General features: G+C 48.6%; 3 protein-coding genes across 17 annotated transcripts; 2 read left to right on the forward strand and 1 right to left on the reverse strand.

The window, feature by feature from the left end:
• Positions 1 to 820: 820 nt before the first annotated feature.
• Positions 821 to 46,509, forward strand: ASCC2 (activating signal cointegrator 1 complex subunit 2). Of its 11 annotated transcripts, none has more exons than XM_065568155.1 (19): positions 821 to 1,086; positions 3,910 to 4,009; positions 5,044 to 5,202; positions 5,576 to 5,668; positions 7,638 to 7,767; positions 10,888 to 10,955; positions 12,540 to 12,650; positions 13,986 to 14,098; positions 15,728 to 15,802; positions 17,893 to 18,000; positions 20,840 to 20,908; positions 21,653 to 21,727; positions 21,990 to 22,176; positions 23,484 to 23,698; positions 25,390 to 25,509; positions 40,489 to 40,713; positions 43,430 to 43,526; positions 44,637 to 44,713; positions 45,748 to 46,509. In XM_065568155.1, exons 2-19 carry the CDS (start codon positions 3,929 to 3,931, stop codon positions 45,917 to 45,919), a joined length of 2,175 nt encoding a protein of 724 aa, XP_065424227.1. In that variant the 5' UTR covers positions 821 to 1,086; positions 3,910 to 3,928; the 3' UTR covers positions 45,920 to 46,509. The 11 variants fall into 11 exon arrangements, with proteins under 11 accessions (XP_065424227.1, XP_065424225.1, XP_065424228.1 ...); XM_065568153.1 differs by having other exon boundaries at positions 823 to 1,086; positions 5,576 to 5,746; XM_065568156.1 differs by having other exon boundaries at positions 824 to 1,106; positions 5,576 to 5,746; positions 44,634 to 44,713.
• Positions 46,510 to 49,618: 3,109 nt separating this feature from the next.
• Positions 49,619 to 52,594, reverse strand: LOC101941950 (cytochrome b-c1 complex subunit 9). 2 transcript variants are annotated; one of them, XM_005278820.3, is made up of 2 exons: positions 52,253 to 52,594; positions 49,619 to 49,880 (listed from the first exon to the last, which is right to left on the reverse strand). In XM_005278820.3, the coding sequence occupies exons 1-2, from the start codon at positions 52,577 to 52,579 to the stop codon at positions 49,833 to 49,835; spliced, it is 375 nt and encodes a 124-aa protein (XP_005278877.2). In that variant the 5' UTR covers positions 52,580 to 52,594; the 3' UTR covers positions 49,619 to 49,832. The 2 variants fall into 2 exon arrangements, with proteins under 2 accessions (XP_005278877.2, XP_023965316.1); XM_024109548.2 differs by having other exon boundaries at positions 52,191 to 52,594.
• A 56-nt stretch (positions 52,595 to 52,650) lies between these two features.
• Positions 52,651 to 74,152, forward strand: ZMAT5 (zinc finger matrin-type 5). Of its 4 annotated transcripts, none has more exons than XR_002889540.3 (6): positions 52,651 to 52,776; positions 58,234 to 58,395; positions 59,888 to 59,950; positions 61,281 to 61,354; positions 68,248 to 68,350; positions 73,898 to 74,152. XR_002889540.3 is itself a non-coding variant. In XM_005278816.5 (6 exons), the coding sequence occupies exons 2-6, from the start codon at positions 58,269 to 58,271 to the stop codon at positions 74,025 to 74,027; spliced, it is 504 nt and encodes a 167-aa protein (XP_005278873.2). In that variant the 5' UTR covers positions 52,651 to 52,776; positions 58,234 to 58,268; the 3' UTR covers positions 74,028 to 74,152. The 4 variants fall into 4 exon arrangements, 3 of the variants coding, with proteins under 3 accessions (XP_005278873.2, XP_005278876.2, XP_065424236.1); XM_005278816.5 differs by having other exon boundaries at positions 61,281 to 61,361; XM_065568164.1 differs by lacking the exon at positions 52,651 to 52,776 and adding an exon at positions 57,662 to 57,792 and having other exon boundaries at positions 61,281 to 61,361.
• Positions 74,153 to 108,872: the final 34,720 nt, after the last annotated feature.

The following is a 108,872-nucleotide window of genomic DNA, read 5'->3' on the forward strand; positions in this document are numbered from 1 at the left end:
GGGACTGAAAACACACCACATCATGAAGCATTTAGTACAATAGGACAATTGTAGCCATGGGTTTTGCTCACATACCAGGCATATTCAGCAGGAGTGAAGCAGTTAAGCCTTTGAAGGTAGGTAGCATTATTCATGCAGCCAGCATGGTGCTGGAGATTTTGTTTATTTCATTCAGTGAGGTGGTACAGCTCTGGGAAAGTGCTACCACCATGGTGCACAAGGAAAAATCACAAACCTCAAATTGACTTTCCTTGGCACTGAAGCAAGCCCCTTAATGATTTACTGGCTATTGAAAGCCCAGCTAATCATGTCATTCTAGAGAGACATCTGCTACCAATGTCAGCAAACCCTATGGTTGCTGACATCTGAGGGATGAGACATATGGAGGCAAAGTGCCCATCAAAGACCCTGCTATGTCCTTCTCTGAGTCAGGTGCAAAGGCAGCCATTGTGTTCCAGGCCGTGTTCCTTTTTCAGCATCAGTAAAGCAGAGCAGAGGTGGCCAAGGTTCACCCAAGGGCCCTGCTGGCAATTGGCCAGGAACAGAAAGGCTGCGCCTACCATGGATGATGTGGGACATGCAGCAGCCCTCATCTTCAGAGGGAAGCACAGCGAACGGAGGCTGCAAACTCTTGAGTTGCCTGGCTGCTCCCGTACAGCGCGGGCATCGTAAGCCTTTGTCTGCAGCAGCCCTGGGCACAGACAGGATCAACGCTGCCGGCGAGACACGGGGACCCTCTTCAGAAACCCGGCACTCAGGGGTGGGGCGGCCTTACCCAGCGCTTCCTGTGGGCCAGGGCTCAGCCCCGCCCCCTCTATGCCGCGGGGCGGGGCGGGGGAGGAGCCGCCTCCGCGGGGGGCGCTGGGTCCCTCCAGCTGGGGGAACGGACCTGGGCTCGCGGGGAGAGCGAAGGGCGGCCGGGTTCCGGGGGGAGCCAGGCACTAGGCTAGCGGAGGGGATCAGCGGTCCCAAGGGAGCGAGGACTCCGCCACTATCGCGTTTCCTGCCTGTGGCGGAAGCGCCCTTTGACCCCGGAAGTGTCAGGCCGAGGAAGGCGGGGCTGAGCTGTCAGAGCCGGACTCGCCGGTAAGGGACCGGAGCGGCCGGTGAGTGCGCAGCTGCGCGGGGACTGGCTGGGTGGCTCGGGGCGGTGGGACAATTCGGGAACAGCTGGGTGGGTTTGGGGGGCCGGTGCCTGTGGCTGGGGGCAGCGGGACAGTTGGGGGGCAGCGGGGTAGGTCGGGGGGCGGTGCCTGTGGATGGGGGGCTGTGGGTAGGGAGGTGGGGCTGACTGGGGGCAGTGGGACAATTGGGGGGCAGAGGAGTAGGTCGGAGGGGTGGTGGCTGTGGATGGGAACATGGGGGTGACTGGGGGCAGTGGACAATTCGGGGGCAGCTGGGTTGGTCGGGGGGCCGGGGCCGGTGGGTGGGGGCAGCGGGACAGTTGGGGGCAGCGGGGTGGGTTGGGGGGGGCGGTGCCTGTGGGTGGGGCAGTGGCTGGGGGCAGTGGGACAGTGAGGTGGGTCGGGGGGCAGTGCCTGTGGGTGGGGAGTTGGGGATGGCTGGGGGAAGTGGGGCAGTTGAAGGAGTTGGGGACGATGCCTGCATGTGGAGGGTGGTGGGGATGTTTCTTTAATAATATATGTGACCTGTGTAACATCAGTGCAGGTTTGCAGCCACTTTTACAAGTCACTGGAGCTGTACCACGAAGTCCCTCATTTTAATCAGCACTGTTGTGTTATTTGATGTAGCATACGAGGGCCAATGTGACATCTTGTCCTGCAGGTGTCTCCTGTCTTCTGCACCTGAGCGTATGTCCCCTGGGATCCCTCAGGAGATAGGTTATAAACAGCATTTCAGTGTGACAGGACTATGACACTCACTGAAGAGCAATTCAGTCTTCCCTTGGTAGAGTTGCTCGGCTTTTACACTAGTTCCATCTGCTGATGCAGCCCCAAAGCTATACAAAGGGAGTTGTGTCCTCAAGGCTTACACCAAAGCTCATAGGAAAATGTATATGTTAGTAGTCTTGCCTGATCCTTATGGATGCTCCATAGTTCAAGATTATTTGGCCCCTCCTTTTCATTTTTAGCTCAACAATCTATAGGGCGGCAGCCTAACTTTCATAGGTACTGATCCATAACTCCTGTTGACTTCAGCTGGAGTTCTTGGTGCTGAGCACCAAGAAAATCAGGCTGCTGTTTTTTTTGTTTGTTTGTTTGTTTGTTTTTAAAGGTATGTGTATAGTAGATTTTTAAAAACCGTTTTTAGAAATTTAAGTGCAGAATTGGTTTTGTGTCGAAGACTGGAAAATAATGTAATTTGTTTCACAATAAAAACAATATCCTTGTGGTTTTTCAGCCTCAGTGATTTATCATAGAAATGTGAAAATTCCTACATATCTATGTTTTTAAAACACTGGTGGGAAGCTTACCATTTTAATTGCTTTTAGAATCCTATAAATAGTTCTCTTTTCCTCCCACCCAAGTACCGCAGTGGTTGTATATTGGGATTAGCATGGTGAAATATATTTGTTGTTAAATGGATTTTATAAGAAATCCTTTTGTCATAAGATCAATTTATCTAAAAGGTTAAACATTAAAGGTTTTGTCATCTAAAATTTCAGATGACAAATGGACAAAAGCCTCAGCCTTTCAGGGTATGTCTACACTGCGCCTGGGAGCAAGTCTCCTAGCATGGGTACACAGATTTACCCTAGCTGGGCTCAAGCTAGTGTGCTAAAAATAGCAATGTGGATGTTCTGGCACAGGTGGAACCTCGGGCTCTCAAGCCCGTCTGACCCCAAGGCTTCTGAGCCTGAGCTCCAGCCTGAGCTGGAACGTCCACTTTGGTATTTTTAGTGTACTATCTTGAGCCATACTAGTCTGTCTGCCTGGGCTAGAGGTTCACTTAGAGCTGTGGTGTAGATATACCCACAGAGTCTGTAATTTCCAGCTTATGCTTAGATGCTGCATTTGGATCCATGTGGGTGAACATGGCATACATGTGGTTCTGCCTGAGGATAAGGGTCCAGAGGCGTTGATCTAACTTCAGGATTAGGGTCTTAAACTTTAACTTGAATACAACTTTTTAACAGCATTTGAAATAAATGATCATACTTTTATAAAACTGCAGAAATTAAATAACAAAAGCTTTGTTGAGCTTGTGGTTTCCAAGCTTTTTAATATTTGGGATTTTTAAGGATGTTTTTAATGGTACATCTTCTCTTGAATTGCCTTAGCAAGGTTTTTCATGTAATAGAACTAATTTTGTAATAACAGTTTCTGTGAGAATACAGGGGCTTGTACAGAATCATATAAGCAATGGGCATAGAAGAAAGGTGAAAGCTAGAACATCTTTTCTAGTCTAATCTCATGTCCTTAAAGATATATATTATGTATATAGTCATTTAATAAAGTTGCTTCATAAGAACACAGAATCTTCTTTTGATAACATGTTAGCAGGATGTCTTATGACTGCCCTTAGAATTTCTGACATCTGGACAGAGACTATTGCTACAGGGCTCTACAAAGGAGAGGTCTTAACAGGGCTTTTCAGTAACCATGTGAGAATTATAAGCATTTACACAAAAGAAACTACACCAACAAAAATTCTTTTTGGTGCTCCTGTAGATGTCTCTGTGACTGCTTGGGGTAAATGCTATAAAGAGAATATGGCTGTACTCTATAAGTCAAGGGGAACTGTGCTTTTTCTGTGGCCTATGCCCCTAATCCTTGGCTATCTCCTCAAGTCTGATGTTTGGTGGTGTAAAGGTTTCCTTTGTATTGATGTGCTTCCAGCCTCTAGGGGTGCGCTTTATAGAAGGCTATAACCTGTCTTGTTTTGTTGTTGGTTAATTGTTTCTGTAAACATTTCCTCATACCACTTTTATGTTGGTGTTTGCCAAAGACAGAGAGATCTCAGCACAATGCCAGTATTGCCCTTGGATGAACTCCAGCTGACAGAGACTGATCCAAAGACAGGGAAACTGAGGACTTCACCAGCATTGGTGAGCTGTGTTGTCTTTGAAATGAAAACATTCAACAAATTGTTCTCTCGTTTCAAGAAGTGACTTTAGCAAAACTGGCTCTGGAACAAAAATTCAGTGAAATCCAAAAGGCTTCCCTCTAGGAGGAGGCTTTATTTGAAGTCTGCATGTTCATAGAATCACAGGGTTGGAAGGGATCTCAGGAGGTCATCTAGTCCAACCCCCTGCTCAAAGCAGGACCAATCCCCAGACAGATTTTTGCCCCAGATCCCTATAATGGCCCCCTCAAGGATTGAGCTCACAACCCTGGGTTTAGCAGGCTAATGCTCAAACCACTGAGCTATCCCTCCCCTCAGTAGTGTATTGAAACTATTTGGGGCTTTTGTTCTATGGTGTATCCCAAGTTTATTATAAACGTAGTCTTCATTCCGAGAATTGCTTGATGGGTAGTGTTGATATTCCTGCAGTGGAGAGAGATTTGAAACTCAGTTTAGAAGTTTAACTCTGAGGTGGAGCATCAGTGTTGGTTCCTCTGTGTCACCACATTCTGTGTGCTCGCCCATGTGGATTTGCAACCACAGGCTTAAGTCAGATCTCAATGTAATGCAAGCTGCGCTAAAGGATGATAACCTGTTTGATTTCTGTACTGGATAGTCCAATCAGCTTGACTCTGGAAGGTGCTCAAGCATCAGTATTGAAAGGGAGAAACATTTCAAAGGAATGACTCTGAGCTGCTGCTGTTTGTTTTGGAGGTGTGGGAGTTGCTTGTCAGCTATTTATCTGAATGGGATACAAGGAGCAACATGTACTGAACTGTGCAGGACTCTGAAAATATTATTGGAAAAATAAGGATGATGCAGAACCACTGATCTGCAGTGTTTTAAAGAGTAAAGAGCGGGGAGAACTGCCAGGGAACATAAGAGGATGGATTCCTGATAACCACACACCAGTTTCCTAAAAATAAGAGAGATGTCCCTGGCTGCATAAATGGTTAAGAGGAATTCTTGTTTCTTGATCCCTGGTTTGTTAACACATTGTCTTTTTGCTTTCTGTAGCATCCAGAAATGAAGGCTGATCGGTCTTTTGTGCTATATAAACCACCCCCTAAAGTCAGAGACCCTGCTCTAGTGGAGGAGTTCTTGGAACGAGCAAAATTCATTGCAGATGATCTGAACTGGCTTCTGGCTTTGCCTCATGATAAATTTTGGTGCCAGGTAATGTTACTGAATGGATAATAAATAAAAACCTGTGACTTATATGAGTGCTTAGAAAAATAAGTAGGTTTAATTAATGTGTCTGATGAAGGCTCATAATTGCCTTTTGTTGCTAGTACCCAAACATCTTAATTTTGGATCGTGTGACATTAAGATTGTAATATTTCCTTAAAGATTTTTGATAATTTTTAATGAATTTTAAAACTGCTAGTTTGGAATCAATGGACCATGGACTCCTCTGAACACCTTTGATCTCTTTGGCTCACTGATGAATTTAAATACCATGTGCTGCATATGTGTCATGTGATGTGGTGTACTACTGTGTATGCTTCATCTTTCCTTCTCCCCACTTGCCTTTGTTCTGTTGTATTAGGTCATATTTGATGAGACACTTCAGAAATGCCTGGATTCGTACCTGTGCCATGCCCCTCGCAAGTTTGATGCATCATTTGATTTCCCTCTGGAGGTGAATGACATGCAGAAATGCCTTCATCAGAGTGTCTTCCTAACCTTCCTCAGAATGTCCACTCACAAGGAGTCCAAAGTAAATACCTCTTCTTACCCTCACTGCACACTGTATGGCTTACAAAAATTGATAGACATTTTGGGAAACAAACTGTGTTTCCTTTTCATCTCTCCCAGCTGCCATCCTTTTTTAGCCCCTATTTTTCTCATTCCAATAGTTTCCACAAAGATAGTCCCCAATCAGCAAAGGATAGAACTATCTCAAGTGTGTAATGAATGCATTAAACTTTTTCACAAAGGAAAATGCTACTCTTAATAATAGGTTAGCGAGGTGTGGCATTATAATGGGTAGTATAAGAGAATTTAAAGTAAGTTAGCCTTTGCAGGGCTGCATAAAAGGTGTGAGAGGCTGTCAGAGGCTCCTGTAGCCATGTGTTGGTGACCACTCTCATGCCACCTGCTGCCCTGGTCCAGGCATCAAGTCATGCAACTCAGACCGAGACTTGTCTATCATTGCACTTTCTCCAAATTTCTGCCTCTCCCTATGGTTGAGGTAAAATTGCATCTAATTACAATTTTCTTTGCATCAGAATGAAGGGTGTGTGAGTGCAGTGCTCATTAGCAGAGGTGAAAGTTTCACAAGAGCCTTAAGGAAACTCATTCTGTCCTCAGGTTTTAATAATTACTGACCTGTAATCCTCCTTGGTTTATTTTAAGAATATGCATTGTCATGATGGTCAATTTCCGTCTGTTTTGAGAAAAGATCTCAGTGTGGGTGTTGGAGGAGTGGGAAGAGAACAGATGAAAGAAGTGCTGTATCTTGTAGTTAGCATCACTTCAATAAAAGTACTCCACACTTCTGCAGAGCCTTTCATCTAAGCTGGAATACGGTACAGACGTTAATCAATTAAACCTCACAGCTCCAATGAGGTAGCTAAGTATTTGGGTAAATTGAAGTCAATGGTTTGCCTGTTGCCACATAGCAAATTAGTGAGAGTGCTAAAAATAGAACCCAGCAATCCTAACTCCTTGTCCTCTGTATTAACTGGGAGAACACATGCAACACACCCTCTACCATTCGCTTTGGATGGATAATGTTTGCCATCATAAGTAAATCTTTCTTTTATTAGTCATTGCGTCCACTATTATTCTTTAAATTGGATACTTCTCCATTTCAGGAGCAATGAGAATTTTAGTTTGAAGACCTTTGTCATTTAGAATTTCAAAAACATTTCCAGCCTAACATGTTAGTTACACAAGTTATATCTGCAAGATGGAGTTGGTGTAGGGGTTTAGAGCACTGTGATGTAAATCAGGAGTCCTGGGTTCTGTTCCTATCTGCCACTGATGAAGTGATCTTAGGCAAGGAACTTAATTCCTCAGTGCCTTGGCTTCCAAATCTGTAAAATGCTTGCCTACCTCACAGGGGTGGCACTTTTGAAGTGCGTTGAGGTACTTGGGTTAGAGAATGTATAAGTATTATTATTACTGTAAATGCTGTAATCCTTGCAGAGTTAGGGTTACCATACATCTGGACATTTTTTCTTTTTTGATCCTCCACCCTCTGTCTGAGTGGATTTTTCAAATAAGAGGCAATGTCTGGATTTTTGTGAGCTAACTAGCTGATGTTACAGCTCAGAGAGAGCTGTCTCCATGTCATGATTGGTCCCTGCAGCTGATTGGTCACTTCCTTGCAGCCACAGCAACCCCTGCAGCATCCCTCTCTTCTAGTACACACACACCCCTTCAGCCTCCCCCAGATACCCCCTCCCAGTACACCCCCCTCCAGCATCCTCTAAATACCCCCTTCCACTCCCCTACAACTCCCTCTCCCACAGTGTCCTCTTTATGGGAACCTGAAATATGGTAACCCTATGCAGAGTAGAATATGGATTCTCTTTCAAGTTGTTAGAAGTTTAGTTTGTCTTTTTTGTTTTGTTTTTAAATGTGTTTTCTCTTGTTTTTAATAGGAACACTTCATCACACCCTCTGTTTTTGGAGAAATTCTTTACAATAACTTCCTGTTTGACATCCCTAAGATTCTGGATCTGTGTGTGCTCTTTGGGAAAGGAAATGGCATCTTACTTCAGAAGATGATTGGTTAGTCAAAGCTAGGAGCAGCTTGAGGCTTTCTAGTTGTTCTCTGAAAGGCAGGCATTGAAGGGGGTGGGGTTGCTACTGAGTGTAGCAACCTCAGAACAAACTCTTCCTTATAAAATAAGAAGTTTTGATTTCTGAATAAGATGGGTTTTCTTTTACTTTCTTGTGAACCATCTTTATTTATGGGTGATATGGGGAGGGGATTACACTTTGTTTGGGAAAACTAAGTTTGTTTCATAGTCCGTCTTGCTTCCTAAGTTAGATCTGCTACAGGGTCTCTTTACTGCTCAACAGTAACTCCTCTGGCTAGTTAAAATGCAGCTCTGAGGCTGTAAAGGGACTCTGTGCTTCAACGAGGAACATGGAAGATCCTGGAGTGAGGAGACAGTCCGAAAAGCCTTATTCTTTGCAGGATGAGGGAAGGGGGAGCAGTCTGACTGCTAAGAGTGGGCCTTTTGCTCCTGTAGCTGGCAGCTAGACAAAACACACAATGTGATTGTTCTGTGACTACAGAGAGCTTTAACTGGAAAAATAGAACTTGATTTTCATAGAGTCCCCGTTTGCTGCAAAGTATCTCAAAGCACTTTACCAACTGAAATCATCACTGCACTACCTGTGTCAGCAAACACAGCAGCAATTATACATTTAGCAACAGCTCAGCCTTGGACATTAGAACCTGTTTTATGGTCAGAGGACGAGTTGGTCTGGACACTGCATTTATCCCTATTATTTTCACAAGGGACCATCTGCGATCCTTATCTTCCACCTGAGCATGTAGTTTTGGATACAATAAGATATAAGATCCTTCATCTAAAATTCAAAACCAGACTTTTCTGAAGTTTGAATAATTTAACTTTTTTCTTTCCTTTGAAAGATGGCTATTGTTGGATTTCTAATCCAATCCAAGTTAAAATGGGAAGCACTGTACGAGAAATCTTGTGACACAGGCTGTTCAAACAAGATTTTTTTCCAAATTTCCAGGCCTAAACACTTTAACTTTTGAATGCTGATCTTTCTCCTCTTGTCAAAATGTATTTTTTTTTAAGTCTAAGTTTCAAAAACCTAGTCTAAATGGTACATGCAACTACTGTGATTACGTGTGCAACAGCAGTAATTGTGCACACAGATGTCCCGTGACATGTCTCCCTGACTGTTTGTGTATGCACTCATGGTATCTGCATGTGCAATTCAGGTGTGCAAATGCAAAAAATCAGATTTTTCCTGTCCTTATTCTTTTCTGTGAAATCTGTTTCACAGGTCTCACACACCTGTGTAAACTCTTCAACAGGTTTGTCCTTGTGGTGGAACCATGGTAATCTGCACAGCATGTCTGGTAATTCACGGAAAAAGGGCAATCAATGTCTCTCCATTATTCAATTAAGATTTTACAGCACTCTGCTATTCTGCAGAGTATTTTGAAAAGATAATGAGAGCAATACTTAGTCTTATATTATTAAGATAAGGCCTCATTACCTTTAAAAAAAATTTCTACAGAACATTTACTGGCGTACATGGAATCAGCAATTAAAACTCAACTACAGATGTCAAATAAAGGAACTAGGAGCATTTAGTGATATTATTTACTGACGCAACCAACAGTGCAGTGCTTGAATCATCTAGCGCCTCGGACACTGTGTTCTAATGAACATTCTCATTACCAGCCCTCCAAAGGCTCTTAAGCAAAGTAAGCTGTGATGGGATAAGAGGGAAGGTCCTCTCAAGGATTGGTAACTGGTTAAAAGATAGGAAAAAAGAGGTAGAAATAAATGGTTAGTTTTCAGAATGGAGAAAGGTAAATAGTGGTGTCCCCCAGGGATATGTACTGGGACCTGTCCTATTCAACATATTCATAAATGATCTGGAAAAAGGAGTAAAGAGTGAGATGGCAAAATTTGCAGATGATACAAAACTACTCAAGATAGTTAAGTCCCAAGCAGAATGTGAAGAGCTACAAAAGGATCTCACAAAACTGGGTGACTGGGCAACAAAATGGCAGATGAAATTCAATGTTGATAAATGCAAAGTAATGCACATTGGAAAGCATAATCCCAACTACACTTATAAAATGATGGGGTCTAAATTAGCTGTTACCTCGGAAGAAAGAGATCTTGGAGTCACTGTGGATAGTTCTCTGAAAACATCCACTCAATGTGCAGCTGCAGTCAAAAAAGCGCACAGAATATTGGGAATCATTAAGAAAGGGATAGAAAATAAGACAGAAAATATCATATTTCCTCTATATAAATCCATGGTATGCCCACATCTTGAATACTGCGTGCAGATGTGGTCGCCCCATCTCAAAAAAGATATATTGGAATTGGAAAAGGTTCAGAAAAGGGCAACAAAAATGATTAGGAGTATGGAATGGCTTCCATATGAGGAGAGATTAATAAGATTGGGACTTTTCAACTTGGAAAAGAGACAACTAAGGGGGAATATGATAGAGATCTATAAAATCATGACTGGTGTGGAGAAATTAAATAAGGAAGTGTTATTTACTCCTTCTCATAACACACGAACTTGGGGTCACCAAATGAAATTAATAGGCAGCAGGTTTAAAACAAACAAAAGGAAGTATTTTTTTTCTCACAATGCACAGTCAGTCTGTGGAACTCCGCCAGAGGATGTTGTGAAGGTCAAGACTATAACAGGGTTCAAAAAAGAACTAGATAAATTCATGGAGGATACGTCCATCAATGGCTATTAGTCAGGATGGGCAGGGATGGTGTCCCTAGCCTCTGTTTGCCAGAAGCTGGGAATGGGTGACAGGGGATGGATCACTTGATGCTTACCTGTTCTGTTCATTCCCCCTGGAGCACCTGGCATTGGCCACTGTCGGAAGACAGGATACTGGGCTGGATGGTCCTTTGGTCTGATCCAGTATGGCCGTTTTTATGTTCTCCAGTTGCACTGAACTGTTAGGAGATGGTCAGCTGTATAGGAACAAACACTGTACTTGTGGTGGGTATAGGTCAATAGTTCCACCCTGGGTGGTTACAAGTCTTATTTTTAGAGAAGATGCTGTGGATAGTACATAAGGACGTTGCTTGGTGTGAGGCTGCTTGTTGGGCTGGACATTTGAATTAATCTGGAATGGATTTTTTCCTCTTCTCCTTTCAGAAAACATCTTCACTCAGCAATCAAGTTACTTCAGTGACTTGAATGAAACAGTGCCCACAATCCTCCAGGTACTGCCTCTTTATCTGGCTTGGGGTGGTTTTCTGAGCCCCCAGGGGAGGTTCTGACATAGTCCCAGGAGGCATAGTTGCAGGCTGGCAGAATGTTTGTGTTTCTTTGTATTTGATCCCCTTAGTTCTACCATCTTATGTTAGATAGCTTTTATCTACAATGGTTACTTACAGCTAACCCCCTTACATCCTACCTGTTTATGACACTCTCCTTGCTGTGAATCCTTGGGACTTCCTTTGCTAGATAGTTCATATAGGAAGTGCCCATTTTCCCCTCCCCAAATCAAGAAACTGACACATTTACACTAGTGATAACACCCAGTAAGCTCATAGGAAAGAATGAAAATATCTTTGGAACCAAGATACATAAATTGCTCCTCTACAGATATTAGCCAGGTCCAATGTTCTGAGCTTTTGTTGCTCTGAGCAGTAAGAATTTCCCCAAGCTGACTGGGCTATGCTCATATTTAATTTGAATATGAATCAAGATGCCTTGGCTTCATTCAATGGGAAAATTTGTGTTTTAGTCCTCAAACAAATAATTTTTAAAAAGTCATTTTGCCAAGACAGCTGGGATGGCTTTCTGTTCTCTTTGAATTCCGGTGTCTCCATCTCCATCATGCTTTGGGTGTGCTAAACTCAGCGGTCCAGGAGCACTCATGTGAGAGATGGTGTCATGTGTAGAAGTGCTCTGTGATGCCAGATTATCCATTCAAAACAGTTATTTGAAGGGCAGTGAAGATTCTGCCCATTGTATGTGGTGTATGTCTTGAAGCAATTACTTTGGGTTTACAGAGCTCTGCTTTGCATACTGTGTGTTAGAGGTTTTGTTAGTTAACATTGTCACAGAAAGAGCATCAGTATATTTGCATGCACGCATATACCAGTCCAAAGAAAAACACTTGGTGATTATAAGGAAAAGCAGTATAAACCCAAGTATTCAACTTCAAAAAATGCCTATAGCCCCTCTGTTAATCTTATAACCTGCTCTGGTGGGGGCCTCCAAAGATGCAACTCTCCAAAGATGCAACTGTAATAGAGTTGTTTCTTAAGTTCTAGGCCAGGGATCGGCAACCTTTGGCACACGGCCCATCAGGGAAATCCGCTGGTGGGCTGGGACAGTTTGTTTACTTGCAGCGCCCGCAGGCTCGGCTGATCGCAGTTCTCAATGGCCATGGTTTGCCATTCCAGGCCAATGGGGGCTGTGAGAAGTAGTGGACAGCACGTTCCTCGGCCCACGCCACTTCCCGCAGCCCCCATTGGCCTGGAACGGCAAACTGCGGCCAGTGGGAGCTGCGATCAGCCGAGCCTGCGGAACCTGCAAGTAAACGCTGTCCCAGCCCACCAGCGGATTTCCCTGATGGGCCGTGTGCCAAAGGTTGCCGATCCCTGTTGTAGACTGTGAGAGAAAGATGCAGGTAAATTTGTCCCTGCTTTCAGGTTAGGCATATCTCCATTGTGTGTAAATAGCAATGTTTTTTGTTCAGTTCAGCTGCCAGTCTTAAAAGGACTACTGACCAGATAGAACACACCTGGGTGCATTTGCCTGTCTGATGTAATAATGGTTTGCTCTTTGTGATCCAGGTGTTCAACAACGTTCTGCAGGAGTGTGGCTTGCAATGTGATGGGGCCTCAGCCAAGCCCCAGAAACTGGAAGAAAGAGTCAAAGTGACTCCTAGTGCCATGCCTCTCCAGGTGGAGTTATTGCTGTAACCTTTCCCTTTGTGTACATCATTTTTTTTGCTAAGCTAACCACAGACTGTTAACCCCGCATTGAGATCCCAGATACTTAGGTCTCATTCAGCATATGGTTCCTAGTCATTGTTTCAGTGCTTATCATGTGACTCAGAGTTCTGTATTCTTTGTTCTTCTATTCATTTTGGGTTGCCTTTCCCCCCATAAATGCTGGTATGACCAGGTGTGGGGTTGCAGTTGGCTAAGTGTCCGGGAGAGGGGAACAGCAGGGAGAGCACACATTCAGTCCTGGTGGTGGAGGAGTGCAGGTCTACCCCAGACTCTCACCACACTAACCTATCCTATCTCCTAGAACTGGAAGGGACCTTGAAAGGTCATTGAATCCAGCCCCCTGCCTTCACTAGCAGGACCAAGTACCAATTTTACCCCAGATCCCTAAGTGGCCCCTTCAAGGATTGAACTCACAACCCTGGGTTTAGCAGGCCAATGCTCAAACTACTGAGCTATCCCGCCCCTGCAGTCACTTCCTCCCCTCTCTTACTGCTGGGGACTCCCTGCATGCTGTCCCCATTGTTACCCTGCCCACATGGCCCAGATACGTGACTGGCTACAGCTCCATGTGTTTTTAAACTCTCTGATGGCTGCAGGAGTGAGGGGCTCTGGACATGAGGAAGGGAGAGCGAAGAGCCATAGTGTCCTCTGGGGATGAAGCCAGCCATTTCCTGCTGCCACCTGAGTGTGAGCTGTCTGCTCCCCTCAGTCTCTTCCTGCTCTGCATGGGTGGACATTGGGGGTGAGGTGGGGGGCCTGTTATGTGACTCCCAGGTAGAAGGGGGAGCACAGCAAAGAAGTTTGGGAACCTCTGATATAGAGGAATCACTTCTGCTGCCACTGAAAGTGGACCATGTCAGCTCTTTAAGTGCAAACACTAATGCTGTGCAACCATTTAGGATAGAAGGGGGAAGAATACTGTATCCAGCTGGACTTCTAGAGGGACTTAATGAGGTAAATTGCCATTATGCAAAATGGGCTTTGGCCAGGGCCCCCCTAATTTAACAAAAGTGCCTTGGAAACTTTAATGAGCATAAGTAGTCAGATGCTTTCATTATGCCTTCTGAGGGAGAAAAGGTCTAGTATAGATGTGGCCCTAAATATTTGTGGACTGTCTTATTTGTGCCATGAGTGACACAAAGAAGAACTCTCTTCCCACCCTCAAAAGGGCAGCTTTTCCGTGAACTCAGTGCGTTAGCACTAGTCTCCGAATACTAGGCTGCCAGGACAACTCGATGTGACTTTTTCCTCTCTTTGGATAATGAATAGTTCTTTCTCTACTAGGCACTGAAGGATATCGTGCTGTACTTGTGTGACACGTGCACCACCCTTTGGGCCTTTCTTGATGTCTTTCCCCTGGCCTGTCAGACCTTTCAAAAACATGACTTCTGTTACAGGTACGTTTCTAGTCTCTGACAGCTTGGCTTAGTGGAGTATAAATGCCGAGTGTGCTGTTTTGTCCTTTCCCTTTACATTTATCATTAAAAGAATAGGCTGCTCAGTTTATTCTGATGGTAGAGTAGTCTTTTGGTGAATAAAACAGGTCACTACAGGGGATGCCCAGAGTTTCCCGAATTGAGGATTACCTTGGCAATTTGCCAGGAGGCTGGGTTGTATCTAATTTCCATACACTGGACCAGATTGCAGCCGCTTCCTCAGTAATATTGCAGTGTGTCCTATAAAGACTTCAGGTTTTAGCACGCCATCTTGATCTGGGTGGAGGCAGCACTGTGTACTGGGATCGGTGGTCTCTGCAGGCTGTCCCTTTAACAAGGATGTGGGCAGCCACACACTAAGTTAGTCACTTTGGCCACAACTGCATTGATTGTGGATATTAACGATGATGTAGATTTAAAAATATGGCTTATTACATTTGGTAAGATAAGAGGTTTTAAGCTCTAAGAGGTGTAGGTTGCTGGAGGGGTATCCCCATTGTATGTGGTCATGCTATTGATGGTAGTCAGATTATTGGACTGGTGGTGAATGTTTAGACTGGCCAAACAGCTGCACTATGGTGTTTGGTAACCCAAAGGGAAAAAGTAATTGCTTTTAGTTCTGTTGTTGTTGTCTGAAATACACTAAAATGGCCCTGCCCTCTTTTAAGGGGACAGCTGCATTTTATTAATGCACTGTCAATCTGGACTAATCACTGGTCCTTTGGGGTATGGCAGATGAATACTGATTTGCATGTGTCCCTTTCTGAGAATCTATAAGGTTTCTAAATCAGCCTCTTGTCACTCTTGCTAATCGTCTGTCTCCTGACCTAGAAGTATGAACTGGTTTCTGCTATGTTGTTAAATTGGTGTCCTTGAGGCATGTTGACATCTTGATATGAGACCAATTATGAGCAGTGTGTGTGTATCCTCTGCACACCATTTTGCAGTCTTAGCCTCTGTACAAAGAACTATAAACCATCAGTTGTAAACCCCTAGCAAATCATGAAGCAAACCCAGTTGTTTCTTGGTGTGGGCAAGTATATCTGCATCCCATGATGCTTTGTCTCTAGGTAAAAATGGTATGTATGGGCTGTCTGGCTCTCAGAACCTGGTACTAGGCCAAAGTGGCTCCTTTGTTCCCTCCCTCCTTTCCCGAGCCCAAAAGGAGCATGTGTTCTCTCTCCCTGCAAATGGGACCAAGCATGTCTGTCATCAGCCTAAGTCTGTGTAAGAGGAGATCTCACAGCAGTAAGAAAGGAGTTAGGTTTGGGTGCATCAGTCTGTCAACTCTTCATGGGCTGCAGATGTGAGTGCAGGATGCTCTAGAGTAGTGCAGATCGTTTGCCTAGTCAGCAGCAGGATGCTTTGAAACCATCTCATTTGGCTGCAGCTGTAGTGTAAGTGCTGAACAGATCCTTAGGGAGCTGCTGTTTCTGGGAATAAGCTATAATGAAACGAGGGTCAGAGCTGGAACTGCTAGTAATTAGAGACTGGAGATATCAATATCAAGGTTCCCATTTGATTTGTCTTTTAATGAAGCATTTTAAAAACATCTATTGACAGTTCTTGTTTTATTACATGTTTTTGCAGACTGGCTTCATTTTATGAACTTGCAATTCCTGAGCTGGAATCTGCAATTAAGAGGAGGACATGTGAGGATAAGAGGTAAAAAGTGGCAGAGAAGGTTTGCCTATTCTTTTCAGAGAGAACCACCCCCACAGTAAATTAAAACATTCTTTCCCCTTCCACATCCATGCCCTTAGTCTCTCTCTGCCTTCCTTGGCTTCTTCTCAAGAGTCCCGAAGAAGAAGCTTTTCTGACTTCAAAAAAGCCTCTTTCCCACCTGGTGGGATTTTTAATTACCGTATATACTCGTTCATTAGCCCGTTCGTTTATAAGCCGACCCCCCAAGATGGTTAGGTAAAAATAGCAAAAACGGTATGACCCTTTCATAAGCCGACCCTATATTTCAGGGGTTGGCAAACTTTGGCTCCTGGCCCATTAGGGTAAGCCGCTAGCGGGCCTGGACGTTTTGTTTATCTGGAGCGTCTGCAGGCATGGAGCCCCTCAGCTCCCAGTGTCCTCAGCTCCCACTGTCCGCAGTTTGCCGTTCCCAGCCAATGGGAGCTGCGGGAAGTGGCGCGCCACTTTCCGCAGCTCCCATTGGCTGGGAACGGCAAACCGCAGACACTGGGAGCTGAGGGGCTCCATGCCTGCAGACGCTCCAGATAAACAAAATGACAATGTATTAGATATTCAATTCAATGTTTCCATAGAGTTTAAAATCATCAAATTTTGGTGTAGACCCGTTTATAAGCTGACCCCCGCGCTTTGATGCGTCACATTTTTACCAAAAATATTTGGCTTATGAACGAGTATATACGGTAAATCCTTTTCTACTTTCTAGGGAGAGGCACTGCATAGTGTACTATCCCAAGGTAGTTGCATCCTAAACCTGTAATAAAGTGCAAGCATGTAAAAGAGCCGGTATGCTTCCATTCATAGATTTGCCCCAGTATGTTTGAAAGCAAGAGTTCTTGCTAAGATGGTTTAAATACCATTTGCTTAGCTAGTGAGAACCAAGGGAACAGTGTTTAAAAAGGTTTCAGAGTAGTAGCCATGTTAGTCTGTATCCGCAAAAAGAACAGGAGTACTTGTGGCATCTTAGAAACTAACAAATTGGGATTGATGTGCAAACTAGATACAATCAATTTAGGCTTGAATAAGGACTGGGAATGGCTGAGCCATTACAAACATTGAATCTATCTCCCTTTGTAAATATTCTCACACTTCTTATCAAACTGTCTGTACTGGGCTATCTTGATTATCACTTCAAAAGTTTTTTTTCTCTTAATTAATTGGCCTCTCAGAGTTGGTAAGACAACTCCCACCTGTTCATGCTCTCTGTATGTGTATATATATCTCCTCAATATATGTTCCATTCTATGCATCCGAAGAAGTGGGCTGTAGCCCACGAAAGCTTATGCTCTAATAAATTTGTTAGTCTCTAAGGTGCCACAAGTACTCCTAGTGTTTAAAAAATATTTATAGAGCAACTTTGTTTAGAATATGTATTCAAACAGATTGTGTAATGGTTCTGTCTGCTCCTTGCAGCAGAGACAAACTGGGGGCTTGTTTACATGAACAGTTAGACCAGGTTCTCAAACTTTTGTACTGGTGACCCCTTTCACACAGCAAGCCTCTGAGTATGACCCCCCCCCCTTATAAATTAAAAACACATTTTTTATATTAACATTATAATAAATGCTGGGGGCGAAGCAGGGTTTGGGGGTGGAGGCAGACAGCTCGCAACCCCCATGTAATAACCTTGCAACCGTCTGAGGGGTCATGACCCCCAGTTTGAGAACCCCTTAGAGCCTGGCAAATTGGGGTGTGAATCTACCCCATATTAGCCTGTTGGGAATCTGTCTGTGTGCACCCTGCTGATATGTTTAACAGTTTATTAGAGCGATTTGATCTAGTCCTGTTTCAAAGAGGACTAGCTCAAAGTGCTCTAATAGACTGTTAACACATGTCAGCAGGGTGCACAAGGTCAGTTAGAGTGTTGCAGGCTAGTGCGGGGTAGAGTCACACCCCAGCTCACCGTGGTCTAATTGTTCATGTAGACAAGCCCTAAGCATTCAAAATGGCTCAGCTAACACAGGTTCTCCTCTAAAGTGAGCAGGGCCCAAGCCACAGAGATGTTTTTTTTTTCTTGTGTTGAGACTAACTCCATGCTCTCTCTCTCTCTGAAGCTTACTGGCTGACTTGTGGAGGAGGCTTTCTCATTCCAGGAAGAAGGTGGTGGAAATCTTTCATATTCTCATTAACCAGATCTGCCTCCAGCCCATCTTAGAAAGCAGGTACAGGCACTTTATCTATGTGGCTGAGACTGCAGTGTCTACTGGTAGGGTGCTATCTTTAGGAGTAACTCGGTTGCTTAATTGCTCTGTTGAAGAGAAGAGTCCTGAGATTTCCAGCCTTACTGATGAATTATTATTTATGATTTATATTGGGGTAGTGCCCAAAGGCCCCATTGGGATCAGAGCCCTGTTGTGCTGGGTGCTGTACAAAGATCTAGGATGAAACTGTCCCTGATCTAAAGCATTTACAAACTGAGCTTTGTTTTGACCCCTCCAGACGGGATAAGGCCATGTCCTAGTGAACATGTTCATATTGGATACGGGATATGTTGTGACTTCTAGGCTAGTGCTTAGATATCATGAGGCTAAGCATTTTAGCAACACCTAAAATACATAGAAATCCACATTGTGTTGTAGGTCATTGAAGAATGTTTTTAAATCTAGCTATGGATGCGTTTGCCCTTATTCCATTTTCACCCCAGTGAAAAGCTAGTGTGTAACGGTCCTCATCCCTAGATCTCCAAGTGCTGTACAAAGGGGGGGTGAGTATCCCCATTTAACAGAGGGGGAAATTGAGGTACAGAGAGGGGAAGTGACTTACTCAGGGCCACGTGTGTTGAATCACGAGAAGGATCCAGACCCTGGGACTTGTAGGCCAGTGCCCTTTCCATTGGACCATGCTGCCTTTACACTTGTCAGGGTTCCTTCCCCACTTTGCAGTCTAGGGTACAGATGTGGGGACCCACATGAAAGCCCCCTAAGCTTATTTCTACCAGCTTAGGTTAAAACCTGGTACGCTGCCACCACCAAGTGATTTAACAAGAAACAGGGAAAGGACCACTTGGAGTTCCTCTTCCCCCAAAATATCCCCCCAAGCCCTTACACCCCCTTTCCTGGGGAGGCTTGAGTATAATATCCTAACCAATTGGTTACAAAGTGATCAAAGACCCAAACCCCTGGAAAAATCAGTCAGGTTCTTAAAAGAAGGATTTTATTAAAAAGAAAAGGTAAAAATCATCTCTGTAAAATCAGGATGGAAAATAACTTTACAGGGTAATCAGATTCAAAGAGCCCAGAGGAACCCCCTCTAGCCTTAGTTTCAAAGTTACAGCAAAAGAGGGATAAACCTCCCTCTAGCAAAGGGAACATTCACAAGTTGAGAAAACAAGGATAAACTAATACGCCTTGCCTGGCTATTACTTACAAGTGTGAAATATGAGAGACTTGTTCAGAAAGATTTGGAGAGCATGGATTGATGTCCGGTCCCTCTTAGTCCCAAGAGCGAACACCCCCAAAACAAAGAGCACAAACAAAAGCCTCACCCCCACCCCCCAAATTTGAAAGTATCTTGTCCCCTTATTGTTCCTTTGGGTCAGGTGTCAGCCAGGTTACCTGAGCTTCTTAACCCTTTACAGGCAAAAGGATTTTGGTGCCTCTGGCCAGGAGGGATTCCATAGTACTGTATACAGGAGGGTTGTTACCCTTCCCTTTATAGTTATGACAACACTGTTGGAATGAATGTTTGTAGACAGTCTGCACTGAGCTGTTGATGTCACTGCAGCTCCTCTGATACTTGAATACTGACCCCAAATTATCATCAGTACAGTCTGTTCAAGGAAATGATGCTCTGGTGGTTGAGGTGGAGCTGGGTTCAGTTCCCTGTGTGACCATGGGCAAATCACTTAGCCTCTCTGTGCCTCAGTTCCAAGTCCTGCCTTTTCTCAGAAGATAAGTGCATTGAAGATTGTGAGTGCTCAGATACAGTACTGTGGTAATGGTTGGGGGCCATATTAATACCTTAGAATTCAGGGGTTCTCAAACTTCATTGCACCATGACCCCCTTCTGACAATAAAAATTACTACACGACCCCAGGAGGGGGCACCGAAGCCTGAGCCCGCCTGAGTGCTGCTGCCTCAGGCGGGGGGGACCAAACTGAAGCCCAACCTGAGTCTCGCTGTCCAGGGCTAAAGTCCTTGGGCTTTGGCTGGACCCCAGCAAGTCTAAGCCAGCCCTGGCGACTCCATTAAAACGGGGTCGCGACCCACTTTGGGGTCCTGACCCACAGTTTGAGAACCGCTGTCTTAGGTAGATGGCAGCATCAGCAGCAAATGACAGAGCTGGGTAGTCTGGGCTGTCAGGAGCTGGGGCTGTTGTGGAGGTGACACATCCTGCTTCTACAGGAGTATCTGTATGGCATCAATACGCTGGCAGGAGCATTCTGTGAAGGGGTGGCTCTCAGACATCACATCAGTTTGGCTTCTGTGGTGATGCTCAATGCACCGGAACCAAGGGGAGGTTGAGACTATACAATAAAGTGGTCTTTGTTTGGCATATGCCCTCACACAGGTGAGCAAAAGAGAGATCACACGTTCTCTGGGAGGTTCTGTGCTATAACCTCATATGTAAGGAACCCAGTCTTGCAGGAATCTCAATGTAATTAGGAATATAAGTACCTGCCCCTCCCCTCCCCACTCCGTTTTGACTTCTTTTTGGGCCACGCACTGCAATCTCACTTGCCTTCCAGTATGGTTTCAATCCTATCAAAAGTCCTATTTCCTTAAGACCAAGTTCAGCTTGCTGAAATGTTCACTGAAGCCTCATGAGAAGGCTGGGTCAGTTTCATGATTTGCTGCTTTTTAGAACTAAAAGTCTCAAAAAATCCCACTGGAATGAAATCTGTTGAACACATGGATTTGCTGTGATGTACGTGTGGTCGTCACATGTGGCAGACATGGCTAGCAAGGCAGGTCACGGAGGTTCAGAAGGAGGAATGTGATGTTCTCAAAAGTACAGCTCTGAATTCAATTTCTCACTGTTCCATGGCATTGTCTCTTACAGCTATGAGACTATTCAGCCCTTTATTGAAGAGTTTCTGCAGATCTTCACCTCAGTGCTTCAGGAGAGGAGGTAAATCCAACAGAATCGGAGCCAAAGGAGGAATAACTGTCCTCCCATATCTGTTCCCAGCACTAAAAGTGCGGAAGACATTGGTATATGAGGGACTTTGATGCATGTGGGAATTAGAAATCTTTCAGTCTAGTTAGGAAATGTTCTGTGAGAGAGAATTATAACAAGCATTATTGTAGTGCTGCAGAGGATGCTGAGTGGTGCCAGAGACTGTTATAATGCTTTGCACTTCTTTAGCACCTCTTGCTGTAGGCTCTCAAAGTGCTGTATCTATGTTAATGAATTAACCATCACAGCTACCTTGTCAGGTTAGACAATTATTTGTCCCCAGTCTACAGATGGGGAATCCGAACCACAAGATTAAGTGACTTGTCCAAGGAGACACAGTGAGTCAGTGGCATAGCTGGGAATCAAACCCAGATTTACTAACTCCCCCAGGTCAGGTGTTTTAATCACAAAATCATGCTCCTCTCTAGCTGGGCATTGGGTCATTGGAGGGTCACAGCATCATGTTGAGGGTTATAATTGGCTGTTGCGGTGTGGGCAGGTTGACTGGATTATGATGGAATAACAAAACTAGGCCTGGCGATAGACATTGGAGTTTGTTTCTGGGTGTCTGCAAGGTCGTGGGGTTCATGACTGCATGCTGATGAGGTTACAGCAGCGCATTAAGGATTGCAGCAGGGAGCTTTGCAGTTCATTCACTCCTCAGTTTGACTGATATACTTGCTTTTGTGTTTTCAGGTTTCTTTGTGACTATGATGAGCTGTTTCCTGTCGCAGACGATGTGAGTCTGCTTCAGCAGGCATCCTCTGCCTTGTATCCTTTTCTCTCAGCAGGTGGACACTGCACTGTGTTTTAAAAAGCTGGTGGCGGTTGACAGTCTATACTGGCACTCTCACACTTGCTACTTCTGATTAAGCTGCACCAGTGACAGCAATGGTGGGGAAGCTGTTAGAAAAAAGCCTAGTGTAGGCACAGATTTGGAGTCCTCAAAGAGCACGTAACTACTCACATGTGATGTCTGAACAGGCAAATCTGGACTAGAGCACAGAGAAATGCCCTTAATGCAGTCTTGTAGGGATGACACCCGGACAGCATATATCCTCCAAGCAGTGGAAAGTGCCTGGGAAGGTGTGGAGAGGAGAAAAACACCAGTCGTTAAAAGCCAACCTCCACCAATGGTATCTGATGGAGCTTCAGCAATGGTGGAAAATGCTGCTAAGGACTCAGAAGGGCTTGATGATGCATACAACTTGGAGTATGATGTGAGTATGGAGCTGCATGGACAGGGAGGGTAACGGTTCTCTCCCATCATCTCCACTTAACTGATTGCGCTTGACTTGTTTGTAAAGCATTTTGGGGAGAGGAAGGTGATCAGGAATAGTCAACATAGATTCACCAAGGGCAAGTCATGCCTGACCAACCTGATTGCCTTCTATGATGAGACAACTGGCTCTGTGGATATGGGGAAGATGGTGGATGTGATATATCTTGACTTTAGCAAAGCTTTTGATACGGTCTCCCGCAGTATTCTTGCCAGCAAGTTAAAAAAGTATGGGCTGGATGAATGGACTATAAGGTAGATAGAAAGCTGGCTAGATTATCGTGCTCAACGGGTAGTGATCGATGTCTAGTTGGCAGCCGGTATCAAGAGGAGTGCCCCAGGGGTCGGTCCTGGGGCAGGTTTTGTTCAACATCTTTATTAATGATCTGGATGTTGGGATGAATTGCACCCTCAGCAAGTTCGCAGACGACATTAAGCTGGGGGAGAGGTAGATATGCTGTAGGGTAGGGATAGGGTCCAGAGTGACCTATACAAATTGGAGGATTGGGCCAAAAGAAATCTGACGAGGTTCAACAAGGACAAGTGCAAAGTATCAGGGGGTAGCCGTGTTAGTCTGTATCTACAAAAACAACAAGGAGTCTGGTGGCACCTTAAAGACTAACAGATTTATTTGGGCATAAGCTTTCGTGAGTAAAAACCTCACTTCTTCGGATGCATAGAGTGAAAGAATCCTGCACTTAAGACGGTATCAAAAGCTTTGCTAAAGTCAAGGAATAACACGTCCACTGCTTTCCCCTCATCCACAGATCTCAAGTTGCAGTGGGGGAGGTCTAGGCTGGATATTAGGAAACACTATTTCACTAGGCGGGTGGTGAAGCACTGGAATGGGTTCCCTAGGGAGGTGGTGGAATCTCCATCCTTAGAGGTTTTTAAGGTCAGGCTTGAGAAAGCCCTGGCTGCGATGATTTAGTTGGGGATTGGTCCGGCTTTGAGCAGGGGGTTGGACTAGATGACCTCCTGAGGTCCCTTCCAACCCTAATATTCTATGATTCTATGATATACCTGTTAAGTATTATTTGAGGAAAAGATGCTGTAAAATATCCCAGCTCTCTCAGATTCAAAGAGCTGCATACCTAATTCTGTACTTGATGGATTCTGCCTAGTGCCCCATTTGGGTTCTATTCTCCTATCCCTAACTGTTCTTTGCCCCGGTTTCCATGCACACATGCCCTCTCTGTATTGTGATCCCTTTTCAGTAATTTCACCCCTTGTGTTTGGTATGTATAGTGTGCTGGAGCAGCTGCAGCACCCGCTGCCAAGGTCTCGGGGGTGGAGTTGGATTCTTTGATCTCTCAAGTGAAAGATCTGCTGCCTGACCTAGGGGAGGGCTTCATCTTGGCCTGCCTGGAGGAGCACAGCTACAGTGTAGAGCAGGTGATAAACAACATCCTGGAGGATAGGCTGGTGCCATCCCTGGACAAACTGGAGCGAACAATGCCAAGGTGGGGATGAGGTTTTAGTATGTTTGATGTTGTTTTATTTCCAGTTGTGGATTGTTAAAGGGACTGTTCTGCATGATTGTTACTAATCACTCTGTGCCTGGGAAACTGAATGAGCTTGTGTTTCCCTCGGCGGGTAGCTGCAGTGGTAGCTGCCCAGTTCTGTCTGCCACTAAGCCTCAGTCCTGCCTCTTCCCCTGTTTCCCTGCAGAGGCCAGAGATTTTTCCATCCTGAGTTGTTGTACAACAGAGGCTGGGTCATGTGTTATGAAGTGACACAAATGATTGTCCATTGGACACTAAAATGAGACCTGTCAAAATCACGTCATGGAAGACAACAGCTTAGCCCTGTACTGGGCAATAGTGCCACCACTCTTATACAGCAAGCCCCAAATCCATTACCTGCAAAAGTTACTAATTTGCTGCAGATGGCTATGGTATGGTCCTTCATGATTAAAATCCCACCAGTCCTGCATGAAGGGAGTATCTTCAAAGAAACTAATTCAAGTGGAATTCACCCTGCAGGGCAGAGTAGTTAAATTGTAAGGTACTAGAATTGTACTCTGTGCAGAAAGAATTTTAACCAAGGAGAAATGAGAAATTACAATTCAAATCCACTTTTATCAGAGTCCACAGAGCTGCCTGGCCTCTGCTGCTTTCTGTATGTTGCATTGGGGGCTTAGGAATCATAATCAGCAATGGAACCTGCTTGGTTTTAGCTGCCTTTGGAGCTGTAGAATGTGCATGCACTACAGCAGCAGTTTCCAACTGTGATTCAGGATGTGAATGGTATGCTATGCCCAGTCATACTCCAGAAAGGCATTAGCTGACTGTGTCTGGTATGTTGTTCAGCAGTGATGCACTTAAAAAAAAAAAAAGCAATCTTATCAGAACAGAGACTATATAAAATGGTGGCTTTGTACATAACAATCTGCTTTTTATTCTCTTTTAATCAGATCTGCTGACTTTGCTGGCACAAACTACTTTTTATTTCTGTTAGCACTGCAGAGCTAACACAGTTACGGGAGGCTGGGTGGATTCTGTTTTGCTTCATGCATCATCAACAAAACTGTCAGCTAAAGTGGCAAAGGCAGAATTGTGATTCCTGGTGATCTTAGAACAGAGCACAGCTGACTTTTTTCAGATCCAGCACCAGAAATAATAAATTTAAAGATTATCCTCTTTTGACTTGTAAATTGAAAAAATTTAATCTGGAAATATTTGAGACAGAATGAGTAAGGAACCATAGGGAGACCTACCTTCTGAAACCATCCGTAACAAATTATTGGGATTTCCTCCAGAGAGTAGTCCAATACATACATACAGTGTTGATTTTACCAAGTCACTGCTGAGCATAATCGTGCTTCAGTATTGAATACTCTAGTTTTGTCCATTCTTAAAAGAAGGATTTTCTCCCCTTGCTTTCTCCTAAATGGGTTTGAGCCTCCCCATGAAGATCAGCCACATGGTTTGAGACCTCTATTCTAGACCAGCATAGTATTGGATGTTAACTGGGGCTGTGAAACAGAAAATGACTGGAGCTATTGCAATCTGATGCTGTTCAGTTTTGTACTTTGTGCTGCTGTGTACGGTTAAGGGATTGACGGAGTCATGGAGATCATGGCATTGACTGAGAGAATGTGGCCCTTCTTAGCTTTATCTCAGTGGCTTCTGTTCTGTCTCCTTTCTAACAGGCAGGTGAAGACAGAACCAACCCCTCTGGTGACTTCTCGATACAACATCTTCCAGGATGATGAGTTTGATATATTCAGCAGGGACTCAGTGGACATGTCCCGGGTACAAAAAGGCAGGAGGTGCGTATCACAGCTTCAATCAGTTCTTTTGGACAGGGTGGTATAAATGTTCATGGACTTAGAGCAATAAATTCCATTAAGAAAATCCCATTGCAGTCCTCTGAGAGTATATTTGTATGTCTGAGGCCAACTGGTAGAGTTATTTCCCTGATCACTTGTCCACAAGCAGCTAGGGCTAGAGATTTGGTTGGTTTTAACAAGAAAACATCATTGTTCCAATTTTTGGGCTGTGATCTCATTCTCGCTAGGAAATTAAAATGAAATAGCGTTGTGGCCTTTCTCTCTATTCAGCTTGTGCTGTTTGACACTACTGCGCCAGACTCACTTTTAACATCTGACTCTGATTTGGTCTTTTATGTTTCATTTTCTTTTCTCCATAAATTGCAAGGCCACTACTGCCACCAGTCTGAGATTTGTGAGTTAGAAATGAGGCTAGGTGAAATTTGTTTCAAATTGAATTACAAATATCAATAATGTCCATCTGTTTTGAAATCTAGCTCAGATAACACAATCTCAGTAATCTAGTTCCTCCACTAGTAGTTCCTGTCTCTGTGAAAGTGCATTGCCTCTGTTTCTCACATCTCTTAGCATGCCATGCTGTGTCATGTACTTTGTTTGTTTAACCCAGTGCTTTTGGTATTACCCTCTGCTGATTCAGGTTGATGGGGGGGTTTCCCTCAAAAGCCCAACAGAGTGGTTTGATGTGTTCCAGGCATTATTCAAACATTTCTTTTAAATCAGCCAAGCCTGTGTGTGGACCTGTCTTTAGATATATAAATAGCTGGGAAATGAAAGATTTATTTGTAAATTAAACTGTCTGGCTGTGGCAGCATCAGCTAAGTTTGCAGCTCCAAGACTGTAACAAAGTATTGGAGGAAAAGTGGGTGTGCTAATCTCTTTTATTGGAGGAAAGTCCAATCAGACTGTGATTTGCAGCAGCAAGTAATCAAATTATAGCTTTTTTTTTTACTACAAATCCTACTCTGGTTTGGCTGTGTCAAGCTGTCCTGCATTTAATAATCTGCTCTTTATACTCAAGAGAGTGAGGACCAACCTCAGGGCAGACTGTTAAGAACCAGGGCACAAACTCCAAATTGGTTGAGTTCTATACTTAGATTTCACCAACCAATTATCAAATGTAAACTCCTCAGGCTCTATAACAGCCTGAACATGAAATCACAGGCAGTCCCCTTGAATACTCTGATTGGTCTTGCCACTCTGATTGCTCTTGCCTACCTTTGTGATAGATGGTCCCTTGCACCAAACAGCAATATTTAGGGCAGGTCCACACTTAAAACGCTGCATCAGCACAGCTGCACCGATGCAGCTGTGTCGCTGCAGCACTCAAGTGAAGATGCTCAAGTGAAGAGGCATAGTTAATCCACCTCCCGAGAAGCGGTAGCTATGGGTAGGTCTACACTTACCCCGTAGTTCGGCGGCGAGCGATCGAACTTCTGGGTTCGACTTATCGCGTCTTGTCTGGACGCGATAAGTCGAACCCAGAAGTGCTCTCCGTCGACTGCGGTACTCCAGCTAGACGAGAGGAGTACCGCGGAGTCGACGGGGGAGCCTGCCTGCCGCGTGTGGATCGAGGTAAGTTCGAACTAAGGTACTTCGAACTTCAGCTACGTTATTCACGTAGCTGAAGTTGCGTACCTTAATTCGAATTAGGGGGTTAGTGTAGACCTGGCCTAAGTTGATGGGAGAAGCGCTTCCATTTGACATAGCGCTGTATACATGCTGGCGAGGGGCGTTAAGTCAGTATAACTATGACTGTGGATATTTCACACCCCTGAATGACCTAGTTCTTCTTCGAGTGCTTGCTCATATCCATTCCAATTAGGTGTGCGCGCGCTGCGTGCACGGTCGTCGGAGAATTTTCTACCCTAGCAACACCGGCGGGTCGGCTGTGGAGCCCCCTAGAGTGGCGCCTTCATGGCGCTGAATATATACCCCAGCCGACCCGGCGCCCCCTCAGTTCCTTCTTACCGCCCCTGACGGTCGTTGGAACTGTGGAGCGCGCCGTAGCTGTTCTCCACTCTCCCTAGCTTATTCCATTATTGATAGTTATAGTTATAGTTCTAGTTGTATATAGTTAAATAGTTGTTTATTCACTTGTTAATAGTTGTTATTTAGTTAAAGGGGATTAAGGGGGTTGTCTCCCCCTTTTCCCCCCGGCGCGTGGCCGGGCTCATGCCCAAGGCTCCAGGCTTCAAACAGTGCGCGTCCTGCGCTAAGCCTATGCCAACGAGTGACCCGCACGACTCGTGTCTGAAGTGCCTGGGGGAGTCCCATCAGACAGATAAGTGCAAGATCTGTAAGGCCTTCAGACCGAGGACCAAGAAGGAGCGGGACTTTCGGCTTCGGCAACTCCTTATGGAGGCGGCACTTAGCCCGGACGCTCCATCGGCGCGCCAAGCCCTGGCACCTAGCACCTCGGTGCGCAGTGCCCCGGCGGCACCGACCATTCCGACCACGTCGGACAAGCCTCCACGGCACCGGACCCCGTCGGCACCGCACTCACAGCAAGTGCCTCGGCGCCGTTCATCGTCCCCGGGACATAAAAAATCCCATAAGACGGGGACTACCGTACGGAAGAGGGAAGGAGGGATAGCTCAGTGGTTTGAGCATTGGCCTGCTAAACCCAGGGTTGTGAGTTCAATCCTTGAGGGGGCCACTTAGGGATCTGGGGCAAAATCAGTACTTGGCCCTGCTAGTGAAAGCAGGGGGCTGGACTCGATGACCTTTCAAGGTTCCTTCCAGTTCTAGGAGATGGGATATCTCCATTAATAAATAAATAAAATAAGACGCCGGCTCCCCCGGTGCCGGGGGTAGAGCCGCGTCCGCCTGTGGAGCACCAAAAACAGGTGCCTCCAGCACCGTCGACTCCGGCTCCGAGGCCGTTGAGTCCGGTGCAGACAGGGTCACCACCGCGACCGGCGGTGATACAGTGCCTCCCGTCGACCCCAGAGACCTTCGCGACGGCGAGAGACTTGATCGCTCTCACGGAGCCGGCACCGCCCCAACCACCGGCACCGTCGGCACCGTTGACTCGTCCGGTCCAATCCAGGGGGAAACCTGCCTTGATGCGCCCTCCATCGCAAGGGCTGGAACCGCGGCACTGGTCCAGGTCCCGAAGCAGGTCCCCACGCCGCTCGCAGTCCCGGCGCCGGATATCACCTCGGCACCGGTCGTACTCGCGGCTAAGATCATCGTCGCGGCACCGTTCTACGTCTCGGCACCGCTATGATCGTCGGCACCGATCGACATCGAGACGTAGTTCTCGGCACCGCTACGATCGACGCTCGACGTCGAGAGTCCACTCCCGGCACCGGGCCTACTCAAGATCACATTCCAGGTCCAGGTCGGACTCTCGGCACCGACGTGGTCATCGGCACCGATCCCGATCTCGGCACCGTTCGCCGGCACCGCACAGGGACCGTTCATCTCTGGACCGGCACCGTACGGCACCGTACCTTCCGGAGCTCGTCTCGGCGCGGTCGGCACCGCCATGGCCATCCAGATCAGTGTCCCGCTCCTCCGATGGGGCATCGAGATCGGCATACCCCCCTCAGGGACAGGCCGATGATCCGGACATGGGCCACTGGCAGGAGGTAGCGGAGGATCCCGCTCAGGGACCTTCTCACTGGTCATTCTGGACCCCGTGGGCGTACCACCAAGCGCAAGGGGCTCCACCACCATCAGCCTCTCGCTCGGGGCACTCTGAGCGAAGGGCCCCAGAGTCCACCATCTCTCGCCCTCCTCCAGGGGGCATGGAGGCTTCCGTGCCCGCACCGGACGTCCTGGACCCAGGGGCAGGTGATGCTCCGCTCCAAGGCTCATTGGACCAGGCCCCGCCCTTGGATCCCTTGCCACCTGAGGCATCTTCCTCATCTTCCCCAGATGAGGCAGTGGCGGGCACAACGAGCACGGGTCCACCCCCGATTGATCTCCGGGCACACCAGGACCTATTACGTAGGGTGGCACGTAATATGGACCTTCAGGCAGAGGAGATAGTGGAGGTGCAAGACCCCATTGTGAACATCCTCTCTGCGGATGCCCCATCCAGAGTGGCGTTGCCCCTGATCCGCACGATCCAGGCTAACGCCACTACGATATGGCAAACTCCTGCCTCTATCCCACCCACAGCGAGAGGGGTGGAAAGAAAGTACTTTGTCCCCTCAAAGGACTATGAGTACTTGTATACCCATCCCCAGCCGTGTTCACTGGTGGTGTCATCAGTGAATGCAAGGGAGCGCCACGGTCAACAGGCCGCAGCGCCCAAATCGAAGGAGGCTAAGCGCCTCGATTTGTTTGGCCGTAAAGTTTATTCAGCCGGAGGGCTGCAACTTAGAGCGGCTAACCAGCAGGCGCTCCTGAGCCGCTATAACTTTAATTCCTGGAACTCTATGGGGAAGTTCAAGGAATTGGTTCCCCAAGACTCCAGGGAGGAGTTTGGGGCCTTGGTAGAGGAGGGTAAGAAGGTGGCTCGGACCTCCTTGCAGGCCTCCTTGGACATAGCGGACTCGGCTGCGAGAACCCTGGCGTCAGGTATCGCTATGCGGAGGATCTCCTGGCTTCAGGTTTCGGGTTTGCCTCCGGAGCTGCAGCAGACCCTACAGGATCTGCCCTTTGAGGGACATGGATTGTTCTCGGACAAGACGGACTCTCGTCTGCAGAGCCTCAAGGACTCGAGAACAATCATGCGCTCCCTGGGGATGCATGTTGCGGGTCCCCAGCGCAGACCATTTAGGCCCCAGCCTCAACGTTTCTACCCCCCTCCACCTCGTCAGAGACAGGACTCTGCCAGAAGGCGGGGGCGAGGTGGTAGGAGAAGGTGGACTGGCCCTCAACCCGGTCAGAACCAGGGGCCACCTAGGCCACCTTCAGGCCCCAGGCAGAACTTTTGAAGGTGCGGTCGAGGACGGCGCCCCAGTCATCCCCCAGGATCCAGCCCCCTCCTTTCGGGATCGCCTTTCCCATTTCCACCGTGCTTGGTCCCTTATAACCTCGGACCGTTGGGTCCTTCGCACGGTAGAGAGGGGATACGCTATCCAGTTTTCTTCATTCCCCCCCTCCCCGTCCCTCTTCAGGGACCCTTCTCACGAGCAACTTCTTATACAGGAGGTTTCCACGCTCCTATTGACGGGGGCCATAGAGGAGGTTCCATTAGAGTTAAGGGGCAGGGGATTTTATTCCCGCTACTTCCTGATCCCCAAGTCCAAAGGGGGTCTGCGACCCATCTTGGACTTGCGCGGACTCAACAAATTCGTAGTAAAGTTGAAGTTCCGCATGGTCTCTTTGGGGGCCATTATCCCTTCCCTCGATCCTGGAGACTGGTTCGCCGCCCTCGACATGAAAGACGCATACTTTCATATTGCAATTTACCCGCCTCACAGACGCTTCCTGCGATTCGTGGTAAGCAAGGTGCACTACCAATTTGCAGTCCTTCCCTTCGGCCTATCCTCGGCCCCAAGAGTGTTCACGAAATGTATGGCTGTCATGGCAGCATACCTTCGTCGGCAAGGGATACAGGTGTTCCCGTACCTAGACGAATGGCTGGTACGCGGTCGCACCAAAGAGCAAGTTCGAGCTCACGTTCACATAATAGTGCACACATTCAACGAGTTGGGCATCCTACTCAACAAGGACAAATCCACTTTAGAACCTACCCAGAGAATAGAATTCATCGGCGCAGTCCTAGACTCCAGACGTGCACAAGCCATCCTGCCAGACAACCACTTTTGTACCATCACGAGCCTTATTCAAGGGCTCAGGGCCTTCCCAACTACCACGGTGAGGTCGTGCCTCACCCTGCTGGGTCACATGGCTTCCTGCACGTACGTAACCAGGCATGCCAGACTTCGGCTTCGCCCACTCCAGACCTGGGTGTCATCAATATACCGCCCACATCGGGACAGCCTGAACATGGTGGTCACGGTCCCGAACTCGGTCCTGACCTCCCTCACCTGGTGGCTAGATCACAATGTGGTTTGCGAGGGGATGCCATTTCACGCCCCACAACCCTCTCTGCACCTGGTCACAGACGCTTCATCTCTGGGTTGGGGCGCCCGTCTCCCACAGTATTCTTGCCACCAAGTTAAAGAAGTATGGGCTGGATGAATGGACTGTAAGGTGGATAGAAAGCTGGCTAGATCGTCGGGCTCAACGGGTAGTGATCAATGGCTCCATGTCTAGTTGGCAGCCGGTTTCAAGTGGAGTGCCCCAAGGGTCGGTCCTGGGGCCGGTTTTGTTTAATATCTTTATTAATGATCTGGAGGATGGTGTGGACTGCACTCTCAGCAAGTTTGCAGATGACACTAAACTAGGAGGCGTGGTAGATACACTAGAGGGTAGGGATCGGATACAGAGGGACCTAGACAAATTAGAGGATTGGGCAGAAAAAAACCTGATGAGGTTCAACAAGGACAAGTGCAGAGTCCTGCACTTAGGACGGAAGAATCCCATGCACTGCTACAGACTAGGGACCGAATGGCTAGGTAGCAGTTCTGCTGAAAAGGACCTAGGGGTCACAGTGGATGAGAAGCTGGATATGAGTCAACAGTGTGCTCTTGTTGCCAAGAAGGCTAACGGCATTTTGGGCTGTATAAGTAGGGGCATTGCCAGCAGATCGAGGAACGTGATCGTTCCCCTTTATTCGACATTGGTGAGGCCTCATCTGGAATACTGTGTCCAGTTTTGGGCCCCACACTACAAGAAGGATGTGGAAAAATTGGAAAGAGTCCAGCGGAGGGCAACAAAAATGATTAGGGGTCTGGAGCACATGACTTATGAGGAGAGGCTGAGAGAACTGGGATTGTTTAGTCTCCAGAAGAGAAGAATGAGGGGGGATTTGATAGCAGCCTTCAACTACCTGAAGGGGGGTTCCAAAGAGGATGGAGCTCGGCTGTTCTCAGTGGTGGCAGATGACAGAACAAGGAGCAATGGTCTCAAGTTGCGGTGGGGGAGGTCCAGGTTGGATATCAGGAAAAACTATTTCACTAGGAGGGTGGTGAAACACTGGAATGCGTTACCTAGGGAGGTGGTGGAGTCTCCTTCCTTGGAGGTTTTTAAGGCCCGGCTTGACAAAGCCCTGGCTGGGATGATTTAGCTGGGAATTGATCCTGCTTTGAGCAGGGGGTTGGACTAGATGACCTCTTGAGGTCCCTTCCAACTCTGATATTCTATGATTCTATGAACGAACACCATACCCAGGGCCTGTGGACTGCACCCCAGCTAGCTCTGCACATCAATGTTCGGGAACTGATGGCGGTGCGCCTGGCGTGCCAGGCATTTCTCAATCTCCTACGTGGCCGCTGTGTGTTAGTTCTCATCAACAACACCACGGCCATGTTTTACATCAACAAGCAAGGAGGAGCACGTTCGTCAATTCTATGCCAAGAGGCCATTCGCCTGTGGGACTTCTGCATCGCCCACTCAATCCATCTCACGGCATCGTTCCTCCCTGGAGTCCAGAACACTTTAGCGGACCGACTCAGCAGGTCCTTTCAGACGCACGAGTGGTCTATCCGTCCGGACATCATACATTCCGTCTTCCAGAAGTGGGGGTTTCCCCAGATAGACCTGTTTGCATCTCGAGACAACAGAAAGTGCCACGTGTTCTGCTCCCTGCAAGGTCGAGCTCCGGGCTCCCTCTCGGATGCGTTTCTCCTTCCCTGGAAAGACCACCTGTTTTATGCCTTCCCTCCGTTTCCTCTGGTCCACAAGGTACTGCTCAAATTGCGCAGAGACCAGGCACAGGTAATTCTGATTGCTCCAGCGTGGCCGAGACAACATTGGTACACCACACTGTTGGAACTCTCGGTTCAGACACCGATCCCGCTTCCATTATGTCCAGATCTCATCTCTCAGGACCACGGCCGGCTGCGTCACCCTGACCTGCAATCTCTTCACCTCACGGCGTGGCTGCTCCATGGTTCACCCAGGCAGAGCAACAATGCTCACTCTCGGTCCAACAGATTCTGTTGAGCAGTAGGAAGCCCTCAACACGAGCCACGTACTTGGCCAAGTGGAAGCGGTTCTCCTGTTGGTGCGAACAACGAGCCACGTCCCCATTACAGGCACCTATTCCTCTCATATTGGAATATCTCCTCTCCCTAAAACAGCAGGGGTTGGCGATATCTTCAATTAGAGTTCACCTGGCCGCTATATCAGCCTTTCACCCAGGGGAACTCGCGTCCTCGGTATTCTCTAACCCGATGGTCGTTAGATTCCTCAAGGGCTTAGACCGGATGTACCCACAACAGTGTCAGCCCGTTCCGACGTGGGACCTCAACCTGGTTCTCTCCAAGCTCACAGGTCCTCCATTCGAGCCACTGGCCACCTGTTCACTTCTGTACCTATCCTGGAAGACAGCCTTCCTCGTAGCCATCACCTCAGCAAGGCGCGTTTCTGAACTCAGGGCGCTTACATCCGAGCCCCCTTACACAGTTTTCCATAAGGATAAAGTGCAGCTTCGTCCACATCCTGCCTTTCTCCCTAAGGTGGTTTCTCCATTTCATATCAACCAGGATATATTTCTCCCGGTCTTTCATCCTAAACCACATGCTACTCGCCAGGATCAACGTTTGCATTCTCTGGACGTACGCAGGGCCCTGGCTTTCTATATTGACCGCACAAGGCACTTTAGAAAGACGACGCAACTCTTCGTTGCAGTGGCCGACCGAATGAAAGGCTTACCGGTCTCCTCACAACGCCTATCCTCCTGGATTACGTCTTGCATCCGGACTTGCTATGACCTGGCAGGTGTCTCAGCACCGCACCTCACCGCTCACTCCACGAGGGCCCAAGCTTCCTCGATGGCTTTCCTGGCGCAAGTTCCGATCCAGGACATTTGTAGAGCTGTGGTTTGGTCATCAGTCCACACATTCACAGCTCACTATGCGCTAGTGCAGCAGTCCAGGGACGATGCTGCATTCGGATCAGCGGTTTTGCACACAGCAATGTCTCACTCCGACCCCACCACCTAAGTTGGGCTTGGGAGTCACCTAATTGGAATGGATATGAGCAAGCTCTCGAAGAAGAAAAGACGGTTACTCACCGTTGTAACTGTTGTTCTTCGAGATGTGTTGCTCATATCCATTCCAAACCCGCCCCCCTTCCCCACTGTCGGAGTAGCCGGCAAGAAGGAACTGAGGGGGCGCCGGGTCGGCTGGGGTATATATTCAGCGCCATGAAGGCGCCACTCTAGGGGGCTCCACAGCCGACCCGCCGGTGTTGCTAGGGTAGAAAATTCTCCGACGACCGTGCACGCGGCGCGCGCACACCTAATTGGAATGGATATGAGCAACACATCTCGAAGAACAACAATTACAACGGTGAGTAACCGTCTTTTATACTGCTATAGGTCTGCAGTGTAGACCTGGCCTTAGGCTACTCCCAGTCCCAAAGGACCAGTTGCTTACTTCAGGTCAATTACACCTTAGATCTCACACCAAAGACAACGCTCATAGTCAATCCTATAATATATATACAGATTTAGGAAAGGGAAACATCAATTATTTAAGAGGTTAAAGCAAGTAAACATAGGTACACACAAATTAGTTCCAATCTTAAGTTTCAAAAAGTTGTAGAAGCTTCTATAATAAGCAAGATCTCTATGTCCTCTAGGGCTAACCAGGCTGAGCATTGAGGTTCTTTTGCTGATGTCTAGTAATCCTTGCCTGTCCCCAGCCACCTTCTCAAGTCTCAGCAGCAGAAGTTAGGGGGTTTTATTCCCTTCCCCCGTCCACTTTGAGCTGCTGCTTCCAGTGATGAACTCATCTGATGGGAGGAATTCACTTGCAAGACTCATCTTCCTGAGGCGGGAGGGATGGAGAGTAAACAACAAAGTTGTTGGTTCTCTTTTAACGTTCCACTCTGATCTGCCTGGTGTCAGTGGGCCTTCCTTGTGGGGCAGGACAGACCACCTTCTGTTGGAGACCAGCATTTCACACTAATCAATATATCTCATCTGTCTGAGAAAAGGTGGGTGATGTAATACCTTATATTGGACCAACTTCTCACCCATCTTGTCTCGCTGTCCTGGGACCTACATGGCTACCACTACATCTCTCCTGTCTGGTGACTTACACAATTATCAAGGCTTATAGTGCAAATGCTCAAATATTACTTTACAATCTGTGATACAGATGTTATAAGTGATTCCAGCTATGTATTTGTCAGTATTGAAGCATGGGGACCTTAGAATCATAGAATATCAGGGTTGGAAGGGACCTCAAGAAGTCATCTAGTCCATCCCCCTGCTCAAAGCAGGACCAATTCCCAACTAAATCATCCCAGCCAGGGCTTTGTCAAGCTGGGCCTTAAAAACCTCCAAGGAAGGAGACTCCACCACCTCCCTAGGTAACGCATTCCAGTGCTTCACCACCCTCCTAGTGAAATAGTGTTTCCTAATATCCAACCTAGACCTCCCCCACTGCAACTTGAGACCATTGCTCCTTGTTCTGTCATCTGCCACCACTGAGAACAGCCGAGCTCCATCCTCTTTGGAACCCCCCTTCAGGTAGTTGAAAGTAGCTATCAAATCCCCCCTCATTCTTCTCTTCTGGAGACTAAACAATCCCAGTTCCCTCAGCCTCTCCTCATAAGTCATGTGCTCCAGACCCCTAATCATTTTTGTTGCCCTCCGCTGGACTCTTTCCAATTTTTCCACATCCTTCTTGTAGTGTGGGGCCCAAAACTGGACACAGTACTCCAGATGTGGCCTCACCAATGTCGAATAAAGGGGAACAATCACGTCCCTCCATCTGCTGGCAATGCCCCTACTTATACAGCCCAAAATGCCGTTAGCCTTCTTGGCAACAAGAGCACACTGTTGACTCATATCCAGCTTCTCGTCCACTGTGACCTCTAGGTCCTTTTCTGCAGAACTGCTGCTTAGCCAGTTGGTCCCTAGTCTGTAGCAGTGCATGGGATTCTTCCGTCCTAAGTGCAGGACTCTGCACTTGTCCTTGTTGAACCTCATCAGGTTTTTTTTGGCCCAATCCTCTAATTTGTCTAGGTCCCTCTGTATCCGATCCCTACCCTCTAGTGTATCTACCACGCCTCCTAGTTTAGTGTCATCTGCAAACTTTCTGAGAGTGCAGTCCACACCATCCTCCAGATTATTAATAAAGATATTAAACAAAACCGGCCCCAGGACCGACCCTTGGGGCACTCCACTTGAAACCAGCTGCCAACTAGACATGGAGTTGAGCCCGATGATCTAGCCAGCTTTCTATCCACCTTACAGTCCATTCATCCAGCCCATACTTCTTTAACTTGGCGGCAAGAATACTATGGGAGACCGTATCAAAAGCTTTGTTAAAGTCAAGGAATAACACATCCACTGTTTTCCCCTCATCCACAGAGCCAGTTATCTCATCATAGAAGGCCATTAGGTTAGTCAGGCACGACTTCCTCTTGGTGAATCCATGCTGACTGTTCCTGATCACTTTCCTCTCCTCTAAGTGTTTCAGAATTGATTCCTTGAGGACCTGCTCTATGATTTTTCCAGGGACTGAGGTGAGGCTGACTGGCCTGTAGTTCCCCGGAGTACCTTGGCCTGAGTTGGCACCTGATCTGTCAGCATCACAGGCTGTCAAACAAAATTGTTGCTTGCCTTGCAGGCCAAAATACCTACCTTTGAACTGTTTAAGTACAGCTGGAAAACCCCCAGACTCAGGTTACGTCTGCACTTGTACCATTACAGCAGCACTGCTGTAGCGATTTAAGTGTAGACATTCACTACAGCATCAGAAGGGGTTTTCCTATCACAGTAGTTAATTCACCTCTGTTACACCAGGGGCTAGGTCATCTTAACTGCACCCCTGAGCGATGTAGCTGGGTTGATCTAACTTCTTAGTGTGGACCTGGCTCTAGGTTATCTCCCATCCCCATTCACCACATTCCTCTGATCAAAGCACCAGCAGACATCACATGCATGTGAGACCCAGCAATGCTGTATGCCTTCTCCCAAACCATTCCTTGTTGGCTGATATCAGCTAGGCCAGTGGTCACCAACCTATCCTAGAGGATCTCGCAGTCGATGGTGATCTCCAGTGGTGCTGCGGGGCTGCCGCTAAGGCAGGGTCCCTGCCTACCCTGGCTCCATGTCCTGGAAGGGGCCAACACACCCCTGCGTCCCCTGGGCAGGAGGGGCACTTGGCTACACGCGCTTCCCCTCTGTACAAGCACTGCCCCCGCAGCTCCCATTGGCCACAGCTCCCAGTTCCCGGCCAATGGGAGCTGCGGGGGCAGTGCTTGCAGGCAGGAGCAGTGTCCGGAGGGAGACCCCTACCCCCCCCATCCTGGTGGTGCAGTGGGGCTTCCGCTAAGGCAGGGTCCCTGCCTACCCCAGCCCCACACCACTCCCGGAAGTGGCAGCAGCCAGCGCGGTCCCGGGGGTGGGGAGGGCAGAGGTCTCCCTCCGCGCACTGCTCCTGCCCGCAGGCACTGTCCCACAGCTCCCATTGGCTGGGAACCGGGAGTTGTGGCCAATGGGAGCTGCGGGAGCGGTGCTTGTAGAGAGGGGAAGCCCCAGCCCTGACCCCAACTCTCTGCCCCACCCCGGAGTCCCCTCCTGCACCCAAATTCCCTCCCAGAGCTTGCAACCTTCACCCCCTCCTGCACCCCAACTCCCTGCCCCAGGCTCAGGCCAGAGCCCCCTCCCACACTGCGAACTCCTCGGCCCCAGCCCAGAGCCCGCACCCCCTCCCAAACCCCTACCCCAGCCTGGTGAGGGTGGGGGAGTCTGAGTGACGGAGAGAGGTGGGGATGGAGTGAGCGGGGCATGACCTTGGGGAAGGGGTGGGGTGGATCTTGGGTTGTCCTTAAATTCCAAAAGTGATCTTAGGTGTAAAAAGTTTGGAGACCACTGAGCTAGACCCATTCTTTTCCCATCTGTCTGTCAGCACATGTCTACTGCTCATCTCAGCCCCTTCATCCTCCACCTTTCTGAGACAGCTCAGATCTCTTGTGCTCTGCTGCTCCTTTAGTTCCCCATGTTGCTGTGTCTGTCACTCTGCCCTCCTGGCTCCGTAGGAGCTGGAGTGGGGCCATGCCACTGCTTCTGGGAGACATAGGGTGCGACCCTGACCCAGCGCCCCGGCTGGAGCGGGGCTGAGCCGCCTGGTGCGGCCCCGACCCAGTGCCCTGGCCGGAGTGGGGCTGAGCCGCGTGGTTCGGCCCCTGACCCAGTGCCCTGGCCGGAGCGGAGCTGAGTCGCGTGGAATGGAATTGATGGTCAGGGCAGAGGATGGTTTTCCCTATAGAAAAGAGTGTCACAGGAACGTGGCAATTCTTGATATACCTGTTCATCAGACAGGTTCCTCCACTAATAATATGCAGATTCTGAATGAATTCTGGATTCAGATGTGAATTCCTCCTCAGGCTTTGGGAGCTGCAGGTTGTCCTGAGTAGACTCAGAAAAGGATTTCCCCATAAGTCTGCAGTAGGTTCTCATATGTGGTTTACAACTCAGCATCACAAGGTCTTGATCACTGTACAGGACCAGTGGGTGCTCAGCGTGTCTGAAAATCTGGTTTGAGGTATCAGGTCCCTGTGCAACTGAGGCATGCTAAATCAATGGCCATATCTGAATTTTGGCTGTACCCATGTCTTGATTTCCTTATCTTAATATGGGTCTAATATAACTTGCCTCACAGGATGAGGTTAATTGATGGGTGTTTAAGTGATTTGAGATATAGAGATAAAGTGGAACAGGAATGCAAAGTGGTGTTATTGTGGGGCTCTGATTTCCTGGCTGAGGCAGATCTCCCTGCTTGGTGTTTTGTTCTGCTGTCTTTTCCCCTCTGAATCCTGCTTTTCTAGCCCCTGCTTAGGCTAGGTCTACACTACAGGGGTGGGGTCGACCTAAGATACGCAACTTCAGCTACGTGAATAGCGTAGCTGAAGTGGCGTATTTTAGGTCGACTTACCTGGCTGTAAAAAGAAGAACAGGAGGACTTGGGGCACCTTAGAGACTAACAAATTTATTAGAGCATAAGCTTTCGTGGACTACAGCCCACTTCTTCGGATGCATATTCTGTTACCTGGCTGTGAGGATGGCGCGAGTCGACCGCTGCCGTGCTGCCGTCGACTCTGCTTCCGCCTCTTGCCGTGGTGGATTTCCGGAGTCGACGGAAGAGCCATCGGGGATCGATTTTATCGCGTCTTCACTAGACGCGATAAGTCGATCCCCAATAGATCGATTGCTACCCGCCGATTTGGTGGGTAGTGAAGACGTGCCCTTAGTGTAATACTCATAATCATCTCACTGTTACCTTGTGCTCTCCTCATCTGTTTGTTTGTGTTCAGCTGCGTTCTCTCATCCTATGCTTAGGTTGGAAGCTCTTTGACTTGGGGGGAGGTGTACAGCACCTAGTACGATGCAGCGCTGAGCCCTGATTTGTGTCTTTAGGCGCTAGTACTGCAATACAGATACTTAACCCCCATGAACCAGTACAGCTGCAGCCTGGTGTTAAAGGGCACTGTGCACCTGGACATGCTGCCCCTCAGCTGAGACAAGTTCCAGGCCCTGACCACTTGTAGTTATTCACGGTCCATGGTACTTTTGGGGAGAGTTTGGTCCTGGTCAAATTCCAGCTTGAGTAATTGCATTTGGCCATTCTTAAAATCTCCTCGGCAGTTTCTGCCGGAGGTGGCAATCTCCATTCCTGTTCTGACCTGTTGCACAATCTTGCTGGGTGCTGTTAAACAGCTGTTGTGTTCCAAACCAGAAGTGGCTGTTTTCATTAGTGGGTCAAATGATCCTTTTGCATCTCCATTACTTACCTCAGGAGGGGAGGCAGTGGAGCTTATGTTTGTGAGCTTCTTTGAGATGAAAGATGCTAGAGCAAGATGAATAAAATGTAGTCACCAGATGGTGCTTAAATTTCTATTTATTTAAAAAATCCAGCTGTAAAGAGCAACTCTAAACTGCCTTTATTTCTTTCTGTCCTCTCCACCGACGTGCAGGAAGGACAAGGATACGACAAAGAGTTTACTGAATGACAAGCGACTGATAGCTGAGCAGAAGGAACGCTACAGCCAGTACAGTGTGATCGTAGAGGAGGTCCCTGAGCAGGAGGGGGAAGCCCAGTTCTATAGGGTTGACTATGAGGATGAATACGACGACACCTATGATGGCAACCAGGTGGGGGCGAACGATGCTGACTCAGACGATGAGCTGATCAGTAGGAGGTGGGTACAGCATCTTTGGCCAACAGGAAGAGGATGGTTGGTGTGTCCTATAAGCCACGTGTCTGCACACTAGCACAGAGCCCGGTTGAAAATGCTCATCCTGCACACAGGTCTCCGCTGCCCATGCTTCTGCTCTCACCCCAGACAGAGGGGCTTGGAGACACCTCTCTGCTCTTTCTGCTCCCAGCCTGGAGGAGGGGTTTCTGGGTCTCCCCTTTCCCTTGCTGGTCAGGGAGCTTCTCCCAGCCATGGGAACAGGGAGTTGTCATGCTCCCCATTCCTCCTATACCTCCTTTCCTTTCTTCATGTGTGGAACCAAATGCTGCCTGAGCTCAGTTTTAAAACCTGAGCGGGAGGCTTTGCTCAGAGATGTTAAGCTTTCACTGAGACAGCACTTCACTCTGCACACAGAGGGGAACGCTGGTCATTGGGGATGGAGGATGTGAATTGGCCTCTTATGCTTGTTTCTCCCCCCATCCCAATGCAGAAAAGCCGCTGGGCAAACAGTAAGAAAAAGCTGACCTCTGTTCTTGCTTGTTTGGCAAGTCCCTCCCCCCACCCTGGGCACAGGCTCTTCTGTGATCTAGTGATTAGAGCATGCAACCGAGAGTTCTGGGCTCCACTCCACTGCCTCGGCATGTGACCATCACCTCTCTCTGCCACAGTCTCACCATCTGCAAAATAGAGCTAATACTAAGTTGGCTCCCAGGGGTATGAGGGTTAGCTGAGAGTTAGAACTGAAAAACATTAATTCTAAGAGCATGGCTAGAGGTATGTTGGGAAAAGGAATGAGATTTTGACAGACAACCAAGTATGCACACCCACTCTTTCTCTCTCTTTCTCCATCTTTTGGAAGCTGTAAGCTTAACATTTCTCTTGTGATTTACAGAGTAATTTTCCAGCCATAACAGCATTTTCAGGAAGCAGGAATTGTACCATGTTAACAGGCAGTGCTAACCCCATTTAAAACAAAATATTTCTCTTCTCTACTTTTTTCTTCTTTTGGAATCTTCCTAAAGAGTTCTAGGGACTTGAATAAAAACTTCCTTACGGTTCACCTGTAACACATTGGGGCTTGACCTTCAGGAGTTGTGAGCACCCACCCTTCCCACTGGCTTTTCTGGGAGATCTGAGGGTGCGCAGCACTTCTGAAGATCAGGCCTGGGCGTCTGATATAAAACAAAGGCTGTTGTACTTTTGGTTTTAAGTTTTATTTTCCTTGGTGACACAACCACAGATTTAAAATCAAATGGAATCCTTTAGAAGAACTACATTAGAGCCAGAAATAAAGGGATAGTTTTTCTCTTCCTCGCTCCAGGCCTTTGCACTGCTCGAGGTGTGCAAAGGGGCCATAAAGCTGATGGATTTCCTCCTGTGTGAAAGACTCCCCAGCAAAGCCAGCATAATGGGTGCAACTGAGAATCAATGGGACAACCTCTGACCAATCATAGCAGTTTTAAAGTGGGGACTATTTTGAGCAGATACCTGATTTTAATATGGTGTGCACGTAATGTGAGTTGATATGCCTACATACAACCCTCAGTCCCATCGCTGTCTGTGTGCTGAGGTCTAGAGAGAGTTAACCATCAAATGCCCATTGCTCTATGCAAAATGCTTTCTGGGTGGTCTAAAGGAAGGCAAAAAGAACAGGAGTACTTGTGGCACCTTAGAGACTAACAAATTTATTAGAGCATAAGCTTTCGTGGACTACAGCCCACTTCTTCGGATGCACCGAAGAAGTGGGCTGTAGTCCACGAAAGCTTATGCTCTAATAAATTTGTTAGTCTCTAAGGTGCCACAAGTACTCCTGTTCTTCTTTTTGCGGATACAGACTAACACGGCTGCTACTCTGAAACCTAAAGGAAGGCGTGTTTTCTTTTGTGCAGCTCTGTTGTCCCTTGCATGTCTCAAGTCTTTTCTGCCTTTCTCCTCCCCCTTGCAATTCACCCAGCGCATGAAATGCCATCCTATCCCTGCCTCAAGGTGGCACTGGATAGTAAGTGTTTTAAACTGTCCCTTTTTAAGTTAGATTTGATAGAAAAGTACATTCCACAGGGAATGGAAGATGTGCATATATAAAAAGGGAGAATTAAACTGAATACACAGCCCCAAATTCATCCTGGGGTAGTGTTGCTGTCTGTCCAGGTTTTCCATGGATCATCCCTTTCTGAGGTAGCTGTCCCAGGAAATCTGTAAGGGAGCTCATTACACACGGCCGGCTGGCCAGTTTTATGGGCTCAGGATCATCCTGGATGTCTGGATTTTTTGTACATCAGAGGTGGCATCCCTATCCTCGAGTGGGTCTGGGGGAGATCTCCATTGACCTCTGTGGGATTACAATAGGGCTGCACTTGACCCCCAATGTATATGGTCCTACAGCTAGACCAAATGTACAGGTGGTGAAGTATTAAATATGAAATCAAGGATACATGTTCCACTAAGACACTTTTCCCTATTAGTCAATTTTCACCAATTGCAGATCTCCTGGAAGTCAGTGGAACATGGCAAATTTGTCATTGGCTGCTCTCCTTCTCTCTAGATTTGCTAATTCAGTCCACTTGCTTTACAAATTAGGCAGGTCCATAAAAGCTGTGGATTTCACTTCTTGAAAGACCTGCCCTTCTGTAATTCAGAATTGTCTTTAAAAGATTCTAGTATCAGAACTGCCCAGATGAAATAGTACTGAATCTTTCACCTTTGTCTCTCCATTTCCCAGGCCATTTACCATCCCTCAAGTCCTGAGACACAAAGGACAAGAGGAGGAGGAGGAGGAAGAGGAGGAAGTGGAAGAGCCTGAAAAGGAAACAACAAAGGTTACTAGCCAATTCCCATCAGCCTACAAATTAAACATTATGCCAAATTATATTGTGTGCCCTGTCTATTTCACCTGTTGAAGCCAGTAGCAGATTAATGATTTTGCCGCCCCCAGCCCCATATGAACTTGTTTTAGTTTTTTTACAAATTCATTTGAACTAAAATGAATGTAAATATCATTAAAATAATTGAACATTTACAAGTTTTATTATAAATAAAATTACAAGTACAGTGGACCCTCGCTTGAACGTGCGTCTGTATAGCGCGATTTCGCTTATAGCGCGGGACCGCGCGTGGATCCAAAACCCCGCGTTCAAGCGGGGGTCCAGTGCAGTTTAGGATTCTCGCGAGTATGTTTACTAAATGGTGTCGCGCCGTCATTGGTGGTTTCAATATGCGCTATGATTGGTAGAATCACGGCATCACTGATGCCGCGATTACAAAAATGATGCTATTATAAATTTGCCACCCCTGCAAATTTGCCGGTCTAGGTGATAATACGCCGCTGGTTGAAGCCCTGACCAGTAACAGTGTGGAAAGGGTTTCCTTTTCCAAAGCATGAATCTGTTCACATAGCATTGAGGCAGCTCTGCTTTTCAGAGTGGCAGGCTGCAGCAAGTTGGACAGTGAAGTGTCCCCCAAGTACAATTGCTCACAGCCTCCCAACCTAGGCATGTCACAAGACTCTTATTCCTTGGAGAGGTGTGCATGTATCTCTGGAAGAGAGGATATGATGCCAGCGGAGTGCATGAGGGGGAGGGGAGGATCATTAAAGCTGTATTATTTTCATGGTTGTCATGGATTTAATGGAAATTGACCATTTGGCTGTGATGGGGGGAAAAAATCCCTAAAATCTCAGTGAAACCATTTGCAATTCAAATTTTCGGATGCTTTTCACTTTGATCAATTTGGCATCTCACATCAGCTGCTCCCTGTCACTGATCCTGGGGGACTACTTGGCTGTAATGAATAACTTCAGCTGAGGGATGTGGGGGACTCTCCCCACACCAGGGAGCCACAAGAAGTCAGGCTTCTGTAGCTCCCCAAGTCACGCTGAATGCTGATAAGACGGTAATGAGATTAAAGACTTTATTTCCATCCCCCAGCAGGACCATTTTGTGCAGGACCCAGCAGTGCTGAGGGAGAGAGCTGAAGCCAGACGGATGACTTACCTTGCAAGGAAAGGGTAAGATGGAATCCTACTCCAGGGGTGAATCATGGCTCCATTGAAGTCAGTGGCAAAACACTCCCTGACTTTAGTGGGCCAGGATTTCCTCCTTGGTGACTGTCATGCTGTTGCACCTGGTCGGAATATTCCTGTCTCCTCAGGGCTCCAGCCACAATGGTATGTTGCATCTTGAGTTGACTAGAAGCTCCAGGTCTTAGGCTGTGGCTACACTGCACTTTCATCATTAAAACTTTTGTCACTCAGGAGTGTGAAAAAAACAAACAAACCCCAAATAAAAAAAGTTTTAACGACAAAAAGTGCCAGTGGGGACAGTGCTTTGTTGGCGGGAGATGCTCTCCTGATGACGAAGCTACCGCCCGTCGTTGGGGGTGCTTTTGTTTGGTCGTCAGGAGAGCGGCTACACTACATATCTTACAATGGCAGTACTGTAACGGCACAGCTGCACCGTTGTAAGATGCGCAGTCTACACACAGCCTCAGGTTGGCTTTCAGAAATGACAGTCCACCTTTCGAGAGTTGTTGGGAGTGTCACCATTTCCAACATCTTACTCAGCTTCCACTTCGCTGCCTAGAGTGCAGCTACACCAAATGGCAGGGATGCCTGGCAAGTCCCTTCACTGGCACAGCAATGCTACTGCTGCAGTTATATGGGGGGCAGGGAGAGCAGGAACCTGCATAAGATTAGTAAGATTTGGGGGTACAGGAGCTTCCCAGATCCTCAGTAACTACCACAGGGGATGCCTGGACAGTACAAGGCTTCAGTGCAACATCTGGCTGGCTGCTGGCATGCTAAAAGCAGGAAGAGGGAGCTGGCATCACATGGCTGATGGGTAATGTTCGGGTACTATAGAAGTGCTGCACAGCTCACTCGTCAGGGGAGATGGCTGGGTGGATGGACTCCCCTCGGGTGTGCTCTCTCCACATCTGATTTTTTCTCAGGCTCTTTTGTCTTAAAAAGAGAAATTAGATGTGTGATCCTCAGTGTGCCTTGTGCAGAACTTGTGGTGATTCCCATTTTTATCTATACTTTAGGTACAAGCATGACAACACCTCAGCTGTCGTAGGGAACGCCAAGGGGCATGGACAAAGCCGGGATACAGTCCAAGACCGAAGGAAGAAGGAAGCCAACAAAGGGGCAAGAGCTAATCATAACCGCCGCGTCATGGCTGACAGGAAACGGAACAAAGGCATGATCCCTTCCTGAGGGACTCTTAGCCCAAGGCATTGCATTGGATTCAGGCCTTCACTTCTGAGGGCCTCCTGATCTTAAGGTTATGGTGCAATACCCAGCCCTTCAATTTTAACTGGGATCACCCCACCCTGGGGAGAGCTTTCCATTTATGAATAGGAACTGCCCATCAGGCAGGCTTGCTGCTGTGCTAGTTGTCAATACAGCTAATGCAGCAGCAGGTCTCTCAGATGCATAGGACAGGCTGCAACAGCCATTCAGTTTTTTTTTTTTAAAACTATTTTGTAATGATTCTATGAGAACTTTATTTTCATATAAGAAACATCCCCCCGCCCCCACAACTATCAGCACAGCTAAGAGCACTTAGAATGAGCGCTACAACTGACAGTGAGCTTCGCCTGCGCCATTAGCTACAGCTGCCCACTCCACACACGGTGCCTTATCCTGCAGTAGACTCATGGGATGTATAGAAACAAATGCACAACAGACCAGTCCTGTTGCTGACAAAGCCCTAGGAGTTCAGCTGTATGGTGATGTACTTTAAATTCCTCTCCCTCGAGCGAGAAACGTGTATAAAAACATGCAGATAAAGAATTTGAATCTTTCGGCTTGGTGTTTTATGCAGTTTCCGTCAATGAACCCTATCTAATTTAATCTGTCTGTATCCATTAGCAGTGAACTATCATATGCCTGCAGTTAGGAGCTTGTTTAATGAAGTGAGGTGTGCAGTGGATATGCATGGCCCAAAGCCCCTTTGAAAGGCCTTCACTATCAAGGCATCTAAAGCAAGATGATTGCAATATGCAAATTAGGTGAGGGGAAGGCATGCAGTGATTTGCCTCTGCAGTCACAGTCCATAGAGTTGCTTTCCCAATAGCGACTTGTCACCACTCACTAAGCAGAACAGCTCAGATCATACCTGTCCTGGGGAACGCGATGAGCTGGTAATAGCAATCTCTGCCTGCTGACAGAGGTCTCGAGAAACAATCTTGTCATACAAAAAGTCACTTCTACAGAATGAGACTGTGCCTGAAGTCACTTTAATCTATTTGTAAGGTACTCAGATATCAGGGTGAGGGCTACCTTACAAGAGCCTAGACCTAGCTGTCTGTGGTACGAATGTCAATAAGTTGTCATTAAATATCTGCACATTGAAAATGCGTTCTGCTCACCAGCATGTAGACTTATCCTACATTTGAAAAGAAATGAGTACATTAGCTCCCCACATAAACAGATGACAAATGGGTTGTGGTAGATCAACCTGTTCCAAAGAAAGCCAAGAGCAATTTATTTTTGGTGTATTGCTGCTACGTAAAATGCACTGAAATCTAAGCTTCCAGCATTCTAACCCTTGTTTCGGTGTGTGCAGTACTACATGTTGCTTTTCTCCAAATACTGCAGAAGGCAGGCTTTTGTATGAAGCTTTGTATGCACATCCTTCACTGCCAAGTTATACGCAGGGGGAGGAGATTGTACAGCTATGTGATTAGTGCTATAACACTGAGGCTGCTTTCAGAAAGAATGGAAATGGCTGTGACTATTATGCAAATAGGATAAAGCCCTGAATGTTCACAGGATAAAATTTTCTGCACTATTCAACAGCCCACTAGGACATGGGGTAAAAGGAATGAATTTAACTCTTTGTGCTTTCCCAAAAGCCATTGTCATGGGAAACTACTTAACCCTTGTACTTTGTTATCCTGTTGCCTAATAATTTGCTTTTTGCCAGACTTGCTACCACATCTCCCCCTCTAATATGTATTCACTGCTAGGTAACTCTAGCTTCAAGGCTACTGAAACCACCATCCCTAGTTCAGCATAGCATAAAGCTATCAGCACTGCAGGTAGAACTTACACTAGAAGCAAACGTGGGTTTTTTGGTTAGTTTATGAGATTAGCCCAGCAAGGCCTAAATCCTACCCCCTAGGGTGCCTCTATAAAAGCAATTTAAGGCTGCTAGGAGTCTACAGCTGCCATTCTTTCCTTAAACAAAATATTGGCAAATCCTCCTTACCCACCAAGTATAAATGGCACCCAGTGTGGTTAAGCTGTTTTCACTATCCATAAAGCTTTTCTCCAGTTCATGCTACTGCTGTAGCGAGTTCCATTCCACCTCAGAGTCATCCATCAGCAAAACTTCAATTGCATGTTATGAGTGGAAATGTAACAAGCAAAAAGACAGTTCAAGTGTAAGGTGTGTAGGACTGGCAGCCAGCTTGGTTTGTACAGGACTGGCCAGGCAAGTAGTAACTGGTTTGAGTCATCCCCATGCACTAAAATCAGATTCCTATTGGATAACTTTTAAAGGAACCAGGTAATTAGATAATGCTTTATCTTCCTCCATTCCTGGCCTGTGAAGGAAGAGGGTTTCTGGAAATAGGCAGCAAAGGGGCATGGGAACTGATGGCACTGCTATCAGTTAGGATGAGACTCTTAAAGCTGCTTCCCACTACAGCCAGAAAGGCACTAGTGCTGCTCCACCTAGCAGGCTAAGAATAGCATCTTGACACAAAACCAAGCATGCCAGCTTGGGCTAGCTGCTTGCATACAATCCCACTCAACACCCCTGCTACAGGCTCAGGCAGTAGTCTACCCATTCTGGGAAGTGTCTTGCCTGCTGCTGTATAGACATAACCAAGGATGACACAGCTACAATCTCACTATAGTATTGCCATATCCCTTCCCATTGCTTGCTTTTTACCACTTTCCCCCATGCCTGTATGATATTTAGCTTTATGCTCCCAGGGCAGGCACTAGTTGTTTAGCACCTTATGTACTGTATCAAACAGCAAAAGAATAAGGCACCTGCACCACCACTTCAGCATACTCATTCTGTAAGCAGAAAAGGCTGAACAGAACACTCAAGACAGATCACTACTGCCCTCCCAGCATGGTAATGCAGAGCTCCAGACCTATACTAAATTTAAAATGAGTTAGTCACTTTTCAAGCTTATAGGGCTCAGATGTCATTAGAATACACCAGCTATACATCTTATTTACAGCCCCTTCATTTTAGCCCTTCTTCCCCAGGGTGGGGTGTTTTGTTTTTAAGTGCAGCTCAGGCCAGCTGTCTGAAAGCAAAGCAGCCCTTCTCACTGAGTAGTGAAGGCTATTTGAAAGTTAAGATTTTAATTAAAATCAATACTACAGAGGCAGCCACCCTGAACAAATGCATATCATTTGTCAGCAAGCAAAGGCTAGATGGTTTGTTTGAGATGTAACAAAGATACAGCCCCAGAACCAAAACTGGGTGCTTTGATATACTAATTACTATAAAAAACAATGTTTAAATAAAGAGACTAAAGTGTTGCATATAACCAAGAGCAAAGTGAAAGATGGGTTTGAATGCTGGAGGAATTTTTTAAATAAAGTGCTGTTAAGAATATTTGGAGAGACCATTTATGGTTAGATTTTGGCTAGCTATTGCCTGCCTATTTAAGGCTATTGCTCCTGTCTGTACATTGGTCCAGTTATAAACTGGAACATTTACCAGGCAAAAGCAATAAATATTGACAAAGGCTTTCAGCTGTACCTGTGCTTCCACTTTTTAAGGTTATACAAAAACAAACTGCATATGATTTTCCATACTAGTGCCACAGAAATAAGGCTTTATATGCCACATTAATTTAGAGCCCAACATCCTGTGGCTAACAATAAACCCTTATTTACATATGGAGCACAGGGGAAGTTCACTGACCATGTAAGCACAAGAGGTATGGGTTAGTGAGTTTATTAGTTTAACAGAATGTTTTAACACAGCAGGAGTAAATCCATCAAGGTTTCTGCCACAGATGAAGTTGGTGATGTACTCTGGCTCAGATTTCTTCAGTCAGAAGCCCATTTTCATGCTTGGTAACTGGTATCAGGCAATTGAAGAGTTTACACAAGGGGATACAGGCACCCCCGCATGGCTCCTGCAGCTCTCACTTCACTTTTCTTCTGTCTCATACTTGTGCTTGATGTGTTTCCACAGTTTCTGCATTTGAAAAAAACAGAAGCAAGAAGTCTTATGTATGTGTCCCAGTGATGCTGGGTTGAATTTCTTACTTTCACCTAAAGGAAATGCCTACAAGTGAGGAACACACTGAAGTTTCCTGCCATTGCTGTCCCATTTGGTGTCTTGCCCTTGACAGCATATCCTAATGGCACTTGTTTGGGTGACCACTTTGGCACATCCACACAATGCCTTACCTAGCCAGACCAGTGCACTCCAGGAATACCAAAGCACTTGTTCCAGAAGGCACAGCACACACTTGAAACAGGTTCTGGGGTAACTTCTACAGTGCAATTCCTCCTCTTGAATGGAGTTAAGATAATGGATCTCATCTTTTTTGATTAAGCTGCCTCTTGCAGTGGACTGGCAGAATGAGACCATGTCCCCTTCCTCTCAAGTCTCAGCATACTTGCTGCCATTTCTTCCTTCTATTCACACATCCTTTTCTGCATTTTGCTTAATATTTTTATAGTAGCTTTGCTCTTTTGTTCTATGACCTCCCTGTACCCAGTCACCAGAGGAGCGTATGATACCAGGTGAGTGCCACAAGAGCCCGGAGCAGTGCACTGATGCCTCAGCTTGGGGCCCCATTCTCAGGATCTGCATTAGGTAAGCTAATAGCAGAAAGGGAATGTAGGTAGCTTTCAAGAATATTTTTATAGGGAGGCAGTCTAGGATCATACAACTTTATAGGTTCCTACTGCTGCCCTACTCTGTAACCTTGCAGGTTAAGAAACACCAAATTGTTGCAGCTTCTGGCTCCCCATTCACACTGAGGAAAAGCCACTGTAGTCAACACAGATTCAAGCTGGACCCAAAACAAGGTCTTTAGCCCAACCATCACAACCAACTGATACAATAAATACTTGTAAGATTCCTGTTTGTGGGCAGAAAGTATCATAGCATTTCTAATGCCTGGTCTAGACAGGATCATAGCCTCTTTAAAAGGGGAAAATCAGCATACAACCCTAAACTGACAAAGAGTACACTAACACGTAATAACTGAATTGCTCAATTAAGAAAGTAGCTAAAGAAATACATAATTCCAGTTGGATATTAGAAGTTTCCTCTGGCCCCAAACTCCTGGAAGGGAAAAGGAAATGTGCAAATCATACACTTTATATTTGGCTGTAATTTTGTATTTTGCACAAACTCTGGGTGCTTTTAGAGTTAAAATACATATTTTATCACAACTTGGTATGCTAAGGGGACAGTTACAGATAACTGGAGGATCAGGTAATGTGTGTATCACTTATTGCCATGGTATCTAAGCATTAATTATCAAGCTTTTCCTGTCCATGGATGCAACTTAACTACAATGATGACTTGACTCATCTCATCTTACATTGCAGACTGCTTGGGACAGCACTGCAATATTGGCAACACATCCTATATGACCTACATTGTGTGTAAAGTTGCTGTCACCTTTTTTGTTGAGTTAGACATCAGAAATATGAAACTGAAGACATTCAAGAAATATGAGTCCTTGTTTTAAGCTTCCTGTGTTACAATTTCTTTGACTGTCTCCCCCATTAGGGCCAAGACAACTGGAGAAGTCCAAGAGCATGCATAAATCCTCCCTATAAGTGCCATAATAGCAGTACTTCTATAATCATGGTGGTTATCACAAGGCAATTCAGCACTGGCATTACTATGCATTTACAAAATGCATTTGCCATGATACTAGCTTGGTTGCTGGATCCTCAGCCCTGCATATCCATCTGGCCCTGTAAAATAAAGGGCTGAATAAAGTGAGCAGAACTCAACCCCACTGCTTCCCTACCATGACAGGCAGCCTGTGTTAAGTGAGAAGTAGGTTCACCCGGCCTTTTTGTAAAGTCCCACTGCTGTGTTCACCTTGGCAGAGACCGCTCAGAGGTGGGCTGGAAGGTGCGGCAGGGCGCGGTACCCACCCCGGCCTAGCACAGAGCGGCGGGGGACAGCGGCGAGCGCAGAAGGGGCGAGGTATGTTGTAAGGAAGCCGCAGCATGGAGAATAGGCCCCTTGTCCGCCCCCCCCCAATCGGCGGGGCTGAGGGGCCCGGCACCCACCCGGGCGGCTGGTCGCTTCTAGGCAGGGGCCCGGAGGCGGTCTGGAGCCGGCAGCCAGCCCCGCTAGTACAGCGGGGGAGAGCGTCACCGGCCGGGCCAAGGTCACCCGGGGCCCGGCTCTCCGCGGCCCCACTCTGGCCGCAGGCGGAACACGCCTGGGGATACGGACTGTCAAGGGGCCGCGCCCGAGCCGGGGCCGCGCCCGAGCCGGGGCCTCGCGCAGTGCACAGGCCGCCCTGACCTTCAGCCACGCCGGCCTAGGAACTGCGCGAGCTCCGCCTCGGCCCCTCAGCGGCTCCTCACCCCGTGGTTGAGACGCTCGTAGAACGCGTCCGCGCCCTGGTCGAAGGCGCGTTCGAAGACGAGGACCCCCAGCACGATGGTCAGGGCGAAGGTGGAGGTGCGGCGGAAAAACACACTGTACAGCCGGGAGCGCAGCGGCATGACGGCCTCCTCTGGCGATGCCCGGGCCAGCACAGGCGCGGCCTGCACCAGGAATTTATCGTGGCGGCGATGCACCCTGGGGCTTGGAGTCCTGCCGCGAGGCACCATGGGATTTGGAGTGCGGCGTCGCGCCGCTCCACCGCAGGGGGAAAGCACCTCGCTCTCGGGGGCAGAGGCGGACTTCATTTCCCGGCATGCACAGCGCCACGCTCGCCTCTGACCATCGTCCCTAAGCGATGAGACCTCTGGGAGATGTAGTCCCTTCATTCGAACGCGTGCGCCGGATCCTCGCTGGTGGCGGTAAAAAACTACAAGCCCCAGCATGCTGTGCGGTGGCGCTCAGGGAGGCGCAGGTTGGGGAGTCGGGCTGTGGCCGTGGGGAGGTGAGTGGCCCCTGTGCCTGTCCCAGCGCACGGGGGCGCCGGGCTTTGCGCTGGGGTAGGGTCAGGACAGCAGGCCTAGGGCAACGCGGCGGCTCCTGGGCTGCCGGGCTCGGGAGAGCTGGGACAGAGGAACTATTTCTTCTGGGGATGCAGGCCCGGCCCGGCCCATTGATACCCCTCGCGCGCTCCGCCCCAGGACCCCTAAGGCAGCGTGAACACACAACAGGGGCCTGAGGCACCCTTTGCCTGGCACCTTGTGTAAAGTACGTCTCCAATGGAGCACGTCAGGCTGGGACTCTTTCACACCCATGTTATGCTAGTGTAAGTGACGTCACAAAGTGCAAGGCGCTGAGGAATCAGGCCCAATAAAAGCACAGAAGGAAGGTGGGGATCTGAATACATTTAACGCAAACCAGGCTTTCTAATGTTAGCATGACTTAAAATACTTCTGATGTGGGGAGGAGTAATGAACCATCGAGGCCAAACAAACAGTGGCCTCTGATTTTAGCTGCTTCCATTTGTATGTGCTCAGCTTGAGACAGTGGGGGCTTGAGGCTATTTTGGAAGTGCTGCAATTGGATGTTGATGTAAGCTGTGAGTGTACAGCATCTCTGACAATCAGGGCCAAGCTTCTTGAATTGGGCAGCCCAAATTGCACCCAAGATCAGTATCTAATCATGAAAATTTCAGCTCAAGTTTATATAGACCAGCTGCACATTGTGTGTTTTACACAGCACAATAGGCATTCTTGGTGATCTTCATACCTACAGAAAGAGACTTGAATTCTACATGAAACAGCACCACAAATAATGACACTGGATTGTGATGGGTAATGAGCAGAGCTAAGAGAAATCCATGAGGAAAGAACATTTGCTCCTGGAAATAGAATCCTAGGGATAGAAGGGACCACAAGGGAGGCATGTTAGGTTTCATATATTGGTGTGTGTGTGTGCAGCTATTTTTTTTTTTAATTGATCACACATGAGAGTAAGAGTAGTTATAATTAGAGAGCAGAGACTTCTAAGGTAGAAGGCACAAGAAAAACATAAATTTTGTGGCCTGGTGTTGCCTCTACTTTAAATCAGTGGAAGTTCTGCCATTGACTTTAGTGATAGCACGAGGAGGGTGAAGTTGCTTGGAATACGTTTTATTGGAGGAATTCCAGTTCCCATTTGCCTTCTGCTTATTTATATCAAAGTGGTTCATTTTAACAAGGGGAGCAGTTACACATTACCCTCATCAATGCAAACCTCAGTGGGGCAGAGGTAAATCTGGGTTTAGAAGCGTGTGGGGGAGGGGTATCTGGGGCTGCATTCAAGCAAACTAAAAGGAGGAGGGGAAAATTCCCTTTAAAACCTCCCTCTCTCTTCCAGGGTTTCCATTTAATGAGTATCTAAATTGAATTTTAAAATGGATCTTAAAAACTGACATTTTCTCTGTGTTTCAGTCATGTCAGCCACCCAGAAATGGAGTCCTGGCTGCAGAGCCATTTGCTTTCCTTGATCTTGCACACAACTTCTGCTAAGATCAGTGGAGGTTTCTGTCTGGGTTGGAGACATGGCGAAAAGCTGGAAAGTTGGCCAAGAGGTTTGGACACCCAGTTCCCATTAATTATAATGGGAATTAGGTGTACCTGTCTCTTAGGTGGCTTTGAAAATTCAGCCGCAGTTTTTCAATGGTAACTGCTGAGCATCATTTCTGCTAAGGCAATCTTCCTAATAAGCCTATAAACTATTCCCACTTGGCTGGATTTTGATCACAGTTATGCTGGCATGACTCCTGACTAAATCCATTGAGAGTTATTCTGGATTTACACTGGTGTAAATTAGATCAGAATTTGTCCTCTTTTCAGCATGGAGAGATGCTGGCAGACTCCACTGGTTTCACTTGATACTATAGGGATCTGAGCATATTTAAATTGGCAGCTGGGTCTCATAAGCTTGACACTTGGCTTTAATTAACTTCACATCTGCCTAGATATCCTACCCAAGGTGGCTGAAATGCCCTGAGCCTGGATTATGAGGAAGCAGGAAATTGAGAGAGAGGCCCAGAGTCCAGTACAAAAAAAATCAGTTACACCCAGATGAAAACAAATCAGACGTGTTCTCTTCAGCATCTCCTTCCCTCTCCCTGGATTGCATGCACCTGTAAATGAAATCAGTGAAAGGCCCCTTAGAGAAGAAGGGTGTGAGATTATGCAGTGTACCTTGGATCTCTTCAACCACCCAGCCCATGTGGTTACGCCAACCACTGCACTCATTGGATTGTGCTATTGCTTTTTTAAAAGGTTGCTCTGAAAAGATTTTAAACTGGAACAATATTATTTTAAAATGGGCTTAAGGCAGATGGACCTCTGCACCTGTACAGGCTCCTTGATGTTCGTGTGGTGGCTCCACAGAGACTCGGGGGTCCACTTTGCATGGATCCAATAGCAAATATTACATTAAAGGAGAAAAGCCAGGTTAAAAAATATTAAGCAGAATTTTTTACTCCTGTTATTAATAACAGCCAAGATTATTAAAACTGAGGGAATTCTTTTAAAAAAATCTATTTGTACTTTTAACCAATAATGCTGTTTATTTTGTGCTTCATTCGGTAGGGAGAGCAGAAATAGGTTAGTCAATATCACTTTTGGTTCTAGTCATTTTCACTTTGATTCCCAGGCACTAGCCCTGTGCTGAAGAATCTGGATTGCAGCACTACAGAGGATTGTTAAAATCTAAACAAATAACTGTTGTAATTGAAATTATATGAAGAAGATGAAAATATTTATTGCTCTTACTCCTTGTAAAAAAACATTTTGTGTCCCATCCCCGTCCCCATTATTATCGAGTATCCGGTGACCCTCTAATAGAGCTTTATGATATTTTTTTCCCCCTAGTCTGACTTGCTACAAGAATGCAGGAGCCAGTACCACAAGGGATGTCTGGTTTGTAGAAAGTAGCATTTGCTGAAATCTACAAGAGTTCTCACTCTTTGCTGCTGCTGTTTATTTTGGGAATTAATTTCTGCAGTTATGGGGCCAGAATGATGAAAAATGCAAATAAAGAAAAGTCAAGATTTAAATGAATTTTCTCAGAGTCTGATGCTGTAATGTTTTCTGGACATGAAATTCACACTGAACTCCATGGATATTTTGTGTGTGGATCCATTGCAGAAACCAAGCTCATTTCCCCTGATCTGAGATCTGATTTTGTGGAAATTGGGGTAAAAATAGACTGCAGAAGCAGGTGGTTGAAATCTAGAGTTTGGGTTAATGTCAGCTGCTGGCATATCCACTGGAATCAGATGTCAGAGGGCTTTGAACATAGAAACTTTAAAAAAAAAAACAAAAAAACCCCCAAAATCCTTGAGTGACCCTTTATGTGGTGGAAAGCTGTAAGAACTTTCCCCTACAGATCCCAAAAGCTGTCTGGCTGCTGAGATATGCCTAGTGCCAGATTCCACAGTTGGTTACAAAAGTTTGTAGTACATCAGGTAGAAGAAGGTGACAAATGGTAGGTAAATGCTGAAGATGGGCTGTGTCTTCCAGGACTGCAGAGCAGAGCTTCAGGCTTCACCCCTGCAGAGCTTAAGAGCTCACCAGGGTTGAAACTCCTGGCCATCCAAGCCATGGTAGCACTTTACTAGCAAGAGCTAGACTTAGCCATCGTTCTAGATAACATAGTTGGTTTCCCAGTAGGGTAATCAGAACCTGAGAGAGAGAGAGAGACCAACCCCATCTGGCTTATTCTTATCCAAGTATTTTACCATCCATCATGTACCTAGAGAACAAAGGGCGATCCAAAAGGAGGCATTTATATTCAGTGCCTCAAGGTGGGGGTTTATTGGTGTGTGATTCCTCCAGGCCCTTGTATTTGTGCAGTGGCTGGCACAGGAATTGAGGAATCTTGCACTGGAAGCGAAGGGAACAGACTCCTCCTTTCTCAGGCTCTGGGAGGCTGATAGAGTGACTTTGTAGCAGTGATTTGTTTTGCCCCTGAGGTGTCCCTGTGGCTGGCTGGCATGAAGGCTTGGCAGGATCTGCTCTGAGGGAAGGCTGGGTATTGGCGCTAAAGGGATCACCTGTTGATGGCATTGTTCCTGCTGACTCTGGAGAACCTCCTGGGGGCTCTGGTCCTGGCTGTCTTTTTGTTTTTAAGTCTTTATTTCTTGTGCTAATTTCTGTGCCATGCTTTTCAGAGACTTGGTCATCAAGGTGTCTGAAGCTGGGAAGGCATTTTCAGAGTCTATCTACCTATCTGTCCATCTTAGGTATTTGTAAGGTGTCCATCATGTTCCAAGAGAGGGAGTATACAGCTGCTACTGGCTGAGATTCTGTACTGCGCTTCGAGCAGGCACAGTCCAGCGGGCGATGGGGCACAGGTGGTTTAAGCCATCTTTGCCCATCGGGATTTTGGCCTGCTCTGGGGCCTGACGTGGCCCCAGCATAAATTAGAGCAGTCAGCTCCTGTTATAATTTTTAGATCCTGCCAATGGGCCATAGCACGAAATCTCTGTAGTGCTCAGTGCTACGGAGACTCATTTGACATGCCCCTGCCCTCCACCAGCCTTTCTCCCGTGCCAGGCTGGGCAGCATCAGGTAACGTGTGGTGGTTCAGTGCAGTGTCTGTGCCAGGGGAATTATCTCCCAGCTGGCTAGGGGTTTTATATGACCCTTATTTGCTGCCAGGACATCTGTACAGGGGGTGCAGTGGAAGGGAGAATCCCTCTTGCTTCAACTTCTGAAGGTCTAGGAATGGAATCATTTGGAGGGATACATTGGTGGGCTGGAAGGAGGAGAAAAGGATGGGGAGAGGCTAATCTTGCATGTTGTAAGGCAGCATTAAACTCTAGCTAGATCAGCCTGGATTAGGCAGTACCATCACTTTATCATCCAGGGTGGCTAATTCCTGAGATCATCCCAGCTCCCAGGGGTAACCGCTTCACCACACAGGAGCTGCTGGGCAGCTTGCGGAGGTTCTCTGGCATTGCTGCTTGGACGATCTGGACTCCTCACAGCAGAGAACCCTAAGGGTAGGAGCAGTGCCGTGAGGAGGCATTTTAGTGCCTGGGGCGAGCAAGCATGTTTGCTCCCCCTACTGGTTTTTTTCGTTATTTTTCTGCCCCTGCAGCTTTGCACCTTGGCGGTTGCCCTGCTCACCCTGCCCTGGTTACAGCCCTGGGGAGGAGGTGTGTTTAGCTGGCCTTCCACTGCTTTGGGAGCAAGACACCATGGAAGGGAATGGGAGCCTCCCTGCAGCAGTGCTGAGCGTTATCCACTAGACTCAGAGCTGCCATGTCTTGGGGGGAGGGGCAATAGTTTAAATTAGCCTGTCTCGCCCCCTCCTCTCTATCCCTCTCAAGTGTACACCTCCAGAGGGTGCATATCCTTGTCCTTTGGGAGCAGTAGCTGTAAGGGTTTCCCTGGGAATGAATACTGCACGGCGCTGACATCTGTCTGATGCTGTTTTCCAGGCAGCACTGACCCTGCTCTGCCCAACGGAGGATAAATGGGGAAGAGGTATTTCTGTGACTACTGTGACCGATCCTTTCAAGACAATCTTCACAACAGGAAGAAGCACCTGAACGGGGTGCAGCACCTGAGGGCCAAAAAGGCCTGGTATGACCTGTTCCGAGGTGGGTCCTGCCAGCCGAGTTGAACCTGCTCCCAGGAGGGTAGTCATGGGAGGTGGTCAGTAAATGAGGCTGGATCAGCATCAGTAATCTGTATCCATCATCATTCATCCCAGTGTGTCAAGGACGCCTCCCAGACTTGGTGGTATGGCTGCCAAATTATTTCCAAGGCAGCAATATTACACTGTGAAGAATCCTGGGTGTCAGGTGAGATTTGAAATGAGATGGAAAGAACCAGGAAGTCTGCTCCAGACGGTAGAAGTGCAAAGGGGAAGCCTCTTGCACCAACAGTGGTGAGGCTGAGAGAGGAGGCATGTGCTGGATGAGGGGTGTAGAGAGAGAGTGCTGGAGTTAGGCAGCTCTTGAAACCCCAGAGGACTACTGTGACCTGAATTGGGAGCTGGGGGAGCAGAGATGTGTGATGGGGAGAAAAGGTCCTGCTTTGTTTGTATGGGGGTTCCGCGACCATGGGGGAGGGTGGCACTGAGGGTTTGGACAGAGGAGGCAGAGGCGGGTGTGGAATTGTGCTGGAAGATGCAGCTGCAGCCCAGGAGATGCCCTTGTGTCTTGGGGAAATCGCACGGCCTTTGTTGGGGCTCCCATGGGCCAGGAGTTAGAGACTGCCTCAGTCGGACAAATCACCTAGCTTGCTGGGTCAGGCACAGCATGGTGCTGATGGGCTCGGGCTGGGCAGGAAGTTTGCCTAGTGCAGTTTGGGTTGTGGAAGTTTAGGTGACTGTTGCTGAGCGTGGAAGGACCAATGGGGTCTTGCCAGGGCAAGCTGCCGAATAGCCTTACCGATTTGTTCGTTCCCAGGCCTATCTTGTGCTGCTGTCCTAGTGACCCACCCCAACCTTGATTTACAGGGGTCACCTTCCTTTTGGCTAGCAAGGACTCCTGTCTCCAGACTGAATATAGCCCTGGCATTAGCAGCTGCAGTTTCCATTGAAATTTGAGGGAGTTGTCTCTACCAGGGCTCACCTTGGCTCTCCAGGCTCATTCCCAGGGCACAACCTCAATAGTCATTAAAGGCCACTTTCGCCGTGGTGTCCCCTAGATGCACAGGATGAGGTGCTGGGGGCGCAGCTTCCAGAACTGCTGCGCACCCCCCCCCTTGTTGCCATCAGTTTGAACCAGAGTCGGTCTCTGTCCCATGAGCTTTACAGACTGTCTTTGCTCTGGCCTCATGCTTGTTTTTCTGTTGTGTGGCTGGAGAAGAAGCATGTAGCAGAAAGAAAACAAGATCTTCCGAAGCCAGTGAGATGCAAGGGAGGAGCCTGCAGACAAGGAAAATGTTAGTCACCAGTTGTCTTGTAGTGAGCTTTCCATGGCTGCTGCTCACGGCTCTCATGTGAAAGGATTGCTCACCGGTCAGCTGACCTGCATGTGATTCTGGTGGGCCGCAGGTCCTTATGCAAGGGTGGTGACATGTGCATGGTTTTTGGGTGAGATGGCTCTACTGATTCCCATCTCTCTCATTCCTTTCCTTCCCCAGATGCTGCTGCTGTCCTGCTGGAGGAGCAAAGCAAGAAGCCCTGCAGGAAATTTCTGCAAACAGGTTAGGTTTTTGCATGGTGTCTTTCCATATAGTGATAACTTGGGTGCACTAGCTCAAAAAAATCTCTGTTAGCCAGGTCAGTGCCGCTCTGGGTTGGCCTGGAAGTTGTGCCTAACAGAGTATGGCAGGGAGCTGCTGGGTGTGCTTGTGTGGACCCCCATGTGCACACGCATGTAAAAAGTTTTACTCCTGAGGACATTCTGCGCAGAAAAATTAAAAATTCTGTGCACAGTATTTTAAAAGTCTGAAAATTCTGCAAATCTTATTTGTCAAATAAGTGTGGAGGCTCCAGCATGGCACTGGGGTACACAGGCCACTGGCTGCACAGAGGTGGGAGATCACTGTGCAGCTCTCCCCTGGGACACAGACTCAGCGGTGAGGCTGTACCCGACCCTGACACAGCGCAAGGACCGTGCCTGCCTCAGAAACACCCCAGGGCCCTGTCCCTCAGTGCCAGGTGCACCAGGTGTGGGCAGACGGGCTCAGCAAGGCAGCATCCAAGTGTGGATGGTTAGTGTGGGAGGATCCAGGTGTGGGTTGAGAGGGTTCTGTGTGGGGCAATCTGAGTGTGGGCAGCTCAGTGAGGGATCCAGGTGCAGAGGGGATCTGGGTGCACAGGGGTTTGTTGGGGAGTTCAGGGTGCAGCAGTAATGGTCTAGGTGAAGATGATTGGAGCTCAGCGGGGTGTGTGTGTGTCTGGGTGTGGGAGGGGATAGAGCTCGGCAGGGGGATCTGGGTGTGGGGCGGTCCAGATGCTAGTGGTGTGGGGCTCAGTGAGGTTGGGGATCCAGGTGCGATTGGTTGGGGCTAAGTGGGGTGGAGATCCGGGTGGCTTGTCGGGATGGTCCAGGTGCAGAGGGAGTCGGGCTTGTCAGGGGGGTGCTGGGTAGGGGGATGAGGCTCAGCGGATGCATGAGGGTTTGGCAGCTGGGGGACCAGCTCCTGTACAGTGATCCCTCCCCCTGCAGCTGAGGAGCGATGGGTCCAAGGTGCGGGGGAGTTTGCAGACCTTCCTGCATCCTGGAGAGAAATCTGGGGATGGGTCTGACTCTGATCTGGGTGCTGTGTAGGGGAAGAGGAAGTCCCATCCTCCCCATGCCAACCAGACTAGCAACTGAGCCCAGCACAGGGTAGGAGCCATCAGCTGGGTCTTCCCCAGGCCCGCCTCCCGCCCCACAGTGATTTACCTCTCCGCTGGCTGCCCTGGGCACCTGCTGGGTAGGGTCGCATGACTGCTGTTTGTGCAGATGCATGGGGGAGACCAAGCCTGTTCGTCTGCTGTTTGGAGTGAGCCCTGCTCTAATCTGCCTGCATTTGTTTCTTGTTCCAGGGCAATGCGACTTTGGGTTCAACTGCAGATTCTCTCACATGACAGAGGAGGATCTGGAGAAGCTGAACGCACAGGTACAAGGTGAATATTGGGAGAAGGGAGGATGGAACAAGAAACTGCCAAGTGATTTGTGAGGACTGTGAACCCTGACTGCAGAATGTTGGTGGGGCACAAGGGGGCACAGAGGAGCAATTGTGCAATGACAGTCTGTGGGACTGGGCAGCTGCATGGAATGATCAGTGCAGATCCATCCTGCTGGCCCCCCAGCCACTCCTCACCATCTGAGCCTGTAACACTACTGGAGATGGGGCCACTTCCTATATGGATTCTTTCCCTGATTTCCTGGCACAGGGAGAGACCTGTGCATGTTACTGCTCAGAGTTACGGCCCAGTAATGGGCGTGGGAAGGTGGCTTTCTGGGCTATGTGGGTTCTCTGCAGCATGGCTGGGAGAAGGCTTTGCTAGCCAGCTATATGAGTTGTCACCAGCAGGGGGCACCAGTGCATCACATCTTCCCAAACTCTCAGACTTTTGTGGTTCCCCCCAGCCCCTCCCCACAATTAAAGGGAAACTGCTTCTCCAAACCCCAGGAAAGGTTGATCTAGAGTTAGCTGGGTCCTCTATGGGGCATGCACAGGGACCTGGATTCAGGGTTTCTGCTTCTGGGGGAGTGGAGCTTGGGATGGGGTAAAGGATTAGAAAGAAGATGCTGGGGGTCTTCTCCCCTTGGCCAGTCTTGGGGGAGGCCATGGCTTTTCCATACTGTGATTCCAGATGATCCCCCTTCCATCTAGCCCTGAAGAAAGGGAAGGCAGCTGCAACGCCTCCTGGGGATCATGACCTCCCCAGGCTAAGAAACCGAGGGTCAAGCATTGTTGACCGCCTCCAAGCCAGTCACTTGCCCAGGCTTCCAGGAGTCGGAGAGGTCGACTATCGCATTGATAACAGTCCAGCAGGGAACAGCCTTAAGCTGGCAAGGGGGGGGAGGCTGCTAACTGGGGGGGACTCTTGGGACCCCTGGCCTTTGCTCTAGATTTGAAAGACTGGGAGGGAGAGGCCTGGCTGTTGCTGAGTCAGGCTGCACATCCCCGAGGCTTCTCTGTGAATCGCTTCCTGACCGGCGCTGGCAGTCAGTAAAAATCCCTCCACTGGAGCCACGTGGGGGATGGAGAGAGCCAGCGACGGTTGCCTCTCACATCGTACACACAGAAAAGCAATGCCCATCTTGCCATCTCGCCTCCTTTTCTCTCTGCTCCTGCATCCCTGGGCGGAACCTCTTGGTGACCCTTCTTTGCTGCAAGGCCCTACAAGGGGCTGGTCGGGAAGTCAGTTAAACTGAAAGAACCTGTAAAATTCTAGCCATTTAAGGTTATTTATAGCAGGGGAAGCAACCGCCATGGGTGGTGGGTACCATGGGCTGGGGGAGGCTGTGCCTCCCCAAACAGCCAGACTTGGCCCCACCCATGCTCTGCCCCCAGGCCCTTCCCCCAATTCCTGCTCTGCGTGTCACAGCGGCAGCTCCAGTCCCCCTGTGCGGTGGCCCTCCCGGCGCTCCAGGGCTAGGGGGGCTAGCCTGGGGCAGGGGCCGGTGGCTGTAGGGTGAAGGTGGGGGGGCTCTGGGCTCCAGTGAGGTTGTGCGGAAGGAGTGGGGACTCAGGTGGAAAGGGTGGGGCTGGGGGCTAGCCTCCCCCAACTGGCGGTTCACGCGCCGCCCATGGCAACAGCTGTCCTGAGTGGAGCCACAGGGAGAGGGCAGGATCTGACAGGGCTGTGTGCCACGTACATTTGTTATTGATTATTGATTGGATGAAAGTGGGGAATTGAATTGACTGGCCAGGGGGACTCCTTGGAACCCTTGCCCTTGGCTTTACAAACTTAACTCTTGAATTAGAGCAATTCCCCTGTAAGGAGTGAGCAGCCTGGATGGCTAGAGACAGGCAGGGCTCTTATCTAGACTTGGCACCACTGGGAGGAGTGCGGTATAAATGACTGGCTTCAGGGCGATGCTCACCTTGCTCCTGGGAGCAGTCTCAGCCATGTCAATGGAAATCCTCTTGTGAGTAAAGGCTGGCCATGGGAGCTGGTTTGTGCTGTGATGAGAGACCCAGGGTGGTTTAGCCTGACAAGGGCTGACTGGGAATTTCTGGAATTTCTGGAATTTTTAAGGCTGTGAATGAAGAGCACAGTGGAAGGGAGGTGGGATCTAGTAACATGGAAAATCTGGATCACATGAATGGTCGGAGAGCACAGCTGGCACAAGGTAGCGCTGCACAGCATGCAGTCAGCCGGCAGGATTCACAGGCGTGGGACATCGGGGTCAGATACTGTAGCTGGGCTTGTAAAATGGAGCCAGATGCCAGGAGAGTTTCAGAGAGACAGGGTAAAGTGGTGTTAATGCTAGGGGTCAGGCAGGAACAGACTGCAATTAACCAAGTGTATCCGCCATGTGGAGTAGTCAGCAGCACCTCGCAGGAGTTCGGAGGCCAGGCAAGAGGTACAGCATGCTTAGGCCAGGCCAGGATTTAGGAAGGCCCCACGTGGTGGCACTAGGTAGCACAAGGCTGTGTTTGTCAGGGAGCTAGAGAGCTCCATAGGATCTGTGTATCTGTCCCAGTAAAGAATTCCCTTTACATCCATTTTTTGTCCCACAAGATGCACCACAGGCCACTGCTGGGGATGTGACACAGGACTTGATGGACCAGCGATCTTGACTCACAGGGGATAGTGCCACTTACTGGATTACCAGCCCCACTCCCTGCTCCTTGGAGGTCTCCCATCCGACTGCTGACCTGCCCATGCTTAGCTTGTGGGATTGTGATAAGATGGTCTGGCTACAGGATGCAGGGGATTGTTAGGGCTGAGTCACAGTCACAAAGGGTGGGAGCAGCAAACAGTTGCCAGGTGGGGTGGGTCTCTCCTTTGCAGCAGTCCCAGAACGCATCACTTGCAGAAGTTATTAACTTGCTGCAGGTGGCTGCTCTGTGCCTCAGATGGAGTCAAGGGAGGGACAAAAATCAACCTTTGGCAGGGTTCTTCGAGCAGCCCAGCTCTAATTCCCTTTTGTGTGTTGCGTATGGGACATAGGAATTGCCAGACTAGATCAGAGCCGAGGCCCATCTAGCTTGGCCTCCCATCTCCAACAGTGGTCAGATACTTCAGAAGAAGGTGCAAGAAACCCCATAAGGAAAAGTTATGGAACAGCCTGCCCCTACGGGAAGTTTCCTCCTAGCCCTGCTAATGGTTGGCTTATATCCTGAAGCACGAGAGCTTGTCTAATATGTCTGTCTGTTCTTATTAGCCATATGAGTATCCAATCCTTTCTTGAATCCAGTTAAATGCTTCGATAACCTTGTGGCAGTGAGTTCCACTGGTTAATCAAAGGAAATATTTTTTTTAATTGTTGCCTTTTAATTGAGGTGGGTGTCCCCCTGTTTTTGTGTCACATTTGAGGGTAAAATAGGAGCTTTTCTCTACCATTCATTGCTTTACAGTGGCTTAGGCATCAAGACTGGTTTTAGCTGCCTGTGCTGCCACTCCAATGTGCGTGTCCTGGAGCAACAGTTTCCCCCTGTAGTAAGATGGGGAGCAGTGTCCCAACTATCTGCCTCAGAGCATTCGCTGGCTGGATCTGCTGTATCATTCAGCAGCGAGACATGTGAGGGTTGTCGTCTTAAGTGCAGTTATGGTCAGGAAAAGTGACAGTAGAATTGGCATCTTCTTACACACAGTTACTGGCTCCTTGCTGCGTTGAGTCCTTCATGCTCATAGTACTGATGCACCCCAATCTCTCTTGTCGGCCCTGGCAAGCCCATACAGATGTGGGAGAGAGCCGGAGTCCCTTCACATTCATGCACTGCTGCAGAGGAGCCAGAGAAGTTCTGGTTGCAGAAGCTTCCTAACCAGAGAGTGGCCCAAAGTTCAGATCTGGATCTGAACTTGCTCAGGATGCGTTGGGCTGCTCTGCTCTGAAGGTTTGGTTCTGGCTCATCTCTCTTTGTAACAGATGCTGATGTCAGATGCCGAGCGAACCCAGCTTGACTCTCCGATCCCAGATGAGCTTCGCACACTGTCACTGTGCGAGTCAAAAGCTGATACATAGATATATTCCTCCCCTTCCCCCAATTGAACAAACCTGTTCTGGAAGCCACACGGAGAGAGAAGCTTGATCTGGAATCCCCTCACAGTGTCGTTAGAGAGGCACTTTACTCACTACAGCCACTCTTTAATTGGTTGTCGTCAGGCTTTGAACCGAACCCCCCAGTCTTGCTGCCATTCCCACTGTCTGCTTCGCTGTGTACTCGGTATTGTACATGTATTTTTATTAGTGAGGCAGATGGGCTCAGAACCTTGCCTCTCAAGCTTAAACTGTAGATTCTGGCAAATCCATCCCAATTCTTGGGAGCGTCCCAAATGCACTGGCACCTAGGATCATCCCAGGCAACATGGGATTGGGGAGGGGAATGTTGCAGAGGAAAGCGGGTGTGCAGAGAGCAGGATAGAGCTAAATGTATCTGATCCCTGCTGCCTGTATGTGGGTGTCTGAGGATCAGAACACCTTGGCGCAGAAACTCATGTTGTTGAACAAGTAGCTAACTGGATGTTTTAATGTGGACACCAGAGGCCAGAGTCACATCTCACTTAAACCAGTGTAGATCTGGAGTAGCCAGTAAATTACTCTGGATTTATTGTGGGGTAACGGAGAGCAGACTCTGGCTCCGAGGGTCTGCGGAGTCCCACCTGCTCCCATTCAGTCTCAGCAGAGCTGAAGTCATGGAGATGCTTTGGGGCAGTTTATTTCATGAGTGCCCCCTGCTGGCTGAATAGTAAAGCAGCTTTAACAGAGGCATTGAAAAGCATTGTTGAATAGAAGAAGTAGGGTAGAAAGGCAATCCCAGCACAAGGCGGATGCAGGAGAGAAACCTGTCTAAGTACTTCTGTGTCCCTCATCACCATGTGTCCAAGCACTTCACAATCACTGGTAGATTCATCCCAATAGGAATGCCAGTGGGGAAACTGAAACTAAAGGACTTGCCCAGAGATGTTTGGTGTGTCCTTGGCTGAGCCAGGAAATGAACGCAGGACTCCTGAGCCCCAGTCCAGTGCCCTGTCCACTGGACTATCATTCCTACCTCCCCTGTGCACCCCTTCTGATCAAGACTTTGGTTTGGGACTATGCTGGGTGGCCATTCTAAACGGGGCATCCCTCCCCACTCTCCAGGGAGAACAGCAGAAGAACAGAGCTCTCCAGCAAAGATCCTCATCACTGTATTTAGAGTGACATGCAGCTGGTGGGATCAAACCAATCCCCCTTAGCAAAGGCTGCGAATTCCGGGTATGGGAAATTATCCATCTCCAGTTGCTCATTGTGTAGCACATTGTCCTCATTAAAATTCACCAGGCAGATGAATAATGGGTTGCCACCATTAGGATGGAGCGATCCTTCACTCTGCTGGAGTGATATTAATTTCACACCCTGTCTGGAAATGTATAATATTTTGCTTAAAAGCCTGACATATGATGTCTTGATGCTGAGCAGGCACCTTGTGGAAGGGGCCAAGGGGCGGCAAATGCTGTGTTTGTCAGGGAGCTAGAGCGCTCCAAGGGTCTTTCTGTGTGTCCTTTATATCCATTGTAACCTAGTCTTGGTGTTTCTGTACCACACGAGACACTACTGGCCACTGCCAGAAAGGCGAGACAGGACTTGATGTTTGGTTTCCTTTTGTTAATTTCAGAGTGTTTTAAAGCTGCACTCCCAGTTCCATCAGCTGGAAACTTTAACCTAGGCTGCAGACTCCCGGAGCTGTGAGCATCTAGCAGGTTGTCTCTGCCTTGCCTGCTGTCAGGGTGTGATTGTGTTGTTAATGTCAGCACAGAGGTCTAGACCCTGGCCCATGCCAAGGCCCCTTCATGCTGTTCTGGGGGCACAAAGCTGCCCTAACAGGGCAGCTGGGAATTCCCCCAGCGTGGGGTGTTCTCAGAGCCATGCTAGCTGGCTCCGTACAACACTCTCTCTGGACATAGGGCGCGTGCCACAGGAAAGGGTGTAACTGGATGCCATTGCACTCTGGCTATCTCCAGCTGGCAGAACAGTGCCTAGGGAGCTATTACCAGACGGGGTAAGCTAGAGCAATCTTGAGGCTGCTCTCTTATGCTGGGGCTGAACAGGCTCTTGGCAGCCCAAGGGATCAAGAAAGTGCAAAGGTGACAGTCACTTTCACCCCCTCCTCTTCTTGGCTGGCTGAGCAGAGGTTAAGGAAGGTTAGCCGTACCCTCCCCCTCGCCCCTCATTGTGCTATGCTCTGAAATATCTGCTATTGGCCTTGGTCAGAGACCGGCTGCTGGACTACACTGCCCATTGATCCAGCAATCCCTCTGGCTCTGGCCTGCCCCTCATAAGTGTTTGGGATTGTGATGTGTTGAGCAGCAAATGCCCCAAGAACAAACGCTGGCAGTGTCCCCATTATCTTCCAGCAGAAACCCTGTGTGTGTGTCTGTCTGAGACACACACACATTCTGAATCTTTCACACTCCTGCAACTTGCTAACTGCATCAATTGATACAAATGCTCCTTTTTTCAGCCAGCTAGCCGGGGCTGAGGTGTCTGGTTACTTCCCTGCCAATCAGATGGACAGGTCCTTGGAAATCTTTCAGGGCTGCGGGCCAGCAGAGGCTAAGTGCTGCAGGAGAGGAAGCTGACACCCTCCCAGATGCGGAGGCTGTTAGTCTCTCTGAATAGCTGGGCATGTCAGTCTCCATTGCTGGGCATGTGTCTGGCAATGGATGCTCCTGGGTATGCCCCTGGCCATGGCGAAGCCAAGCATCCAGATGCAGGTGGCCAGCAGGGGAGGAGGGACCGGATTGTATTGGAGAAGCTATTGATTCACTGCAGGGAAAGTGTTGCAGGATGAGCAGGATTGCAGGGCTGGCGCTCTGACGGCTCCCTCTTTACCTTCTCTCTCCCAAACAGAGGAAAGGAGATCAAAGGAGGAAGGAGCAGAGGTCCCAGCTGGCACAGTAGAGGACTGGCTGGAGAAGAGAGCAAAGAGGGTGAGCTTGGCTCAGAGCAACAGGTATGTGAGGCTGGCAGCTCCCCTTGCCCCAGTCAGAAGATGGTCCCGTTCTTCACCCCAGCCTCCTTGAATCTTAAAGATGTTGGAGGTTAGTCAGAGCAGAATCTAAGCTAGTGGATTGATTCTGGGAGCTGGGAATCAGGAGACCCCGCTGGTGAGTTGCTGTGACCCTTTGGGCAAGTCACTTAAAGCCTGGGTTTCAAAGCTATGCACGTGCGCCGGGTGTGTATGTCATACCTACCTGCTTGTGCAAATCTGGACTTGCACGCACAGATCGGGGTTGCATGCACTTGTAAACTGGGGATGGGTCCCGCTATTGTGGGGAACTTTCCTGGCTTATACACTACCCCGGTGAAATGGGCTAGCGAAAGGATCCGAGTCCTCGCTCCCACTCCCTTTACCCAGAGGCCTGCCTGACCTCGAGGGCTCCCCTACCACTCTCCTGTCTGGCAGAGTCCTTGTAACCCCGACAATTCCTGGGGAGCTCGACTCCCAATCTTGTGGTCACTTAGGGCACTGGCTAGGGTGTCCCCACTCCAGGGTGCTCTCTGCGCTCTGGACACCTCCCTGACTCACTGATCATTATATACAGTTCAAGCAAATACAATTTATGAAACAGCAACCAATTTAAAAAATAAGTTAAAAATGTGAAAGGCTAAAGGAAAACACATAACCCCGCTCTGGTGGCACAGGAACATCCCTTACATTCCAGAGATGCTGGTTGTAAAGTTCACAGTCTGTCACTCACATGTGCCAGGCCTCCCTCCCAGGCCCTGGCTGTACTGCAGGGATACTGCATGTCGGACACTTGCTCTGGCGGTGGCCACACGCCCTCAGGCTCTAGGTGGCAGGACCCTCTTCCCAGCATCGACCCCCCCATCGGAGTTATGATCCCCCTCCAGGTCTGGCCTGCAAGGCCTCTTGGCTAGGGGCATCTCCCTGCACTGGGGCCCTCTGCCCAGGGTCCCCCTCACTCTCTCCAGCTGCTCACTGCCCTGGCTCCAGCCCCAGCACCGCTGCTGCTCTGCCTCCAGCCCCCTGGGCTGCTTCTCTGGCCCCTCTGGCTCCTGCAACTCTCCCCCCAGCATGGAGCTGCTCTCTGGACTTTTTCTATGGCTCTTGTTGCTACGGCTCCGCTCCCAGCACTGACCTTCTCCTTGGGCTGTTTCTCTGGTTCTCTCTGGCTTTGACCGGTTTGACCCTGCGCCCCAGCTCAGCTTGTGCCCCTGCTCTCTTCTTAGCTGGGCCCCACTCTGTTCCAGGCAGTTCCAGCTCACACAGAGGACGGGACCCCGGCCTTCTGATACCCTCATTAGCCTGCCCACCCTGTCAGTCAGACTGACCTGGAGCAGTGGCCTTTCCCCATTGGTCCTGGGGACTGTCAGTCTCAGGATACTTATTTCCCATCGACCCTTCCCCTTTCTTTTGGTACCAGGAGCTAGCTAACCAAAACACCCCCACTGAGTTTTAGTAAGGGCCAACAGTCCCCTTACATACCCATGGCTTTGAAATCTTAGCCTTGCTCTCTCTCTGCCTCAGTTTCCCTATCTAATGTGAGCTAGTGATATTTCCCTTCCATTTGCACAGTGCTTGGAGATCTCTGGGTGGAAAATGCCACTGAAGTGTAGTGTGTCATTAACAACCCGAGTTCCACGGACAGACGGCTGAGCCCGGCTCGGTGACAGCTTCTCTGCCCTCTGCTTGTCCTCCCTGCACAGCCCCTGCCTTCTGGTTTGCTAGCAGTGGAATGGAACCAGCCCCTCCCAGTGGCATTCTGACAGCCTGGCATTGCCTGTTGTCTCGCTCACCTGACTGTGCCGCAGGCTTAATTGGCTGTTGCTTGGTCAGGTGCCAGATCTCTCTTTTGTTCTTTTCTGTTTACTCTTGTCCCTTCCGCATTGGTCTGGACACGATCTTCCTTCTGGAGTGTTTCTAGATGTGCTGCTTTCCTTTTATCCCATCTGTCTGCTTGGCTGCTCTTAGCCCTGCAGCAGAGCCTGCTTGCAATGAATAACTTTGGCACCCATGCAGTGCGGTCGCCCCTTGTTTGTCCTGTTCAGGGACTCGTGCAGTACCAAGTGGAATGGCCACGAACCAGCACCTGTCTCCCTGGTCATTAGAAGCAGGCAGGAGGCATTGGATGCTGGGTGTTTTATTTGCTAAGCTCCTCTTTGCTCCAATAGATGCTGCTGGTGCATCTGCCAGCCAGGAGCTGAATATCATTCATGTAAGAACTTCACCTTTAGACTGACCTGGCAAATGTCTATCCCTACCAGCTACACTCACCCACACAAACAGCCACAGGACACCCAGCAGCCCTTGCTATTTTGCTGTCCTGAGCAACCATGTGTTCTGTTTTGTCTGGGAAGGAGCCTTCACTTTCCACTGTGAGATGCTTCACAGGGCGTTGAGACACCCAGCTAATGTGTGGGTGGCGGTAGACAGTGCTGAGAACGTTGGCAGCAGGGGGCAAGTAACCCATTTCCCTGTCTTATCCTGGGAAGGGTCTTTCTCCTTCCTCTGCAGCATGGAGCACTAGCTGGAATCATCTGGGCACATCTCACTTCATCAATTCCCTGCCGTTGCTGGGGCCTCAGGCATTGGTGGCACCTCGGTCTCTTGTGTTCTCTGCCTGTGGACTGAAGTGCTTTGGTTTAACTCAAGTCATTAAGTTCAATTAGGGGCATCTGGGTGAGATGTAATGGCCTGGGCCACGCAGGAAGTCAGACTTGATCCGGTGGTCCCTTCTGGCCTTAAACTCTATGAAACTTAGAGAGGTGACCCATTCTCTGAAAGGGTCAGACAGTGCAGTGATGGGTACGTGGACTTGAAACACACATGCCCTCCAGCGCCTGCTTCATTTAGCTAGTGCTTTGGGTGGCTGCTGGTGTTCATAAAGGCCATCTGGCTCTTTCAAATGAGACTAAACTGTAGAGAAAGTGCTGTGGGGAGCAGTCTGCATTGGCAAAGAGATGGGACTAGGGGATCCTACGGGCCATTTCCATCTCAGCTACCAGGGAGGGCAGGTTGGGGGATGATGGAAAAGCTCTTGGGGGCAGCATGGTCCTGAATGGTCTGAGCAGCTCCAGCATCCCCTGCCGATGTGCCTCAGACCATGGCCTGGGGGTGGCAAAGGGGAGTTGAGCTTCTGTCTCCATTCGCTCTGTGTCCTCTTGGCTGAGGTAACACTATGGGACTCCGATCCTGCGGGAAGTGACTGGAGACCCACCAGCTTGTCTCACACAATCCCCCCCCAAACAGCCACCCATTCCCTTCTGGCTGGCTTTGAAATGCCGTTTATACAAGAGGCTCCCATCTGATCCTTATTGCCTGAGCCATGCAGTTCTCTGCCATTCTTTGGATAGGTAGGCTGGGGTGTAAGGAAATCCATGAATAATTGTATCTAAGGTACGTATAGGGCCCCCATCAGCAGTAGTTATCTTCCCAACACCCTTGTAATATCACCACTGTACAGATGGGGAAACTGAGGCACAGCGAGGCTGAGTGACTTGCCCAAGTTCATACAGAGAATTGAACCCATGTTCCCCAAGTTCCAGGCTGACACCCTAACCACTGAGCTACCTTTCCAGAACGCCTGCCGACCTCCCACACAGTTCTTGGAGCAGGAGAACCATTTTGGTTAGGGCAGTGATTTTTTTTTACCAGTATAGTTAGATCAGTACAAGCTCTAGAGTAGATGCGGTTACACTGTGATAAAGGGGTCATATACCACTATAGTTTATTCCCCTTCTTGTATGGGTATAGCTGTACCCCTGTATGCACTCTTACACTGGTATAACTGCGTCCACACTAGGGGGGGTCATACGGCATTAGCCATACTGGTCTAGTTAAAGCAGAACAGCTTTTGTGTATAGATAAAGCCTAAATGTAGCAAAAGCAATGTTACCACCAGACGCCGAAAGCATCTGCAGTGTCATCCAAACTCCAGAAGAAGCTCCCCCAAGGGGATATAAACATTAGCCCGAATCATAGAATCATAGAACTGGAAGGGACCTCAAGTGGTCTTCTAGTCCAGTCCCTTGCACTCATGGCAAGACTAAGTATTATCTAGACCATCCCTGAATGATCGTTTCACTTAGACCGCATGGAAGGTAATGCACTAAACGTTAATAGTCAATTCCAGCGCATGGTCTGGACTCCGCGATTCTCTGGATAAGCACTATTATGTAAAGGAGCTTGATTACATTCATCCTGGCATAACAATTAAAAAGAGATGCGTGAGGATCAGAGGTAGAAGCCCCCGAGAATCCGTGAAAGCGGCTGTCAGGACTCATGCTGGAGAACAAATGAGTTCTTTTTCTGCACTGAGGAGTTGCTGGAAAGGGGGCAGGTTGCCTGCCAATGGAAGACTTAAAGGGCCAAGCGCATCCCTGTTCCAGAGATAATGGAGTGACACCTCGGCTGGCTTTGGCCCTTGATGTGCAGAATGATTAATTATCCTCTCTGGAGCAAGAGAGGAGTTCACCTCTGGCATGGGAGTGCTGTGCTTTGGGCGGAGGGGCTGCCTGCTAGTGTTAACTGCAAATTTTCACCTGTTCAGGCAGCAAGCGCAGGGCAAATGCACCTGCTGTGGTGGTGACTCTCTCTCTCTGGGATGTGCTGGCCCCAAACTCCCACCACAACAAAGACCAACCTGACACCCTCCCCCCCCTTCTCTGCAGAGCTTTGGGAAGCCAGCTCCCTGGAGTGCTGGAGGCTGGCATGCCTAGGGGAAAGAGTCAAGGCTGGGGCATGTGGCAACTGCTCTAGCAATGAGGTGTATAGCTGTGGGTGGAAGGTTAGGTCAGATTAGGTGGCTTAACTTTTCCCATCCTTGCTTGTCTGCAGCAACCTTAACTGATACACAACAGGGAGAGGAGGTGTGGCTTTCCCAGTGGCTAGATCAGGAAAGCATCTCCCACCCAGCAGTGGGGCCCGTCACAAAGCACCCAGACATTTCAGCAGCTCCTCTCTGCTTGCACAGAGATCCTTTCCCGGGATTATTGCTGTGAAGATGGGGTAGAGGTTGGAACTAGGAGAGCAGTAAAGCAGTGTATAGAGGGATAAATGCTGCTTTTTCATCCCGTGCTCTTGACTGTAAAATGTCCCAGCTTTGCATTCCTCTGTTGTCTTCCCATTTCCCCACCGGCTCCCTTCCCCAGCAGAACCCTTCCCTCTGCCATCTCTTCTCCCTGCGCTGCCTCCTGACCAGAGTCCCAGGGTTTCCCTTGGAAAGGCCGGTCAGGGAAGGTTGGAGGGATTTGTGCTACCTGCACAAATTTTGCTACTTGCGGCTCCTCTGCTTATTTTGTTCACCAGCTGCTGCTGTCTGGCTCAAGTCTCCCAAGTCTCAGATTTCTACCAACTCCCTAGACAGCCCTATGACCCCTAATACTTCTGGAGGTTCATTCTTGTGGGGGGCAGGTCTGGTGGCTGTTGAAAAACTAGGTTGATAATGGGGTGGAGAGGAGGGGGGCAGAGGGAGCACCACCATGACTCAGCCTGGCTGGATCTGACCTGATGCTGATATTTCTTTCTCTCACCCAGTTCCCTGACGGAGAAGACGTTGGTTTTTCAGTACCCCCCTGGCTGGCCTCCAATACAGGACCTTCCCCCATCCCTTCAGGCTCCACCCCCTGGAGGATGGCCAGTCTTACCCAACCTCCAGTGGGGATGAAGGCTGCAGGGGCGTAGATGTGTGGAGTTATGCCTCATGGAGAAGAGAGGGGCTCTGTTTGCTGTAGGAAATGTTCAGTATTACTTCATATATATTTTTTAAATGAATAAAAGTCACTTGAGTCAGTTGTGGCTGGTCTGGGTGTGTGGCCTACTGGACCTGGTATTTCCCCCACTGTGGTGTTTTCCAGCCGCCCGGGGGTTGAGTTGATCCACCTGGAAGTTGTCCTCTCTGCTGAAATTGACCAACCTATCAGAACCCCAGCCTGTGTAGCCCCTGCACTGCATGCAGGGTCATTCCCACAAGACAGCAGGGTTTTCCTGCCCCTTAGTGGGGGTAGGGGTGCAAGGCCTTTGCTAATGAAGATTAGCATGAGCCCCATTCTGTGGCCTTTGAGGCACAGTGCCAGCTCTACCTGTCTGTGCAAGCCCCAGTCGTGTGGCTGCACTAGAGGCAGATTCCTGATGTTGGACAAGCCAACAAACCTGTGGTTAAAGTAAAGTGGCGTTAATGAGGCAGCATGTGCTTCTTTCACAGCGATTTTTGTCTTTTAATGGTCTCTGTTAGGCCTAGAGTCTAGTCCGGGGTCGACAACCTTTCAGAAGTGGTGTGCCGAGTCTTCATTTATTCACTCTAATTTAAGGTTTTGCGTGCCAGTAATACATTTTAACGTTTTTAGAAGGTCTCTTTCTATAATATATAACTAAACTATGGTTGTATGTAAAGTAAATTAGGTTTTTAAAATGTTTTAGAAGCTTCATTTAAAATTAAATTAAAATGCAGAGCCCCCTGGACTGGTGGCCAGGACCCGGGCAGTGAGAGTGCCACTGAAAATCAGCTTGCGTGCCGCCTTCGGCACACGTGCCATAGGTTGCCTACTCCTGATCTAGTCATTCAGCTAATGACCTCTCCAGCACTGGAAATGCCTGGACTGTTAAGAGCCATATGCTGGGGAGAGCAAAGTGTGTTAGTTCCTGCTTCTCTCGCTGTTTAGCTGTATTGTTTCTTCAGGACTCTAGCAGCCAGTTCCCATGGTGACCTGTGAAGGGAGGAAAATTGGGCTTTTGTCCTTGTTTAATTCTTTGGGACAAAAATGGCTGGAGAGGTTTTATTCTCCCGCCTTCCCCCCCCCCCAAATCTTTTTTACAATAAAAATTCAGATCCTGTCTAGGCGGGAAGCCTCTATGGTGCCAGGAGAACTGGTGGAACGGAGACAAGAACCAACTTGGACAGACGTCAGGAGATGCTTCTATGGCCACAACGTTCTGAAGATTCAGAGCAGGCGGCGCAGCAGGGACAGAAGGATGGTGAAGAAGTTTGGCAGCGTGTGGCCTCCAGGAGGAGAAAGAGGAGTGTCCATGTACCAGCAATGGAGATAAAGGTGAGCAATCGTTTCCATGTTCTCTCCAGCTAGAGGACACATCTGAGGGAAGGGAGCAGAAGGAGACTCCACCGATTGGAAGGCAAAAGATGCACTGTCCTAGGGATGGGGGTTCCACAACAACCACTCCCAAGAGGAGGAGGAGGAGGGTGGTGGTGGTCAGGGACTCCCTCCTCAGGGGGACTGAGTCATCTATCTGCCGTCCCGACAGGGAAAACGAAGAGCTCTGCTACTTGCCAGGAGCTAGAATACATGATGTGACGGAGAGACTGCCGAGACTCATCAAGCCCTCAGATCGCTACCCCTTCCTGCTTCTCCACGTGGGCACCAATGATACTGCCAAGAATGACCTTGAGCGGATCACTGCAGACTACGTGGCTCTGGGAAGAAGGGGATTGGTCCTGCTTTGAGCAGGGGGTTGGACTAGATGATCTCCTGAGGTCCCTTCCAACCCTGATATTCTATGATTCTATGATTCTATGATAAAGGAGTTTGAGGCGCAAGTGGTGCTCTCGTCCATCCTCCCTGTGCAAGGAAAAGGCCTGGGTAGAGACCGTCGAATCGTGGAAGCCAATGAATGGCTACGCAGGTGGTGTCGGAGAGAAGGCTTTGGATTCTTCGACCATGGGATGGTGTCCAAGAAGGAGGAGTGCTAGTCAGAGACGGGCTCCACCTAACGAAGAGAGGGAAGAGCATCTTCGCCAGCAGGCTGGCTAACCTAGTGAGGAGGGCTTTAAACTAGGTTCACCGGGGGAAGGAGACCAAAGCCCTGAGGTAAGTGGGGAAATGGGATCTTGGGAGGAAGCACTAGTAGGAGAGCGCAAGAGGGGAGGACTCCTGTCTCATACTGAGAAAGAGGGACGATCCATGAGTTATCTTAAGTGCCTATACACAAATGCAAGAAGCCTGGGAAACAAGCGGGGAGAACTGGAAGTCCTGGCACAGTCAGGGAACTATGATGCGCTTGGAATAACAGAGACTTGGTGGGATAACTCACATGACTGGAGTACTGTCATGGATGGATATAAACTGTTCAGGAAGGACAGGCAGGGCAGAAAAGGTGGGGGAGTTGCATTGTATGTAAGAGAGCAGTATGACTGCTCAGAGCTCCGGTATGAAACTGCAGAAAAACCTGAGAGTCTCTGGATAAAGTTGAGAAGTGTGAGCAACAAGGGTGATGTCGTGGTCCGAGTCTGCTATAGACCACCAGACCAGGGGGATGAGGTGGACGAGGCTTTCTTCCAGCAACTAACAGAAGTTGCTAGATCGCAGGCCCTGGTTCTCATGGGAGACTTTAATCACCCTGATATCTGCTGGGAGAGCAATACAGCGGTGCACAGACAATCCAGGAAGTTTTTGGAAAGTGTAGGGGACAATTTCCTGGTGCAAGTGCTGGAGGAACCAACTAGGGGCAGAGCTTTTCTTGACCTGCTGCTCACAAACAGGGAAGAATTAGTAGGGGAAGCAAAAGTGGATGGGAACCTGGGAGGCAGTGACCATGAGATGGTCGAGTTCAGGATTCTGACACATGGAAGAAAGAGCAGCAGAATACGGACCCTGGACTTCAGAAAAGCAGACTTTGACTCCCTCAGGGAACAGATGGGCAGGATCCCCTGGGAGAATAACATGAAGGGCAAAGGAGTCCAGGAGAACTGGCTGTATTTTAAAGAATCCTTATTGCGGTTGCAGGAACAAACCATTCCGATGTGTAGAAAGAATAGTAAATATGGCAGGCGACCAGCTTGGCTTAACAGTGAAATCCTTGCTGATCTTAAATGCAAAAAAGAAATTTACAAGAAGTGGAAGATTGGACAAATGACCAGGGAGGAGTATAAAAATATTGCTCAGGCATGCAAGAGTACAATCAGGAAGGCCAAATCGCACTTGGAGTTGCAGCTAGCAAGAGATGTTAAGCGTAACAAGAAGGGTTTCTTCAGGTATGTTAGCAACCAGAAGAAAGTCAAGGAAAGTGTGGGCCCCTTACTGAATGAGGGAGGCAATCTAGTGACAGAGGATGTGGAAAAAGCTAATGTACTCAATGCTTTTTTTTGCCTCTGTCTTCACAAACAAGGTCAGCTCCCACACTGCTGGACTGGGCAGCGCAGTAGGGGGAGGAGGTGACCATCCCTCCGTGGAGAAAGAAGTGGTTCGGGACTATTTAGAAAAACTGGATGAGCACAAATCCATGGGGCCGGCTGCGCTGCATCCGAGGGTGCTAAAGGAGTTGGCGGATGTGATTGCGGAGCCATTGGCCATCATCTTTAAAAACTCATGGCGATCGGGGGAGGTCCCGGATGACTGGAAAAGGCTAATGTAGTGCCCATCTTTAAAAAAGGGAAGAAGGAGGATCCGGGGAACTACAGGCCAGTCAGCCTCCCCTCAGTCCCTGGAAAAATCATGGAGCAGGTCCTCCAGGAATCAATTATGAAACACTTAGAGGAGAGGAAAGTGATCAGGAACAGTCAACATGGATTCACGAAGGGCAAGTCGTGCCTTACTAACCTAATTGCCTTCTATGATGAGATAACTGGCTCTGTGGATGAGGGGAAAGCAGTGGATGTGTTATTCCTTGACTTTAGCAAAGCTTTTGATACGGTCTCCCACAGTATTCTTACCAGCAAATTAAAGTAGTATGGGCTGGATGAATGGACCGTAGGGTGGATAGAAAGCTGGCTAGATCGTCGAGCTCAACAGGTAGTGATCAATGGCTCCATGTCTAGTTGGCAGCCGGTTTCAAGCGGAGTGCCCCAAGGGTCGGTCCTGGGGCTGGTTTTGTTTAATATCTTTATTAATGACCAGGAGGATGGTGTGGACTGCACTCTCAGCAAGTTTGCAGATGACACTAAACTGGGAGGCGTGGTAGATACACTGGAGGGTAGGGATCGGATACAGAGGGACCTAGACAAATTGGGAGATTGGGCCAAAAAAAAAACCCTGATGAGGTTCAACAAGGACAAGTGCAGAGTCCTGCACTTAGGACGGAAGAATCCCATGCACTGCTACAGACTACGGACCGAATGGCTAGGTAGCAGTTCTGCAGAAAAGGACCTAGGGGTCACAGTGGACGAGAAGCTGGATATGTGTCAACAGTGTGCTCTTGTTGCCAAGAAGGCTAACGGCATTTTGGGCTGTATAAGTAGGGGCATTGTCAGCAGATGGAGGGACGTGATCGTTCCCCTTTATTCGACATTGGTGAGGCCACATCTGGAGTACTGTGTCCAGTTTTGGGCCCCACACTATAAGAAGCATGTGGAAAAATTGGAAAGAGTCCAGCGGAGGGCAACAAAAATAATTAGGGGTCTGGAGCACATGACTGATGAGGAGAGGCTGACGGAACTGGGATTGTTTAGTCTCCAGAAGAAAAGAATGAGGGGGGATTTGATAGCTACTTTCAACTACCTGAAGGGGGGTTCCAAAGAGGATGGATCTAGGCTGTTCTCAGTGGTGGTAGATGACAGAACAAGGAGCAATGGTCTCAAGTTGCAGTGGGGGAGGTCTAGATTGGATATTAGGAAACACTATTTCACTAGGAGGGTGGTGAAGCACTGGAATGCGTTACCTAGGGAGGTGGTGGAATCTCCTTCCTTGGAGGTTTTTAAGGCCCGGCTTGACAAAGTCCTGGCTGGGATGATTTAGTTGGGGTTGGTCCTGCTTTGAGCAGGGGGGTTGGACTAGATACCTCCTGAGGTCTCTTCCAACCCTGATATTCTGTGATTCTAACTTGCTGCGATGCCTACAACAATCTTGAGTACGATTAGGCAGCTGGTGTGCTGTGCCCACTGTCTGTCCAGTATTGTCCTGTTGCTTCCTTGCGCTCCTGACTGTCTGCGGCCAACTGTTGTCTTATCTCATACTTTGGGACAGGCACTGTTTTTTGTGTTTGTACATGATTAGAGCAGTGGGAGCCTGGCCCAGGGGTGGGGCTACTTCGCACTACTGCAGTTATAATGACAGTGGAGGGGAAGGGAGTTCTAGCCAGACTGTAAATCTCAGGTTTTTGTTAACATCTGTTTAACTTTAGTGACTTGCATTTTGGAGAAAGGAAGTCTTTGTGAAATCCAACATTCTTGCCCTTTTATTTAAGCTATTGAAACCAGAGACCTCCAGCTACCCCAGGCCTGATATTCCCACTCTTTCTTTTTCTAAGGTAAAAAACCACAAGGCAACTCCCCCAAAACTGCCATCTTTCAAGCTTTCTTTCTTCATCATGAAGAAGCCAAAAAGGGAAAGTCCTCAGGGTTTTTTTTTTTTTTTTTTTTTACTATTTAGGAATTTTTAACAAGTTTACAAATCTTTGCCATGTAAATATCAGAAACAAAACAATCATTACAACAGTGAGCTTTTGTTTCAAAGGACATTATACAGAAATATAGTCATCAGGCCTTTCTGTTTTAACCGCAAGTTCCCGTCTTACAGAGTGAGCATCAGTATGTGACAGGACCCTGGGGTACAATCTGGAACTGTGCCCCCTTGACTCTCCAGCCTAGGCTGTCTCTCTCAATGTTTTGCTAGTGACAAGCAGCAAACCCCTCCAGGCGCTGTGATCACTCAGCACAACAGGAGGTCGAGCCCCACCCCCAGCTAGATTGCGTGTATGCTCTCCAAGTCACTCATGAACTATACAGAGGGAGACACCAGCAAATCCCCCTCATCCACAGCCTTGCACCCAGAAATGTACCATCTTACACTGCTCAAGACCTGTTGAACAATGCAAGCTCATTAATAAGTTCACCACTTTGTCAAAGGATAGTGAACATACACCAGCCTTTGTAATCTGAGCAGATTCCCTGAGCGTTTTAGACAAACTCATGGTTAAGGATAAAGCATTAAACTAAGTTTATTAACTACAGAAAGATAGATTTTAAATGATTATAAGTGGTAGGCATAAAGGTAGTAAAAAAAATAGTAAACACGCATTCTAAACCCTAAACTTTCAGACTAAGCAATATTTGAATCAAGCAGTTTTTCTCACCCCACTGGATATTATAGGCAGGTTACAGTGCTTAATACACAGGCTGAATTTCCTTCTCAGCCTGGGGCTAATCTCCTTAGTTCAAAGTCTTTATCTTCCAAGCATTCTTGTTGCCTTCCGCGTAGGTGGGGGAGGGGAAAGGTGGTCTCTTGATGCCATTGTTCCTTATTTTATACTCTTAATTCATGTCCCAGGGAAGATACTGGCCCAGGCATGTCCTGGTGGGCCTTGCTGAATCGCAGAGTTGAGCAATCCCTAATGTGTGGTGCTTGCAGAACTGTCTCTTACAGAACTGTAAATCTCTTGTTTACAGTTCCCCTGCTGATCGATGGCTCGTGATGGTCACTTAACACCAGTTTGGGTATGGGTCACCATCTTTGTTGTCACTGGAGAACTAGCAGTGGGCATCTCCCAAACTCGCAACATATTTCAATAACAACCATATAGCAAAATCGGATGACTTCGTACACACTAATGATACACATATTTTGTCAGAACAATTAGTTTCAGCAGATCATGACCTTTCATATGGTATCTTACATGGCATGCTTTATATGAAATATCACAACCATATACAAATGATGACTATGGGGATTACAGGGTGCTACTCTGAGGTGTAGTGTGTCATACATTGCAACACCTATGTTGTGTCTAAAGATTTTATTAAATGGAGTGAAATATCTCTATATACACATTTAACAGCCCAGGCCGGTCTATTAATATTCAGAACAGTTGGACAGGCATGCTGGTTTATTTTTTCAGGTGAATATACTTTTTCTGAGTATCAAATAAAAGGTAGCCAAATACCTAAATATCCATCTGTCTTTCTTGCTGACAAGCCCCAATTTTTAAAGAATGTCTTTGCAAGTCACCTCTGTCCATCTTTAAAAAGGGGGGGAAGAAGGAGCCAGGGAGCTATAGACCAGTCAGCCTGACTTGGGTACCTGGGAAGCTAGTAGAGCAGCGTTTTTCAAACTTTGGGTCGTGAGGCTACTGGGTCGCTCTGGTCAGCACTGCCGACTAGGCCGTTAAAAGTCCTGTCGACGGTGCTGCCCGGCTAAGGCAGGCTAGTGCCTACCTCTTCTGACACTGCGCTGCGCCCCAGAAGCGTTCAGCAGTGGGTCTGGCTTCTAGGCAGGGGGGCCACGGGGCTCCGCACGCTGCCCCCACCCTGAGTACCAGCTCCCAGTCAGCTTACTGCTGACTGGGAGCTGCAGGAGGTAAGTCCATGCCCCAATCCCCAGCCCTGAGCCCCCCCAAACCTGGAATCCCTTCCTGCACCCCAAACCCCTCATCCCCAGCCCCACCCTAGAGCCTGCACCCCCAGCCCAGAGCCCTGATCCCCTCCTGCACCCAACCCCCTGCCCCAGCCCTGCCCCCCTCCCAGACCCCAAACCCCTCATCCCCTGCTCTGTTGGGTCATGGGCATCAACAATTTTCTTTAACTGGGTCCCCAGAAAAAAAGTTTGAAAACCACTGTACTAGAGCAATGTATAAAACATTCAATTTGCAAATACCTGGTGGATAAAGGGGTGCTCACTGGCAGCCAGCATGGATTTACCAAGAAAAAATCATGCCAAATCAGATTTCAGCTAAAATTCAGAGGGGTCTTGATAAATTGGAGAACTGGGCTATAGATAACAAAATGAAGTTCAATAAAGACAAATGTAAGGTGCTACACTTAGGGGAGAAAAACCCAAATGCACAAATACAGAATGCTGTGGGGGATAATTGCCTTGGCAGCAGCACTGCTGAGCAGGATCTGGGCGTTGTGGTGGATCACACCCTCAACATCACTCAGCAATGCAATTTGAGGTGGCATTACCAGAGGCATAGCATGCAAGTCACAGGAAGTGATAGCACCGCTCTCCTCAGCACTGGTTAGGGCTCAGCTGCAGGACTGTGTCCAATGTTGGTCACCAATGTATAGGAAGGATGTAGAGAAACTGGAAAGGATCCAGAGGCAATTGACAAAGATGATCAAAGGGTTGGAACGCAGCCATAGGAGCAAAGGAGGAAGGAACTGAGTATGTTCAGTTTGGAAAAGGAGATTAAGGGGGGACATGACAGCGGTTTTCATATACTTGAAAGGCTGCCATAAAAAAGATGGAGAAAAGTTGTCCTCTCTTGCCACAGTGGGCAGGACAAGCGGCAATGGGTTCAAATACAGCAGAGCAGATTTAGATTAAATCTCGGGAAAAGCTTCCTAACTGTAAAAACGCCCTAAATGACAACGGAACAGACGCCTCAGAAGGTCGTGGAAGCTCCTTCCCTGGAGGTTTTCAAAAGGAGCCATCTGTCTGGGAGGGTTAGAGACCCAACAACTCCTGCATCTTGCAGGGGTGAGACTAGGTGACCCTTGCGGGCCCTTCTAACCCTATGGCTCTAGGATTCTGTGAGCAGCTGGGAGATGGCTGGAGGGGCTTTGTTCTCCCACTTGGTCTGGCTGTGGGGTGAGAATGGGGGTGGGTGGGGGGAAGAGCTGGCCGCTGCACACAGTGGAGAGGCAGGCATCCTCCTGTTACCTCCTGCTGTCTCCTCTCCAAGCCTCAGAGAACTGGCAGCCTGAACATACCTGGCCTCCCCTCTCTCGCTGCCAGGAGAGAGGTGAGGCACTCTGTGCTGTGGCTACAGCCCTTCCAGCCTCTGCTTTGCTGGGGAAGGAAGGTGACAGATTAGTGCTGTGATGGAGCTAGGCCTGCAGATTTTTGATGGCACGCAGCGCGGGCTGAGCTGCTGGGATTTCTGGGATTTCCGCGGCCGGCTCCTGCCAGCCGGGGTCCCACCGCCGGTCCCACTCAGCACCTGCTGTTGGCCTGGGGGAAGGAACCCTAGGCTGGCAGTGGGCTGAGACCCTGGCTGCCAGGAGCTGGCGGCCGAAACCCCAGAGCGGGGGCGGGCTGAGCCCCTCAGTTGCTGCTGTGGGGTTCCAGGTGCTGGCCTCTTGCCAGCTGGGTCCCCCCCTGCTGCAGCCCCACTCACCTTGCTTCTGGTTGGAGTTCCAGTGCAGGCCCCCTGCCAGACAGGATCCAGGCCTCCGGCCCTGCTCAGCCCTACCAGCTGCCAGCTCCACTCACCTCAGCTGCCGATCTGGGGTTCCAGCCGCTGACTTCCTGCCAGCCGGGGTCTGGATCTCCAGCCTTGCTCAGCCTGCTTTCTGGCCTGGCCCTAACCCTAACAGTAGTTTGGGTATATATTACAGACTTATAGAGAGACCTTCTAAAAATGTTAAAATGTATTACCGGCACCCTAAGCCTTAAATGAGAGTGTATAAATGAAGACTCGGCACAGCACTGCTGAAAGGTTGCCGACCCCTGCACTAGGATAAAACTACTGTCAGGAAGATGTGGATCAGGCCCTTTGGCTCTGCTCTCTCATGGAGCCAGTCAGGTCAAGCTACAGCCTAGCCCAAGAGAGATGGCTGGCAACCTAGAGAGCCCAGTCTGGAGCAGTCTTGCCATGCTGGCAGCACCCTGGAGCAGCCTCTCCGGTTACTGGGAGAAGAGCAGTTCGGGCCACACTGAACACAGCAGGAGCGTATGTCAGGTTTGGCTGCATGGGGAGGATGCAGATGCAGGTGAAGGGACAACTGTGGCTGAGGCCATAATCTTGGCCAACTCCTGTCTTGATGGGCGCTGTGCTCGTGCTGTGACGTCCAGGGGCTCAGTGCTGCCCAAACGGGTGGATGCTCATGGGAAGCCATTAGACTGACCCAGTGCCCATGATGTCTAGTGCTCTCTGAAGCCGGCTAGTTTGTTAGGAATCTGAGAATTGCCATAGCAGGGAACAACCCACTCGACTCTTATCTCTGACAGGGAGGGTGACCAGATGTCCCGATTTTATAGGGACAGTCCCGATTTTTGGGTCTTTTTCTTATATAGGCTCCTATTACCCCCCCACCCCCTGCCGATTTTTCACATTTGCTGTCTGGTCACCCTACCAACAGGCCAGCTTCAGAGGAAGGTGCAGGAAATCCCACAGCTGGCAGTTGTGGTCTAACTGACTCCCAGGGGACATTTCTTCCTCCCCTCAGGCAGTTAGAGGCTGGTTTGTGCCCCTCCGTAATGTAACCCTGCTGTGCGCATCCTCCCTATCAATGCCTCAGCCTTTCCTGGGTCTTGCGAAGCTCTTGTCCTGGTGTTTTGAGACCGTGAGATCTGCAGGCTAGTCACTGTAAAGAATATGGCCCTACTCTCATTCCCTCCCCCGGCTGTGGAGTGTCTCAGCGTTAGCACTGCTTCTGATTCGCTTTGTTCTGTGTTTCCCTGGGTTGGCCCCGGGAGAATTTGTGGGATCCTTTGTCATCCAGGCAGGCTGCTCACCTCTTTTTGCACCACAGTTTGGGAGTCAAATATAAAGTCAAGGTCTCAGGCCCAATCTTTGAGGTGCTCCATGGTCTGGCTCAGCATATTGAAGAGATCCATGAAATCTCCACAATGGGGACTAGGGTCAGCAACCCCTGGCACCATAGGACTCTCTACCATAAGGGTCAAGCTCATGTGTGCAGGATCCAGAGCTTTCTTGGGGGCTGGTCCCAGACTGTGGAATGAAGGCCCAGCCCACACCACACGGCACGTGTGCAAGGAGCACATCTCCAACCTGCCTTCACTAACACACAGAGCAATGTGTATGTGTTTACAACCCCCTACCAAAACAAAGCACTACACTACACACCCCATCCTCCCCTGCTGAGAGAGAGACTACAACAGGCCAACTGCTCTTCCCCATTGCTTAATGCATGGCTGGACGGTGCTCAGTTCCTACAGAGCTAAGGGCAGAAGGAAATAGGAGCAGGCTCATTCTTCCAAGCTCACAGTGTGCTTCTATTCAGGTACCGCCGTAAGGCCCCATCCATTCCCCTGGGGATTCTTTCCTGAGCCTGTGGGGTGCACACAGAGCCTGGGTCTCTCTGGCTCTCTAGCCACCATCTCACAGGTAGTGCTGCCTCATAGAACCACAAAGGGTCTCCCTAAATCCTGACCTGAGCAGTCGTAGAAGAAGCCGATGACCACACAACACAGCTGTCATGCCCTCATTCACCCTTACACCCCAACCAGATTATTTAGAGGGGCAGGAAGTCATTTGGCTTGCTTGGGAACACGCTCACCATGCACTGGGGAGTTTGACACCAACTCAAAGAGCGTGCGCGAGAGAGAATCTAGAATCACAAAATATTTGGAAGGGACCTCAGGAGGTCATCTAGTCCAACCCATTGCTCAATGCAGGACCAATTCCCAACTAAATCATCCCAGCCAGGGCTTTGTCAAGCCGGGCCTTAAAAACCTCCAAGGAAGGAGATTCCACCACCTCCCTAGGTAATGCATTCCAGTGCTTCACCAACTTCCCAGTGAAAGTGTTTCCTAATATCCAACCTAGACCTCCCCCACTGCAACTTGAGACCATTGCTCCTTGTTCTGTCATCTGCCACCACTGAGAACAGCCGAGCTCCATCCTCTTTGGAACCCCCCTTCAGGTAGTTGAAAGTAGCTATCAAATCCCCCCTCATTCTTCTCTTCTGGAGACTAAACAATCCCAGTTCCCTCAGCCTCTCCTCATAAGTCATGTGCTCCAGAACCCTAATCATTTTTGTTGCCCTCCGCTGGACTCTTTCCAATTTTTCCACATCCTTCTTGTAGTGTGGGGCCCAAAACTGGACACAGTACTCCAGATGTGGCCTCACCAATGTCAAATAAAGGGGAACGATCACGTCCCTCGATCTGCTGGCAATGCCCCTACTCATACAGCCCAAAATGTCGTTAGCCTTCTTGGCAACAAGAGCACACTGTTGACTCATATCCAGCTTCTCGTCCACTGTGACCCCTAGGTCCTTTTCTGCAGAACTGCTACCTAGCCATTCGGTCCGTAGTCTGTAGCAGTGCATGGGATTCTTCCGTCCTAAGTGCAGGACTCTGCACTTGTCCTTGTTGAACCTCATCAGGTTTTTTTTTGGCCCAATCCTCCAATTTGTCTAGGTCCCTCTGTATCCGATCCCTACCCTCCAGTGTATCTACCATGCCTCCCAGTTTAGTGTCATCTGCAAACTTGCTGAGAGTGCAGTCCACACCATCCTCCTGGTCATTAATAAAGATATTAAACAAAACCGGCCCCAGGACCGACCCTTGGGGCACTCCGCTTGAAACCGGCTGCCAACTAGACATGGAGCCATTGATCACTACCTGTTGAGCTCGACAATCTAGCCAGCTTTCTATCCACCTTACAGTCCATTCATCCAGCCCATACTTCTTTAACTTGGCGGCAAGAATACTGTGGGAGACCGTATCAAAAGCTTTGCTAAAGTCAAGGAATAACACATCCACTGCTTTCCCCTCATCCACAGAGCCAGTTATCTCATCATAGAAGGCAATTAGGTTAGTAAAGCACGACTTGCCCTTGGTGAATCCATGCTGACTGTTCCTGATCACTTTCCTCTCCTCTAAGTGATTCATAATTGATTCCTGGAGGACCTGCTCCATGATTTTTCCAGGGACTGAGGGGAGGCTGACTGGCCTGTAGTTCCCCGGATCCTCCTTCTTCCCTTTTTTAAAGATGGGAACTACATTAGCCTTTTTCCAGTCATCCGGGACCTCCCCCGATCGCCATAAATTTTTAAAGATGATGGCCAATGGCTCCGCAATCACATCCGCCAACTCCTTTAGCACCCTCGGATGCAGCGCAGCCGGCCCCATGGATTTGTGCTCATCCAGTTTTTCTAAATAGTCCCGAACCACTTCTTTCTCCACGGAGGGATGGTCACCTCCTCCCCCTACTGTGCTGCCCAGTCCAGCAGTGTGGGAGCTGACCTTGTTTGTGAAGACAGAGGCAAAAAAAGCATTGAGTACATTAGCTTTTTCCACATCCTCTGTCACTAGATTGCCTCCCTCATTCAGTAAGGGGCCCACACTTTCCTTGACTTTCTTCTGGTTGCTAACATACCTGAAGAAACCCTTCTTGTTACGCTTAACATCTCTTGCTAGCTGCAACTCCAAGTGCGATTTGGCCTTCCTGATTGTACTCTTGCATGCCTGAGCAATATTTTTATACTCCTCCCTGGTCATTTGTCCAATCTTCCACTTCTTGTAAATTTCTTTTTTGCGTTTAAGATCAGCAAGGATTTCACTGTTAAGCCAAGCTGGTCGCCTGCCATATTTACTATTCTTTCTACACATCGGGATGGTTTGTTCCTGCAACCGCAATAAGGATTCTTTAAAATACAGCCAGTTCTCCTGGACCCCTTTGCCCTTCATGTTATTCTCCCAGGGGATCCTGCCCATTATTCCCTGAGGGAGTCAAAGTCTGCTTTTCTGAAGTCCAGGGTCCATATTCTGCTGCTCTCTTTTCTTCCATGTGTCAGGATCCTGAACTCGACCATCTCATGGTCACTGCCTCCCAGGTTCCCATCCACTTTTGCTTCCCCTACTAATTCTTCCCTGTTTGTGAGCAGCAGGTCAAGAAAAGCTCTGCCCCTAGTTGGTTCCTCCAGCACTTGCACCAGGAAATTGTCCCCTACACTTTCCAAAAACTTCCTGGATTGTCTGTGCACCGCTGTATTGCTTTCCCAGCAGATATCAGGGTGATTAAAGTCTCCCATGAGAACCAGGGCCTGCGATCTAGCAACTTCTGTTAGTTGCCAGAAGAAAGCCTCGTCCACCTCATCCCCCTGGTCTGGTGGTCTATAGCAGACTCGGACCACGACATCACCCTTGTTGCTCACACTTCTCAACTTTATCTAGAGACTCTCAGGTTTTTCTGCAGTTTCATACTAGAGCTCTGAGCAGTCATACTCCTCTCTTACATAAAATGCAACTCACCCACCTTTTCTGCCCTGCCTGTCCTTCCTGAACAGTTTATATCCATCCATGACAGTACTCCAGTCATGTGAGTTATCCCACCAAGTCTCTGTTATTCCAAGCACATCATAGTTCCCTGACTGTGCCAGGACTTCCAGTTCTCCCTGCTTGTTTCCCAGGCTTCTTCCATTTGTGTATAGGCACTTAAGATAACTCCTTCTTTTAGTGTGGGACCCAAAACTGGACACAGTACTCCGGATGAAGCCTCACCAATGCCAAATAGAGGGGAATGATCACGTTCCTCCAGAGAGTCCTCTGGGAAGGGCAGGATGGGGAGTGGGTGGATAATTGAAAGAGAAAGGAGGATTAAAATGGGAGGGGAGGAAATGCTCTGTGTGGGGAAACTCTTCTATCTTCTGTTGCTACCAGCCACTGAGCAGGAGAGGGAGGATGGCCAAGTGGCTAGGGCAGTAGCTGAGACCTTGGCTGACCTGGGTTCAATTTCCTACTCCACTGCAGACTCCTTAGGCCCTGATATTTAACTGCGCTCAGCATATCAACCCCTACCTGCTTTAGGAGCCCAACTCTCATTTTCAAAATGAATTTTAGGCACTTAGGTATCTAAACCCCACCAAGATTCTTAGATGCTTAAATCCCTTTGGAAAAATGAGATTCTGGCTCCTAAATCAGCTAGGCATTGTGACACTGAGCTCAGCCACACCTGAGTAGTGGTAAAAATTTGGGCTTAAGTCTCTGGCTCAGATCCTTAAAGGCATTTAAGTGCCTAACTCCCCTTGGTTTCAATGGAACTTAGTTGCCTAAATGCTTTTGAGGATCTGTGCCTCAGTTCCCTCTCTGTGCAATGAAGACAATAGCACTGTCCTACCTCACAGGGGTCTTGTGGGGCTAAAGCTTAAAGACTGTGACATACACAGGTGGTACAGTGATGGGGGATCAGAGAGGTACTAAGATAGATTCTGCTGATGTGAGCACAGGACTGAGATGCAGGGAGATGTGTCTACGGAGCACATGTACTTGCTCATCATGTTTGATCTGGTTGCCCGCTAGCAGCTTAACCAGAGGGGGAATGAGACCCGTTCCTGCAGCATGTTTGGGGAGAGCGTCGCTTTAGTTAGCGCTGCGGCAGCAGGATTCCAGCCCCGTTGCCTGCAGCACCAAGGTGTAATTAAAGCATGTGTACACATGGGTCTCCAGGCTCAGCCCGTATGGATAAGCTGCTGCCTTGAGCGAAGACATAACATTTCCGTTGCTGCATTGTGCGGGGCAGCCTGGTATCTCTGAGCCACCACTGAACTTAACAAACCTGCCAGTGCCACAAATGCTGATTGATGGCGACAGGAAGGGGCTCCACACCTCAGGTTTGCTGAGCCTGAGGGGACTTTCCTTCCTTCTCCCAGAGAGGCCAGGGGATTGGTCCTGCTTTGAGCAGGGGGTTGGACTAGATGACCTCCTGAGGTCCCTTCCAACCCTGAGATTCTATGATTCTATGATAAGTGGCAGATAAATTGCATGCTGGAGAGAAAATTGCTTTCTCTTCCCTTCTCCCCGGCTCTTGCTCAGAACTCTCTTGTATAGAGATAGCAGCATGAAAACCTGCTGCCAGGTGTCTGACAGGCATGGAGGCTGGGTCTAGTTCCTGTTAACATCCATCCCCTCTGGATAGCTTTGAAACCAATCTGGGTCTTTCACAGATTTAAAGAGTTTAAGGGCAGAAGGGACCATTGTGATAATGTAGTCCATTGGTTCTCAGCCTATCTACCATTGTGGGCCGTATATGTGGCCCACAATGTGTTATGTGGGCCGCATCCAGTACTACCTGTATGGCTCTGAGGATGTCACGTGGGCCGCAGATGTGTTCTGATTAGGCTGCAAGTGGCCCATGGACGGCAGGTTTAGAACCACTGATCTAGTCAGACCGCCTGTATATCCCAGGCCATTAGACTCCATCCAGTTACCCCATACTGAGCCAATTTAATTTGCCATCTCTCTCCCCTTCTGTGGTCTGTGGCAATTACTGATCAACGCTGCACCCTAGTCAGTCCCACTTCACGTCTCCTGCAAATCTGGTGATGGCTGAGGCTGGTGGCTCAGTGGGGTGCAAGGTCTGCCATCGTACAGGGTTGAGCCTGTTACTATCAATGGGCTCATAGCCTGGGCTGGAAGCACTGAAATAAAACCCTTCCCCTTGGCTGGAAGAGAGCAGCTCAAGGAAATGCTGTGGATGAGTCATGTTTGACTATGAAAAATGTTGTTTAAGGGGCACTAAAAATGTTTAAAAGGCAGCTATTTGTGATTGAGGCTCAGTGAGGAACTAATCCCCAGCCAACGTTGGACAAAGTTTGACAGCGCAGATCAGTATTATATATCAGAAACCCAGAGTGGGCCCAGGAACACAAACAGCCTTAACTCGGCACCATAGTGATACCAGAACCTCCTCCTCTTCCCTTCTTTGGCCCTTTCAAGCCTGTTTCTGGATGTTTTCTTAAGGGCTTGTCTGAATTCCCCTTCCATGTGGGCCACACGTGCAGAATTTGAAGTGGAAAGGCTTTTAGGGCAAGGGCGCATGTCAGGCTTGCAATGGAGAGTAAGTCTGAGTGGCAGGAGAGGTGCTGCCCAGTGGGATTTCCTTTAGCAATCAGCAGCTCTAGCACTAGACCAGCAGGTTTTTAACCTTTTTGAGCTGAGCTCCCTCTTTGAGTTACAATTTTTTGTTCTGCCTTCCCCAATCCAGACAAAAATAGACACATGCACAAGTACGCTTGAGAACCTGCTAACAGAGCCCTTAACATTACAGTAGAACCTCAGAGTTACTCACACCAGAGTTAGGAGGTGATCCGCCAACCGCACGCCTCATTTGGAACCGGAATTACACAATCAGACAGCAGGAGAGAGGACCAAAAAGAAGCAGCAGCAAGTAGAGTACAGTGTTAAATGTAAACTAGGGCTCTCGGTTAATTGCAGTCAACTCACGCGATTAACTCGAACTATTCATCGCGATTCATCGCAGTTTTAATCGCACTGTTAAACAATAGATACCAATGAAATGTATTAATATTTTTGGATGTTTTTCTACATTTTCAAATATATTGATTTCAATTACAACACAATACAAAGTGTACAGTGCTCACTTTATATTATTATTTTTTATTACAAATATTTGTATTGTAAAAATGATTAAAGAAATAGTATTTTTTAATTCACCTCATACAAGTACTGTAGTGCAATCTCTTGTGCAACTTACAAATGTAGAATTTTTTTGTTACATGACTGCACTCAAAAATAAAACAATGTAAAACTTCAGAGCCTACAAGTCCACTCAGTCCTACTTGTTCAGCCAATCACCAAGATAAACAAGTTTGTTTACATTTACGGGAAACAATGCTGCCCACTTCTTATTTACAATGTCACCAGAAAGTGAGAACAGGCGTTTGCATGGGACTTTTGTAGCCAGCATTGCAAGGTATCTATCTGCCAGAGTGGCTTTCCCCACTGCCCCACCTCCTGTGGTACAACAGCCAATCAGATTGCTGCAGGAAGTGCTCTGTGCCCCACCCCTCAGGAACTGATACTGTTCTCGGGGGGCGGGGGAGAAGGAGAAGCAGAAAGAGCCCCTAGCAAAGGGACAGCTCCTCTGCACCTCCCCCGTCCTGCCTACAACACCAGGCCTGGGAAGGGGGGAGGGACCCTGCTGCAACCCCCCAGGCCTAGGAGAAAGGGGCAAAGAACCCAGGAGCTGCAGGAGGAGCAGAATTGATGGGGCTGGGCGGGCAAATGTGATGTCACTTTCATTTCTGTGGAAAGCGATAGAGCCCTCCAACCCCGTTTTTTTCAGATCCCTTTAAACACCAGGGGCGGGTGTATTAGCACAGAGACCCAAAGGAAACACAAAAACTCCCATCCAGCCTTCACACACTCCTGCCTCCCCGGCCGGCTCCTGCTTCCTGCAGGCTGCGTTCCCCAGACTCTGTGCCTAGGCACCAGGCAGAGCAGATCTTGCTGACTGATCACAGGCCACCCTTCTAGTCCCCAGCAGGCCTGGTTGTGAGTCACATGCTGCCATCACATAGGGTTACCATATTTAATGTTTTAAAAAAGAGGACACTCCACGGGGCCCTGTCCCCGCCCCTTCCCCACCCCAACTCCGCCTCTTCCCCACTCGACCCCCCCCAACCCCGCCCCTTCCCCACTCGGCCCCGCCCCAACTCCGCCCCTTCCCCTGAGCGCCCCGCATTCCCCCTCCTCCCTCCCAGCCACGCGAAACAGCTGCCCGAGCATATCGGCTTCACGGTTTGCCAGGCAGCCCCCAGACCTCCAGACCCTGCGCTCCTGGCCGGGCGCTTCCCCAGCACAGCCGGAGCCTGGGAGGGGAAGCGCCCGGCCGGGGGCGCAGGGTCTGGAGGTCTGGGGGCTGCCCGGCAAACCGTGAAGCCGGTAGCGCTCGGGCAGCTCCGCTCTTCAGCTACACCAAGCTGATTTGTCTGAGGGGGAAGCAGCAGCAACCGCCACCGCAGCGGGGAATCCGCCTGCAGCTCGCAGACGGAGCCACTCAGGTAAGCAGGGGACTGGGGCAGGGATGCCGGCATTTTCCCGGACATGTTCGGCTTTTTGGCAATTCCTCCTGGACGGGGATTTGAGGACCAAAAAGCCGGACATGTCCGGGAAAATCCGGACGTATGGTAACCCTATCATCACATGACCCCTGGACTCATTCCCTGGGAGGTGGGCTGCACCCGGCACATGTGAGGCTGAGCCCCATCTCTCTTAAAGGGTCAGCATGCCCTGTGACAAGCACACTGGCCATTGCTTACCCTGGACACGCCTATAACACACCTTGCTTCCACATGCAACCTCACTCCCAATAGTGCAAGGGGCTCACCCCACCATTTGGAGAAGACTCTACTGTGCTGGTCTTCACCAGTGCAGTGGCAAGTGAGGACAAGAATCACTAGCATCATAGTCCTCCCATTACCATCCTACAGTGCACCAGATGCTGTGTATTTGGCCTGTCTGGTCTACACGCTGGACTCCACTGCACAGGTGTCAAGTTGGCCAGAAGCTGCGTCCCTGTAAAAGTGGCTGTCCACATGCCATAGAGCTCTGGTGCATGGTATTTTCAACTTCTTCAGCAGCTTTTCTGTCTTCAGTCTGCTGCTTGCCTTAATGTATCTCAGAGGATGTCATCCTATGAGCTTGCTGCCAGCTGGCTTGACGCCCTCATGCAAGCCCTGGCAGCCTTCTGGAGAGTTGAGGAGACCCAGAACCAGCTGCGCTCAGTCACTCAGAACACAGTGGTGTATGCCCGGCTGTCTGGATGGCTTGCTAAGATGGGCATCCCTCAGAGCAGCAAGCAGAGGTGTGACCTGGGACGATATCAGCAGGCCTGGGTCAGGCCGGAAAACTTGTCCATTGCACGAGGAGCTGGACCAAACCCTTGGAACTCATCTAGCTTGAGGTGCCTGGAAGGCATGGAGGTGCCTTGCAGCACAGTGGTGAGGGCTGAGCAGGAAAACACTGGCACACGAACGGGCCAAGCCTCAGTCTGTGAGATGCTGGAGGTGTTGCCAGGTTCTCTCTGCAGGGTCCTGGAATCTAGACTCAGCAGCAGAGGTGACAGTGGCTGTAAGAATTGAGGAGGAGGAATTGGGGGGATGATGGACCCTCGAGCCCAGGTTTGCAATTTTTTGTGACGTATGATGGGGCTGGTTTTGGAGGCTTAGACCCTGGGGAAGGTTTTTCCAGGTTTTGATGGATGCCACCATTAGGGCAGATGCAGCTTCTGATGAGGGTAGCGGGGTTCACTTCTCACACAGCGCCACCACCTGTTCTCTGACCCGTCTGGCTTGGCTCCCTTGGCATTCCCCCTTGGCAGCCCCACTGCATTGTGGCTGTTGTTGGGTGGACATGTGTCAAGGCTGCTTCCTCACTTTGAACTTTAGGGTACAAATGTGGGGGCCTGCATGAAGACTTCTAAGCTTAACTACCAGCTCAGATCTGGTCCGCTGCCACCATTCCCAAATGGATTCCCTTCCCTGGGAAGCCATGAGAAACTCTTCACCAATTCTGTGAATTGGTGGTTGAAGCATGAAGGGACATGTGAATCTTCAGCACATCTGGCACGTAAATATCTTGTGATGCCAGCTACAACAGTGCCATAAGAGCACCTGTTCTCACGTTCAGGTGACATTGTAAACAAGAAGCAGGCAGCATTATCTCCTGCAAATGTAAACAAACTTGTTTGAGTGATTGGCTGAACAAGAAGTAGGACTGAGTGGACTTGCAGGCTCTAAAATTTTACAATGTTTTGTTTTTGAATGAAGGTTTTTTTTGTACATAATTCTACATTTGTAAGTTCAACTTTCATGCTAAAGAGATTGCACTACAGTGCTTATATTAGGTGAATTGAAAAATACTATTTCTTTTGTTTTTTTACAGTGCAAATACTTGTAATAAAAAATAAATATAAAGTGAGCACTGTACACTTTGTATTCTGTGTTGTAATTGAAATCAATGTATTTGAAAATGTAGAAAACATCCAAAAATATTTAAATAAATGGTATTCTATTATTGTTTTAACAGTGTGATTAATTGCGCGTTTTATCACAAATAATTTTTTTAATCTCACAATTAATCGTAATTAATTTTTTTAATTGCTTGACAGCCCTAGTAGAAATGCTGCAGATGGGCCTGGGAGGATTAGGTTGATTCATCTAGTCCTGCTGCTCTAATGTCAAAGCATAACAGAGCCAGGGCGCGGCGTGCACGTGGTGTACTTGTGAGTGGCTGCAGCTAGAGCCTTTGGCACAGAACAGCCCCTGAATTAGTAATGAGCCAGCCCAGCTGATGGGCAGAATGTTAAAAAACCCAAACAAATGGAGTGAGCAGACTCAGTAACCCCTAATGAGGGCCCAGCTGGAATTTATCCCCCAGACAAATGGAAATCAAAGCAGCAAAATCAACTCTTCTTCTCTCAGGATATTCTGGGGGTTTGGGAGTGTTTTAAAATGTGGCCTCCTGCTGCCATTTCAAAGTGTTTATACCTTTCTTGTTTGTGCTCAAGCATGCTTGTGTCTGAGACTGTCCACTTGGATCAATCTCGGCTCCATGCTTCCACAGAGTGGCCCAGTGGTTAGGACACTAGCTTAGGATTTAGGAGACTGAGCTTCAATTTCCTGCTCTGCCACAGACTTCCTATGTGACCTTGCACAAATGACTTTGCCTCTGTCCGTAAAATGGGCGTAATAGCTCTGCACTACTGCCCAAAGGGTGTGTGAGGGAAAATACAGCAAAGACTGTGAGGTGCTCAGACACTACAGTAGTGGGGCCATAAGAGGGCACTAGACTCAACAAAGTGCTTTGAGATCTTTGGGTGAAACATGCTAGAGAAAGCAGAGAGGACGATTAATAAGTACAGTCCCCAGCAAAGTTCTGTAGGGAGCAAGGTTCAGAGATTCCAAGGCCAGAAGGGACCCCTGTGCTCATCTAGTCTGACCTCCTGTATCACACAGACCAGAGACCAGCCCCACCACAATTCTTGTTTGCACTGCCAGAGCTGATTGCTCTGTACCACTGAGAGATTACTCCTCGCTCACCCCTTAGGAGCTGGGTAAGTATCATTATCACCATTTTATCGATGGGGAACTGAAGTATGGAGAGAGAAAGGGATTTGCCCAGTGCAGGATTCATGTGCTGCTAGGCCATGCCCTTACCCCTAAGGATGCGGTCTCTGAATTCCAGGCAGTCAGCACTCATCACAGATCTCCTGTCATGCAGGCCATGAATGAGGAAGTTAATGCCAAGCCATTTACCTGCAGCTTGGTCCAGGATTTCTACCAGGGCTCTCTGATGAGTCTCTGAGACTTGTACCAGGTCTCTCAGCGCTAGACTCTGCAGTTCTGGGAAACCCGTTTGATGCAGAGCTGGTGGGAGGGGGTATGGAGCACAGGAGAGCTTCTTGTTGTGATGTTGTCAGGACCCAGCGCGAAAGCTCTCCCCATTGTGCTCGTGGCAGAGGCAGCCGCATTATGCATGTGTTTCTGCAGAGTGAATTCTTAAGCACTACGTCTTCCCAGGCGCGCGCTGCTTGCTTGCAGAGCCTGTGCATAATTTATAGAGATGCTGGTAGGCTGGTCTTTCCCCCCCATCTCCTTTGTAAAGGTCTGATACAAGCAGCTCATATTCCCAGAGCCAAGGTGTAAAAAATCCACGGCCTCCACCTTCCCTGTGGATTATTTTTCACTGTTGGGTGACTGTTGTCATGACAACAGCTTAGGTGACATGGGAGATATGGCACCTCCGTGACTTCATAAAGTTTTACAGATTGGGCACAGGGAAAGGACGCACTGCTTTAGATTTAGCTGGCTCTGCCGGTCTTAGGGTGGCCAGGCTGCAAAAGTAAAACATTGGGGGGGGGGGGGGGAAATAGGAGCCTATATAAGAAAAAGCCCCAAATATCGCGGCTGTCCCTATAAAATCGGGACATCTGGTCACCCTGCCTGTCTTCCCCCCACCCACCTCTCTCTCCCTGTGTGTGACACATGCTTGCTGTCTCTCTGGATGGAGTCCAGGAATCCCGGCTGCTGGGAGCATTGTAAGGAACTGCACACGTGAGCATTTCTCCTGCAACTGCAAGTTTCTTAAATCACTTCCACCATGGTTCACCCACCCAGCAACGTATATATGATCTCCTATTGTTGTTACGGGTTGGGTTACCCTAGTTATGGGTCAGAGGTAAATGTTGCCTTTGCCTTACAGAAATGTGAAGAAGCCATTGTAAAGAAGTGGCTGAAGCATTGGCACCAAACACAGGCACATGGAAAAGCCAGAACAGAAGGGGAATCTTGTGGCCTCAGGGGTTTCATATGCAGTGGTCAGGGTGTGGATTGGTGGAACTGTTTTTTCTCTGTGTGTGGGAGTGAGACACAGCATAAGGGGAGAGCCACAGAAAGACAGAAGGAGAAAGAAAGCCAAACAGCCACCTCCTGGAAGCCTGATGTGTGGCCCTGGGAGAAGCCTAGAGAGAGGCGTTGGATTGGGGTGCCGGTGTGGATATCTGAGCAAGGACTCTCTCTCCTGTACCATTGTTTGAGTCCTCCTGTGGTCAGGGGAACAAGACTTGGCACATTCTTATCAAAGAAACAAAATTACCTCAAAAGAAAAACCTGACTCTTCTTCCCAATTTCTCCTCCTAACTGGAACAACCTGCAAGACCCCACATATTTGGCTATCTGTTTGGGTCAAAAGGGGGAACATTATTATGGGAGAATCTCAGCTTTCATTAAAGCTTGGAAGGAAAGTTCTAGCCTGCCTGGTTGCAGAGAAAAAATTTAAAATGTGACCCCTAATGAATATAAGAATGGCCATACTGGATCAGACCAATGGTCCATCTAGCCCAGTATCCTGTCTTCTGACAGTGGCCAATGCCAGGTGCCCCAGAGGGAATGAACAGAACAGGGCAATTTATCAAGTGATCCATCTCCTGTCATCCAGTTCCGGCATCTGGCAGAAGTTTAGGGACACCCACAGCATGGGGTTGTGTCCCTGGCCATCTTGGCTGATAGACATTGATGTACCTAACCTCCAGGAATGTATTTTTTGAAACCAGTTATACTTGTGGCCTTCACAACATCCTCTGGCAATGAGTTCCACAGGTTGACTGTGCGTTGTGTGAAGAAATACTTCCCTTTGTTTATTTTAAATCTGGTGTCTATTAATTTCATTGGGTAACCCCCGGTTCTTGTGTTATGTGAAGGGGTAAATAACACTTCCCTATTCATGTTCTCCACACCAGTCATGATTTTATAGACCTCTATCATATCCCCTCTATCATATCCCCTCTTAGTTGTCTCTCTCTTTTCCAAGCTGAACAGTCTCACTCTTTTTAATCTCTCCTCGTATTTTCTAATGTCTCCTAACATTCTGTTAGCTTTTTGGACTGCCACTGCACATTGAGCGGATGTTTTCAGAAAACTATGCACAATGACTGTAAAATATCTTCTTCCAAGTTAACAGCTAATTTAGACCCCAGCATTTTATATGTATAGTTGGGATTATGTTTTCCAATGTGCATCACTTTGCATTTATCAACATTGAATTTCATCTGCCATTTTGAGATCCCTTTGTAACTCTTCGCAGTCTGCTTTGGACTTAACTACTTTTAGTAATTTTATATCATCAGCAAATTTTGCCACTCAATGTTTACCCTTTTTTCCAGATTACTGATGAATGTGTTGAACAGCACTGGTCCCAGTACAGACCCTTGGGAGACACCACTATTTACCGCTCTACACTGTGAAAATTGACCTTTATTCCTACCCTTTGTTTCCTATCTTTTAACCAGTCACTGATCCATGAGAGGCCCTTCCCTCTTATCCCATGACAGCTTATTTTGCTTACGAGCCTTTGGTCAGGGACCTTGTCAAAGGCTGTCTGAAAGTCCAAGTTCACTATATCCACTGGATCAACCCTGTCCACATGTTTGTTGACCTCCTAAAATAATTCTAATAGATTTGTGAGGCAAGATGTCCCTTTACAAAGGCCGTGTTGACTCTTCCCCAACATATCATGTTCATCTATGGCTTGAACAGCCCTAGAAGGCCAATAAAAAGAGCTCAACAATGGTTATTTTTAAAGTGCTCATGACTTTTAAGCCAACCTCCTGGTTCTTTTGAGGCCTGACTCATGAGTTTTGGAAGGCTGGGCCTGAGGACCCTGAAGATGTCTGCAGTTGCAGGGGAGCCTTGTGTGTAGCAATGGTTGGAAGGTGTCCAATACATGGCATGGTGGAACTCTTTTATTCCCTCTGTACTACTGCTTATCCTCTAACTCACTTGTTGCCCTGCTCTCATTAGGCCCACCCTGGGTGCACGTCACTCCTCACCAGCAGAGCTGGATCACTTAAAGGGGCAACTCCCCTGTGACAAGTGATGCTACTGCAGCTCTGCAGTGAGCTCCGGGCAGATCTCTAGGGAAGTGGACTTTGTCATCCCAGGTCAGCACCGTGCTCCTTTCCCACTAGTCAGCGCTGATTTCCTATGTCCAGAAACAGTGCTGAGTGGAATTATAGAATCATAGAATCATAGAATATCAGAGTTGGAAGGGACCTCAAGAGGTCATCTAGTCCAACCCCCTGCTCAAAGCAGGACCAATTCCCAGCTAAATCATCCCAGCCAGGGCTTTGTCAAGACGGGCCTTAAAAACCTCCAAGGAAGGAGACTCCACCACCTCCCTAGGTAACGCATTCCAGTGTTTCACCACCCTCCTAGTGAAATAGTTTTTCCTGATATCCAACCTGGACCTCCCCCACTGCAACTTGAGACCATTGCTCCTTGTTCTGTCATCTGCCACCACTGAGAACAGCCGAGCTCCATCCTCTTTGGAACCCCCCTTCAGGTAGTTGAAGGCTGCTATCAAATCCCCCCTCATTCTTCTCTTCTGGAGACTAAACAATCCCAGTTCCCTCAGCCTCTCCTCATAAGTCATGTGCTCCAGACCCCTAATCATTTTTGTTGCCCTCCGCTGGACTCTTTCCAATTTTTCCACATCCTTCTTGTAGTGTGGGGCCCAAAACTGGACACAGTATTCCAGATGAGGCCTCACCAATGTCGAATAAAGGGGAACTATCACGTTCCTCGATCTGCTGGCAATGCCCCTACTTATACAGCCCAAAATGCCGTTAGCCTTCTTGGCAACAAGAGCACACTGTTGACTCATATCCAGCTTCTCGTCCACTGTGACCCCTAGGTCCTTTTCTGCAGAACTGCTATCTAGCCATTCGGTCCGTAGTCTGTAGCAGTGCATGGGATTCTTCCGTCCTAAGTGCAGGACTCTGCACTTGTCCTTGTTGAACCTCATCAGGTTTTTTTCGGCCCAATCCTCTAATTTGTCTAGGTCCCTCTGTATCCGATCTCTACCCTCTAGTGTATCTACCACGCCTCCTAGTTTAGTGTCATCTGCAAACTTGCTGAGAGTGCAGTCCACACCATCCTCCAGATCATTAATAAAGATATTAAACAAAACCGGCCCCAGGACCGACCCTTGGGGCACTCCGCTTGAAACTGGCTGCCAACTAGACATGGAGCCATTGATCACTACCCGTTGAGCCCAACGATCTAGCCAGCTTTCTATCCACCTTACAGTCCATTCATCCAGCCCATACTTCTTTAACTTGGCGGCAAGAATACTGTGGGAGACCGTATCAAAAGCTTTGCTAAAGTCAAGGAATAACACATCCACTGCTTTCCCCTCATCCACAGAGCCAGTTATCTCATCATAGAAGGCAATTAGGTTAGTCAGGCACGACTTCCCCTTCGTGAATCCATGCTGACTGTTCCTGATCACTTTCCTCTCCTCTAAATGTTTCATAATTGATTCCTTGAGGACCTCCTCCATGATTTTTCCAGGGACTGAGGTGAGGCTGACTGGCCTGTAGTTCCCCGGATCCTCCTTCTTTCCTTTTTTAAAGATGGGCACTACATTAGCCTTTTTCCAGTCATCTGGGACCTCCCCCGATCGCCATGAGTTTTCAAAAATAATGGCTAATGGCTCTGCAATCTCACCCGCCAACTCCTTTAGCACCCTCGGATGCAGCGCATCCGGCCCCATGGACTTGTGCACGTCCAGTTTTTCTAAATAGTCCCGAACCACTTCTTTCTCCACAGAGGGTTGGTCACCTTCTCCCCATGCTGTACTGCCCAGTGCAGCAATCTGGGAGCTGACCTTGTGCGTGAAGACAGAGGCAAAAAAATCATTGAGTACATTAGCTTTTTCCACATCCTCGGTCACTAGGTTGCCTCCCTCATTCAGTAAGGGGCCCACACTTTCCTTGATTTTCTTCTTGTTGCTAACATACCTGAAGAAACCCTTCTTGTTACTCTTAACATCTCTTGCTAACTGCAACTCCAAGTGTGATTTGGCCTTCCTGATTTCACTCCTGCACGCGTGAGCAATATTTTTATACTCCTCCCTGGTCATTTGTCCAATCTTCCACTTCTTGTAAGCTTCTTTTTTGCATTTAAGATCAGCAAGGATTTCACTGTTTAGCCAAGCTGGTCGCCTGCCATATTTACTATTCTTTCTACACAATTATGCTGCTCCAGGAAGGATTTATCCATAAGTAGCAGCTCAATTTCCTTCTCCTTCTCTGTTGAAATTGGTTGTCTTCCAAAGACACCTGGATGCACGATCACAAATACATTGGCAGTCACCTCTATGAATTAATGAGTCCCAGGACCATGGCGTGCAGCTGTGTTCTTTCCATGCTGGCTGATACCAGTTTGAAAATGGTGCTGGCTTGCAAGACAGATGAATCCTGGGATCTGAGGAGAGGAATCATGGGAGTTTGCTATTGTGACCCCCGAATCCCAGAATTCCACTGGCTTCCAGCAGGTATCCTACAACACACTGCAAGAAAAATCCCAGAATGCAAAGAGCACAGCAGCGGGACAAAGCACCATGGGATACTTGCCCAGAATGCTGAGTGCTTATTTTGAAATAGTCAGTGCTGTGTGTATGGCTGATCCAGAGGGAAGTAGATAATAGCCAGCGATGTGGACGTAACTATTTTGGAATAGTTATCCGCAATAATTAGTGCGCACAGCCCTGCGCCACCCACTCCTCAGTGCAGACAAGCCCTAAGTACTGAGATGTTACTGTCTGGTCCCAGGCTGAACTGCTGGCACGTCCCCAATACATTCCTGTATTCACTATGGCACAGTGAAGGGGTGGGAAGCTCACATTCTCAGTGTCAAAGAGGCATGGCATGCAGGCATATGGCTGTCTTGGGACTGGCTGGAGGCTGGCTGGGGATAGAAGGGCAGAGCTGAGGTTGTCTGGGTGACCGATCATTAAACAGTGTAACTTCAATGTTGCATTTCTTTCTTGTATTTGTTTTTAAACTAGGATGCGCTAAGAAAAGTTCAGTGCCCCTAAATTGCTGATACATAGTTACAGTCAAGTTCAGATTCCCCAGGCTTTTTAGGCTGGGAATTTCCTGTGTTTTTTAAGAGTGGCTCAGTGACAGCTGGCTTGGAACATCCTAGTTCTGGTCACTGTTACAGCTTGAGCTGTTCAGCCAGGCAAACCCTTGGTCTGCGTCAGCCCCTCTCATAAAGCCTTGACTTCATATTATAACCTCAGCCATTTTGTCTGTGCTGCGTCCCCTGGGTTAGGAGTGGTGGTGACAGTCTTCCATTCCCTGCTGTTGTTCACCCTCTTCATATGCAGCCTGGAACCCCCTCCCCATCCCTCCTAACGTTATGGAATTCATAAATGATGTGGGGAGCTTCGTGAGTAGTAAAATTAGCCAGGCCCCTTGGAGTTTCTGTTGCCCTGGGTGACCTTCACTTTGGGTTTGGGGAAGAGCACAGCAGCCCTGATGCCATTCTTAAATGTGAGCAAATCCCAAGTAATTCAATCCAGACACTCTCCACAAACTCCTCCTTGGCACAAGCACCTTTCAGGGCCACTAGGATAAAACAGAGTTTCTAGGCTATGTGGTTGGTTGAATTACTCCTCTTTATTATTAGCACTGTGTCTCAGAAACAGCTTGTCAGATCCACTGTAAATTTGGCAAAGGAATGCTACTTCAGCCAAAGCACAGCCCCGCCAGCTTTGAAGTGTGTAACTTTTGGGAAGAGTCGAGAAGGGGCAAGGTGGAATGCAAACACAGGATTAGACTAGGAACTTGACTGCTTCACTCCCAGCGTCACTCCATAGCTATATCTCAGTCCCAGCCCCTGCAACTCACTAACCTCTCACCACACTCCCATCCTCCCCCAAGGCCGAACAGTTCATAACTCAGAACCACACTTGTAAGGTATGGAAAACAATAACTCCTCTGAGAAGATTTTCCTCAAATGTCTGCCGAATGAAATATGACAAAGGATAAATAAATCCGTGGGAGGGCTTGGGGCACAGAGGTGCCTGGGAACTGATTTTAATTAAAAAAATGTTTTTCTTGTAAAATCTTGTGTGATCTCTCCCCATAAAGCACAAGCTGGGGGACGTGGATAAGCAGGATAAAGCTGTACATACATCTGAGGGCTCTGAAGACATCCAAGCTATTGATATGTGCGTATAGCCTTATAGCTCTGAGTTACCTGTAGCATCCTATAAATTACAGGCTTTTATAGCCTTGTATTTTACTGCGTGGTGTCTGGAGACGTAATGACACAATGTATCATCGCCAACGATTATGGGCTAACTTGTAAAAAGGTCATTGAAAGAACTTGCCTGATTGACTGGGAAAGCTCTGAATGTGCGAGTCGTTGTCGTGCTTGAGTGAGAGTTGCCCGACCTGGGGAGCACTGGTGGGTGAAGCAGCAAGCGCGGGGGGCAGCTGGATGTGCACATCGGGCGGGCTCTCCCCCTCGTCTCCAGCTGCCAGGCTGGATCAGAAAGCAGGTACAAATCCACCAGGCCTTTTCCTAAGGTTACTTTCCCATGGAAGTGATTGCTATGGTTGCCATGGCAGTACTGGGAGGAGGTTGTCGTCCACATCAATGCTAAAGGGCGAGCAGGTGTCCATGGGACAATCTCTGAGGATTCAGTCACATTGTGACCAAGTCTGAGATCCCTGGTCTCCATCCATGATGCCCAGAAAAGTCAAATACGTGGCTGCAGCCGGATCATCAGTGCTTGGGTAGGAGCCCCCAGGAGTATGGCTGCTGCCTCAGCAGTGGTGCTGTTCCTTCTCACTCACTACTGAAGCAAAGCCTCAGGGTGTTGCTAGGGGGCGCTGTGCTGCAGGAGATGTACTTTTGCCTGGGATGTACTTACCAAGCCAACTTGCAGTTTTCAAAGATCCCTGGTTTTTTTGTAAGAGAAATGAATGTAACTCTTGAATTTCAGCTTCAACAATTAATTACACACTTCTCCATCACCCCCCCCATTGTCGTGTAGTGTTGTATGTGCTATAAAACAGCTGGTATGTCCCACCCCAGAGGCAGCTGCCGATCAGTGGTGGAGGACTGTAAATCAGTTTGCAAAGTGCTTTGGGATCCTTTGGGATGCAGCATGATGCGTAAATGTGAGATCATAATTAAAAGAGGACAAAATGGCAGGGTTTAAATGAAAGGATTGGTTTCAAATGGGACTACTTGGGATTATGGATTTTAGGAGAGATTTTGGAACAAGCCCTTTCACTGGTTAGAGGATGGCCAAGGTGATAAGCAAATGTTCTTATGTTTCCAGGGCTGGACTGAGCTGGTACCTGGTGAGATGTGTCACACCAGCACTTCTCTATGGCACCATCGCTGTATGGAGAATATCAGTGTGACACTAAGAACCCCTCAGTGCTCACTGACAAAGGGCTGCTGTTCTATATCAGTAACTCCAGACATGCCTGACGAACTCACTACACCTGGCACACCACTTTCAGAGTATTTAGCGATCAAGAATATCATGTAAGATCTTACCTGAAAGCCAGGATCACACTGGTCATTAATTTCATTGTGAAATGCATGTACGTGATAGGGTGTACAAACCCCACACTGGACAACAAGGGGTTAAGGAACTATGCTGGGCCCAGCCAGCCCTGCCCTGCCCCGCCACACCTGTAGGAAATGCTCCAGCTGGAGGAGGAGTTAAAAGGCAGGGGAGCAGCTCATTTGGGGGCTGCCCACGGAGAGAGCAGACCTGTACCCTGAAGCTCCAGCAGAGGAGACAGGAGGAAGGCAGAAATCTCTCCCTCCGAAGGGAAGAGAGGACCTGCCACAGAGACAGTCTGAGAGGGAAGCATTCCCCTCTCCTCCTATGGACTCTGGACTTTGGCAATCCCCTTTATTTTCCTGGGTTGGACTCTCCCAGCCAGGGAAAGCCCATGAACTGAGCTGGCCCACAGGAAGAGGCAATTTTCACCAGACACTGCATGTCACCACCAGAGGGTGTCTTGTGGTGGGCAGACCCATTCACGCTGCCTTAACCCGGATGGTGAATTGGGACAATTGCAGGGGAAGATAGGAAGTGGCCCAGGGAGGCCACATCAGATAGTGAGGGCCCTGGGTTAGAGACTGATGGAGGGACAGGGCCCAGGCTCCCCTACCAACCGCTCCCCTGCAGGTTCCGGGCCTTAGCCCGGACCACTAGGCGACACTACTCCACCAACCAATCCCCAAGTGAGGACCATCACAATGTATAAATACCATGTAAGAGGTAGGTGTGTGTGTGTATACTGAAAAGATGTTCCTAAGAAAGCCCAAATCAAGGCAGTGTTGACAAACAGGTTTCTGCCAGACAGTGGATATATATTCACCTGTCTGCCTCAGCTCATGTGCAAATTAAGCATCATAAGATAGCATAATGGACCTGCATTTGCATACAAAGCTAAGGATGTGAAGCCAGCACACCAGGGATTAAACACAGAGGGGTATCCTGAGTCTGGGGTCAGAACAATGATTATGAGGGGCTCTAAGGAGAAAGCTAAAGGACACCCTTTTATCCTTCACTGAGGAAGCAAAAGGACAGCATTTTTGCATTAATGAAAGAGGGATGCCAGCCACGTTGCTGGAGATGTTGGAAGATTGCTTTAGGTGAGATAAACTACGGTAGACAAGGGTTTTAGCGTGTTAAGCCTGGGAAGCATGTTTTAGTTTTGTTTTATCTGTTTCCATGATCCTTACTCATTAGTTCTTAAATCTTAGCTTTTGATAAAAAATTATGATTGTTTTCACTATAACTTAAGAATGGCCAGACTGGCTCAGACCAGTGGTCCATCTAGCCCAATATCCTGTCTTCTGACAGTGGCCAATGCCCGGTGCCCCAGAGGGAAGGAACAGAACAGGGCCGTTATCGAGTGATTCATCCCTGTCGTCCCGTCCCAGCTTCTGGCAGTCACAGGCCACAGTCTAGGCCAGGGACACCCAGAGCATGGGGGTGTATCCTTGACCATTTTGGCTAATAGCTATGATGGACCAATCCTCTATGAACTTGTGTAATTATTTTTTGAACCCAGTTATCGTTTTGGCCTTCACAACATCCCCTGGCAATGAGTTCCACAGGTTGACTGTGTGTTGTGTGAAGAAGTACTTCCTTTTGTATGTTTTAAATCTGCTGCCTATTAATTTAATTGAGTGACCCTTGGTTCTTGTGTTATGTGTAGGAGTAAAAAACACTTCCTTATTTACTTTCTCCACATCATTCATGATTTTATAGACCTCTATCATATCCCCCCATAGTTGTTTATTTTCCAAGCTGAACAGTCCCAGTCTTTTTAATCTCTCCTCCATACAGAAGCTGTTCCAGACCCTTAATCATTTTTGTCGCACTTCTCTGTAGTGTTCTGGGTTGAGTTAAAACCTCATTGAACTGATGTATGAACGCATCCTTCACTTAAGCCCTGGTCTACACTACAGGGTCAGGTCGAATTTAGCCACGTTACGTTGATTTTATAATAATATATGGAGATATACCTATCTCATAGAACTGGAAGGGACCCTGAAAGGTCATCGAGTCCAGCCCCCTGCCTTCACTAGCAGGATCAAGTACTGATTTTTGCCCTAGATCCCTAAGTGGACCCCTCAAGAGTTGAGCTCACAACCCTGGGTTTAGTAGGCCAATGCTCAAACCACACAAACAACTCTAGTCTGTCAACCTAAAGGGCTCCTAAAATTGACTTCTGTACTCCCTCTGGTGAGGGGAATAGTGCTAAAATCGACCTTGCTGGGTTGAATTTGGGGTAGTGCTGACGCAAATTGACGTTGCAGACGCAATTGGCCTCTGGGGGCTATCCCAGAGTGTGCCAATGTGACCGCTCTGGACAGCACTTTCAACTCCGATGCACTTGCCAGGTACACAGGAAAAGCCCCGGGAACTTTTGAATTTCATTTCCTGTTTGGTCAGCGTGGCGAGCTCAGCACCACAGGTGTCCATGCAGTCCCAGAATCGCAAACGAGCTCCAGCATGGAGCAAATGGGAGACACTGGATCTGACTGTTGTATGGGGAGAAGAATCTGGGCAGGCAGAACTCCAATCAAAAAGAAGAAATGCTGATATATATGCCAAAATTGCACAGGGCATGAGGGATAGAGGCTACAACAGGAACACACAGCAGTGCCATGTGAAAGTCAAGGAGCTCAGGCAAGCCTACCAGAAGAGAAAGGAGGCAAATGGTTGCTCTTGGTCATAGAATATCAGGGTTGGAAGGGACCTCAGGAGGTCATCTAGTCCACCCCCCTTCTCAAAGGGGGAACCAATCCCCAGACAGATTTTTACCCCAGTTCCCTAAATGATTGAACTCACAACCCTGGGCTTAGCAGTCCAATGCTCAACCACTGAGCTATCCCTCCCCCCCAGGTCAGAGCCCCAAACATGCCGCTTCTATGATCAGCTGCTTGGCATTCTAGGGGGGGACCCTACCACTACCCCACCACTGTCAGTGGACACCTGCAAGGGGGGAGTCTCACACAACATGGAGGAGGATTTTGTGGATGAGGAAGAGGAGGAGGAAGAGAAGGAGAATGTGCAGCAGGCAAGTGGTGAATCCATTCTCCCCGGCAGCCAGGACCTTTTCATCACCCTGGAGCCAATACCCTCCCAAGGCAGGATCCCCGACCCTGAAGGCAGAGAAGGCACCTCTGGTGAGTGCACATTTGTAACTACAGGACAGGGTTTAAAAGCAATAGTGTTTAATGTCTGATTTGCCCTGAGCAATTGGGATGCATTTGCGGCCAGTACAGCTACTGGAAAAGTCTGTTAACGTGCCTGGGGATGGAGCGGGAATCCTCCAGGGACATCTCCATGAAACTCTCCTGGAGGTACTCTGAAAGCCTTTGCAGAAGGTTTCTCGGGAGGGCTGCCTTATTTCATCCTCCAAGGTAGGATACTTTACCACGCCAAGCCAGTAGCAAGTGGTCTGAAATTACTGCAGCACAAAGCATGGCAGCGAATGGTCCTGGGTTTTGGTCACATTCAAGCAACATTCAGTCTTTATCTTTCTGTGTTAGCCTCAGGAGAGCGATATCATTCATGGTCACCTGGTTGAAATAGGGGAATTTTTTAGGGTGACCAGACAGCAAATGTGAAAAATCGGGACAGGAGGTGGAGGGTAACAGGAGCCTATATAAGAGAAAGACCCAAAAATCGGGACTGTCACTATAAATTGGGACATCTGGTCACCCTAGAATTTTTGTAAGGGAACAGTAAAAGGACCCCGTTCATGCTGGGCTGTTTGCGCTTGGCTAAAAGGGATCATCCATGAGAATAGCCACGCGGCGGGGGGAGGGGATCATTGCAAATAGTCATGCGGAGGGGTGAGGGAAGGTGTGTGCTGCACATCCACCTGAAAACTGCAACCCCTCCTTTTAAATGGCAAACCCAACCAGCATTGCTTGCTATGGGAAAGGAGGGCGCTGCAGTTTGAAAACATTCCCACATGTTATGAAGGCATTAGAAGACAAACCTGCTTACTCTTTGGCTTACCATCACCTGGGGGAGGTCCAGGTTGGATATCAGGAAAAACTATTTCACTAGGAGGGTGGTGAAACACTGGAATGCGTTACCTAGGGAGGTGGTGGAGTCTCCTTCCTTGGAGGTTTTTAAGGCCCGTCTTGACAAAGCCCTGGCTGGGATGATTTAGCTGGGAATTGGTCCTGCTTTGAGCAGGGGGTTGGACTAGATGACCTCTTGAGGTCCCTTCCAACTCTGATATTCTATGATTCTATGATTCTATGATCACTGCCTGGAAACCGAAT

Source organism: Chrysemys picta, chromosome 15 (genome assembly GCF_011386835.1).
Source record: "Chrysemys picta bellii isolate R12L10 chromosome 15, ASM1138683v2, whole genome shotgun sequence".
Lineage (NCBI taxonomy): Eukaryota > Metazoa > Chordata > Testudines > Emydidae > Chrysemys > Chrysemys picta.

Coding starts and splice junctions, on each gene's coding strand:
- ASCC2 (XM_065568156.1), top strand. CDS start 3,929: ATGCCAGTATTGCCCTTGGATGAACTCCAGCTGACAGAGACTGATCCA. Junction 23,699..25,389: donor CTGGAGCGAACAATGCCAAG/GTGGGGATGAGG, acceptor CCTTTCTAACAG/GCAGGTGAAGACAGAACCAA. Junction 40,714..43,429: donor GATGAGCTGATCAGTAGGAG/GTGGGTACAGCA, acceptor TCCATTTCCCAG/GCCATTTACCATCCCTCAAG.
- LOC101941950 (XM_005278820.3), bottom strand. CDS start 52,579: ATGAAGTCCGCCTCTGCCCCCGAGAGCGAGGTGCTTTCCCCCTGCGGT. Junction 49,881..52,252: donor ACGAGCGTCTCAACCACGGG/GTGAGGAGCCGC, acceptor TTTCAAATGCAG/AAACTGTGGAAACACATCAA.
- ZMAT5 (XM_005278816.5), top strand. CDS start 58,269: ATGGGGAAGAGGTATTTCTGTGACTACTGTGACCGATCCTTTCAAGAC. Junction 59,951..61,280: donor CAGGAAATTTCTGCAAACAG/GTTAGGTTTTTG, acceptor TTCTTGTTCCAG/GGCAATGCGACTTTGGGTTC. Junction 68,351..73,897: donor AGCTTGGCTCAGAGCAACAG/GTATGTGAGGCT, acceptor TCTCTCACCCAG/TTCCCTGACGGAGAAGACGT.